This window comes from Dama dama, chromosome 32, assembly GCF_033118175.1.
Source record: "Dama dama isolate Ldn47 chromosome 32, ASM3311817v1, whole genome shotgun sequence".
In the NCBI taxonomy this organism is placed as follows: domain Eukaryota; kingdom Metazoa; phylum Chordata; class Mammalia; order Artiodactyla; family Cervidae; genus Dama; species Dama dama.
In genome coordinates this window covers 18944836-19089014 of record NC_083712.1, presented here as the reverse complement: position 1 = coordinate 19089014, position 144179 = coordinate 18944836, and positions in this window count along the sequence as shown.

Sequence of the window (144179 nt, the reverse complement as noted above, 5' to 3'; positions counted from 1 at the left end):
TGAAGAAAATCTGTACTACAAAAAAAAAAAAAATTACGTTTTCAAATTTTAAAAAGACAGTAGCAAATGAAATCCAAACTTCCATGACTGACTTTCTCCTGCGAGGAGTAGATTTGTCAAGAAATGCAAGAATCCTATCTCATCATTTCCTTTGTAGCCGAGTCAAAGAAGACATTGTGGTCATGCCTGAGTCACTGAGACCATCTGTGTTAACAGCCAAAGGATTACAATTCTGCATTTCAGTTTTAAAGCCTTTTGGAGCAGAAGTAACCTTCAGAAAAGTTCTGCAGATTTCTGCCTGCTGGGAAATTGAAAGGCAAAGTTACTCTTGACACCAGGCTCCAGAAATGTTCCCTCCACATTCAAAAGCTTACTTTCTTCTCCACTTCCAGTCTCTCCTTCCAGAGAGCCAGCTGGGACAAAAGAAAGTAGATGTTTAGCAGGCTCCAAAATAGTAACTTGAGAGACTTGAATCCAAAGTTTCACTTGTTTCTTACGGCTGAAAATATCAGCCAAATACTTGAGTCAGGAACAAACTCCCTCCTGTCAGACTGTTCAGAGAAGGGCTTCTGTCTCTCTGAAAACAAACAGAATTTCTGCCTGTTGTTCAGTTCTGGGGCTTCAAGATTGGCCCCGTGAAATTCAGTCTTGTTCGGTAATTCAGGATTAGGCTTTTGTGCTTATTCAAATTAAACTTTGAGTAAGTTCCAGACTCTTTAATATTAGCATGAAAGAAAGAAAGAGAAGGGAGGAAGGAAGAGTGAGAGAGGAAAGGAAGGAAGAAAAGAAGGGAGTCCCATGGTTGGGAGAGTTGGACTAGGAAGAAGGCTGAACTTCAAAGAATTGATGACTTTGATTGTGGTGCCGGGGAAGACTCTTGAGAGTCTCCTGGACTGTAAGGAGATCAAACCAGTCAATCCTAAAGGAAATCAACCCTGAATATTCATTGAAAGAACTGATGCTGAAGCTAAAGCTCCAGTACTTTGACCACCTGATGCGAAGAGCTGACTCACTGGAAAAGACCCTGATGCTGGAAAAGATTGAGGGCAGGAGGAGAAGGGGGCGACAGAGGATGAGACGGTTAGACAGCATCAGCGACTCCATGGACATGAATTTGAGCACACTCTGGGAGACAGTGGAGGACAGAGGAGACAGGCGTGCTGCAGGCCATGGGGTTGTGAGGAGCTGGACATGGCTTAGAAACTGAACAATGAAAAATGGTCTCTGAAATTTGAGTATAGATATAAGGACCTTCTTGACCTTTGTTAGCTCTGCGTGTGTGTCTGTGTGTGTATAAACAACTTTATTGAGAAATAATTGACATACACTAATCTGCACATATGTAAACTGTGTGATCTAGCAAGTCCTGCCACACACGTGCACCCAGGCAACCATTACCACAAAGAAGCCAGTGAACACAGCCAACACCTCTGAAAGTTTTTCCATTTCCTTTTTTACTTCTTCCTTCCCATCCATCTCGGAGCCTTCTTTCCATGAACCTTCTTTCCATGAACCCTCTTTCTGTCACTATAAAGAAGTTTGCATTTCCCAGCTCTTAATATAAATGAATCATAGAGTATGTACTTTTTGATAGCTCTTAAAGAAATCACTCAGTATAATTATTTTGAGATTAATCCATATTGTTCTATGTATCAATAGGTCATTTCTTTCTGCTGTAATATTCTACAGTACATATGTAGAGCACTATTTGTTTCCCATTCATTTATTGATGGATATTTGAGTTTCCAGGTTTTATAAGGGTAGATTATGTCTACCAAAATATTTTAGACAGTCTAGCAAGGTGACCAAGGTTCATAGTACATACACTCCTATCCTTATTTGGAGTGAAATAATTTCTTAGTAACAAAATTGAATGAGGTTAATTTTTATTGCTGATATTCTTTGTTCCCCTACACCCCCCTAACTAATCTTCACAGTATGAGAAAGAAGAAAATTAAACACTTCCTTGAAAATTCAGTTCAATATCTGAAATGCTTCTGTGGATTTCCAGATTAAAAATCCCTGCTCTACATGTTTATGCACTTATCTGTTGGGAAGAGAACTCCTCTACTTTTCTCCTAATTTTTACTGGGTCCTCCCAAAGGAGAAGGAGCTGTTAACTTGATTGGTCAGAGACTGAGACATTTATTGGATGGAATTTTCTAATGGGAGGGCTCATCGTGTGTTAAAGGACAGTGCCCGCCCACAGTGCACCCAGCTGTCCCTCCTTACTCCTTGTTTGATATAAATTCTCAGAGCAGCGATGGCCTGGCCCCTAGACCAGACCTGCTGTGCATTTTCCCTTCCCAAAGGACCAGCTATGACTGGGTTGGCCAATCAGATGGCAGCCTTTTTTCCAGCTAGGATAGCTAAGAAGCTTAGATTACAGGGAGGGAGAGGGAAGCAGAGAGTCCTTCTCCAGTTGTTTTACGGAAGCTGTATTTTTCACCGATGCTTTCTCCAGGGCCCTGTTTAGGGGGATTTTTGTTGAGCTATTCATGAATGAGTAGTTCTATCTCATTCCACTTAGCACTACTTTATGTATATGGTTTCTTGGTCAACAGCCCTGGAGAGAAGAGTTGAATGAAAGAATTTGAGAATGCAAATTCAAATGGTCTCTTTGAGGTATACATCAAGGTTAGAATTAAATTTGGTCAAATACTTATTCTTTGGTCATAACATTCTATTTATTCTTTCCTTTTAATTTTTGCTTTCATCTCCCCAGTCCTGGCCCTTATCTTACTATACTTTGATGATCACAATTGGTTTAAAAGCCTGCTCATGTCCATAAAGTTTGTACACTACACATAACATGCAATGTTCCCTAAAAAAAATCAGTTACGAGCAATAACATTAAACATAAAACATAAGGGATGTGACAATATTTGCTATGTCATCCCTAAAGTAGTTTATAAACCAACGTTGTAAAAATGATATGGAGCTATGAGTCAGAACTGTTCACAATAAAAACATAACGTCCATCTATATATGAGACCACCAAGTGAGTGAAATGTCCAGAAAATTATTTACTTAATATTCCTCTATCAAGTGTATCCTGTCCATTCTCCTTTTCCAAGACGGATCACCACCCAGATCACGGAAGACAGATGGTTGCCTCTATTTTTAAAATGTTCTAGAGTCGATAATTTCACAAGCTCCTTTCGTAGTCTGTTTCAGTGTTTAATCACTCTTACACTCAAGACGTTCTTCCTTATGTCTAATATATGATGTCTAAATAATGAAATACACTGACTGGAATAAGGAGGGTAATTTTAACTCTCACAGCTGCTAGAACTAGAGACCTAAACAATTTTTCAAGGAGACACATGGCTCAATTATGTTCTCTATGGGGCTGACATCTCCTTCCCTGACCTTTCACCCTCTTTATAAGTCTATAATTCTTACTTTCCACAGGATATTGTCTACTGAATATCCTACAGACATTCAGAAGTTAAGTTCATCAAAGTAGACTCACTTTGCTTGTTAAAAATGCGGTTTTCTTGAATGTGTAGTTCTAGGGTCCGCTTTCACTTCTATATTTATTTTCCTCCTTCTATACTCTATTTGCAAAACAAAATTCAGCAAACTGTTAAATATACCTATAAAGCAATTCTATAGTCATAGTTTTGGTAAAGAATGTTGGGATTTCATTCCTAAACAATTAACGGTATAGGTCTTGGCTGGAGTCTCTACCTTTCCCAACACCAGAAGTGACTGACTGCCTTCCTCATTATAGGACTTGGGGTAACAGTAACAATACCCTTGACATTCTTTTTTTTTTTTTTTTTTTCTTTACCCTTGACATTCTAAACAAGGCTCACTTAATTTTTTTTCCCCTGTCTTCCATCGTCACCTTTCCTCCAGCCAGGAATGTCTCCTGAGTAGCTCTGATTAAGGATAAGGTTTTATTTTTATGTTTCTTTCTGGCATCAGGAAACCCTAACAGGATTTAGAGATGATTAAATATGAGGGGAGATAGTTTAAGGAGTCTCCCTTCCTTGGGTCGTGGACTTTGAGTATGTCTGATATGGGAAGGGACTGCCTTCCTGGAGGACTGAGTCCCCGTGACATCACATGTACTCTCAGGATGGTGAGCACAGATAGCCCCCTCCCCATTCCTGCTGGCTGTGAGTGAACCAGACTTGTCTCACCCAGAAAGCATATGCCCCCCTGGACCCTCGCTGCTTCCCTATCTCCCCATCAGACCATCACTCACTTCCCCGCCTTGGTGCACCTCCCCTCCCCTCCTCATCACCAGTCCAGTCCTTCCCCCCACCACATGGCCCGGAAGGGCCACTTAGCCCTGACATTCAAAGGCACAGCAGCAGGACCCTGAGTGACTCCTTCCTTCCTGCTTTGCCCAGAAAATTATAATGAACTTATGTATGAGACAGAAATAGAGTCACAGATGTAGAGAACAAACCTGTGGTTTCAGAGGGTAAGGGTTGGGCATAATAAATTGGGAGACTGGGACTGACATATACACGCTACTGTGTATTGGGTTGGCCAAAAAATTCATTCAAGTCTCTTTGTAAAGATGTTATGGAAAAATCCAAATGAATATTTTGGCCAACACAAGATAAAACAGATAAATAACCAGGACTTATTGTATCGTGTAGGGAACTATACTCAATACCCTATAATGACCTATATGGGAAAATAATCTAATAAAAAGAGTTGCTGTTTAGTTGCTAAGTCATGTCCAACTCTTTTGTGACCCCATGGACTTTAGTCCACTAGGCTCCTCTTGTCATGAGATTTCCCAGGAAAGAATACTGGAGTGGGTTGCCATTCCCTTCTCCACGGGATCTTCCCAACCCAGGAATTCAACCTCTGTCTCCTATCTCCTATGTCCCCTGCATAGGCCACAGATTCTTCACTGTTGAGCCACCAAATATATGTGTATGTATAACTGATTCATTTTGCTATACACCTAAACTAATACAATATTGTAAGTCAACTATACTCCTCCAGTTAAAAAAAAAAAACAAAAAACAGACCGACAAAGGTAAATGTCTTAAGAATGCTATTTATGGTCATTCTACTCTCAGATCAAGCAACTGCATTGAAGTTATGGATGAAACTGAAAGAAAAAAGGAACAAAGCCTGGAGCAAGAATTGAAGAAATTCTCAGCATTCAAGTTAGTAATTGAAGAGCAATAAGTACAGCTTGTGGTTGACAGAGGGGTCCTATCCTGAAGGTCTGTGTTTGAATATCTGTTGTTTCAAAGACTGCTAGTCAGATGGGGCGTGTCACCCGGCCTTTCTGCCTGTTTCTTCATCTGTGAAATGCGGATAGTACTGACCTCAATTATGATTGTTAGGCTTCAGTGTAATGCACACAGTTGGCATATAAAGTTAGCTGTGCTCACTAATGAAGGATAAAAGACATTGAGGCTATATTTTTTTAAGATTACTTTGGCAATGTGGAGAAAAAGAATAGAACAAGTCTTCTTGTGAGACAGGAGTGCCATCACCATGCACAGAGGCTGTGAGAGGGAGCCCTGGGCAAGGTGAGCAGAGAGAATGGAACCAGTGGAAGGAAAGTGCCCAGTGCTGAGCATTGAGCCCAGAAGATAATAAATGGTGGTTAAATTTGGTAAATAGACAAGGGTCCATTTTTCCTCAGTTATAGGAATTGGGAGAGGGCAGTCATGGCATCTGGTCCCATCACTTCATAGGAAATAGATGGGGAGACAGTGGAAGCAGTGTCAGACTTTATTTTGGGGGGCTCCAAAATCACTGCAGATGGTGATTGCATCCATGAAATTAAAAGACGCTTGCTCCTTGGAAGGAAAGTTATGACCAACCTAAATAGCATATTAAAAAGCAGAGACATTACTTTGCCAACAAAGGTCCGTCTAGTCAAGGCTATGGTTTTTCCAGTGGTCATGTATGGATGTGAGAGTTGGACTGTGAAGAAATCTGAGTGCTGAAGAATTGATGCTTTAGAACTGTGGTGTTGGAGAAGACTGTTGAGGGTCCCTTGGACTGCAAGGAGATCCAACCAGTCCATCCTAAAGGAGATCAGTCCTGGGTGTTCATTGGAAGGACTGATGCTGAAGCTGAAACTCCAATCCTTTGGCCACCTCATGCGAAGAGCTGACTCATTGGAAAAGACCCTGATGCTGGGAGGGGTTGGGGGCAGGAGGAGAAGGGGACGACAGAGGATGAGATGGCTGGATGGCATCACTGACTCGATGGACATGAGTTTGAGTAAACTCCGGGAGTTGGTGATGGACAGGGAGGCCTGGCGTGCTGCGATTCATGGGGTCGCAAAGAGTCGGACATATGTGAGCGACTGAAATGACTGACTGACTGATAGACATATAGAGAGACCTCAGGAAAAAAAAAAAAGGTAATTTGTTTCCAGTTCTGTAGGCTTTGAAATCTTTAAGTCCTAAGGTATGGTTTGCTGGCTAGACAGGATGGAGGTTGGTCAGAAAAGACTGATCGATATATCAGAAAGAGTAGGGGGAAGCTGATTTCTACGTAGTAAATAGAAATGAGATGAATACAGAAAAGTGTAGTGCGGGTGAATTCATTAATGTGTTACTGATCAAAAACAGCATAATAAACGTTCCTGAAATGCTTGAGAAATTTCTTTTAGAGCATAACGAATAGCTTTTGTTTGTTTCTGTTTATTTTACAAGGAGCCATGACTTAGCCTTGGATGTGAACGAGGCAGTTTAAGAATGATCCCAGTATTTTTGGTTTACAGGAGCCACTTACTTACCCAGTATTTGTGCCTTAGTATAGCTCTCGCTCTCCTTTGATTCATTATCTTGGTTAGTCCTCATGACGGTGAGGTAGACATTATTATTTCTCTTTTAAGGTCGAGAGAAGTGCCACAACCAGAATCAGAAGGAGTCTAGGGGCTTCTTCAGGTCTCAGAAGGCAGCCTCCTTAAATGCTGAGGACCTGCTACAGTATTTTGTAATCTTTGTGTGTGAATTGGGCACTTATCACAGGTATTTGCCAATGAAAGAAATCTTTTAGCAGATACTATTTTTCTTTCATTTTGTGTTGTTTGCTTGTTTTGGCCTCACTGCATGGCATGTGGAATCCTATTTCCCTGATCAAAGATCAAACCCATGCCCCATGCACTGGGAGCACAGTTTTAACCACTGCCAGGGAAGTCCGAGGGAAATCTTCTAAAAATCCATTCATCTTCACAGATGATAAAGCTACTTGAAACTCGTGAGTTCAAGTTTTCCCCTTCCCTCCACCCAACATGGTTCAAAGCAAAGCAATACTTCATGTTCCGGTTTTCTTTTTTTTTGGAGGGGGCAAGTTGTACATCTGTGCCTTGTATTCTCATGATTAAGACAAAACTTGGAAGTCAATATTTTATTGAATACTATTTCTTGCTGAGCCCCCAGCTCCTTGGAATCCTGAAGCTAGTCACTTTGCTTTTCTGAGTTTCTGCCAATCCAGTGATAAAATTGCTAAAAAAAAAAACCAAAAAAAAACCTCTTCCAAAAATTGAACCCAGATTTTCTCTTGTATAAATTAACAGGAAAAAAAAAGTACACAGAAGAAGCAGGTTACATAAAATAAGTGAAATAAATGTTTCTAATGGACTGAGGGTGATTTATAGAGGCCAAGGTCACTGTCTTGCTGGCAATAAATACTTGATTAAAAGAATTGTAGGCATTTGACTGAAATGGGCTCATTTGCGACTTTGTTTTCTAGAGTTAATGACATTTGTTTTGCAACTACATTATTTTGTCCTGCTTAACTAATAATCTAAAAATGAAAAGAAATGAAAACAAAGGACCCAATGTCCTTGTGCCTTGCTGGAGGGAAAGTACACTGTTAAATAGTCTCCTTTTTGGGGTATATCATCACATTTAAAATAGAGTTTTCTCTCTACATTAAATTAACCTACAAGTCTCAGTGGTTCAGTGAATTTTTTATTGGTCTTTGTAATTCCTCTCCCCCATTTTTCCTAATAGAATAGCAAACAATGTCAAAGCTTTAGACTGTGATACACAAACAAGAACAATAATAGGAGACAATGCAAAATAGAATTAAATTCAGAGACTGTAGTTGTTTTCTCGGAATACTTAATGTCTCTGATTGCTGAAAACTAACAATGATTCAAAAAAATTGGTCCAATCTTGATATGATTCAAATATGAGGTGCTTTGTGTCTTTTAAAACAATACTTTTTAAAAATCTTAACTTTAGTTACTTCTATTCATACCCACAAAGGAAATTTTAGAGGTAGTGATCCAATCATATAAAATGGAGATCCTTGTTTGGATAAATCATTGGATGACTGAAAAGAGGAGGCAATTTTAGCCACTGTGTTATCATTTTCTTAATATAACTATGTAGGCATGGGTGCTCTTTAGTTCAGAAACATCACTGTGGATCTGTCAAATCTAATAATAATACCAGAACCAATGTGCTTGATGCCCTTTCTGCTGCTAAATTTAAAGCCAGATAATTCAAAGGAGAATTTTTCATTAGGTACCAGTGTTTGTGCCTACTGCTGTCATTGCAAATGAAAATGAAAGATGTAAAGATAATTTTTTAAATGTAAAATATTTTACCGCTTTAAGGTTTAAATGTTTTAAAAGCATAGTTTTGAAAGCCTTTTATTAAAAAATCATTATTCTAATATTATTAAGGGAAGAAAACCTTGGATGGAGTTTTGAGTTCTGGGGAGCACTCATCTGAACTTCCCTCATTTAGGGTCAAGAATAAAACACAAATACTGTTTCCTGCATCATCTTAAGACATTTTGTTGAAGCAGTTGGATATTTCAAAACGGTAGAATATTCTAACCACTGAGGGTATTTACTTTCTGTGATTCCCTTTATTTCAATGTTAGATGATTTCTAGAGCCATAAAATGGGAATAACAACAACAATATTTAAAATAACACTGGGGTTGACTTGGAAGTCAGGTGGCTTCTCCATGGTTACCCTCATTCACACCTACCCCTTCCCACTATTCACTGTGGATATTTATTCTCCCAAAGTAGCTTTGACTGTTTTTTCTTTTTCCCAAGTTGCCATTCCTAAACCACACAGTGATTTAAAAAAAAAAAAAAGTAACATTCTTAGGATATGACAAAAGACTAGGCAATGGTATTGGGACTAAGAAATGAAGACCACTCTTGAGCAGCAAGGACAGACTAAACGAAGTGATCAAAGTCCATAGCGTTGCAAAAGAGTCAGAAATGACTTAGTGTCTAATCAGCAACAACGAGGACAAAAACAAACTGATGCAATAACGATTTATTCAGGAGTCACATGTGCAGTTTACATCCAAAGCTGGAGTTTATACTTCAGAAATCCTGACCTATTCTGGCTTTGTTCCTGTAGGGTTTGAGCCTCTGAAGAAAAGATCCTCCTCTCCCTTCTCCCACGCCTTCCTCATTTTTGCAGGATCCTTCAGTATCATTGTGAGATCCTAGAAAGTCCTCTTCTGACTTTTCTAGTAGGATGTGGCCAATCCTTCTTTCAACAGCTATTTACTGAGCATGTATTAATGTCAGTGCTCTAAAGGTAATGTGCTCTTGCTACTGTGGAAATATGGAAAAGTAAAAGAAGGTGCTCCCTGCCTGAAAGGAGCTTAGAATCTTGGGGATATAGAGTTTTACCAGATAAATCTTCATAAACCGATTAATGCTTTGGAGGGAGCTATGAGAGCGTGTAACCAGAGAGGATGATCGAAGCACCAAAGACAGTGAAAGCTTCCTGCAGAGAAAGAATTTTCAATTGAGAACACGACCAAAGTCTATTTATGAAATTGTATTAAAGCGGTATTAGAGTTGGGAGAATGTTATTAGAAAAAGTTAGGAGTACATGGAAAGAATTACATGACATCAGAGGTCTATGTGTGTGAGAATGTTTTGAAAGGACAAAGAGTCAATGACAGAGTACGAGTGAATTTCTCAATCAGCAGGTAAGACAGTCAAAGTTTAACACAAAATCATGTGCAAGTTACCAAGTTTCAATTTCTTCATCATGAATGTAATTTCATTTACCTCAAGGGACTTCCCTGGTGGCCCAGTGGTTAAGACTCTATGCTGCCTGCCTCCAGTGGTTGAGACGTCTGCTGAAAGGGGTGCATGTTCAGTTCCTGGTCAGGGAACTAAGATCCTACACGCTGTGTCGTAAGGCCAATAGAGTCTTTTTAAACTCATTTGTGTGTGTGTGTGTGTGTGTGTGTGTGTGATTGTGATTAAGCTAAATGCTTATAAAGTACCTATCACCTATAAAGTGACCAGCAGCTGCTCATTTTTTAACCAAAATTATTTTCAAGGATGGATTAAATGTACGAGCAACAACTCACATGCTGACCCATAACTAGACTCGTCTTAAATTTTCTTGATCATATCAGGACACTTTTGAGCGTGAAAGTGACAGAACAAGAGCTATCACCTGAAGAGTGTGCTCACCTTGTCTATATTGCCGGGTAGAGATAATGTTGAAAAGCAATCAACAAAAAACAAAAAATCAACAACAAAAAAAAGGCACCACCAACTCCCTCAAACCATGCCTCATAATGTTCCCACTCTCTGCCTAGAGTACTTAGACATAATACAACTCTGAGAACATGGAACATTTTTAAGTATATGAATATTAAAAGGACCCTCTCAAGGCTATTACTACATTCCTTGTATTACAAAAATAATACCTGCAAAAAGTAAATAAATAAACACTACAGTAGGGTATAAAATGAAAGAGAAAACTCTCCTAATCTTCCAGGGTTCAGCTGACTATCCATCCTAGGATATGTGTGTGTGTGTGTGTAGGTCTATTTTTGTTAATGTCATTAATGCTGCGTATAAAATGATGCGGTTTATCTCTTTGAGATATAAACGTATTTACAATGAATAGGTAATACTGTGGACATATAACTTTCCTCAAAGGCAAATTAACAAAAGCTCTCCTGCGTGAGGGCCAATGATTGCACCAGGAGACTGGCAGCTCTTCTTTTCCGAAGCTGAGGACCTTGGCCACAGTCGGGGGGCGTCCTTGCGCAGCCTGGTTCACTGACCCCAAGCAGCTCCTCTGGCTTCCTTTCTCACCACTGACAGCAGAGGAGCTTGCTTTCACCCCCCTGACCCTGGGGTACTGTTTTCTGCAGCTTAAAGTCACAGGAACTTTTTCTCAATTAACCCAGTTCCCCGGCACTGTGTGGACCCCCGCTCCTCTTAGCAAAGTGCATCCATAGCAGGCAATTCAGATTCATCCCAGAGACCAAGAGGGAGACTCCTAGCTTGCTTATGTTTGCGCACCAATCACCAATGGATTTTTCCCCTCTCCGCTCCCTTTCCTCCTTCTAAATGCAAAGCATGCACAGCAGCTGTGAATGTGAGAGACAGGCCAGTGCCCCGTGCAAAGAAAAACAGTCACCAGTACTTGGAAAACATTATGGTGCCTGCCATCCTGAGCTTGTGAAACCAGGAACAGTGAATACATTTAGCCATTAACAACTTTATTTCAAAGGCAAACATATGTGCGTGCAATCTGAGCCTGTGCTCACTGAGAATTAATAGCTTGACAAGATAAATTTAAGGCAGAGCATCGCCTGCAAAGGGGAAACACCATGGAAGTTCACGATGGTAGGTAACAGGTATTCTCCTGCAGATTAAAAAAAAAGAGCCAATGATCTGTTTCTTTACATTAAAATAATAATAAAAATAAATGCAGTGGTGTTTTGAGAGTTTAAGAAGGGGGAAATGTGGCCTCTGTGTATTTCGTATGAAAAACTGCTTGATGGGAAACTGGGACATTTGAACAACCAATGGTGACTTTTCTTGCTGGTAGCTCCTCATTCTAGTTATTGGGTTGGCCAAAAAGTTCATAAGAACATCTTACAGAGAAACCAAAATGAACTTTTTTGTCAACCCAATATTTTCCTGGAGCTACACTTTTCTTTCTTTGCTATATGTACTTGCTGTTGTTGTTTAGGTACTTAGTCATGTCTGATTCTTTTGTGACCCCATAGACTGTAGTCCTCCAGGCTCCTCTGTCCATGGGATTTCCCAGGCAAGGATTCTGGAGTGGGTAACCATTTTCCTCTCCAGGGGATCTTCCAGACCCAGGGATCAAGCCCACATCTCCTGCTTGACTGGTGGATTCTTTGCCACTGAATCACCAGGAAAGCCTAGATATATGTACTATTTCTCCTATTTTCCTTGGGCTGAGAAGCATGGGGAGAATGTGAGTATGTCAAGGAAAACAGATTATTAAGCAACTTGGCTACTTGAATGATAGTGGCTACTGTATGTGACCAAACATACTTTCTGACTCTCAATGGACAATATGGTACAGCCTCTTCATTTCTTGACTTATAAATTCTGAATTGATGTGGACTACTGGATTCATTGAGAATCTAGAGTTTATTAAGAGGGGGTACTAAGTTAGGTCATTTCCACCAGACATTCTTTTCTCCATCACTGCATGAAGTACATATGAAAGTAAAATATCTCTTCCTCTCCCCTTTATTTATCTTCTCTTTTTCTCTCTCCACCTCTCTCTCTCATAATCTTAACTTTCTCTCCTCCTAAGGGGTCTTGGACCACCCATGTTTCCACCTTCTCTCTCTGGAAAAAAATAACCTGACCATTTTAACCCCAGCCAGGTGCTGGGAGCTCTCATCTTGAAATCTGAGCTATCCATAAGGATTCCCTTATTTTTAAAACACTATTTATTACTGAGACTCCTCTGTAAGAAGCTCACAGACTCTCTGCCCTCTCTCCCTCAAAGTTCGTGAGGAGGAGAGTCATCTGCTCTTCCACCGACAGATTTAGGGGTGATGAGAGGTGCAGTGGAGACTGTGTCACAAGCTTCCAAACAGGGAAGTGGCACCACCATATGTTCCCTCTAAGCTGATGGGTATTTCTCCTGGAAGCTCCCCACACATCTTCATCCCACTGGCAAAGCCCCCCAGTCATGGGCTTGTTCATGAGCCCCTTTCACTGCACCTAAGTGGGAAGGAGGTTGAATAGGAAACAAGAAAACTCTTGTTTAACTTATATGCAGAGTATACCATGCAAAATGCCAGACTGGATGAAGCACAAGCTGGAATCAAGATCGCTGGGAAAAATATCAGTAACCTCAAATATTTAGATGACACCACTCTTACGGCAGAAAACAAAGAGGAACTCAAGAGCTTCTTGATGAAAGTGAAAGAGGAGAGTGAAAAAGCTGGCTTAAAACTCAACATGCAGAAAACAAAAATCATGGCATCAGGTCCCGTCACTTCATGGCTAACAGATGGGGAAACAATGGAAACAGTTACAGATTTTATTTTCTTGGGTTCCAAAATCACTGCAGATGATGACTGCATCCATGAAATTAAAAGATGCTTGCTTCTTGGAAGAAAAGCTGTGACTAACCTAGACAGCATATTAAAAACAGAGACATTACTTTAGCAACAAAGGTCTGTAGAGTCAAAGTTATGGTTTTTCCAGTAGTCATGTATGGATGTGAGAGTTGGACCATAAAGAATGCTGAGTGGCGAAGAATTGATGCTTTTGAACTGTGGTGTTGGAGAAGGAGATCAACCAGTCAATCCTAAAGGCAAGCAGTCCTGAATGTTCATTGGAAGGACTGATGCTGAAACTGAAGCTCCAATAATTTGGCCATCTGATGTGAAGAACTGGAAAAGACCCTGATGCTGGGAAAGATTGAAGGTGGGAAGAGAAGGGGATGGCAGAGGATAAGATGGTTGGATGGCATCATCAACTCAATGGATATGAGTCTGAGCAAGCTCGGGGAGTTGGTGGTGGATGTGGAAACCTGGAGTGTTGCAGTCCATAGGGTCACAAAGAGTCAGACATGACTGAGCGACTGCACTGCATTGACCTGAACTTCACTGCACCTAAGGAAACAAGAATTCTCTTTCACTCTTGAAAGACCTAGGCTCTACATCAGGTGTTGAACTACAGGGAAGGGCTCCTAGAAATTCCAGTTTAGGGATTTCCTCTGGCCTCAAACATTCCTTAATCCTAGGTTACTATTATTCTGGCTATCTGTGTGCTGCTGGGGTAAATAAATAAATAAATACATAAATAAAAAGATGCTGAGTTGAACGTTACTGCAGTTTCAAAAGTCAAAGTGACCAATTTGGTACAGTTATAAGGGCTCACTTAAAAACCAATATCTTACAAAGGTTTTTCTAGAAGTTAAGAAGGAATATATTCAGCCTTTCCGGTTCACTGCCTACCTACTTAACTCCTGAAAGAATATTATCTATATATCAGAATGGAAAGCATTTGGCAACAATCTAGGTTTTCCAGAATTTTCTTAGAAGTATGCCCAGTCACTCCATCATGTTCTACTGTGTCTTGCCCCCTTGACTGTAGCCCACCAGGCTCCTCTGTCCATGGAATTTTCCAGGCAAGAGTACTGGAGTGGGCTTCCATTTCTTCCTCCAGGGGATCTTCCTGACTCAGGGATCAAATGCATGTCTCCTGAGCCTCTTGCACTGGCAGGCAGGTTCCTTACCACTAAGGACACCTGGGAAGCCCTTCTCAGAAGTGATAGCATATCAAAGAATATTCTGGGAATTAAGATGTTATTCCTAGAATATTTGTAATTCAGAAATTCAAGGTAAGTATTTTGACAGCATTCCCTTGACTGTATAAATTAATATAAAGAGTCCTATTTCTTTAAGATAAAGTATTTTAAGAGTATGTGGCTTCTGTCAGAGTAGTAAGGCAGCCACATTTTCACAATATGTTTTATTTTTATTTTTTCCTAGTGGAGTAGAGACATATTCTTGCTATGTATACTTTAGATTATTATATTTTATATACTTTCTTATTTTTAATGTATTTCAAGAAAGAAAAGAGTAGCAGTGAAGTAAAAATAAAAATTATATTCTGTTGGGATTTTTTTTCCCTAAGCCACTAAAGGAAATACTGAAAATGTTGATAGGTTACTTCTCATGAGATTCTCAAAACATTTGTTTAGGACTTCTGTTTTTCGGAAAGTTTTACTCAAGTATTCAGTCTTTAGGAACTGCTAACAACAACAACAATCTCTAAAACTGGCAGAACTTTCTAGGTAGAAAATACTTATAAATTTTTTACAATCTGTAGTTATTGGAATGATGGTTTATCTATGGTTTTCACTCTTGAGCACCTCTATAATAAACTCTGCTAAAGCTATGAATACACTTGCTTCTTACATGAGCCAATATGTGCTATAAAGACATATCATGGTGGTCAGATATATACAAATATTCTCCTTTTCTTCTTTTTCCTTCAAAAGGAAAAGGAAGATAGTAATATATATAACAAGAAGCTGGAATTATTAGTTTTCTGTGATGTCATAAATCTAGTAAGTTTTGCATGATATAAAGGATAGAACAAAAGACTTTATAACTGAGGTCCAGTAAAAATAGAGATTGGTTTATAAACAGATAATATGCTTCATTTTGATATTTTAATTACCATTCAAGAGTATACAGTTTCACTCACTGAGGATCAATAACAAAAAATTCCAAAACATAAAATAGCTTAAAAAGTTATGAATGAATGCCCACTATGCACTGATCACTGGCTCAACAATGGTTTATCCAGTAAATGCATAGTTCCCCTCCAGTTCCTCCCCTGTCCGCTCTCCTACCTCTAGACTTCTTGAATCCTGAGGCCACAGTCAAAGTGCATCACTCAGATATCCTGCCGTGGTGAACATAACCGGCCAGTACCAACTGCTGTCCGTCTCTACTCACTAGTTTCTTTGTGCATAAGCCCATACATCCCAAGCCAGCAAAACAAGGATCAAGTAGTATCTCTTAAAAGACACGGGACTCCTCAGCTTAATTTTGGCTCACAGTTCCCCATCAGTGATGCCATTGGAAGTGCGCTAAAGAGTTAGGCACTTCTTCCTAGGGCTCCTGCTTTCTCCTCGGCTTCTCAGGGACTGGAAACTCTTCCTCTTGACCTTTATTGGCTCTGCCTTCTCTTTTCTTTACAAGTGCCCTCCCCACAATAAATCTGTTGTCTCCTGGGTCAGGTGTCTGCTCCACAAAGGATGCCAATGAACACCAACCCATTTTGGCCTCTGCCTTTGACACCTGGCTACTCTTCTCTACACTTATCTCTGCCTACCAGATGCTTCCTTCTGATGATTTCTTCCCCACTTTCTGTTTTCTAAGCCTTTCTTCTCTGTATGTACCACGCAACCCTACCAGGTCCCTTGTTCTTATTTAGGTTCGTCACTGTCTGTTTTGTTTCCTGATATATCCTGGAGGCTTAAAACTGTGGCTGACACAGAGGGGGTCCTCAGTAAGTATTCATGGAACAAATGAATGTTAGTTCTGAGAAAGAATTAACAAAACATAGTTCTGGAGGATGGTTCTTTGCTGATAATGTAGATGCAAGCTGACTCTTATGGTTCCTGACATCTAGTGGCAAGATGGAAAACTATCCTGAGACCAGAAACAATTCCATTGACTGGCTCAAGTCCAAAACAGTAGAGAAATGTCAGAAAGCCAACTCTTCAGGGTATATAATATTTTATAGGGTTAGTACACTTTTTAGATACTTAACAGAGTAAGTATTCATCGGTGAAAACTCCAGTCAATTCTAGCATGGATAGTGAATTCTCACTACATAGAAATCTGAGTTTCAAAAGGGTAACCAACCCCAGCTAGGTAATGAGTTGGCAAGCTGAATCTATGCCATCACAAAGATTCTCCAGTCTTGACATCCTATTCCATCTAACTATGGCAGTAAAAACAGACACGCTAAATCATACAACAGTTTCAGTCAGGGACAGTGTGGCAGCCACAGAACTTGGGATATGGACGAGTCAGGTGTTAATTCCCAGATTCACTGTGGCCAAATGATGCACTTGAACCCCACACGTTGTTCACACAAGGACCCAGTCAACCATATCCACTCCATTCTCTTACATTGAAGGACCAGACAGTGAAATGAGAAGAAAATACACAGCAGGGAAGACTCATTTTGATCATTTTTCTTCCTTCTGTTACTGCATTCAACAAATATATGTAAGTGGCACCAACACGGTCCACACTCTTGGGATACGCCAAGGAACAGAAGAGACAGTGACTACTGCCCTTGGTGAGTCAAATGTCCTTCTTCTCACCCCCCAGAAGGGCTACGACTCTCCAGATGCTTTAGCCTGACCAGGGTTTGCTGCTTAGAGAACAGGGCACAAAGCTTGCTGTTGACAATGGTAAGACCTGCAGTAGCTTGGAAAGGAGCAAGGGATTGGGGTCTATTTTCCTCTAAAGGACAGTTTACTAAGCAAGCTACTCCCAAAGATTGAATAAAGTACCAGATTCTCATTAGAACCCTATTGCCTGAGAAATAGATCAGAAAATGAAAGTTCACTTTCTGGAGGAAATGTCCCAAAGTGCCAGGATTCCTAGAGGAGTTGGGTGGGAATGGGGATTGTTACTCTGGTCCTGAGATGATGCAAAGTTGTCTGAGGATGTTCAGAGTCCAGGGATGAAAAAGATGGTGTGTGTGTGTGTGTGTGTGTGTGTGTGTGTGTGTGTGTGTTCGTTCATGTCTGACTCTTTGTGGACTGTACCCCGCCAGGCTCTTCTGTCCATGGGATTGCCCAGGCAAGAATACTGGAGTGGGTTGCCATTTCCTACTCCAGGGGATCTAGATTCTTATAATTTCTGTACTTAAATTTTAAGACAGTCTATGAATTTCTTAATCTCTGATATGAATTTCTTAGTTTTTCATATGAATTCTTAATTTCACATACATGTCCCCATAGGGAGGGTGAAGATGCCATGGGCTTTGTTGACAGACAGATGTAGATATGAGCTCCACCACCTTAGAATTTCATGCCCTGGACAATCTATTTTGCCTTTCTGATCTTGTCTCCTTATCTGTAAAATAAGTAATGATGGTATCTATCTAAATTCAGTATTTTATATGTAAAGGTCTGGTATATAACAGAATGCCAAACTTGTTAGTTTCCTTTTATTCTATGAATTGCAATCATCTTCTAGCTCACAAAGATACATGTACACATAGGATGTTTCATTGCCTTCTTGTTTGTTTTGTCCTAAGATCAAAATTTTCTATTTCAAATCACTTGCAATGTTTGGGACAATATGTATGGCTTTTCACAAGGTGATCCGTTCTATGGTGTCTGCCTAATGTGGTGACTAAATAACTTACATTGGTGTTAATGAGTCTCCTTTTTGCTACAAGTATCTAAGCTGAGATAAAGCTTCTACATTTTCAAGAGACACCTAATAGAACACATTTTTGAAAGGCTGTTTTTATAAACTGTAAAAGGAATCTTTAGAATGTACTAACAGCACAAAGCTTGTAGTAAACTGATTTTTACCCCTGATTTTTAAAGGTGAGAAAATAAAGATGCCTTTTTAGGTACATTCCACCCTGGCCCGGGGCCTGGCAGTGCCTCATTTGAAAACCATTGGGTATGAAGCCACTCTTACTGATCAAGTGTGGTATCTGAAGTGGGATCTTTTGCAATTACTTTTCACATCTCACCTTTCTGCACCCAGACCCAGAATTCCTCTAAGACATTTGGGGATATTAGAAAGAAGATGTCCCACTGAAAACCTTGGGAGATGGCATCTTTATAGGCAGTTTCTTGTGTCAGTTGACATGGCGATAGTTTTAGAGCCAGAAATGGTCTTAGGCAACCTCACCAAATTCCCCTTGGACCTAGAATAGTATGATGGAGCAGCCTGATTTTTCCTTATTTTGAGGAAGGCCCAGAGATGGGCTAAGAGAGAAGAGGGAGCTGGCTGACATGAGGGTGTCTTTCATTCTAGAGGACGCGACACTCTAGTGGTTGCTGGTGTGATGGTGTGGTTGGGGAGCCAGATTCAAAGGCAGACTTTGCAGAGAAGAATAACAACAACTGAGAACCAGATGGGACTGTGTAAACCACAGCTGGTAGCCATGTAGACAGTTTCCAGATGAGAACCAGATGTCTGGTCTCAATGCTAAGATCTGAGCACACCAGCTCTTTGATGCCACTTTGGTAAGGGAGAGGAGGAGGAAAGTCTCAAATGAATGGCATTATAACCTGAAATTGTATTTACCTGGAACTGACTAAATACAAGCCTCTTCATTCAAGTGAAATAGAAGTCCAGGATAGAGATTCAATTTAGTAGCAGAAAAAAAAGAGTATCTTTTTTTCTGTGTTTAGAGGACTTTGAGTTCATCGACAAATATCTATTTCACTTTCCTAAAATTTCTCCTGCATTCCTCACGTCAGTATTTCCCAAACAGTACATTACGAGACACCAGTTCTGTGGCATGTTAGATGCTCTCCAGAAGCAACAATTTCCATGATAAATAATTTCAGGGAAAATTGCATAATGTATTAAAAGTTCTAAAAGATCTTGCAAAAAGAGAATCTTTCTACTTTTCTTTCAGATAACATTTTCCTTAATCATTTCAATACAACATATTTATTTATTTACTTTTGTCACACATCAATAAACAACTTTGGAGAATCTATCATTCTATAGAAAACTTTGGCAAAGCTGTTCTGCCAGTGAGAGTGAAGTCGCTCAGTCATGTCCAACTCTTTGGGACTCTGTGGACTGTAGCCTACCAGGCTCCTCTGTCCATGGGATTCTCCAGGCAAAAATACTGGAGTGGGTTGCCATTTCCTTCTCCAGGGGATCTTCCCGACCCAGGGATCGAACCCAGGTCTCCTGCATTGCAGGCAGATGCTTTAACCTCTGAGCCACCAGGGAAGCCCTTATTCTGTCAGTAGTAACATGCAATTTCCATCCCTGTCTCTTCAGTTTAAAAGTGTGTAATTAATCTTTATTTATTCTAAATTAACTGATTCAACAAGCATTTTGTGGTCTTCTACTATGTGCTACGTCTTAACTAGAGGATTCTAGAGCTTCTCTAGGCTTTGTTTTCTAGCTCAGTCACTTCAGTCGTGTCCAACTCTTGTGACCCCATGGACTGTAGCCCGCCAGGCTCCCCTGTCCGTGGGATTCTCCAGGCGAGAATACTGCAGTGGGTTGCCATACCCTCCTCCAGGAGATCTTCCTGACCCAGGGATCGAACCCATGTCTCTTACATCTTCTGCATTGGCAGGCGGGTTTTTTGGTTTGTTTGTTTGTTTGTTTTTTTACCACTAGCACCACTGGGAAAGCCCCCAAGAGATGTAATTGACATACAGTATGTGATGATTCCATGCACCCATTTTTCATGAGCTGATTACCACGTGTTTATTCTACCCTCTACCGAAGCTCACACTTACTGTTCAGGCTGGGACTGTATGAGGGAGAGTCTTGTAGGTCCCTGGGGATCCCAGGGGGCAGTAGGGGGCATCCGTGGGCCAGGTGTCTCAGTGGCTGCTGCGTGTGCATTCTGACGGGGCCCATGATTCAGTGAGTAGGATCCGTGATCCTGCGCTAAGAGTCAGAGTCAGGGTGCTGTGCTCCCAGCCCCGTCACAGGCAGCTCACGACTCAGTTCAGGATGGAGTGAGGGAAATGGGCCTCCTTTACTCTGGCCTGCATGGCTGGGGAAGATGGGCCACTCTTTCTGTCTCTCATGCTCTCACTTTTCCGCCCCAGAGAAATCCTGGGACGAAAAGGCTCTCTTGGCCCTGAGCTGGGCTGCCTTGGGAGAGGGAAGATGTCAGAAAGTCAAACAGTTCCTCTTACCCGCTCCAAGAGTGCAAATTTGGACTTTTTTTTTTTTTTTTTTGGCTCTAGTAATATGTTGGAACTTCTCTGGTGAACTGCTGGACATGTACAAAATCTCTGTCATCTCAGAGTGATAGTCTATCAAGTGTCTTCAGAGGCTCCCGGACCAACCAAAAAGCTGGAGCCAGTTCATCAGCCAGTTAGAGTCAGAGCTGAGACGGAGGTCTGCACACCCATTACCCTACACAGGCCTGTGTGAGACGCCTCCCAGGATCCGTCGAATATTGTCTGGACCCCAGAGCTCGCAGAGGCCCGTGTGTCCATGATGGTCACCAAACTATTATTGATAACATAAAGAAGAGTCATAGTTAGCCATCTTGCTCTAAGTATGTTAATGGTTTCAGTAATTCTTTCTCGAAAATGTATAATGTTCTCTTTTTGAATGCAAGCTCTCACCACGGACTATTTGTATGTAAAATCAATCCATTAACAGCAATCTACTTTTCAGTATAACTCTCCAGAATGACACTGTCCTAGGTGGAAAGAAACCATCAAATATGATAATATTTAACCATAAATACAAAAATGATAATATTTAAAATTAAAGAAAGTAAAGTGTATACACTGTAAGCATCTTCTTGAAGGTTTAGTTCTGCCATTTCTCTCTACAGGGAATCACCCTGATGACCAACCTGCCCACTGTGACTTTGCTATGTGCCTTTCCACATGCCTCTATAATCCTGTGTATATACTTCTATCAGTACATTTACTGTCTTGGGCTTATTGCTTTATATAACTGTTCACCACAGTCTAAGGCTTGCTTGTTGTTGGCTGGGATTGTCTCATTTGTTGATGTATTGCTAAGGCTTGGCATAACACCTGGCATATGGTAACCATGCAGTAAAATTTATTGCCTAAATATGTTTCTTTTTTGATGCCTAAGTTTAAATATGTACATGTAATTTTGATTGATCATAGTAGGTTGAAATTATTCACAGTCTCCCAGACTAATGGAAAAAAGAGTAAGTCCCAGTTACCCAGTCTCTCATTTTGCAGTTTGTCCTCCTGTGAAGATCACAGGCAGTTTTAGGGAGAAAGAGCTGTATGTAACTTAGGCGATTATTTGATAAATAACAGAAATCACTCCTTAGAAAAATGCTATAGTGTGGATACGAAAATCACTCTTTAGAAAAAACAGCATTTTTCTTTAGAAAAATGCTATAGACAAGCTGTTAATTCTTTTGTTATAAAGTGACAGATTCACAAATAAATAAGGAAGTTGAACCATTAACTTGATATATACAGTTGTGGTAATGTCTGAGGATTTGGAGATCCTTGAATAAAAGGATATAGCAGTTGACTAGATGCATACAGAGGAATTCTACTGACAGTGCTTTCAATGGGAGAATAGTTTGATCAAAAAGCCACAAAGGTGCCCACTAAGATACACAGAGGAAAAGTGGAGATTCATTAATACTTTAAAGGTGAACTTGCCTCACGCTGATGACTCACACAGCAGGAGACTCGGGCTTATGTAAATGATGCCTTCATTAAGGACACAAAAATATTTTGCAAATTATGGGAGGTCAGAGATGATGATTGACTGGGTTTACCTATGAACTTTTTCATTAAGATTCTATACCTTCATACCAGAGACTCAATCTGACCACTGAGAAGGACAGAATGATATTTTCATTAAGACTCCTATTCATGCAAGAAAAGTGATAGATCACCTGGTATCTTGCATGAATAATTAATTATATAATATTATATATTTATATATTATATACTTATAATAATAAGTATATACTTAATGTATACACATTGTATATATATAAGTATGTGTGTACATATATACACACACATTGTTTAATAAAAAGCTTGTACATACATAGTGTCAATCTCTTTTTATACTTGAGTCCACTGCTGCTGCTGCTGCTAAGTCACCTCGGTCGTGTCTGACTCTGTGCGACCCTATAGACGGCAGCCTACCAGGCTCCTCCGTCCCTGGGATTCTCCAGGCAAGAACACTGGAGTGGGTGCCACTTCCTTCTCCAATGCATGAAAGTAAAGAGTGAAAGTAAGCCACTCAGTCATGTCTGACTCTTAGTGACCCCATGGACTGCAGCCTACCAGGCTCCTCCATCCATGGGATTTTCCAGGCAAGAGCACTGGAGTGGGTTGCCATTGCCTTCTCCACTTGAGTCCACTAGATGAGTGTATATCACACTGCATTTAAAATCTCAGGCCCTGAAATTTCATGAACCTAGATTTCAGTATGCTACTTGTTCAATAGCTCTGTGACTTTAGGCAAGTCTCTCAACCTCTTTTTGTGTTTCATTATCTTCATCCTTTAAATAGGGAAAAAAATAATATCCACTTGGCAAGTCAGCAGTGAGTTTAGCAGCTCCTAAATATTGTGTTAACAATAATATAATGAATGACCAAATTTATCCTATTTAAAATATTTTATCTATATTGTAAAATTACAGTATACAAAAATTGTGTGGTTCCAAGGGCTATTAGATAATATCTACAGGCTAGAGTAGAAACTACAGGAAGTAAGATATGGTTAGTCTCATTTTCCCCCAGTTTTATCAAGACATAATTGATAATATAACAAATGCATTACTGTTATGTATACAACATAATGATTTAATATAGGTACATACTGCAAAATTATTACCACAATAGGGTGAGTTAAAAATCTCCATCACCTCAAATTTATTTGCCTATGATAAGAAATTTTAAGATCTACTCTCTTAGCAATTTTCAAATATACAATAAAGTGTGGTGAGCTATAGTCACCATGCTCTATAGTTGGTCTCATTTTATAGTTGAGCACGTGTATATGCATGCTCAATCGCTTTAGTTGTGTCTGATTCTTGGCTACCCTGTGGACGCTAGCCCACCAGGCTATGGTGGCTCTGTCCATGGTGATTCTCCAGGCAAGAATACTGATGTGGGTTGTCATGCCCTTCTCCAGGGGATCTTCCCGACCAAGGGATCAAACCCTTCCTGTCTCCAGTATTGGCAGGTGGGTTCTTTACCACTAGTGCTATCTGGGAAGCCCATAGATGAAATATTAGACATAAAGAGATCACATGGTGTTTAATAGCAAAGACGGTATAGTGAGAAAATTGGGGGTTATTAAATGATATTGGGAAATTGGTTTAAGCATTGAATAAAAAAGAATTTATAGTATTTCTCAGACACTAGGTTAAAATCAAGTCAAGATGGTGAGGTCAACCATTGGTTCCTAGTTCTACATTTCCCTAACTTTCCCTTTGCCAAGGCAAAGAGAATATTACCAAGTGTTTTTGGTTGAATTATGAACCCTCAAATTTATATGCTGAAGCCCTCATCTTAATGTCTTGGAATGTGACCTTATTTGGAAATAGGATTACTGAAGATACATTCAATTAAGATGAGGTGATTAGTGAAAAGTGAAAATCACTCAGTCGTGTCCGACTCTTTGCGACCCCATTGACTACACAGTCCGTGGAATTCTCCAGACCAGAATACTGAAGTGGGTAGCCTTTCCCTTCTCCAGGGTATCTTCCCAACCCAGGGATCAAACCCAGGTCTCCCACATTGCAGGTGGATTACCAGATGAGCCACAAGGGGTGATTAGGGTGGGTCCAAATCCAATATGATCGGTGTCCGGGGCATGGAGACAGGCTCCCAGGGAGAACAAGACGTAAGATGGAGGCTGAGATGAGGATGATGCTTCTATAAGTCAAGTAACAGGAATGCCTACAACTGCTGGCAAGCCGCCAAGAAACTGGAGGAGGGACTGGGAACAGGTTCTCCCTCACAGCCTCGGATGGAATCGTCCCAGCCAACACCTCCGTCTCAAACGTCAAGCATCTCAAACTGCGAGACAACACATTTCTGTTGTTGAAGTCACCCAGTTTGTGCTGCTTTGTGAGGGCAGCCCTAGCAGATTAGCCCACCCAGGTTCCATTGCAGATGTGGTCGTGCAAAGGAGTACCAGCCCAATCGGCATGAGTGAAAAATACTGTGTGCAACTCCTGGTTGCCTTTCTAGAAGAAGGAGAAGGAAGGGGAAGAGGAAAAGGAAGGAGAAGAAGAAGAAGAAACATGTTCTCTTCTCTCCCTGTCTCTTTTGCACGGATTAGAAAAGTAACTTATTTACTGGTGACCCAGTTTTGATTCTGCGGGTAAGGGAGAAAAAAGTTAAAATGGAGAAACAACTTGATGGATAAGGTCCCTGGGACTGCATATACCAAATGGCCTATCTGTTTTAGACCACTGGTCTACCTCTAGAATATTATGTGAGAAATAATTAGTTTCTACTACTTTTAAGCAACTACATTTTAGGGGCTTGTTGTATTCTACTCCCTTGCTAATACAGTGGATTAGAAAAGATAAAATGTGGAAAATGAAGTTAAGTTAGTGTTTATCTGACTATATCTGTTGTTGTTGTTGTCAGTCACTAAATGGTGTCTGACTCTTTGTGACTCCATGGACTGTAGCCCACCAGACACCTCTGTCCACTGGATTTCTCAGGCAAGAATACCGGAGTGGGTTGCCATTTCCTTCTCCAAGGGATCTTCCCCACCCAGGGATCAAACCCATGTCTCCTTCATCGGCAGGCAGATTCATTACCACTGAGCCACGAGGGAAGCCCTATATGTACACACAACTTCAAAGGTAAAAACTTCTGGGTAGGATGACATTTTGAACATAGAAAACAAAGTAAAAATCATAAAAGGCAAGTTTTCTCTATTTGTCTGCAAAGAACTTTTAAAATTCTTTATATCAAAACAAAGAAACTAATTAAGTAACATGAAACTGACAAAATATTTTAAATGTTTGATAGAGCAAATGTTAGTATAAACAGTATATAAATACTCTTAAAAAAGTGATCAGCATCACAAAAGTTAAAAACCACATATCAAGCAGGCAAAGTGAAAAGACAAAAGCAAATACCCACAATTAGAAGGAATTCAGGGAAACGTGTATCTTCTCTCACACAGGCAGTAAGCATTTAAAGAGCTGTCCTCTCCTTAGGTGGTTGTTTGACAATATGTATCAAAAAGCTGAACCCTGCTCACACTCTTGGAACCAGAAAGTCCACTTTTAATTTTAAAGAATTTATCTGAGAGTAATAAAAGATACATATTTGTGCCACTGTTACTAATAATAGCAAACATCAGAAACAAAAAGTCCAATGATTGGTTTTAAAGTTGGTTATGTTCAACATGCCTAAGGGAATTATAGCACATTTCTCAAATGCCAAATTGATGTTGTTAAATATATATATATATACACACATATATACATATACACATATATATACATACATATATACATATACACACATATATACATATGTATACATAGATACACATATATACATATATATACACACACATATATATATATATAATGCCATAGAGATCACTTATGATGTTATACTAGGTGAAGCAAGAATGTGTATTAAAAGGTTAATTTTGGTTTTCTCTGTTGCCAATATTCTTAACTATGCTTAATATATATATTTTTTGCTTTTGACTTTCATATGTTCAAATTATATAATCAGAAAAGAAAAATCTCACTGCTCACCCCCAAAAATGCTATAGTCACTCAATTTCAATTTGAATGTCATTCCCATGAAAGCTTTTGGATTACCTAGGATGTTCAAAATCCTCTTTGAACTATATGTTTACAAATTGCATAAAATACATACTAAAATTTTTTATGAAGGAAAACAATTACTAAGTTATATGAAATAACAGTTTCCTCCTCCCTCCCTTGTTATGATGCTGAGCCTGCAAGCCACTCCTCTTCATCCTGACATCTCTGTGGATGCTACTGAGCAAAGCGGCCAGAGCGGAAAGACAGCGCCTTCCCCAGGAGCTCCTGTATCAGACGACCCTCCCTCTGCGACACGGATCCTCATGGGATAGAATATCATGCAGCTGTTACCAAACTGATGTGCATCTACTATGCTGCTCATGTGAAAAAGTTCCAATTAAACACCCAAAAAATAAAGGTCAAACATAACATGTTCCCTAGCTTCCATCTGTATAAAATGTATAAAGTGTGTATGACAGCCACACATGCACATATGAACTTGAATATGGAGAATAAGTCTGGGAAGGGAGACTAGAGGCAGGCACGTGGATGAAGGAAACACTCTACTTTCACTGTACATCATTCCATATGTTTGAATTTCCTCCATGTGCATACATAATTTAAAAATTAACTAAAATAAAGCAAACAAGAATCCTATCCCCACTAAAACTGATACACAACATATATCATTGTTACCTTTAAAAGTGAAGGTCAAGACACTAAAAAATATATTCATGATTTAAGATTCAAAATCTTCAGATCATTAAATGGGAGGTGATAATATTTGTCCATTTCTCCTTTCAGCAAGCAAAGAAGCTCATGGTCAGTAAATGCCTTCTGTATGTGATACAGACTCACTGTCTACAAGAAGCTCATGGTCCAGTTTAAGATATGGGTATGTAAATAAATATTTCATATACAAAGTTACTTTTAAAATAGTAAAAGATTAAATTAGGGAGAATTTAGGCACAAAGGAAGCAGTGAATAACATTCTACTATCATGAGTATTAGAAATTAGCTCTGACCAGAGTGACAGATAGCTTAACCAAGATTTAATAAAGCTGCATCTTGAAAATGCAGTAGAAGAGGGTTGGAAGATTACTGAGAATGGGGCTCCCAGTTGGAGGAACAGCAGGTTCAAAGGCATGAGGTACAGAATAGAATGAACCAGGCATGAAGCTGCCATTTAAGAATCAATTCCATGATAGTCCAATATGAAATACACTAGTAATAGCTAACATTTATGATATACTTACTAACAATATTGCCAGACACTTCTCTAAATGTTTTACATGGTGCTAACTCGTTCCATCTTCAAATTATTAAGGATGCTTATTATCAAAACATAATTTTTTGAATGAAAAACCATAGGCTCGAAGAGTTTTAATTATATCACCCAGAGTCATAAAAATAGTATTTGGTAGATTTGGTATTTGAATCAAGGTTTTCTGAGTCTAGAGACACTTTCAATCACTACTCCATACTGTCACCTATGCTAAAATCTCATAGAAAAATACATTTACTATTTTCTGCAAATAAATATATATAAAAAAGTATATGTAATGTGTGGATGTGCAAGTTAGACTATAAAGAAGGCTGAGCACTGAAAAATGGATGCTTTTGAATTATGGTACTGGAGAAGACTCTTAAGAGTCTTTTGGACTGCAAGGAGATCAATCCAGTCAATCCCCAAAGAAATCAAACCTGATTTTCATTGGAAGGATTGGTGATGAAGCTGAAGGTCCAATAGTTTGGCAACTTGATGTGAAGAGCCAACTCATTGGACAAGACCCTGATGTTGGGAAAGATTGAAAGTAAAAGGAGAAAGGGGCCGCAAGGATGAGATGGTTGGACGGCATCACCAACTCAGTGGACATGAATTTGAGCAAACTCTGGGAGACAGTGAAGGAGAGGCGACCCTGGCATGCTGCAGTCCCTGGGGCCGCAAATAGTTGGACATGATTCAGCGACTGAACAACAACTGAAATAGATTACTTCTTTAATGTAAAAAGTAACCAAATGCTTAAAGTAAAGCCTTCACTTCCATCCTCTGAAATATCAATGACAGACAGGGAACAAAGGTTGGGTGGTTCACTGCACCATCTACCAGACAGTTCTAGGAGCCCGCACAGTTTCAGTAAAATGATAGTCAAGATTCAACATTACATCCCTAACGCTTTGTAAGTTCCCCAAGTGCTTTGAATGATCAACTCTTAAGTCATGGTTAGACTGTTTTTTTCATAAATTGTATTGTATTGTATTTTAATTCCTTAAAAATTGTCCATGAAGGCAAGTTATCGCTTAACCATAAAATCTGATTAACCCAAATATTCTCTGCCTGACCCACAGCATAATACACTTGGCTGTCGAAATCTGCTCTCTTATGCATTTGGAGAGTTGCCAGGTATTTCCATGTTCTCTGCAGAACACTGACTATTGATAAATGTTATTTCCTCATCACTCAGGCATCCATGCCACCACAAATGATCTAGAGGGGCCCTCCCAGGCATACCTATTATACCCTAAATGCATCCATTTAGGCTGACAGAGAACTGTCTGCTTGGATTATAGAATGGTTTATGAAAGAGAGTATTCATAAGTGCTTGGATAATAGTTTATAATCCAGCACTGAATCGTTCATATACTAATTTATTACCCATGTCACGCTCCAAATTCATATCTTGGCAGAGCTGTGGACGAACTGTTTATTCTTGTTCAGGGATCACATCCGTGGTGGGTTTTACAAGCCTCTTGGAATTTATTGTTGAACTCAATTGTGGAACGATCAGTCCTTTGACAGGACATCATATTTTGTAAGTTCAAATCTATATTTTTGTCCACAAGATCGAGTGTGTCGAAAATTTTGAGCACAGAACTTCTATATTCTGTGTCAAGTGAGATTCTTGCCTGATGCTTTTACAAAGCACTTGTGAAATTGATCTCCCATATAGATTTTCTCATACACTCTTTCAATACCTGAACTTTCTCCATAGTACTCTGGCATGAAAAATCAAATCCCTTCAAAATCTCTGGAGAATCACATCTCCCAGGTGCTTTGGAAATCATTAAAGAGAACAAATTCACAGACTTGTTTGAAGAACAATACTGGTGGCCTTAGCAATCGCTGGAGGAATATACACACCACTAGCTTCAACAGAGTAAAAATTCCTTTGCCTTATTATAATATTGTTACTTCTGCAGATCCAGTGAGAATCTTCTCTTTAATTTTAGCTTCAAAAATTTAATTCTAATTTAAATATTTAAAGAAGTGTATATTTTGCACATCACATTCAATTTTTATGGAGTATCTTCAAAATTTTTAAATTGCTTTAAAATTTTTAATATCTTTTCAGCCTATGGTTCCTCTTATATTTAAGTACAATCTAATATATAAAAACCAAAAAAGAGGCCTATTTACTTTTGATCTGGTGGCATAACAAAACATCAACCAGGGAATTAGTCTGTAAGTCACTTCTAAATATTGTGTTTTTGGTTCACTGACCTTTTTTTTTTTTTTTTTTTTGAATACAGGAAGAAAATAATAGAGTTGAAAAGAGCAACATCTCCTAATTCTTATTTATTCATTAAGCAAATAATAATATGTGTCTATCATGGTCTATGTAAGATATGACACTATTTTTTCCCAATATTATTATTTTGGCCACAAAGATATTTTAAATATCCATGAAAAGGGTTAATGGGGAAAGAGTCCAGAATGTGAAATTTTTGAAAATAGAGATACACCTATGACTAAATCATCATTAATAATGACAATTTTTACATCAAGGCTGTAGGGGAAACAGGTAATATTATATGAAATCAAAGAGTTTTGGAGAGCTTTCACAGGGTAAAAAAGGTTACATTTTCTCATTATACTGAATTTGGTATACTATGCACTTGATATGTTGCAAGTTATAAAGTCTCAACTTAAAATTGAAGACGATGTACAATTTGAAAGATGAACAAATGAAAAATGCTATGAAGTCTCAAGGTGATGACCTATTGAGAAAAGAATAACATATTAATTTTATAAATAATGCATCTTCAAGGCAAATAATCCATGAAAACAAAGAATTGAGGTGGGAGGGGGTAGAAGGATGACGCAAGCAACAGATGTATTCATATCAGCTCTCCTTATACATAAATTAATAACTTTCACTAGGAAAACATATTAAAAATCAGTTGAGAGAAAAGTGTCCAGAGTATATAATCCAAAAGAATTATGTAAATCTTGAAACAGTAAAATAAAATCTGATTCTTAACATTACTTTCTTAACTCACTGTTAGAATAATTATGTTTGTATGTGAATGGTAATCAAAGTGTATAAACTGTCAAATCTTCATAAAATTATGTTGTAAAATTGATATAATAAACATTATTCAATTTGGAAAATAATCACAAATTAGAATCTACAAAAATCCCCATTAGTAAGCCATCAAGCATGAAATTCTATACTTCAGCCTCTTATAATATTAAGAAAAAAAATCTCAGATAGTGTAAAGATAAAGTGCATGGAAAATTCTACAATTTTAAGGAAGAAAATAAAAATAAATGTATAAAGCACTATTCAATTATCATCAGCTGAACTATTGACAATATGGATCACAGACTTAGAGGCTGAAATCATCCTTAAGGTAACAGTAAACATGTGAATATCTGAATACTTTCTGAATTTGTCAGTCAGTATACCTTAAGGTCCATAAAGGCATGCCTGGCACTGGTTGGCTAATTATTAACTAATGTCCATGATCTTTCTGCCAGCCTCACTGCCAAACTACACCACCCATTATGTGCTTAGATCTGAAATCTGTCCAATAGTATGTGGATGAAAGTGGTGTATGCCAAATTCCGGATCTCTTTCAACCTGACTCTCCACATTCTTTCTTTCATTCAATATCTAGCCAAATGCCATAGGATGCAGGAGAGGATTCCAAGAGCTTATGAGATCTCAGACACAAAAACAGGGGGAACAAGCGTCTACTAACTCAAGGAACAGAGAATGCACTGATTTGCATTGGACCTGAACTAGAACTAATCTTTATGTTTCAGTTCAGTTCAGTCAGTCAGTTGTGTCCGATTCTTTGCAACCCCATAGACTGCATGTTTAGCCATCGGAATTTTTAGGGCTCAGGAACAACTGCCCCTAAATATACCACAATGGCATTTTGATGATTTTTAATTAAAGTTACTTAAGATATGGCCAAAGAAGAGGGACACTCTGAACCTCATTTCTATACTCTTGAAAGCAGGAAATACGTCTCACACATGAAAATTTTACTCCTATATGAAAATAGAGGGATACCCTTGTCACCAAAGATGGTGAATTCAGGCTAAGAACTCTATATAAACATACCTTGTGACTTTTCATTTATTCCCCCGACCCCAAACTCTATTTAGATCCTTTGTTAATCAAGCATCCAACATCTAAGCTTCTTTGTCTTGTCAATTCCTTATAAATTTGCTGTTTCTTTGTCTAAAGAAGATCAAAGCTCCCTACCTTGGTCACTCCTTAGGTCTCATTTCTATGAAAACTCCATGTATGCAAATTAAAATTTGTTTCTTTCTCTCCTGTTACTATATCTTGTGTCTAGTTTATTGTTAGTCCAGCCACAGGAACTCAAGAGGGAGAGGAGGGAATTTTCCTCATGTAGAGAAGATGTTAGGGATGTCTGTTGCAAAACTGGATTTAGCCAACTGATACGCAAGGAAAAGCTCAGATGAGAAATAGAGGTCACTTTCTATATGAAACTAAATAAATTGACTCACAGTAAATAATTTTGTTTTATTAATTAAATACGGTTGCTCATTATTTAAATTTGATTTAAAATTTCTCTATACTGATTATACCTTAAATAAACTGATCACAGGAATTAAAACAGTTGAAGCAGAATCTTAAGGAGAGCACTTGTCTGTCCACTTAGAATGAGAAGCAACTAATTTGGGGCGAAGATAATGTATTCTGGAATGAGACAGAATTTGATTGGTATCTGAGCTCAAGCAGTCACTAGCTAAATGACCTTCATCCAGTTTCCGAACCTCAACAACTCTTAATTTTCTCATCTGTAATGTGAGCAAAATAATAGCACCTGCTTCATGGTTATGAGGATTAAATGTGGCAATGCATTTAAAGTACTTGCTCTGCCTGTCATGTTGAAATCATTCAATAAGTGTTCGTGCTTATTACTGTTATTACTAATAAAAGCTAATGTGCTAGAAAAGGTTCATACTTTAAGAAAACATTTTGCCATGTAAAGTGATAAAAAATACTACTAGTTACATTGTGTTTTAGCAATTTCAAGTGATGACATTTAATCTGGCTAAGGTAAACAACAAATGTAGAGACGATTCAAATAAACAGATTTTATAACAGATAACAAAACAAGGGTATGAAGTTCTTAGAGCTACACTACCTAGGTAGATCTTTTTTCCTAAAGACCACTTGTATTCATACAAACTAATACTTCAAAGTGACTATTCAACAGGTTGTTAACTTCTATAAGAACGTTTTCCATTAAAAAAAAAAAAAAAACCCTGACATTCGTTATTGTCCATCAACCATTCTCCTATTGAGATATTGCTTTCAAAAAGTTCAGAAGATTAGATTAGTAGAAGAATGAAATATTCATCGAGAGAAAGAGAAACTAGACCCTGATGATGGTATAACGTATAGTTTGGGTCTATAGTTATCAAGTAAGAGTTTAGTTTTTTTTTTAAGTTTAGGGAAAATATATCAGGTTCAGGATGAACTAGATTATCCTGTTTATGCTCTCTTCAGAAATAATACTATACTTATTCTCTGCCTAATCAAATCATTTTTTTATTAAAGTATAGTTGATTTAAAATGCTGTTAGTTTCAAGCGTACAGCACAGTGATTCACTTATATGTATATTAATACATACATATACACACTATATATATATATGTATAATTTCTCTGATTATTTCCCCTAACAAATTATGACAAAATATTGAGTATAGTTCCCTGCACTATAAAGTGGATCCTTGCAGTTTGTCTATTTTACATGTAGCATATATGCAAATCCCAAACAGCTAATTTAACCCTTTCACCCCTTTCCTCTTTAGTGACCATAAGTTTGTTTTCTATATCCATGGATTTATTTCTGCTTTGTAAATGAGACCATTTGTACTTTCCTTTTCAGATTCCACATGCAAGCAATTTATGATGCTGGCCTTTCTCTGTCTGGCTTACTTCACTTAGTATGATAATCTCTGAGGTTCATGTGTGTTCCTGCAAACATCCTCATTTCATTTGTTTTGGTGAGTAGTATTCCATTGTGTGTGTGTGTGTGTGTGTGTGTGTGTGTGTGTGTGTGTGTGTGTTTGTGTGTCTGTGTGTGTGTGCATGCACCTGTGTGTGTGTATACATGTAGCACATCCTCCTTATCAGTTGGTATGCAGACGGACGTTCAGCCTGCGTTCAGGTCCTGGCTGTCGTGAGTACCTGCCCATGAGTGCCCACTAGTCCTTTGGCCTCACACCTCCCTGCAGCCACGCCAAGTCTCCAGATTGCCCTAGATGACCTTTCCTGTGGCCACATCTTCCCACACACTTCATTCCTTCTGCTAGATATTCTTTCAGTCTGCAGTTCTTCAGAGTCACCCAAGTGTTACTCCCTTTTGAAAAGAGCTGTTTGGTCCTTTTTGGATGCCCTAGGCTCCCAGAGCTCCCTGGGTGAACTTCTAGTCCAGTTCTGTCAACTGTCATCTTTTCTGTCCCACTCTGCTTGCTAGACTGCAAGTATTTTGGAAAAGACTCCTTTACTTGTCCTGCATCTTCAGTGTCTGGATAGAATAGATGTCCAGCTCATACTGGTTGAAACAACCAGTACACAGGGAGACCTTGGAGTTTTTGTGGATTTGGTTCCAGACCAGCCACAGAAAGCAATGTCTCAATAAATGTGAGTCGTAGAAATCTTTAGGTTTCCTAGTGCATATGTTGATCACTGAGAAAGGCTTTCTTTTCTTTCCTTGCTATTCTTTGGAACTCTGCATTCAAATAGGTACATCTTTCCTTTTCTCCTTTGCCTTGTGCTTCTCTTCTTTTCTCAGGTATTTGCAAGGCCTCCTCACACAACCATTTTGCCTTTTGCATTTCTTTTTCTTGGGGATGGTCTTGAACACTGTCTCCTGTGCAATGTTATAAACCTCTGTCCATAGTTCTTCAAGTACTGTGTCTGTTAGATCTAATCCCTAGAATCTATTTGTCACTTTGACTTTTAATTGTAAGGGATTTTTTAAGGTCATACCTGAATGGTCTAGTGGTTTTCCCTACCTTCTTCAATTTAAGTCTGAATTTGGCAATAAGGAGTTCATGATTTGAGCCACAGTCAGCTCCTGGTCTTGTTTTTGCTGACTATATAGAGCTTCTCCATCTTTGGCTGCAAAAAATATAATCAATCTGATTTTGGTATTGACCATCTGGCAATGTCCTTGTGTAGAGTCTTCTCTTGTGTTGTGGGAAGAGGGTGTTTGCTATGACCAGTGTGTTCTCTTGACAAAACTCCATCAGCCTTTGACCTGCGTCTTTTTGTACTCTGAGGTCAAGTTTGCCTGTTATTCCAGGTATCGCTTGACTTCCTACTTTTGCATTCCAATCCCCTGTGATGAAAAAGATAATCTTTTTTGGGTGTTAGTTCTTGAAGGTCTTATAGGTCTTCATAGAACCATTACATAGGACTGTAGTCTATTAAGTGTGCACAAGCATTATGTCTAAAAAACAATGTATATGCCTGCATTAAAAGCTAAAAATATGGTAGATATGTATAGTACAATATTCCTCAGCCATAAAAAGGAGCAAAACTGGGTCATTTGTGGTGATGTGGATGGACCTAGAATCTGTCATGTAAAGTGAAGTTAAGTCAGAAAGGCAAAAACAAATATTGTATATTAATACATATATGTGAAATCTAAAAAAAATCATACAGGTGAACTTTTCTGCAGGGCAAGGATAGAGACACAGAGAGAGAATGGACTTGCGGACACAGTGGGGGAAGGGGAGGGTAGGATGAGTTGGGACAGTGGCCCTGACATATATGTACAGCCGTATGTAAGATAGATAGCTAGTGGGAAGCTCCTGTGTAGAAGGGAGCTCAGCTTGTGCTCTGCAATGACCTCAGAGGGGTGGGATGGTGGGGAGGTGGGAGGGAGGCACATAAGGGAGGGGTCTATATATGTACATATAGCTGATCCACTTCATCATCCAGCAGAAACTAACAGCATTGTAAAGCAATTATACTCCAATGAAATATATATTCCATACCCACTAAGCTTAGTGAAATGTCAGACAAAGATAAATGCTGTATGATATCATTTACTTGTGCAGTCTAAAAAACACAACAAATTAGAGAATATAATAAAAAAAGAAGCCAACTAACAGATATAGAGAACCAACTAGTGGCTATCAGTGGAGAGAGGAAAGGAGGGGACAAACCATTAGGTACAAAATCAGTTACAAGGATATATTATAAAGCATGGAAAATACAGCCAATCTTTTATAATACCTATAAATGGAATATAATCTTGAAATTTGAATCACTGCATTGTGCCTCAGTAACTTATATAATATTATATAAATTTAATAAAAACTACTTTATCGCTGAAAAATGCTCACCAACATCTGAGTCTTCAGCAAGTAGCTATCTTTTGTGTCATAGTAACATTAAAGACCACTAATCACCATAACAAATATCATCATAATGAAAAACTTGAAAGTGTGAGAATTACCAAATGTGACACAGAGATGGAAAATGGGCAAATGCTGTTGGAAAAATGGTGCCAACAGACTTGCTCAATGCAGCATTGCCACAAATGTTTAATTTGTTTAAAAATGCAGTAGCTGGAAAGTACAATAAAGTGGAGCACAATAGAACCAGTTGTGATTGTAACTAACACCCTTCCTTGCGTGTTTTGGAGTGGGGCATTCATATCTTACACTTGTTTTTAAATTGAAAACAATTGTTTCTCAATATTTTTGTCAAACAGTTCCCATTAGACACGGTGTTTTTCTCAAGTTTGATTTTCCCCTTGGAAAAGATCTCTTCCCAAGAACAGCACTTATTTGTGATGAGTTTCTTAAAAATATATCCTCAGAGACATTGCAGGCACATGGTGTGAGCTGACCCGTCTTGGTTGTCATGATGTCGCTCATTATCAGCATCAAATCATTCTTGTTCTTCATGTGGCTGGATGACTCCTCAACACTAATCAAATTTCTATCATGGAGATCATTGCCCAGCATTCTTTTTTCTCCTTATTATTTTATATTATCTCTACTGCGTTTTCTTCTCCTTGTAAACAGTCCTTAGTCTTCACTAGCTCTTTATTAAAAAAGAAAAAATGTTGGGGCATATTTGATTTATGATGTTGTGTTAGTTTCAGATGTACAGCAAAGTGAATCAGTTATACATATGTCCAATCTTTTTTTAGTTTTTTTTTTCCCCCATGTAAGTCTTTACAGAGTATTGAATAGAGATCTCTGTGCTATACAGTAGGTCCTTACTAGTTACCTATTTTATATATAGTAGTGTGAAGTGAAGTGAAATGAATGTCACTCAGTTGTGTCAAAATCTCTGCGAACCCATGGACTATACTGACCATGGGATTCTCCAGGCTAGAATACTGGAGTGGGTAGCCTTTCCCTTCTCCAGGGGATCTTCCCTACCCAGGGATAGAACCCAGGTCTCCCTCATTGCAGGCGGATTCTTTAGCAGCTGAGCCATCAGGGAAGCCCTATTTAATAGTGTATATGTGTCAATTCCAATCTTCCAATTTATTCCTCCCCACCTTATCCCCTGATAACCATAAACTTGTTTTCCAGGTCTGTAACTCTATTTTAGTTTTGTAAATAAATGCATTGGTACAATTTTTAGAATCCATGTATAAGGGATATCATATGTCTCTTTGTCTGACTTACTTCACTTAATTTGAAAATCTCTAGGTCCATCCATTAGTTCATCATCTATGGCTGAATAATATTCCATTGAACATATGTACCGTATCTTTACCCATTCCTATGTTGATGGACATTTAGGTTGCTCTCATGTCCTGGCTACAGTATACTGGGCAAAAAATACATTTGGATTTTTCTGTAACATGTGATGGAAAAACCAAATTTTGGGCCAACTCAATAAATTGTGCTTCCATGAATGTTGGGGTGCATGCATTTTTTATAATTACGGTTTTCTCCAGTAGGATTGCTGGGTCAAAGGAAAGTTCTATTTGTAATGTTTTAAGGAACCTCTGTACACTTCTCCATAGTGGCTGTACTAGTTTTCATTCCCATAGATAGTGTAAGAGAGTTTCCCTTTTTCCACACCCTCTCCAGCATTTATTGTTTGTAGACTTTTTGATGATGGCCATTCTGACTGGTGTGAAGTGATACCTCTTTGTAGTATTGCTTTACATTTCTGTAACAAGGAATGATGTTGAGTACCTTTTTAAGTGCTTTTAAGCCATCTGTAGACATTCTTTGGAGAAATACCTATTTAGATCTTCTGTCCATTTTTCTGATTCTGTTGTTTGCTTTTTGATATCAGCTGCATGAGCTGTTGGTATATTTTGGAGATTAATCCTTTGTCAGTTGCTTCATTTGCAAATATTTTCTCCCATTCTGAGGGCCATCTTTTTGTTTATAGCTTCCCTTGCTGTGCAAAAGTCTGTAAGGTTAATTTGGCCCTTTTTGTTTAATTTTGGCTTTTACTTATATTAATCTAGGAGGTGGATTGATAAAGATTTTGCTTTGATTTACATCAAGGAGCATATTGCCTATGTTTTCCTCTAAGAGCTTTACAGTAAAATCATTATCAAGGCCACTTACACTGTGTGTCCCTTACTTGGCCTTGTTTCTCCACCATGCTTTTAAAAGGCTCCACTGAAATCAAAACCACAATGAGGTACCACTTCACGCCAGTCAGGATGGCTGCTATCCAAAAGTCTACAAGCACTAAATGCTGGAGAGGGTGTGGAGAAAAGGGAACCCTCTTCCACTGTTGGTGGGAATGCAAACTAGTACAGCCACTATGGGGAAGTGTGGAGATACCTTAAAAAACTGGAAACAGAACTGCCATATGACCCAGCAATCCCACTGCTGGGCATACACACCGAGGAAACCAGAATTGAAAGAGACACGTGCACCCCAATGTTCATCGCAGCACTGTTTATAATAGCCAGGACATGGAAGCAACCTAGATGCCCATCAGCAGACAAATGGATAAGGAAGCTGTGGTACATATACACCATGGAATATTACTCAGCCATAAAAAAGAATACATTTGAATCAGTTCTAATGAGGGGGATGAAACTGGCGCCCATCATACAGAGTGAAGTAAGCCAGAAAGCAAAACACCAATACAGTATACTAACGAATATATATGGAATTTAGAAAGATGGTCATGATAACCCTGTATGCGAGACAGCAAAAGAGACATAGATGTATAGAACAATCTTTTGGACTCTGTGGGAGGGGGCGAGGGTGGGATGATATGGGAGAATGGGATTGAAACATGTAAATTATCACATGTGAAACGAATCACCAGTCCATGTTCAATGCAGGATACAGGGTGCTCGGGGCTGGTGCACTGGGATGACCCAGAGGGATGGGATGGGGAGGGAGGAGGGAGGTGGGGTTCAGGATGGGGACACATGTACACCCGTGGAGGATTCATGTCAATGTATGGCAAAACCAATACAATATTGTAAAGTAAAAAAAAATAAAAAAAATAAAGTAGCAATTCAGATCAGTTCAGTTCAGTTCAGCCGCTCAGTTGTGTCTGACTCTCTGAGACCCCATGAACTGCAGCACGCCAGGCCTCCCTGTCCATCGCCAATTCCCGGAGTCCACCCAAACACCTGTCCATTGAGTTGATGATGCCATCCAACCATCTCATCCTCTGTCATCCGCTTCTCCTCCTGCCCTCAATCTTTCCAGCATCATGGTCTTTTCAAATGAGTCAGCTCTCCGCATTAGGTGGCCAAAGTATCGGAGTTTCAGCTTCAACATCAGTCCTTCCAATGCACACCCAGGACGGATCTCCTTTAGAATGAATTGGTTGGATCTCCTTGCAGTCCAAGGGGCTCTCAAGAGTCTTCTTCAACACCACAGTTTAAAAGCATCAATTCTTCGGCACTCAGCTTTCTTTATAGTCCAACTCTCACATCCATACATGACCACTGGAAAAACCATAGCCTTGACTAGATGGACTTTTGTTGGCAAAGCAATGTCTCTGCTTTTTAATATGCTGTCTAGGTTGGTCATAATAATAATGTTAAAAATAAAGAAAGAGAGAAAGAAAGAAATTGTTACCAGTTCCCCCCAAAAAAATATAAATTAAAAAATAAATAAATAAATAAAAGGTTCCACTGAGCATGCATCAGAATCATAGCGAGGTCTCCTAGGACCACAGGCTGCAGGCCCCACACCCACAGTTTCTGATTTGTAGGTTTGGAGCAGGGCTGGGAAATTTACATTTCCTAAGAGACTCTCACTAGGGTTTGAGCCCTGGGCTGGGGAGATCCCCCGGAGGAGGGCATGGCGAGCTACTCCAGGATTCTTGCCTGGAGAATCCCCCTGGGCAGAGCAGCCTGACGGGCTCCAGTCCAGAGAGTCACACAGCATTGCAGACAACAGAAATGACTCAGCACACATGTACAAGAGACTCCCTGAGGATGCTGATACTGCTGATCTGGGATCTCACTCTGATATCTCACTAGGGCCCCGGCCTCATACTCCTTGCCAGTTTTCACAGCGAGAGCCACTTAACTCACACAGGTAGACAACACCCCCACACAGGTAGGAAGGAATACAGGCCTCTCACAGGTTCTGAGCAGCCTGATTTACGGCGGACTTTACGAGGGTGACAGAAGCGAGCCCTTGCTCTTGGTTTCCAACTCCCCCACTTCATCCTTTCCTGGAGTCCTTGCTGGACATGCTGGTTTCTCTGGAATTAGGACACTCGGATTCTCTTGCTCATTGCTTTCTGGAGGCTGAAGATGAGCAGGTAAGTTCACTTCCCACAACTGGGAATCTGCCTAGTTACCTTCTGGACATCTGTGACCCTATGTTTACACTGGCATTTTTACACTGATTTACAATGATTTGGTTCTGTTATTTGTTGTTCAGACTTTGCAGCTTACCTCTTCTGTGCCAGTGAGTCTCGTGTCCTGGGTCTGGTACTCTTGGGACAGACTTCAGATATTCTAGACTGCCTTCTTCTCTGGTTTGCCGTACGAGTTATTTATTCATTTGAACAAGGTTGTTGCTATTTCTACGACTGCCGCCCTTCCTTTAACTCTCTTACTTCCCAAACATGTTTTCAGAGTCCTCAACCCCAGGGTCCATCTCTCTCAAGCTCTGACACTCACTTCTGGCTTGGTGCTTTTCATCTATGAAGGTTTACATTTTGAATGAGGTGTGGAACAACTTGACTGGAAGGTTCTAATGCCACCTACATGCATGATGTAGATCCAAGTAAGTCAACTATACATTTTCCTGTTTAAACCTGTGTCGGGAGGTCTAGGGGCTTGCTGTGCAGATTATCCTGAGGACCAGTGGCTTTCAGCACGTTGGGGGAGCTTTTCAGAAGTGCAGAGCCTGTGGCCCCACTTCAGGTGGACTGAGTTAGTGTCCACATTGCAACATGAACCATCTGACCGTACAGTCCACTGGACATTGGACACTGTTTAATGTACAACGCACACTCTAAAGAACTGATGCGTGGAGTCACGACTCTGGGATGAACTGCTGCCACTTGAGGCTGTCCACCTTCTGAGTCACTACTTTTTCCAACTCCTTCATTGCCGATGATGTAAATGTTAGATGAGTTGGGTGCATCTCCCTCTGCCAGTGTGAACTCAGACCAACAACCCAGGATGCTGCATACAAAGTGTCTCTCTGTGGACATCTCACATTGGTTATTTCTTGGGAAAACTCTTGCATGAGGCCTTTTCAACTGTGTTAACACACCACAGGAACATTCCATTTTGCGTTTGGTCGTGATCTGATGTGGGCTTGGATGGTAGGCAGCCTGAGGGTGCAGGGTGAATGAGGACCACTCAAGCTCAGCCATCAATTTGAGATGCTCGGTGCACTGCAGGCTGACAGGAGGTGACTTCGAACAACTCTCGTCAGCATTATTGATGGAGAAGGAGCTGCAGGTGCTTCAGGCTGGGTGTTGACTCCACCCCAGAGCATCTGAGGTGGGTGGGCCAGCAGTGCTGCTCTGGGCAGTGACCAGTGAGGAGTGGTCTTGCTGCCAGAAACATTCCCTGAAGGGGCAGGGCTGTGGCCAGTGACTAAGTCCACAGGTCAGGTCCAACCACTGCAGAGAGGGGCCAATAAGACACACATAGAGTGTCGGAGCCTCAGACTGCCTACACCCAGGATACGTGTAGGCAAAGGTGGAAATGGCCCCATTGACCCGGCACCCAGCTGGGCAGGTCCTTATTAATAAACAGTGTCATAGAAAGAACACAGGTTCTCGATTCCAAGATGGGTTTGCATGACACTGAGTAATTTTATCTTCAGAGGTTCTTCCCAGACAAATGAAAATGCATGTCCAGGGTCTAACGGAGGACTCAAATTGTAAGTGCTTAAGTCAATGACAGTTCCTATTGTGTTTATCATAGAGGGAATCCTATCCTCACATGAGCCTATGGGTCTTGGGTCTGTTATAGGTTCTCTGATTTCTAACCTTGTGGGTTGGAGGATAGTGTAGCTAAGGTACTATGTTGTTAGTGATCTGACCAAAAAAAAAGTGTGCATGCTCAGAGCATAAGCGCTTACCATAGTAAATTGAAGAGGGTTGTGATAGTGTTTAAAGCCAACTGGGCAGCATTTAAAAAAAACAAGTCACGGAGAGGAGTTTGGGTTCACTTATAGTCATGAAGGGTGGATTCTACATGGAGTCTGCTATTGAGGGCTGTGGTTTTGGCAACTAGGACAATTGTTTTGTACCTCAGATTCTTCGTCTGCATTTAGAGAAATTCTATGACCCTGCAGTTAACAGGCAATGAAAGTTCTTGCAAAGTTTCCTCCTAATCTGAAATTTGGTGGGAATTTTGTGTGCTGCCAGATTCAACAGTGTACCTCTCATGACTGTATGCTATTTCTGTAAGGGTGGCCATTTAGACTTACATAATATTCAAGTTCAACCCAGCCTGTTTCCCAAGGTCTCTATGCAGTCAGTGAGGTGAAGCTGTGATGATGAGTGAGGGGGACTAAGGTCCAAGGTCAGAGCAGGTCTCCTCCTAGCTCTTCCATCTCCTGAAATTGTGGAATGTTCCCTCAGATTTTAGTAGGAACTGGACTGATAGGGACTGTTGCTCTTTATTTTTTTTTTTTCAACTGAAATTGTATAGCTGAAGGTTAAATCTGAAAGTATTCTGAAGTGTTCAATCTTTTTTACCATCAATTATTGGGTGTAATACATCCTTTTTCATTGTGATATCATAGATTTTCAGTATTTCAGGTGTAAAGCAGGGCCTCAGTTATATATATATGTGTGTGTGTGTGTGTGTTTGTGTGTATATATATATATGTTTTCAGATCCTTTCCATTGTATTTTATTATAAAATATTGAATATAGTTCTTTATGCTATATAGTAAATCCTTATTTATCTATTTTAAAGTTATCTATTTTGTATATAGTAGTATATGTATCTGTAATCCTAAATTCCTAGTTTATCCCTCCCCTCTTCTCCCTTTGGTAACCATAAGCTTGTTTTCTATGTCTGTGGATTTGTTTCTATTTTGTATATAAGGTCATTTGCATCATTTTTTAAGATTCTACATATAAGTGATATCATATATTTGTCTTTCTTTGCCTTCATTTTGAATGATAATCTCTTAGTCCATCCATGGTGCTGCAAATGGCATTATTTCCTTCTCTTTTATGGCTGAGTAATATTCCATTGTGTGCATACCTGTGATTATATATATATATATATGACATATTCATTCATGTACCAAACAGACATTTAGGTTGCTTCCATGTCTTAGATATTATAAATGATGCTGCTATATATATTGGGATGCATGTATCTTTGTGAACTAGAGTTTTCTTCTTTCTGGATATATGCCCAGGAATGGGATTGCTGGATCATATGGTAACTCTATATTTAGCTTTGTAAGGATCCTCCACACTGTTCTCCTTGGTGGCTGTACCAATTTACATTTCCACTAACAGTATAGGAAGGTTCCCTTTTCTTCAAACCTCCTCAGCATTTATTTGTACACTTTTTGATGGTGGACATTCTGGCAGGTGTGAGGTCACTCAATTGAAGTTTTGATTTGTGTTTCTCTAATAATTAGTGATACTGATCTGATATTGAACATCTTTTAACCTGCCTGTTGCTCATCTGTATGTCGTCTTTGGGGAAATGTCTCTTTAGTTCTTCTGCCTATTTTTAAATTTTATTTCTATTAAGCCATATGAGCCATTTGTATATTTTGCAAATTGTTCCCTTGTACATATTGTTTGCAAATATTTTCTCCCATTCTGTAGATTGCTTTTTTTTTCATTTTGATTATGGTTTCCTTTGCTGTAGAAAAGTGTTCAAGTTTTACTAGGTCCCATTTGTCTATTTTTGCTTTTGTTTCCATTACTTTAGGAGATAAATCCAAAAAAATATTGCTGCTATTTATGTCAAAGAGTGTACTGTCTATATTTTTCTATACATGTTTTACAGTATCTCTTCTTACATTTAAGTTTTTAATCCATTTCAAATTTATTTATTGATTTTTGTAAACAGTGTTAGAGAATGCTTTAATTTCATTCTTTTACTTGTAGCTATTGAGTTTTCCCAGCAGTACATATTGAAGAGACTGTCTTTTCTCCATTGTATATTATTCCTTCCTTTATCATAGATTCAGTTCAGTTCAGTTCAGTTGCTCAGTCGTGTCCGACTCTTTGCAACCCCATGAATCGCAGCACGCCAGGCCTCCCTGTCCATCACAAATTCCCGGAGTCCACTCAAACTCATGCCCATCGAGTTGGTGATGCCATCCAGCCATCTCATCCTCTGTCATCCCCTTCTCCTCCTGCCCCCAATCCCTCCCAGCATCAGGGTCTTTTCAAATGAGTCAACTCTTCGCATAAGGTGGCCAAAGTACTGGAGTTTCAGCTTCAGCATCGTCCTTCCAATGAACACCCAGGATATCATAGATTAACTGACTCTAAATATGTGAGTTTATTTCTGAGCTCTCTATTCTGTTCCATTGATCTACAGTCTGTTTATGTGCCAGTATTATGCTCTTTTGATTACTGCAGCTTTGTAGTAATCTGCTTTACTTTAGAGCTTTGCACTGTAACCTGAAGTCTGGCGTTCTCTGGATTCATTCTTCTCAAGATTGTTTTGGGTATTTAGCGTCTTTTGTGTTTCCATAGAAATTTTAAAATGGTTTGTTTCAGCTCTGTGAAAAATGTCATTGGTAATTTCATAGGGATTACATTGACTCTGTAGATTATCTTGGGTAGTATGGTCATTTTTACAATATTGATTCTTCCAGTCCATGACCACGTTTTTTTGTGTCTTCAATTTCTTATATCCCATCTTATAATTTTTGGAGTACAGTTCTTTTGCCTCCTTACATAGTGATTTTATTTTTCTAATGTGATGGTAAAGGAGATTGTTTCCTTAATTTCCTTCTGATTTTGTTAGTATATAGGAATGCAACAGATTTCTGTGTATTTATATCCTGCAACTTTACCAAATTCATCGATGAGCTCTAGTAGTCCTCCAGTAGCATCTTTAGGATTTTCTATATTTAGTATCATGTCATCTTCAGTGATGTTTTACTTCTTTTCCAATTTGAATTCCTTTTATTTTTCTTTGAATGTTGTGGCTTCAAATTATTATTATGCATGGAATTTTTCATGGCAATATAGACCATTATAGAAGAAACTCAATTGAGTTAGAAGCAGGAAACAAGTTTATTCTTTCTCAGACCTCTGCATGAAATTTACTCTGTCCCCATTCTCTTCCCCCATTACACGATCAACACAGCAGGTGAATCCCCACATCTTTTCAGGTGACCCTTAGATAATAAAATTCCATATTAGAATGCTTTGGATTTTACGTTACTCTGATTATTATGTTAAGTTCAAATATCTATCCAATTTTAAGCTTGTACTTTTCCTTATCCTGGGCTGGCTTCAGATTGTGCCTGTACTTCCTCTCCTCCTCAATACAGACTGTCTTGGGTTTCTACACAGTTGGAGCAATGAGAACATTGGTTGTTGTTGAGTCATTCAGTCATGTCTGAGACCCCATGGACTGCAGCATGCCAGGCTTCCCTGTCCTTCACTGTACCCTGGAGTTTGCTCTAACTCATGTCCAGTGAGTCAGTGATGCCGTCCAACTATCTCATCCTCTGTTGCACCTTTTTTCTCCTGCTCTCAATCTTTCATAGCATCAGAGTCTTTTCCAATGAGTTGTCTCTTTGCATCAAGGGCACAGAAAGATGAAAAGTGGATGTCAAGTCATTAGCTAAAGGTGAAGGGAGAAGGTAGAAGAAATTGAAGAAGATAACAAATAGTCATCTGAGAAGGGGAGATGTGGTAGGATTGCTGGGTGGCATAAGAGTTTCACTTGAAGAGATAAGTCATGAATTTAACTTCAGCTAGTTGGGTTATGATTTTTCCTCCAGCTGCACTTATTTCTTCTCTCACTAATTACTTGACTAATCCCACTGGGCTATAAACTTCACTGAGAAAAAACCCACATCTATCTCATTCACCAATGAATTGTCGCAGCCTGGTACCTCACCTGAACAGAGTATATATATGTGTGTTTATATATATATACACACATACATATATTATGCTTCCTGATACAGCATGCCCTGGTGGCTCAGGCAGTAAAGAATTTGCCTGCAATGCAGGAGACCCAGGTTTGATCCCTGGATTGGGAAGATCCCCTGGAGAAGGGAATGGCTGTCCACTCCAGTATTCTTGCCTGGAGAATTCCATGGACAGAAGAGCCTGGTGAATTACAGTCCATGGAGCTGGAAAGAATCAGACATGACTGAGCGACTAACACATACAACACAGCATTAAAATTTCCCAGAATGAAGAGCCTACATGTGCTCTTGAAGTCTGTAGATCTTCAGGACCTAGGATCTAGATGCCAGGCCAGCTGTCACAAGGCCAGTCATGGAAAACCTGTCTCTTCCAAGATGAAAGAAACCACATGACTCCAAACCAATGAATTCAAGTCCTAAATCAAGTAGTCTCAGTAATGCAAAAATCACACATGATTTACACAAGGATAGTTTCGCTCATCAGGAAGAGAGAAGAGAATTGGGATGAACATGATCATCATAGTTCATTCAGCCTTATCTTGGATCCCTAAAATGGAAGAATATGAGAGTGTGTGCATGTGTGTGTGCACAAACGTGCACACAGACACAGAAATCCCAAATTATGAAATCCAACGATCTAGCAAACTGGATGCAAACAAGCCCAAATATGAACATGGAAATACTTCCAGGACCTTTGAAGTTTGCTTTAAGGAAGCGATTTTGCTGCCATTTTCTCTCCTGCTCATATAATTTCTCTCCCTTAATCTCTTCCACAGTAAATCTTTCTATTCTCAAGTATTGAGAAGAATATAATGAAATCTGTTTCTTCCCCCAGTGACTAAGAATACAGAAAACATACAAAGCAAGAGCTACAGCCTGTGATACAGCACATTCTCAAAAATAATAACTCATAGAGGCTTTTGGTTTATAGAAAATCATTACAAGCTCCAACAGGACTTTGGTGAGTGCCTTTGAGGAAGCTCTTATGGGAGGATCTAATGATGCCTCAGAATCAGGGATTAGAGCCTCGCATCATCAGCAAATCGGCTTTCCATGGCACATGTACTTTCAAAACAATCAAGAAAGGTATTGGAAAGAAACTGCTAACAATAATGACACAGGAAATGCTTGCAATGTGATGCGCTTGTAATATAGTTTAATATGTTCTCTTCAACATACTTAATTATGCTACTCTAAACCAGGGGAAAATTAAGTGTTAGTTTTCTGTTAAAGAACAACTTTACCCATTTGACTGTTTGAAAGATCTAGCATGACTCAGGTCATAAGTATGTTTGTATAAACAGAAAATCTTGCCTTATTTTCTCCCATATTTGCCAGAATATATTTGCTGTTTGGTGTTGGGCAAAAGGAATAAAAGTGCTCTTCTTGCACTTTAAGATATGTATTAAAGTTCATTCTATGTAATACATGCTCTTTCTCTTGCTCTCTTTATACACACACACTCATTCACACACATAAATAGACACATACAAATAATTCACAGCCGTAGCATTTAAACCAAGAGTCAGGAAAAGCATCTTGAATATTTTTAAAAGACTTCTTCTAGTGTTTGCTGGAAAGACTATAGAATACATATATATTAACACCCTAATTTGTAAAAAAAAAAAAAAAAAGAAGAAGAAGAAGAAGGAAAAATCCAGCAACTCCAGCTCAAGGGAAGTTGATCCGTTTACCACTGCGTCTTTGTATTCGCCATTTCCCCACACAGTGTATTGACTATTTAGGACATCTCTTTTCAAATACTATTTGTGACAGCAATTGCTCTATATCACTGACAGAGACTATTCTCCATGAAGTTTGCTGGAGTGATTGAGATAAAAATAAAAATGTTCTGATATTTTCCCCCAGGAAAGTGCCAGTGGTTTCCGAAGCTCAAATAAGCTTTAACTACATCCCACAGAGCAACGCCTCGTAGTGTATTATTAGTGTGATCAAAGAGGATCAAAACATGTTTCTGGGAAGGCCTCCGCACCAGCCCACGTTCCACACTGTTGTATGAACGTGCCACATGGAGTCTTCAGCTCCTGAGTGCGTCCCCACTGTAAATTGTATCACATTCATTTCAAGTAAGACCTTTATTAATGACAGTGACAAAAACAAGCGCTCCTTCTCAAGAGGCATTTTTCCCTCCTTGGGAGTTCTTGTTAGGTTTTCCAGACAGAGCAGAAACAAAATTCAGGCTTACTCTGTCCAGGGATAATTGAGTTGAGATAACTCAGTATGTTCTTTAAAGAATTCGTTTGTGCTTCTGTCGGGAGGGAACAGAAGCTATCATTTTGTGTTACTGGTGGGAAGAAGGGGGAGGAAAACCACTCATTTTTGTTCAGTAATCCTGTAAAATCAATCAAGACTCTTCATAGTAGCAAGGCATAGAGAGTTACTCTGCTGATAACCTTGTGATTCTGGGATACTTATTAGCACTAATCATGAGAACGCCCTTGGGGAGGGAGCTCACAGTTTACAGGAGAAGGGACATTGTGTGCAAAGCATATTCATTATCAAAGTATAGGGAGCTTTTGGCCAAGCCCGGATGTTTGTCTAATAGACTTGAATTCAAATCCCACCACTGCTATGAACTTGGGGTTCATGCATCTTTTCCAGTTTGGGGTTTTCTCCATATATATGCCCAGAAGTGGGATTGCTAGATAATAGGCTAGTTTGGTACTTAGTTTTTCAAGGAATGTCTGTACTGATTGGGCTTCCCTGATGGCTCAGTTAGTAAAGGATCTGCCTGAATGCAGAAGACCCAGGTTCGATTCCTGGGTCGGGAAGATCCCCAGGAGAAGCAATGGCAAGCCACTCTAGTATTGTTGCCTGGAGAATTCCATGGACTGCTGGGCTACAGTCCATGGAGTAGTAAGAGTTGGACAAGACTGAGTGACTAACACACCATAGTGATCTCCATAGTGGTTGTATTAATTTACATTCCCACACCTTTTCCATCACTTATTGTTTGTAGATTTTTTGAAAATGGCCATTCAGACTGGTGTGACGTGATGCTTCAGATACACATGAACTTATTTACTAATGGAGGTATACATGTATCTCTGATTTACTTTGTTGTAAATGCTAATGCAACTTTATAAATCAGCTATACGCGAAAAAAAAAAAAAAAAAGCCTATGACTACTGGTCACGAACCATGAACGATATGCAAATCATTACTTAGTCTCTCCAAGCCTCTCTGTATTTGTATTTGTCTCCGAAACTGCTCATAGAAACACTGCAGACTGATTAACATAGGAAAAGCTTGGCCATGAGGCAGGTTGTCCTTAACTAGCCATTTTCTTCTTCCTTCTGTAGCCTTTGGGTACCATTAAGGTGTATTTTTAGTATAAGTTTTGCAGGTTCTTCTGCTCTGCGTGTATCCAGTATATATCCCTCCACATGTGTGAGCATGCCCTGCACACACCGATACAAACCTTAGAGTCAACAACTCACCATTGTTCAATTTAATGAAAGATGAAGCTGCAGTGTTTTCCCATTTAGTCCTTTTGGTAGAGAATTTTCAGTAATTCTCGGACATAGGACATAGGATTCCAATCCAGAGATGTCACTAGGTTAGCCAAAAGTTCTTTTGGGTTTATCTGTAACATCTTATGGAAAAACCTGAATGAATCTTTTAGCCAACCCGATAGAAGTTGATTTCCAATTCAATGTCACCTTTCATTGAGACATTATTATTTTGTTGCAGGTAGTTGCTGCCACTTGTTTGCTGTGATCAAATTAGAAATTCTTCATAAACTAAAAGATTCCTCAAAAGGAGATTATTTAAATTCAGGGCATTAGTGTTCTTATAATCCAAGTCCCATAAGGAGGGGAAAAAAAAAACAAAACAAAACTGTTTTTGGCAAACATTACTGCAGCCCTTGTATGGACTTTTTGATATTTTGTGACTTCAGTTAAAACATTCTGTCTCACATACACTGTACCCTTTGTTTAGGTTACCACATTTCTTAGTCAATTGCAAGTGTTACCTAACACTTTATTGGAAAACCAGAAGTGCAAAATGAACCCCGAGCACTCTTGTCACCATGGGAAATGCTGACGAGACACATTATAGGCATTATATCTTTAAGTTGTTAAAAGGAAAAAAAGAGTGTGATTTTTTAAAAAAACACATTTGGGTATTAGGTGCACCAGGATCAAAGGAATTCAGTGCTGAAAAGGTATTTGTGGATCATCTAATCCAGCTCCCATATTTTACAGACTGACAAAGCCAGGGCAAAATGATGTTGCCCAAGGTTACACCACTAAATTTGTGAATCTGCCCACCCAGTGTAGGGAAAACTTTAAACTGGATTAACTAGGGTATGGCAATTATTCTACAATTAAAACACATTTCAAAAAGATTTACTGATTCATTGAATTCATTTTGTAGTGAATTTTAAACTTTTAACTCTTTAAAACAAAATATGGCTCCTGAGAACCTAGAAGAGGAAGGCACAATTCCTAGAGCCTGCTATGGGCTTTCCTGAAATAAGTCACTATTTGAGAATTTAAAGTACAAAGTGAAAGAATTCAAATGGTGAATATACCATATGATCTATATTTAAGGAAAAAAATATAACCACAAAAACAAACATATCTATATCCATAGGCCTTGAAAGGGCTGAGCACACTCTGACACATGAAAAGTATTCAAAAAATCAGAGTCAGGAGGAGAGAAAGGGCTGTAGTCATGAGAAAGAACTGATGCATCCTGCCCAGCCCCCAGATTCTTGTGTAGGCAATACAAAATGTTAATAATGATGCGAGCATGTTTGGTCATGTTGGACTCTTTGCAACCCCAGGGACTGTAGCCTGCCAGCCTCCTCTGTTCATGGAATTCTCCAGGCAAGAATACTGGAGTGGGTTGCCATTTCCTCCTCCAGGGGATCTTCCCAACATAAGGACTGAAGTTGTGTCTCCTGCATCTCTTAACCACTGAGTCACCAGGGAAGCCCCATTAATAATGATCATCATTAAAAACATCACCTGGGACTTCTCTGGAGACCCAGTGGTTGGGACTTTGCTTTCCAATGCAGGAGTTGTGGGTTCAATCCCTGGTCTGGGAGCTAAGATTCTACAATATGACTTATAAAAAAATGGTCCATGTGTTAAAAAAATCTTTAAAACAAAAACACATCACCATTCTCCATTGCTGTCTTTAAGCTGGAGAAGATAAAGAGGATGGGTCATTCCTCCCAGCAGGATTTCCATCAGTCCTTTGTCTCTTCAGGGGCTGATCCTGGATCCTACAGGCCAGGTGATTTGTCGCCAGCATCAGCTTTCACTGGCCGGATGCATTTGGCAACCTCCAGTAGAGCGGCCTCGTGTAGGTGGGTGGGGGTAAGGGGAGATGAAGGAAGTGCGTTGGGGAAGATGGAGGCTGAAGATCCATGATTCTCATCATCACTCTTGGGAAAGATGGAAGCTTGTGACCGCTCTTGCGTGACCTTCAGCCCATTAATCACATGGAGGTCCACTGCTCCGGGATGACTTCCCCAGCTGGCATCCACTCTCCGTGCGGTCCTGGTTCCATGTCACTTTTACTTCAATCATAAGGCAAGGGCATTTAAAATAAATGCTATTGTCAACTTGCATGTAGGCCTCCTAACATTCTCAGCCAGTATTACATATTTCCTGAAGCAGAGATTTTTTCTCAACTGTTGCGTTTTTTTAGCAGTACCTATGATGGTGCCTTTTTAAAAAATTAAATGTTCTGCATATGTTTGCTCATACCACAATCATACTAGCAAGAGGTAAGAGTGAAAGGAATCAGACATTGTTAGACATTTGTAATTCTGGAGGGTTTCTATCAGAACATATCTTTCTACAAAAGAATCTTTTCTAAAAACTTATTTTGTTGGCGTATAGTTGATTTATAACATGTAAATTTCTGCTGTATGGCAAAATGCTTCAGTTATATGTGTATTATATATAACATATATATATATATAATACATATATATTCTTTTTCATATTTTTTTCATATTTTTCAAATTTTTTCTATAATGACTTTTTATAGGATATTGAATATAGTTCCCTGTGCTATACAGTAGGACCTTATTGTTTATCCATTCTATAAGATACATAATAATTTGTATCTGCTACTCTCAACCCAAACTTCCCCCCATCCCACTTGGCAACCACGAGTCTATTCTGTCTGTCTGTGAGTTTGTTTCTGTTTTGTACATAAGTTCATTTGTGTCATATTTTGGATTCTACCTACAAATGATACCATGTGGTATTCGCCTTTTTCTTTCGGACTTACTTCACTCATTATGGCAATCTCTGGGCCTATCCATAATGCTGCAAATGGCGTTGTGTGCTGCGCGGGGCTTAGTCGCTCTGTCGCGTTTGACTCTTTGTGACCCCACGGACTGTAAGCCAATAACATTATTTTGTTCTTTTTTATGGCTGAGTAGTATTCCACCATGTGTGTGTGTGCGTGTGTGTGTGTACCACATCTTCTTTATTCATTCAACTGCTGATGGACACTTAGGTTGCTTCCCTGTCTTGGCTATTGTGAATAATGCTGCAATGAACATTGGCGTGCACATAATTTTTTAAAATGTACTTATTATTGTTGGTTGTCCTATGTCTTTGTTGCTGCACATGGACTTTCTCTGGTGGCAGCGAGCAGGGACTGCTCTTCTTTTGGTGTGCATGTGTTTATTTGAACTAGAGTTTTTTCTGGACATACACCCAGGAGTGGAATCTCTAGATCATATGGCAACTATATTTTTAGTTTTCTGAGTAACCTCCATACTGTTTTCCATATTAGCTGCACCAATTCACATTCCCACCAACAGTGCAGGATGATTCCCTTTTCTCTATTTTTTATTTTAGAGTTTTCAATGATGGCCATTCTGACCAATGTGAGGTGGTTCGATATTGTACTTTTGATCTGCATTTCTCTGATAATTAGTAATGTTGGCCATCTTCTCACATGCCCGTTGGCTATCTGTATGTGTTCCTTGGAGAAGTGTGTATTTACATCTTCTGCCCATTTTTTGTTTGGGTTGGTTGTTTTTTCATTGTTGAGTTATATGAGCTGTTTCTACAAAATAATCTTAAAGTGATAAGATTTATTAAGTAATATCTCTGAGTTGGGTGGTTGATAAGTGCTCAGTATAAAAAGAGCTTATTTAATAATCACAACTCAAAGAACGATCCTTTGAAAAACTTATTCAGCCTCTTTACAGATAAAAATGATTAGGTTTATGGAAATTGAGTTTGAGCTAAAGTATGCCGATAACAAAACAGAGAATCAGAATTAAGTCTCAGATAATTTCACCCTCAAGATTCTGCTCTTCTATTCTCCTACATTGCTGTCTTTGAAACAAAGCAAAACAACAAAAACAAAATCTCACCGTGTTAGTCTGCTTAAAGTAAACAAAGGAGGAACACATGATTGAACATGCGCTTGTTTTTATCTACTCAAATGAAGAATACAGATGTTGCACATTATACAGTGTCTTCAACCAAAATGATCTGTTGGCCATGGAAAGAAAAGGATGATTTGGAAGAGGACGTTGAGGAAAGAATTGACAATAGTACATCAATAAGTCTGGCAAAGGGGAGGGAGGACCGACAGATGATTAAGGTCTAGAGTCCTGATGCTTCAAAGAGCATTGCTGCCACTGAGAATGTTCAGGAGAAACGCAGTGAGAGGTGGCAAGAGCAACAGAACCCACCGCACCTCACACCCCCCAAAACCCCACTAAAAGGCAGGTTCATGTGTGCTCGGTTGTGTCCAACTCTTTGCCACCCCATGGACTCCAGCCCTCCAGGCTCCTCTGTGCATGGAGTTTTTCAGGCAATGCTGAGCAAGCTAGCATTTCCTACTCCAGGGGATCTTCCTGGCCCAGGGATTGAACCTGAGTCTCTTGCATCCCCTGCATTGGCAGGTGGATTTGTTACCACTGTGCCACCTGGGGAAGTCCACAATGCAAGTTAGAGATGTTAAAAAGAAAGAGCATAGAATCTAGCCTTTGTCCATACTGATGTAAACATGCTTTAGGTGCCATTTCAATAGAATTTTTTTTTAATTTAATTTTTTTTAATTTGAAGCCTTCATTTAATTTGTTACAATATTGCTTCTGTGTTTTAACCCTTTATTTATATTGGAATGTTGTATCGCTGACTAACAATGCTGTAATAGCTCAGGGGCAGAGCAGAGCAACTCAGCCATACTTACACATGTATCCACATATCCATCCTTCCCCAAACTCCCCTCCCGTCCAGGCTACCACATAACATCGAGGAGAGTTCCCTGTGGTCTACGGGAGGGACCCGCTGTAAAGAACAGCTTTAGGAAAACAATCAAAGCACTAAATGTTTTTGATAGTAAATGAATTGCAAGGGTGCTAAATTTCAATGCAGTTGTGTGCACAAATTTCTCACATATAATACATTTTGGATTAATCAAAGGGTGTGAGAAAGGAACCCGACAGTTTTATGAAGAGGGGGGGATAAGAATGGCTTGAAAGGGCCTATGTGAGTGGACCAGACCCCAGAGGCCATGCCCACCCACGCCCACCACCACGGCCTGAGAAGCAGGCCTGCACTCAGCGCATAAGAACAATGGGACCTCTTGGTGGCCACTAGAGAGGAAATGTCAGAGGCAAACCAGGGTAACACCAGGCCGCACGTGAGGCCTTTGGGTGTGCACTCTGAAGACAAGGCGATGAGAATTCTTCCACCGCCGTATTTATACACTCTGTGTATGTGCAGTGTTTCTGAAGAATAACGCTGTTTCTCAATGCGCCGTCTTAATGGAAAAGAAAAACAACCTGAACCATACCAGGCACCCACGTAGTGCTACTTCTTTCTTCAAATCAGTGCAATAAAATAAATAAGAAGAGCAGGATTAAGGAACTCTAAGCAGACAATGATTTATACACCCTGAAAGTCTTTTCATTGTAAATCAGCTGTGATATAATGTTTTTTAATTTAAACACAATGTGACATATGCAGCATTCAGCAGGTACTGAAAATAAAACATTACCCAAAGAACTCTTTTTAAAAACAATGAATTTAGACTTGGTCTGAAAACACTTTAGTATTTCCTTTCGATTTGACATTCACTGCCTCTATGAAGCCCATAGGAACTCTACGTTTAAAAAAAAATTCTTTTATCTTCAACTTAAATGAGAAATATTAGGAATCATAGATTCTGGGGTCAATGATGGTTTCATTGCCTAATTAAGGACAGTTCTTTGAATTTCCCCTACCAGTTTCTCCTTGATGGAATCCCAACTTGGGAAGCTTTGTTTAGTTTGTTGTTTCTTTCAAGACACGTGATGGCAACAAAACCACTGACTAGAGAAAGGGTTTCAAATGGGAGACCTTGTGTGAGGGATGATGCATTGTTATAAAGGGGCTCCGTCGGCATTAAAGTTTTACATATTTGTTTACTAGCAGAATAAGATGAGATAAACAGAACACATAGCAAGGAATCTAGGATTAAATGAAATAAATCTCTCCTGACTCGAACCTAATAACATGCTCCAAAAGCTCTCATAAATTATTAGCTTCAAAATCATTCAACATGTCTGCAACCCAGAGTGTGTCACTGATGTACTTGAAGTTCACCTAAGAAACTGTATCATCAAAATGTGCCAACAGAAACTGCCAGCAGCGATGCCACCTTGCAATCAATCACATCTCTGTTTCAGAATTATAAAGTGTCTGAGAGCTATAATTTCATCTGCTTCTAGCTGCATATCATTTAAAACTTCATATTCTCAGGGAGAAAGAAAAAGTAAAAACATTTGTCAGCTCCGGCTTCCTCTTTATGAAGACCCACTGTTTCCACAGCACCTTCTGGCTTCCTCATTTTAATTTGTGTTTCAGAGACCTGCCCCCCTACCATGGACTACGTGTGATACATAGCTTATGAACACAGTAGTACAGTCGATTCTCAATTATCTGTCCGAATGGAAACCTATGGTGGTCCCGATTATCCAAAATCATTTTATATTTGATTTTCAAATACATTATGTGCATTTTCCCTGGGAGGTTTACATTCCTGCTAATGCTTTGTTAGAACTAATATTGAAAGATGTTTGCATTCCTTGAGCTCAGGAGCAGTAGGGAGCAATAGGGAGCTACCCAGTCGTGGGTGGCAGGGTAAGTTAGCCTGGGATCAAATGTTTCTATGAAGGACTGTCAACATGGGCTTTCAAATGTGGGTAATTGTGAGGTGGTTACATAAGATATGTTATTATTATTTTTTTTTAATCCTGGAGGAAAAAAATCTCTTTGAAGTATTTTAATGGAAAGACCATATTTTAAAATACTAAGTAAAGTCAGGTTTTCGTTTTAGCTTAACTATTTAGCTATGAATTACAAATTCATTATGGAAAAAAAAAAACAGGGAACATTCTTAAAGTGGCTATTGATAGTTAGAAATTTATTATTATAGAATAGATAGCTATATATCATTTTTATCTTGATAGTAAGGAATGACTCTGTGCGATTGGTTATTAACAGCTAATTTCTTAAGGATTATTTTGTGTCCTGACACATCAGAATTAGAACAAAAGGCAGTAATGAAATAATTATCTCTATTTTGAAAAATTAAATCACCTCATTGACTATTCTCTTTTCTCATTTCTGTTCTCACCACACTCACAGACTGTGTAAATATTCAGTTTAATGATTGGACTTACATTCCTTCCTGCCATCCTAAAACTTGAATTTCAGGAAGATAAGATCATATATATATATATTTTTATTATTGAGGAAGAATATATAATTATAGTAAGTACTTAAATATTATGCTATTCATTCACTGCTGATATGCCTTTAGTTAAGAAAGAACATCTACTGTTAGAGTAATAACCTATGGCTAAAATTGGCACTTGTGCTTAATCAGCATAAGATTAAAATTAGCTCAAGAAATCATTTTTCTCATTCTCCTGGGAACCATGGGATTCTCAGGCAAGGAACCTGGAGTGGATAGCCATTCCCTTCTCCAGAGGATCTTCCTGACCCAGGGATTGAACCCAGGCCTCCCACATTGCAGGCAGATTGCTGACTGCCTGAGCCGCTAGGGAAGCCCTGGGAACCAGGTTGAAAATTTGGGATGCTAATACCTGATTTGTAATCAGTGCTCACCTATGAGTTGGATCCGTAAGACCTGGCAGTAGCTGAGGCCTGACAGACAGCAGGGGGCTGGCACCTGAGTTGAGCAGGAAAAGGCAAACTGTGGATTAGCCTCATGGATGTCGGGAAAACACAGAACAAGGCAAACGGAGAGAGGTGGTCATCACATAGGAAGAACGCTTTCAGAAATTCAGCCAGAAAGAGCTCTGAGCTGAGAGATCCACACCTCTGAGAGTTCCCTGAACAAAAAGCTGCTCAGACAATTCCTAAATCCCCATCATTTTTTAAAAATATAATTGCTTTATAATGTTGTGTCAGTTTCTGCTGTAGAATGAAGTGAATCAGCTATAGGTTTACATATATTCCCCTCCCTCTTGAACCCTCCCACCTGCACCATCCTACCCTTTTAGGTCATCACAGAACACTGAACTGAGCTCCCTGTGTTATAAAGCAGCTTCCCACTAGCCATCTAGTTCACACGTGGTAATGCGTATATGTCAGCACTACTCCGCCAATTTGTCCCACTCTCCCCTTCCACCCCTGTGTCCCCACGTCCGTGCTCTATGTCTCCACCTCTATCCCTGCCTTGGAAATAGATTCAACTGTACCACTTTTCTAGATTACACATATGTGCATTAATATGCAGTATCTTTCTCTTTCTGACTTGCTTCACTCTGTATAAGACTCTAGGTCCATCTCTATGAATGGCAGATGAATGATAAATGACATGGATGGATAAAGAAGATATGGTACACATATGCAATGGGATATTACTCAGCCACAAAAGCAATGAAGTAAGGCCATTTGTAGAGACATGCGTGAACCTAAATCCCTGTCTTAAGGCACTTTCGCTTTTCTGTCTCCCATTTCTGTATCTTCTGGTTCATCTCCTCCTCTCTCAATTCTTTCCCACACCACTTCTCTGTAGTTTTCTGAGAGCCCCAGTCATATCCAGAAAGCTCTGTGCTCCTGGTGATCCAATATATCCGATCTCAAGTAGAAGAGAACCAGACTTTGAGTGGATACTCATGAAGAAATTTCTGGACCAAATGTGGAGAGACAGGAAGAAAAGAGACGACAAGCATATATTTTACAAGACAGAATCTAGGAAAAAAATAGTAGAGGTTCTAGCTCTTTAGGTATATCAAATTTTGCAGTTGCTGTGTTCAAATTTGATTGTAAATAATCTTCTGGAGTTTGTATTCACAATTGCTCAAATGGATTTGAGTGTAGTTTGAGTGTTGGCTGGGATGGGGAGAGAGGGAGATGAGGAGGTATTTATATATAGTCTGTGGATGGTCCAGCTGGACAGGTAGTCGGATGTTGGGGATAGTGGCACCCTTGATGCCCTTCATGATGAAAGGCTTTGGGTAGTTTTGAATCATGGATTATACAAAATAACACACAGATCATTTCACCCCAACTCTCCCATGCAGAGAGATTTGAAATATGCTCTGAAAAGAGAATATACTTTTGGTAGGAGATCAAAAGCTGAGGACCTTAGATGTGTTCTTCAATGAATCAATTCTTCTGCTCTTACTGGATTCAGTTCCTCTAAATCTAGGCCAGGCCAGTTAATCTAGAGTTTTCCAGGTGAACTTAACAACCTGGGAGTTCTTTATGCCATCACTCAGCACATCTAATCCATCTGCAGTCCTGTTAGCCTTAAACACACACACTTCTCTCCAGCCATACTTCTTTCCTGTTGTGCGTCTGCTAGATTGCTTTAGTCATGTCTGACTCTGTGTGACATTATGAACTGTAGCCCACCAGGCTCCTCTGTCCGTAGGCCTAAGTTATACCACTCACTCTTTTCGGAGCAACTGCAGTAGCTTCACTGCCTGCCTTGCTTCCTTAGACCCACTTCTCATAGAGCCGCCAGGGTTTCTTCACCAGTAGAAATCAGGTCTGGTACCCAAAAAATTCTCTAGCCTACTAGATGCTCCCCCTTGGAATTTAGAGCTGCTTCTGCAAGCTCACCTCAGACAATTATCCCTCTACTCTCCAGGTCAAAGGAGGCCCTATCTCGGGGTGGGTAAGGGGGGGGTTGCATTTGTTTTTCCCTCTGTCTTGAAAGCTCTTCACTCAGATTTTTATTTGGATGTCTTCATTCTCATTCTCTAAATCAGGGCTCCACAAACTCTGAGATATAATGTCTAATGATCTGAGGTGGAGCTGATATGATGATAACAGAAATAAAGTTCACAATAGATGTAATGCTCTTGATTCGTCCCCAAACAGTCCCCCACACCCTGGTCTTCCACAAAACCGGTCCCTGGTGGCAAAAAGGTGGGAGCCATTTCTCTAGGGCCCCAGAGTAACTGCTCTGAGTTACTTTGCATTTTACTGGGTTGGCCATCAGGTTTTTCTGTGAGATGTTTTGGAAAAACCCAAACAAACATTTTGGGGAACCCAATATTCCCTTTATCATGTCTGTCATGGTACAAGATGACTTTTTGCTTTACATTATTATTATTTGTATAACAGAGCTTATCACACTAAAATTTAAGAGAGGGACTAACAAGTCTTTTTCACTCAGCTCCTACTAAAATGGCCACTGTGGGAATTCCTTGAAATCCAGTGGTTAGACTGAGCTTTCACTGCAGATGGCATGGGTTCAGTTCCTGATCAGGGAACTAATATCCCATGAGCTGCATGGTATGCCAAAAATAAAAAGCCTACCATGAAGTTCATACCCAACAAATGATTGTTCAATAAATGCAGGGGAAGTGGCATCTTTCCACAAGGACCCACCTTTTACACTGAATTTCAGAGTTCTAATTTATGAATTCAAGCAGTCAGTCTGAGGCAATTAGGGAGCAGTTAGGAGATCTAGATTTTGTCCCAGAACTAAAGGTTTAAAATTCTTTCTATTGGTAAAAGTATCATCAGCCAAAGTAATCCTTAAAGCAAGTATGTTGCATGGTGTAAGATGCTGTGGTTCTGACTGCATGAGCCATGGACTCAGTCATGTCTGACTGTGCAACCCCATGGACTGTTGTAGCCCACCAGGCTCCTCTGTCCGTGGGATTTTCCAGGCAGGAATACTGGAGTGGGTTGCCATTTCTTCCTCCAGGGAATCTTCCCCACCCAGGGATCGAACCCATGTCTCCTGTGTCGCTTGCATTGCAGATGGATTCTTTACCCACTGAGTCATTGGAGAAGCCCCTCTGACTGTTTGGAGTAATTTTGTCTCAATGATTCATCCCAGTAGTTACCAACTCAGGCACTTGGGTTCATGGAAAGAGAGTAGCCAAGAATAAGGGGAACAGGCCAGTTGCGGGAGGGTCAGCATCATTATCTGATGTTTTGCTCTTTGTCTCATGAGTTGTAGGAAGTTCTTTGTTGAAGAGTGCATTGGGGTTGATGATTACTATTCAATTCGCTTAACAGAGGGCTTGAAGTTGCCAAGTCATTCACCAAAGCAGAGTTGACTGAGTCTTATGGACTAAATCAAGGCACAATAAACAACCTAAGAACAAATTAGTTATTCTATTTGTATTTAAATAGTGAATTTGGAGTAGCTGCTCAGTTGTTCTAGATTTTGAACTTTAAGGTTATACATTTTAAAATAGATCTCTCTTTTATAAGCATTATCAAAAAGTAATGTTAAAATAAACATATTAGAAAAATAAATAAAATAATGTTTTAGAATTAAAGAGTTATTGTAAAGACAGTAGAGCGATTTCTCATAAAGCCCATATCTATTTTCTTAGAGTTCCTATAAAGCCTGTATAGAGTTTCCTATATTATATAGCTTTTCTGTCATAATTGATGAAAAAATATTGATACATTCCTATTAACTTGTTTATTTTATTTAGATTTTCCCAGTTTTCTTTCATATCCTTTTACTTTTCGAAGATCCCATCCAGAACACCACATTACATTTAGTCATCATATCTCCTTAGACTTCTGTTGGTTATAACCATTTCTCAGATTTTCCTTGTTCTGATAATTTTGACAATTTGAGGAATACCAATCTGAGGAATACTAGGTGTTTGGGGAATATCCTTCCATTGGGATTTGTCTGTTGTTTTTCTTGGCCGGGTCAGGAAGGTCCCCTGGAGAAGGAAATTGAAACCCACTCCAATATTCATGTCCGGGAAACCCACGGACAGGGGAGCCTGGTGGGTTACAGTCCGTGGGGTTGCAGAGTCAGACATGACTTTGTGACCAAACCACCACCACCTTTCTTATTACTAGACTGGGATGGTGGATTTTGGAGAGGGAGGCCACAGGGGCAAAGTGTCATTCTCATCCCATCATTTCAAAGGTGCCTACTATCAACATAACTTAACACCAATGACGTTGACCTTGATTGCCTGGCTTGAGTTAGGTTTGCTAGCTTCTCCACTGGTAAGTCATTCTTCTTCTTCTGAAGCATGTCTCTATGAACAACTCCACTTAAGGAGTGGAGCACTATATTCCATCTCCTTAAAGGCAGTAACAGCATAAATTATATAGAATTTTTGTCTCTGTTCTTCATTTACTTATATAAGTATGACTCATGGATTTTTATTTTATATTTAGGGTTATGTAAGCCAATACCACTTTATTCTACTATTTTGTCACTTAAATTGTTTCAGCTTTGGCTACCAGGGACTCTCTCAATTGGCTCCAATGGGTCTTTGACATCTGCTGATCATAGTGTTCTGTTTTTAACATCTCTTTACTTTCTGGAACAATAAGATGTTCCAGGCTCATCTTATATGTATCTTGTCTTAGCCCCAGAAGTAGCCATTTAACCAAGGAGCCCTGGTCCCTTTTTTGTAAAGTGGTATTAGAAACTAAGACCTGGGTCCTTGGCATTTCAAACAAAAATCCTGATAATTTATAATATGTTGTACATATTATGTTGTACAAATAGCTGTATTTGTAAAATTTTAAAAAAAGGTAAATAAATCCACTGTGAACTATCATATAAATGTTACTAACTTATTTTTAGGTCAGCTATGTAAACAAGGATAATTTCATCACATATTATATAGCAACTGACCTATATCCATGTTTGAGATAGAAATTTAGACTTGTGGAAAAAAAATGGTGACATAAAAAAAGGGGTAAATTTATTTTTCTTGTCCATCTGTATTAACCAAACATAGCCATTATTTTTCTACTTCTGAGATCTGGAGATCTGGGATATGTCCTTTTTTATTCCCTATGTCAAATGAATGAGAAAAACAAAAAATGTTCAGCATCACTAACATGGGTTTTTAATGATATAAACATTGTTTTAGTGAATGGAGGTGCCCATGTCAACAAGAAGAGACTATCTTCTTTTCTTGCTTTGGTCCCTTCTTATTTACAAAAGAAGACCTTCCTTTCCAAAATTAATTTTAAGAATGATAACTTATCTCCTACCATCAATCTTCCTTTAATTGTTGTTAATTTAACAAATTTTAAGAATATCAAGGAAATTTAATTTTACATTTTATATAAAATAATTTAAATCATTTAAATAGAGCTGAAGAACTTTGGGTAATTTAAACTTTATTTTATAGGAAACATCAGTTCCCTTCTATCTCATTTTCCCCAGTTGGTTGGTTCTTCCAGTTATGAAGAAGACAGTTGACAACATGCTGCTGGGGATTTGGTGGTAAGCAAGTCACCTACATAGGACATAGCCTGCCAGAATTATTTGCTGGGTATAAAAAGTGTGAAGGAGAGGATAGGTGTTTGATTTTAGCCTATTCATGGGACATTATAAAAGATTTAATATGCCCTAAATTTGGTCATACATAAAACATTTTAGTTACTAATCACTTTCCCCCCCAATAGTCAAATAAAGAAGGCAGTTGGCTTTACATAATCTTAATAATTAAACAGCTGAGCCAATTAGATTACACCTGCTATTGTGTTCATTCAGGATTTATTTAGAACAAGGACAATTATTTGGGGTCAAGATTCAAAATGATGCTAATGGTAAGAAAAACTCCTTCAAATTCTCCTGTGAAAGGGAGAAAACAGTATGAATATTTGAATCAAGGAAGACAAATGGGAAATACAGGCTTCTGCCTTGGTGAGCACCAGGTTCTAAATTAGCTGCAGTTCTTGGATTGAGTTGGTTGGTTTTAAGTTATACTGTGGTTTCTACACACATTGTACATGCATATTCAGTTTGCTAACTCTGTAGATGTCACTGCTTCCATGAGGCCTTTGAGAAACCCAGTGTGATGGGTGTTTTGGAAAAGTGCTGCATCGTCCTTGCTGTTCCCCCCAATGTCACCTGCTTGCTCTACTTTCCTACTACACGCAGATTGCCTTTCACTCTATTTACCACTGTGTCCTCCATCACCACTCCAAACCCTTGTAGTAAACCCAAATACTTAACTCATGTGTCTTTGTACTCAAGTGCCTACCAGAGCTTTGATGAGATGGGTGTTTGCTTAAACATATGAATGACTGAAGGAAAGAATGAAGGACTAAAGCTTATTCCTATCAAGCTAGCTGTAAGCTAGGCAGCAGCTGTAAGCTAGGCACCTACTGTGAGAGTAGGTCAGTGTAATCCAGTACTGAAGAATAATTGGATGGACAACAGATTTAAAACACATCTTTAACATTTCACATATAATCTTGAATACTATTAGTATTTTCTCTTTTGCATTCTTGTCCATTTCTTAGATCTAACAGTTATAAAATTGAGAATGATGCTCCATCATTTTTGACTCTTCTAATTATGCCACAGCCTGGGCTAAAACAAACAAACAAAAAGTCAACAAGTATATCAATGCCAAAGACTCCCCTGCAACACCTTACATATACAAAAAGTATGTTTCACATTCCTAAAGTAAGGCATATTTCAAGTAGAGCTCTTCCTTGAAATACAATGAGGTTATGTCCCAATAAATGCACTGTAAAAAATTGCTAAGGTGAAAATGCATTTAATACACCTAATGTACTGAATATCATCAAAGATCAAATTGCCAACATCCGCTGGATCATTGAAAAAGCAAGAGAATTCCAGGAAAACATCTATTTCTGCCTTATTGACTATGCCAAAGCCTTTGACTGTGTGGATCACTATAAACTGTGGAAAATTCTGAAAGAGATGGGAATACCAGACCACCTGACCTGCCTCTTGAGAAACCTGTATGCAGGTCAGGAAGCAACAGTTAGAACTGGACATGGAACAACAGACTGGTTCCAAATAGGAAAAGGAGTACATCAAGGCTGTATATTGTCACCCTGCTTATTTAACTTATTTGCAGAGTACATCATGAGAAACGCTGGGCTGGATGAAGCACAAGCTGGAATTAAGATTGCTGGGAGAAATATCAATAACCTCAGATATGCAGATGACACCATCTTTTGGCAAAAAGTGAAGAGAAACTAAAGAGCCTCTTGATGAAAGTGAAAGAAGAAAGTGAAAAAGTTGGCTTAAAGCTCAATGTTCAGAAAACTAAGATCATGGCATCTGGTCCTATCACTTCATGGCAAATAGATGGGGAAACAGTGGAAACAGTGGTTGACTATTTTTCTGGGCTCCAAAATCACTGCAGATGGTGACTGCAGCCATGAAATTAAAAGACACTTGCTTCTTGGAAGGAAAGTTATGACCAACCTAGACAGCATATTAAAAAGCAGAGACATTACTTTGCCAAGCAAGGTCCATCTAGTGAAGGCTATGGTTTTTCCAGTGGTCATGTATGGATGTGAGAGTTGGACTGTGAAGAAAACTGAGTGCAGAATTGATGCTTTTGAACTGTGGTGTTGGAGAAGACTCTTGAGAGTCCCTTGGACTGCAACAAGATTCAACCAGTCCATCCTAAAGGAGATCAGTCCTGGGTGTTCATTGGAAGGACCAATGTTGAAGCTGAAACTCCAATACTTTGGCCACCTCATGCGAAGAGTTGACTCATTGGAAAAGACCCTGATGCTGGGAGGGATTGAGGGCAGGAGGAGAAGGGGGCAACAGAGGATGAGATGACTGGGTGGCATCACCGACACTGTGGACATGGGTTTGGGTAAACTTTGGGAGTTGGTGATGGACAGGGAGGCCTGGCGTGCTGCAGTTCATGTGGTCGCAAAGAGTCGGGCACGACTGAGAGACTGAACTGAACTGAATATCATCGGCTCCCCTGGTGGTTCAATGGTAAAAAATCCGCCTGCCAATGCAGATGCTGGTTCAATCCCTGGGTCAGGAAGTTCCCCTGGAGAAGGAAATGGCAACCCACTCCAATATACTTGCTAACATCCTTACTCCTTAGGATGGAGGAGCCTGGCAGGCAACAGTCCATGGGGTCTCAAAAGAGCTGGACATGACTTAGCAACGAAACGGCAACAACAACTGAACATCAGAGTTTAGCATCACCTGCTCTAAATGTACTCAGAACACTTCAGTGTCAGACACTAAAGTGTTAATCTGCAGTTGGGCAAAATCGTCTAAACAAAGCCTATTTTACAGTAAAGCTGAATAGCTCATGTAATTTACTGAATATTGAATAGTTATCTGGACACAGAATTCTTGTAAGTGTATCTATCATTTATATTTGTGATCATGTAGCTGCCGCTCTGCAGCATCATTAGAGAAGATCCTCCCATGTATTTCTAGCTCAGGAAAAGATCAAAATTCTAAGTGTAGTTTCTACTGAATGTGTCTCACTTTCACACTATTATTAAATCAAAAAAATTATAAGTCAAATCATAAGTTGGTTGTATACTGTGCAGTGTGTATAAAAATCTAATTATAATTGTGTTACTGCTGGTGAATTAATGTGTACAAAGATAGGGTTTTGTGTTGGCTGCATTAATTAGCTTTAGTTTTTGTATTACCATAAGTAGGAGGGCTACAGGATGGGGTGGTAGAAGATAAGATTTTCCCAGTCACCATCTCTTTTAAGCTGTGTGACCTTGGGGGAATCACTTAGCTTCTCTGACCTTTTGTTTCCTTAACTTTAAAATGAAGCTGATGATGTCTGTAACACATGGAGGTTGCAGGTGACTAAATATTGAAGGCAAAGATGCTAACCTAGTGCTTGGAATATAAAATACACTTAGTGACTCTTAACCATGTCCTACCTCCTATTCTCTTGGTGTATTTGGAAGCAATTACACAATTTCCTTTCTATTCCTTTTATAATTCAGTCTTTTTTATTAATTCAGACAAGCCCTTTTGTTCAATGGGCTTGAACTGGGGAGATTTACTGACTTGTTCAAGTTTTTACAAGAACCCAGATGCTCAGCAATTTCTTCACCTCTAGCTTATTTGACATTTTTGAATTACAACACATGTGTAGTGGCAGAAGGTCTCAACATAGATGCTCTTCTCAGAAAATACTTGGCCAGTTTCCTTGGGTAAACTGTAGCCATGAAGGCAATATAGAATTCTGACTTGACTACTGTACTAGGAGTCAGGAAACCTGAAGGTGATTTCTGACTTTGCTGATGACTCCCTTTCTAATCAAAGCTCAGCCTTGCTGTGCCTTTGTATTTTTGGAAAAGGTCATCTTTCTCTGTGCCTTTTGGAGTAGATTGAGGTTTATAAAGGACTTTGAACTCACTTAAGAAAGACAAACATAAACATATAAAATTTTATTACCCTTAAAAACAAGTCTCTGTACTTGTTAAAGGGAGGTCTTGCTTTATCAGTACCAGTTGACCTGTCTGGAGTTAGGAAGTTGATGAAGCTCTGATTAAGGTTTTATGAGGCAATCTGTAACCTCGAGCAGGGTTCACTAGGGTCCCTTCCTATTTCCTCATTCCATATTTCTTATTGCAAATTAATTCAGTACTCTCAGGAAACACTGCCCTTTTTAATCCAATGGAAAAAAAAATCCACATGCCTACTCTGTGAAGACATCCATTTTTGAATAATTCTGCACACCAGAACCTACCAGTAGGACAGAATAATGAAAGCTATTTCAAAGATGTATTAACTACTAATGCTGTGGAATGTCCTAGAAGAATCAAATAATTCAGTGGCCCAATTGTCTAAAGAACTAATGACATGGCAGAAATAAAGAAATTGACCACTTCCTCATTGGAAAGATGAAGATTTATTTCTCATTTGCCAGTATTCTCATCTAACCTATCACCCAAAGGGCAGTCAGTGGTGCCATAGGCTGGAATACCTTTGATATTTGATGTGATGATAATCTCTGACTCACATGTATATATTTTTGAAAAGGTAAATCTGAAGTGATGAAATTCTAGAATGCTCTTCCTTCGGAGGCACTGCAGAAATGTCGTCTCAGAGAGCTTGGGCAGAATTTTCCACTTAAGATGAGGAGGGAGAAGCTTGCTCAAGATAGGTAAATTATTTCCAACCTTCATAATGCTGAGCACTGCAATTAACCCTAATGCTGGAACAAGAAAGGGAGAGGCCTTCCAAAAGGGAGCAGTGATTTTAAAAGGGGGAAAAGAGGATGTCTAATTGAAGGATGCTGAAAGATATGGGTGTTTAGGAGGAAAGTTGAGAAGATTATATTTATAAAGCACTTATTTTATATCAGGACCTGTGCTAGGCACATGGGATTCAGTAGAAAACAAGTTTGGATATTATTTTTTTCACTCATATTTCATACATTCTAGTTAAGGGGGACAGACTGCCAGGAGTTACAAGTCTGTGATGAGATGCTGAGTGGAAGAGTTTTTTCTTATTCGAGAAATCTCAAGTTTGAGAACTGGAGGGGCAAATACCCCTCATTTTAACAATAGCTCCAGAAGGGGTCAAGAGTTACCATCAGACTTCTTTGTCCCCTAGGACGGCTACAAAACCTGCCCCACCAACTCATCCCACTATATATAAGATGGCATCACCGACTCAACAGACATGAGTTTGAGCAAACTCCAGGAGAGAGTGAAAGGCAGGAAGCCTGGTGTGCTGCAGTCCATGGGACTGCTAAGAGAGAGACATGACTTAACGACCGAACAACAAATCAATAAGGACAGAACTGGGGAGGGAAGGAGAGGTGGGGATCCTTGGCCTGTGGTGAATGTACTGCCCAGGTGAGAGGCTTTCCTTCCTTCCCAGTGGAGGAAGGTGAGAAGTAAGTCTTGTCTACAAAGCAGGTGGACACTAGCGTGACTTGTGCATGAAGGGGTGGGAGGCATCCCAATTTCTGGCTCAGATATCTATTTAGGCCATAGATTTGCTGATTCATTTTTATTAGTTGGCTTATTTATTTATTTATTCAAACTAAAAATGTATTGAAGACCTAATATGTACCTGCTAGGTATTGTTTTCAAGCCCTGAAAATACTGAGGTGAGCAGAGCAAAATCTCTAACCTCATGCATGAAGATTACTTTTTGTCTGTTTGTTTACTGGTTGGGTGTGTATATTTTCTGGAGATGGAAAAGAAACACTTAGATACTATCTGAGGCAGTGACCACTGCTGTAAAGAAAACCAGAGCAGAGTGAGAGAAGGGGATGATTGGCATTTAATGGGCGTGGCTGGGGAAGACATCCTGATGAGATGAGGTTGGCACAGAGTCTAAGGAAGTACGCCTAAGAGCCCTGCAGGTGCTGGAAGAGCATGGGGCAGACGCAGGAAGGGCCTGAGGTAAGGCCGGGCGGGTGTGTTTGAGGAGCTGACAGGACAGTGAAAAGGCCAGTGTAGCAGGAGCAAAGTTGGGGTGGGGTGGGGTGGGGTGGTGGTGAGCTGGTTGTACAACTGATGAAGCTGAATCACTCTGTCCTATAAGCCTCTGCAAAGAATGTGCCTTCTACTTGGAAGGAGAAGGGAAGCAGCCTCACGAGGCTTTCGAGCACAGGGGTGATATATGTGATTGAACTCCCATTATCACAGGATTATCTCGCTTATTTTGTGAAGATGGTCTATAGTGGCCAATGGCTGCAGTTGGAAGCCTGTTAGAAGGGAAAGAGTCTAGGAAAGAGATAAAAGCTTGGCCATGATGTTGACCAGCTTTGGTGCCTATCTCTTCTTGTGGTAGCTTCTTCTGGTTTTGGTATAGGGTGATGGTGGCTGCATAGAATGAGCTTGGGAGTGCTCCTTCCTCTGCAGTTTTTTGAGAAGAGTTTCAGAAGGATGGATATTAACTCTTCTCTAAATGTTTGATAGAATTCACTAGGGAAGCCATCTGGTCTTGGACTTTGGTTAGCTGGGAGGTGTTTAAAGATTCAATTCCAGAATTTGTAATTGATCTTTTCATATTTTTTTATTTCTCCCTGGTTCAGTCTTGGGAGATGTCCAAATTCTTCGAGAAGAACTATGTTGTCTGGGTTGTCCATTTTATTGGCGTATAGTTGCTTGTAGTAGTTTCATATGGTCCTCTGAATTTCTGTGGTGTCAATAGTGAGTTCTCCTTTTTTGTTTCTGATTTTATTGATTTGGGACCACTCTTTTTTTCTTCATGAGTCTAACTAAAGTTCTATCAGTTTTATTTATCTTTTCAAAGAACTAGCTTTTAATTATTTTTTAAATTTTCATTTATGTATTTATTTTTTTCAGGGTCTTCACTGCTGCATGGGCTTTTCTATAGTTGCACTGCATGGGCTTCTCATTGTGCCGGCTTCTCTTGTTGCAGAACCCAGGTTCTAGGGCACGTGGACTTCAGTAGCTGTGGCTTCCAGGCTCCAGAGCACAGGCTCAATAGTGGTGGCACACCATGTTAGTTGTTCCACAGCATGTAGGATCTTCCCGGATCAGGGGTTGAACCTGTGTCTCCTGCATTGGCAGGCAGATTCTTTACCAACCACTGTGCCACCAAAGAACTAGCTTCTAGTTTCACTGGACTTATCTACTTTATTTATTTATGCTCTGATTTTCATAGTTTCTTTCCCTCTCCTTTCCTGCTTTGTTTTGTTTCAATTCTTCTTTCTATAGCTATTTTAGGTGTAAGTTTAGGTTATTTATTTGAGATTTTCCTTGTTTCCTGATGTGAGCTTGTATTGCTATAAACTTCCCTCAGAACTTCGATCGCTATGTCCCATAGGGTTTGGATTGTCGTATTTTTGTCTTCATTTGTCTCTAGGTATTTTTTCATTTTCTTCTTTATTTCTTCAGTGACCCTTTGGTGGCTCAGTGGCATATTGTTTAGCCTCTGTGAGTTTGTATTTTTTTCCTTTTTTTTTCTTTTAGTTGATTTCTAATCTCATAGTGTAGTCAGAAAAGATGCTTGATATGATTTCAATTTTCTTAAATCTAACAAGGTCTGCTTTGTGGCCCAAGATAGGATCTCTCCTGGAGAATGTTTCATGTGTACTTGAAAAAAAATGTGTATTTTCCTGCTTTGGGGCAGAATGTCCTATAAATATCAATTAAGTCTATCTGGCCTAATATTTCATTTAAGATCTGTGTTTCCTTATCAATTTTCTGTCCAAATAATCTGTCCATTGATATGTGTCATTTTAACGTCCTCCACTATTACTGTTTTATTGTCTATTTCTCCTTTTATGTCTGTTAACATCTGCTTTACATATTGAGGTGCTTCCATGTTGGATACAATTGATACATCTTACAATTTACAATTGATACATCTTTTTCCTGGATTGATCCCATGATTGTTATGTAGTAAACTTCATCTCTTGTAACAGTCTTTATTTTAAAGTCTATTTTGTTTCATATGAGTAATGCTACTCTAGCTTTCTTTTGATTTCCATTTGCATGGAATACCTTTTTCCATTTCCTTAATTTCAGTGTATAGACCTGTAGTGGATCTCTTGTAGACAACATATATAGGAGTCTTTTTTCTGTATCTATTCAGTCAGTATGTATCCTTTGGTTGGTGCATTTGACCTGTTTAAATTTAAGGTAATTATCAATATGTATGTTCTTATCACCATTTTGTTAATTTTTTATTAATCTTATTGGAGTATAGTTGCTTTATAATGTTGTGTTAGTGTCCACTGTACTACAAAATGAATCAGCTATGTTTACATATGTCCCCTCTTTTTTCAGGGGGATTTCCTTTCCATTTAGCTCACCACATAACATTGAGTAGAGTTCCCTATGTTGTATGGTGGATTCTCATTAATTAGCCATTTTATACATGGTAACATTAGTGTATATATGTCCATCGCAATCACCCATTCATTCCAACCCGCTTTGTCCTTGGTATCCACACATTTTTGCTCCGTGTCTGTGTCTCTATTTCTGTTTTTCAGGTAAGATCATCTACCATTTTTCTAGATTCTACATATATGCATTAATATATTATTTATTTCCTTTCTGACTTACTTTACTCCATATGACACTCTACCTACATCTCTGTAATTAGCACAATTCCATTCCTTTTTATGACTGAATAATATTCCTCCATGTGTGTGTGTATGTACACACACATACATGCATATACCATATCTTCTTTATCCATTCCTTGACTGATGAGCATTTAGTTGCTTCCAATCTTGGCTATTGTAAATAGTGCTGCAATGAACACTGAGGTGCAAATATCTTTTTAAATTATAGCTTTCTCTGTATGAATGCCAAAGAGTGGGACTGCTAGATCATATGGTAGTTTTATTTTTAGTTTTTTAAGAAACCTCTATACTGTTAGCTATGGTGACCATATCAATCTGTATTCCCACTGAGTGTAAGAGGGTTTCTTTTTCTCCATACCCTCTCCAGCATTTATTGTTTGTAGATTTTTTGACACAATTCTAACTGGTGTGAGGTGATATTCACTGTAGTTTTCATTTGCATTTCTATAATAATTATATGGTGAGCATCTTTTCATGTGATTGTTGGCTGTCTGTGTGTCTTCTTTGGAGAAATGTTTATTTAGTTATTCTGCCCACTTTATGATTTTTTTATGTTGAGCTGCATGGGCTGTCTGTATATTTTGGAGATTAATCACTTGTCAGTTGCTTTGTTTACAAATATTTTCTCCCATTCTGAGGGTTGTTTTTTCGTCTTATGTATGATTCCCTTTGCTGTTAAAAGCTTTAAGTTTAATTAGGTCCTATTTGTTTATGGGACCTAAGATGGGTCAAACCAAATCTTGCAGTGATTTATGTCAAAGAGTGTTCTGCCTATGTTTTCCTCTAGGAGTATTTTTATTGTGCTTTGTTTAGTCACTAAGTCATGTCCAACTTTCAGCAACCTCATAGACTGTAGCACACCAGGCTTCCCTGTCCTTCACTATCTTCTGGAGTTCTTATATCTTCTTCTTGGATTGATCCTGTGATCATTATATACCACCCTTCCTTGTCTCTTATAATAATCTTTATTTTAAAATATATTTTGTCTGATATGAATATTGATACTCCAGCTTTCCTTTGATTTCAATTTGCATGGAATATCTTTTTCCAGCTCCTCACTGTCAGTCTTTTCGTGTCCCTTGGTCTGAAGTGGGTCTTTTGTAGACAGCATAGGTATGGGTCTTGTTTTTGTATTCATTCAGCCAGTCTGTGCCTTTTAGTTGGAGCATTTAGTCCATTTACATTTAAAGTAATTATTAATATGTATGTTCCTATTACTGTTTTCTTAATTGTTTGGGGTTAGTTTTTGTAGGTCATTTTCTTCTCTTGTGTTTCCTGCCTATATAAATTCCTTTAGTATTTGTTGTAAAGCTGGTTTGGTGATGAATTCTCCTAGCTTTTGCTTGTCTGTAAAGCTGGTTTGGTGATGTTGAATTCTCCTAGCTTTTGCTTGTCTGTAAAGCTTTGATTTCTCCATTGAATCTGAATGAGATCCTTGCTAGGAGAGTAATCATGGTTGTAGGCTTTTCCCTTTCATCCTTTTAAATATTTATTGCCACTCTCTTCTGGCCTGAAGATTTTCTGCTGAAGAAACAGCTGATAACCTCATGGAGATTTCTGTGTATATTGTTTTTCCTTTTGTTGCTTTAATATTTTCTCTTTATATTTAAATTTTGTTAATTTGATTGCTATGCATATGTCTCAGTTATTGTATTCTTCATCTCTGGTTGGTTGCTTTTTGTATTTTCTAACTCTTTTTAAAAAAATTTCTTGTAACTCTTCACTCTACACATCCATTCTTTTTCTGAATTGTTGGATCATCTTTATGATCGTGAATCTGAACTCTTGGGTAGATTGCCTATCTCCACTTCACTTAGTTGTTCTTCTGGGGTTTCATCTTGTTCCTTCATCAAGAACATGTTTTTCTGCTGTCTAATTTTGTCTAAATTTCTACTAGTAATTTTTACGCATGTTGAACGTTAGTTATATTTCTCAGCCTTGGAGAAATGATAGTTGTTCCACAGCTAGTTGTGATTTTGGTGTGCTCATGAGAGGAGGTGGGCACACAGTCCTTCGACTGCCATCTTGTCCAGGAATCCTATAATTCTTTTAAGTTGTCTCTTTTGCAGAAATGATATGCATCCAAATTTTAAGCTTCTCTCTCCAGAAGTTCCATAACATTAGACAAGTTCTTTAATCTGGAAATCCATTTGCCTGGCATTTCCTAGGCCCCATCACTGCTACACCCAAATTCCTTTATACTGCAGACTTTTAAAGTCGGGGCATATTTGAACAGAAAACAAGATAAATGAAGGGTTGATGGAAGGAAAGCAGACCACGTGCCTGATATTTGGTGGTGTCTGTTCTTGCCTGGAGAATCCCAGGGATGGGGGAGCCTGGTGGGCTGCCGTCTATGGGGTCACACAGAGTCAGACATGACTGAAGTGACTTAGGAGCAGCAGCAGCAGATCTACATGTGTCCCTGACATGGACACAGCAAAGCTTAGTTGAGACTAAACACCACCAAACTCTACTCCCAGAAAGATCAACTGGTGGGTCAGAAAGCCTCAGAAGCTGTTGGCTGGAGGTAAACACTGGCCACTGCTGGCAACTACGGTGACAGAAGACCAGTTAAGACGTTTTTGGGCTGTGTGGCTAGGAAGCTGTCTCTGGCCACTTAAGACATTCAAATAGATATTCCATGAGAGAGCTGGCATTTCAAGTCAGACCACACAGAAGATATGGGCAGCCACTTAGCATGAGCCAGAGAGGCAGAGATTATCAGCAAGGATACTGTCAAAGCTGTGACTGCTGCATAAAGACACTCCGCGCTCTGTCCACATCTCAGGAAGAGCTGGCTCCCACGGGAGAGAGAAGGGAAGTGTGGAATCAGTTCCAAGATGGCCATGCCAAGGAGAACTGGTCCGAGTGTCAATGCCCTAAATGTCTGTACAGGTATGGGACCTGCCTAGGAGAGCATCCTTAGACTAGAGAGGAGATTCAATGGAGCCAGGTGGGGAAATGATATTTACACCCCTGGATGGAGTTGGTGGTCTAATCTGGTAATAAATATGGTGAAGGGATTCCTGGGTACTCTGTGGTGTAGCTCAAGTAATCCTTTCCACTCTGGGCATTTGGAGGAACTTTTTTGAGAAATTTGCACTTACCATCATAGAACACAGTAATTGTTGCTCAAGCAAAAGGATATACAGGACCGTTTCTTAAAGAGTCTAGGTCAAGGAACTGGGGGAAAGAAGACCCCGGGCAAGTCACAATCAGCTACAAAGACTGCATGACCACAAAGGAATTAAGAATAATCTTATTTGAAAATGTCATCTTCCTGCTTTTTCTTCTCCTGTTTTACATAAGGAAAGTTGGTGGTGGTTTTAAGTCCTCTCTTTCTCTCTCCACTCTCTGTCTCTCTTTATATTGGTCAGTCTAGCTACATATCTGTCATTTTGTTGGCAGTTATTAACTTTGCAATTTAATCTTTAGATTACAAAATTCCAGATTGTGCCTGAACTAGAAGCTGAATTAGTATCTGTTAGATGCAGATGTGGGAATGCATAGGATTTGCACCTTCTCTTTTGGGGAAGACAGAATATTTTCATGTTAACTGCAATAGTTACATGCTGACAGGGGATGCATGATGTTGTGATATTATTATTATATGGAAGTTTAATCATGATGAGAATGCTGCTAGCTAGACAAAGGGGTAGACTATTCTGGTTATTTATGGGAAACTGATACTCTTCTCCTCCCTTTAGTCAATTTCTTTTCCTTTTTTTCCACTTCTTTTGGAGCTTCTGAGGCAGGACAGGTCCAGCACACAGCATGGCAGAGTGTGTCTTGACTCATGGCACTCTGAATGGAAGGTAACTTGGGGGTCAGAGGTCTCCTCCATCTTCTGTGTGAGTGTAGCTCCTGGCTTATTTCATTTAATCCTTCTCTAACGCTCTTCCTTTCTTTATAGAGACTTGAGTCTCTAACATATAATTTTCCAAGAATTGTGAGTTGAATTGTGTCCTCCCCAAAAATGTATTTAAGTCCTAATCTCCCAATACCTATCAGTGTGACCTTATTTGGAAATATGGTCTTTGCCATATAACTAAATGTAGATGAGATCATACTGGATTTGGTGGGCATAACTCCAGTGGTGTCCTTATAAAGAGAGAGATTTAGAGACAAATACATACCAGAATAAAGGCATACACGTGATGACAAAGTCACAGACAGAAGTGACAGAGCTACAAGCCAAGTAAAGTTGAGGACTGCCAGTAACCAGCAGGAGCTGGACAAGATAAGAGCCTTCAAAGAGAGCATGGTTCTGCCAGCACCTTGATTTCACATTTCTAGCCTTTGAAAACTATGGAAAGACTACATTTCTGTCTGAAGAAAAAAAAATTGAATTTGCTTTATAATTTTTCTAAATCCTCTTCTTGTTCCCCAAGTGGTTTTGTGATAGAAGCAGGATTGACTTGGATATTTAGATCCCCTTACCTGGTTTAACTTAAGTTGGAGCCTGTTTTATAAGACCTGAATTATGCTTTTCAGCCTCTAACATGCTGTAACCTGGCTTGATATCAGTTCACTCTTCAAATATATGTTCAGCTTTCAAACTAATGCTTAACCACTGTGATATATAGAAATTTAAATGAAAAGATTAAAATGGTTAAAAGTTTTTTTAAAAAAGTCATCTACACCTTGTGAAAATAAAACTGTTCGTCATGAAGTCATGTCCAACTCTTTGCAACCCCATGGACTGTAGCCCACCACACACTCTGCCCATGGAATTCTTCAGGCAAGATTACTGGAGTGGACAGACATTCCCTTCTTCAGGAGATCTTCCTGACTCTGGGATCGAACCCTTGTCTTCTGCATTGCAGGCAGATTCTTTACCATCTGAACAACCAGGGAAGCCCCATAGGGCTTAACAAATGGCTGGTAAATATGTTTGACTTTAGACAAGAAGTTCAAATCTCCTTGTTTAAGATTTACGCCAGTTCAGAGAGTAGCTTCCTTATGACTCCAAATAGACTGAACACAACCCTTTAAAGGAATCTGTTGCAGGTATACAATATTATTTCTAAGTTAAAATTACCTATGTAGTTTTCTATATTTGCATGAATCTCTGAATGATCTGGCATATTCACTAAATCCAATTTGATCCAGTTGGATTTTATATAGGTTAACACAAATTTTACTTCTTTCAACAGTAATGGTTAAAATTGTTCATTGTGATGGTGAACTTAAGATGGGAGTTTATACCAGTGTATCTACCATGATAGAGTATGTACATGAAAAGTGAGAAAGAATGGGTCCAAAAAAAAGTGTCTGCCTATCCTAGGAAAATTAAAGGAAGATTTTAAAGAGGATTAAATGCTGAAGGATTATTATTGATAGGTTTTGAAAATATTTCAGAGATGACACTATGGATTTGCCAGTGGTTTAAGATTCTCTTGTGCCTATTGTTGCGGAGCTACTTGGAGAAGAGAAAAAGGATATGGGGATGGAGGGGACCCCAAAGCAATTTGTACATCAGAGAATGAGTGTTGGGGGACCCTCCTTTTTTTCTGGGTGCCTATTGACTAGAATACCAGATAGTCTTTAGGGACCAAAAGAAGGTTGGAAACAAGTGTTGGTATTGAGAACATGTGGGAGAATGTAAGTTTTCTGTCCACCTGTCTTTCCCCAGGGGCTTCCCTGATGGCTCAGATGGTAAAGAAGCCGCCTGCAACACAGGAGACCTGGGTTTGATCCCTGGGTTGGGAAGATCTCCTGGAGGAGGGCATGGCAACCCACTCCAGTATTCTTGCCTGGAGAGTCCCCATGTACAGAGGAGCCTGGCGGGCTGCAGTCCATCGGGTCACAAATAGTCAGACTCCTGGGGGCTGATCACCCATTGTGCCCATGAGAAAGCATCTGTACATGAGTGAGTGAACTTTGTGTATTATAATTTGTGATTTGCATTTTTTCATAATCAGAGTCCTGTGTCCACAATATATTTGGGAGGTGGAGGGCTGTGGGGCACTGTTAAAAAATAAGCCAGAGGCATGAAAATTCTTTAATCCTGAGCAAGGTTCCTGGCCTTGAAATGATGGCATATGGACTGTCTAAAAAGTTCATTTGTATTTTCTGTAACATCTTGCAGAATACCGCAAAACAACCTCTTTGGCCAACCCAATACTCTTTTCTGACCAAATCACAAGGGACACATTTATTCTGTCCCTTTAGAGCCCAGAATAGGTTTTGAGTAGCCACATCTTAGCTTCTATTCCCTGGGGCCTACTCTGATCACTGAATTCTCAAGGAGCAAAGAAACTTTACAAGCAGAGGGGACCTCTAGTCTAGAGACAGTAGTCACAGTTCCTTTCCTCTAAGATCCTGGGCTGTAAAGTCTTTGTTCACGTGTTTGTAAAATGCTATTGGTAGTTTCAATTAGTAGTTACTGAGGGAACTTTAGAAATAAATCCAAGTTTAACAAGTGCTTATAATATCTAAAAATAATTTAATGGAAACAAAGATGCAGAGATTTATATACATTGTTTTCAAAATGAAAACAAATTATAAGCTACAAATTAAATGATAGAATTTTAGATTTAAAAATTGTAGCACTAAAGAAACTATAAGATATTCATAGTTATTTTTTTGGAGTCAAAAAACTACAAAGATATACAACAAAAGTTTCCTCTTTAGGTGGCTTCACAAACACTTCACAAACATATTTTAAATAGTATTATTGTCCAATCCCTTTACTTTTGCTAATGTGTAGATTTAAATACACTCAAAGAGGGTGTTTTATTCCAAAATTTATATATCTGTCCACAATCCTGTTTCTTCCTTCCAAAGCTGCATATCACATCTTATTTAATATTTCAATTTTTAATTTCCATCCACACCTAAAATCCTGGAGAAGGAAATGGCAATTCATTCCAGGTTTCTTGCCTGGAGAATCCTATGGACAGAGGAGGCTGGAGGGCTACAGTCCATAGGGTTGCAAAGAGTCAGACATGACTGAAACAACTTAGCATGCATGCACACCTAAAATCAGTGTGTTAAAAATTTATGACTGTTGTGCTTTATTTCAAGATATAGTACAATCATTCACTTTAAAAATAGGAATCTCAATATCTTTGTTTATTTATTTCCCCCTAATATGATTTATTACAGGATATCAAATATAGTTTCCTGTGCTATACTATAGGACCTTGTTTATCCATTCTATATATAATAGGTCACATGTACTAGTCCCAAATTCCCAATTCATCCCTCTCTGACCCTCCCTCAACTTCGACAAGAAGGCTATTCTTTATGTAGGTGAGTTTGTTTCTGTGTTGTAGATAAGTTCATTTCTGTCATATTTTAGATTCTACATATAAGTGATAGCATATGAAATTTGTCTATTTATGAGTTAATTCACTTAGTATGATAATCTCTAGGTCCATCCATATTGCTGCAAATGGCAGTATTTCATTCTTTTTTATGACTGAGTAATATTCTACTGTCTGTGCATGTATACATCTTTATTCCTTCATTTCTTGATGGACAGTTAGGTTCTTTCTAAGTCTTGGCTATTTTAAACTGTGCTGCTGTGAACATAAGGGCATAGGGGAGCATGTATCTTTTTGTTTTTTGGGGGGGTTTGTTTTGTTTTTTGCTTTTCCATATGTTAGATTACCAATTTATTACATATAAAATGCTATTTAAGGATGAAAATCAACAATCAGATGAAGAGATACATAGGACAAAGTCTGAAATGAGCAATCTGATGGCCTCATAGGTCTTTTTTAACTAGAGTTTTCACCAGATATATGCCTACTGGTTGCTGTATCATATGGCAACTCTATTTTTAGCTTTTTGAGAAAATTCCATATTGTTTTTCATGGTGGTGGCACCAATTTACATTCCCATCAAGGGTAGGAGTGTTTTCTTTTCTGCAGACCCTCTACAGCATTTGCTGTTTTTAGACTATTTAATGATGGCCATTCTGACCATGGTGAGGTGGTACTTCATTTAGTTTTGACTTGCATTTCTCTAATAATTATTGATGTCAAGCTCCTTAACACTTGCCTATTGGCCATCTGTATATTGTCTTTGTAGAAATGTCTATTTAGGTATTCTGCCTAATTTTTGGTTGGTATGTTTGTATGTGTTTTTGATTTGTATGAGCTATTTATATACTTGGATATAAGTCCTTGTTGGTCGTATGGTTTGCAAATATTTTCTCTAATTCTATAGATTGTCTTCTCATTTTGTTTTTCATGTCCTTTGCTGTGCAAAAGATTTTTAGTTTGATTCAATCTCATTTATGTTTTCTTTTCTTTTTCCTTGGGAGACTGACCTTAGAAATATTGCTATGACTTATGTAAGAGAATGTTTTGCCTATGTCCTCTTCTAGAACTTTCATGGTGTCATGTCTTATATTTAAGTCTTTAAGCCATTTTGAGTTTAAATGTGTGTGTAGTGTGAGGGTGAGTTCTAACTTTATTGATTTCCATGTGGCTGCCCAGCTTTTCCAACACCACTTGCTGAAGAAAATGTGTTTTCAATACTTTATATATTCTGACCTCCCTTGTTGAAGATTAATTGACCATAGGTTTTCAGTGTGATTCTTGACTTGGTGTTTCTTACTTCCTGCACCCAAGTAGTGAACAGTCTACTTTGGCTAGAATTTAGCTATGGTCATAATCTTGTCCAACAATCATTTCTCACCATTACCACTAGAAAAGTCTAAACCCTAGTCCCCACATCTGATTTTGTCCTCCTGAAATTAAATCTCAATACTAAGTAACATTTTCAATAAACTCATTTTAAAAGTCACCTATCTGCTTTCACCTTCTCTTATTGTATATAAAGAATGTCGGTGGTTGTTGGAGTCATGTCTCTCTCTTTTGATTGTCCAATCTTGCTACACATCTGTTGATGTTGTTGGCAATTGTTAACTTTACAGTTTAATCTTTAGATTACAAAATATACAGGTGGGATTGTGGCTTCATTAGGTGGGGGATTAATATCTCCTAGATATGGTTTTGGTAATTGATAAGATTTTTCACATTCTCTTTTTGGGAAGAAGGTGAGGTTATCTTCATCTTAATAGTGATAGTTGCATGCTGGAGTTGGGTGCATGATGTTGCTACTGTTCTAATCATATCAAAGTTTAATCATGGTGAGGATGGTGCTAAAGAGCAAAAAGGTAGATTATTTTGATTGTTTATGGGAAACTGATAGGAAATTGACTAAAGAGAGGAGAAGACTTTTTTCCTGTTTCTGATGGAGTTCCTGAGGGAGAGCTGCAGCAAACACTGGTAGAATGTGTCCAGCATTCATGGAGCTCTGATTGGTAGGTTTCTTTGGGCTCCTGGTCTCCTGCATCTTCTGTGTGAGTGTGGCTCCTGGCTGACTTCATTTATTTCTTCTCAGTGCTCCTTCTTTCTTTATATAGATCTGAGCTTCTGACCTATATAATTTTCCAAGTTTGTAAGTTGAATTGTGTCCCCTCAAAAGATGTATTTAAGTCTTAATCTCCCCAAACCTGTGAATGTGACTTATTTTTAAAGATGGTCTATGAAGATGTAATCAAATTTAGATGAGGTCATACTGGGTTAGGTGGGCAGTAACTCCAATGACTGTTGTCCTTATACTGAGAGAGAGATTTGGATACACATAGACACACTAGTGTGAAGGAGGCCATGTGATGATAAAGGCAGAGACTGGAGTGATGCAGCTACAAGCCAAGAGAAGCTGAGGATTGCCAACAAGAAGCTGAATAAGACAAGTCTTCAAAGACAACATGGCCCTGCCAATACCTTGGAAATACTATGGAAAACTTATGCAAATACTATGCAAAAATTGCATTTCTGTTTTAGGGGGAAAATAGAATTTACTTCATAATTTTTTAAAACTGTCCCTTCTGATCCACAAGTGGTATTGCAGTAGAAGCCAGGATGTACTTGGACACCTGGATCCCCGTATCTAGTTTAGCTTAAGTTGGAGCCTGTCTTACGAGAACTAACTTGTGCTTTTCACCCTCTAATGTGCTGGAACCTGACTTGGTATCAGTTCACTCTTCAAATGTATGTTTAATATTCAAATAAATGCTTAATCACTGTGATGTTTAGAAATTTAAATGAAAAATATTAAAATGGTTTAAAGTTTTTTTTAAAGTCTTTCATCATCGGGCTTAACAAATGGCTGGTAAATGTGTCTGATCTCCTGAGGCAAGATTCAAGTTTCCTTATTTAATATTTGCACCAATTCAGACAGTATCTTCCTTATGACTCCAAACACTCTGAACACAATCCTTTAAAAAAACACTTGTGGCATGTATATAAGTTAACCATTTAATTTTCTCTATTTGGATGAACCTCAGAATGTACTTGGAATATTTGCTAAATCCACTTTGATACATGGCATTCTGTTCTAGGAGACTGGGTTATGTTTTAGACTTAACACATGTTTTACCTCTGTTGATGGTAATGATGGTTAAAGCAATCCATGGTGATGGCAAAATTACAATGGGACTTTACAGCAGAACATCCACCAAGATAGATTATGTAGGTGAAAAATGAGAAAGAATGGGTCTCAGAAAGGTCTACATCTCCCTGAAAAATTAAGGAGAGATTTTAAAAAAGATTAAATGCAGAAGGATTACCACAAATATGTTTTGACAATGCTTCAGAGATAACACTGTGGGTTTGGCAGTAGTTTAAGGCTATCATGTGCCTACTGTTGAGGGGCTCTTTGGAGAAGAGAGAGAGGAAATGAGGCGGGAAGGAGATCCCAAAGGAATTTTTTATGATAGAGAATGAGGGTTGGCGGCAGCTCCCTGTCTTGTGGGGACCTATAAACTAGAAAACCAAACAGTCTTTAAGGGACCAAGGGAAGCCTGGTGTTGAGAACTGACAGAAAATGTGAACCTTCTTTCCACCTGTCTTTTCCCAGAGGTTTCTGCTCACCCATTATGCCCATGAGAAAGGATCTGTGCACAAGTGAGGGAACTGTTTGTATTACAGTTTATGGTTCACATTTTTCAAAATCAAAGTCCTGTGTCCACATTATACTTTGGAGTTGGGGGAGTGAGCGGTGCTGTTATAAAATGAGCCAGTGGCATGAAAATTACTTACTCCTGATCAGGGTTCCTGGTCTTGAAATACTCTTATCTGACCCAAGTTCCAGACTAAATCTCAAGGGTCACATTGATCTCATCCCTTTAGAAGCCAAACAGGTTTAGAGTAGCCACATTCTTCCTTCTTCTCCCTAGGTTCCTACTAGAATCAAAGTGAGTTCTCTAGGAAAAAGGAATTTTACAAGCAAAGGTGACCTCTACTCTAAAGACAGTGGTCACAGGTCGTCTCTTCAAATATCCTGGTCTTAAAAGTCTTTGCTCCATGTGTTTGTGAAAAACCTTTGGTAGTTTCAGTTAGTAAAGTAGTTATGGAGAGAATCTTGTAATATCCATATCTTTAACAAATATTTATAACACTTAATTTAATGGAAACAAAATATGCAGAGACTTCTATACAGTATTTTCAAAATGAAAACAAAATATATGCTATAAATGAAATGACACCATATTAGATTTAAAATTGTAGTGCTTAGGAAACTAATTTTCTATTCATAGTCTTATGGGGGAAAAGCTACTAAAATATAAAATAGAAGATTTCACTTAGGTGGCTTCTTAAAGCACTGTAATACTTTAATAATGTTGATTTCTAATCCCTTTACTTTTGCTAATATGTAGATTTAAATATATTCAAAACTGATATTTTACTCCAAAATTTATATCTCCAAACGCAATCCCACTTCTTCCCTCCAAAACCACATATAACTTTCTATTTAATATTTCAGTTTGTATGTTCCACCCACAGCTTAAACTCATGTCTTAAAAACTGACCACCATTATGCTTTATTTTAAGATACAGTACAATCATTCACTTTTAAGACAGGAATCTCAAAGTCTTTATTTTTTATTTATTTATTTTTCTAGTATGATTCACACAGGATATTTAATATAGTCTGCTGTGGTATACATTAGGAATTTGCTGTTTATTCATTCTATATATAATAGTTCACATCTGCTAGTCTCAATTTCCCAATCCATCCCTCTCCCATCTTTCCTTTAGCCCTTTATAGCCACAAGGCTGTTTGTTATGTATGTGAATTTGTTTCTGTCTTGTAGACAAGTTTATTTGAGTCATATTTTAGATTCCACAAATAAGTGATATCATGTGCTATTTACCTTTCCATTTCTGACTTACTTTGCTTAGTATGATAATCTCTAGGTCCATCCATATTGCTTCATATGGCACTATTTCATTCTTTTTATGGCTGAGTAATATTCTATTCTGTGTGTATTTATATAATAGATACACCTATATAATATATACACATACATCTTTAATCATCTGTTGATATACACTTAGGTTACATCCTTGGCTATCATAAACAGTGCTGCTATGAACATAGGGTTGCGTGTATCTTTTTGAATTACAGTTTTCTGTGGATATATGCCCAGGAATGAGTTTGCTAGATCATACCGCAGGTCTATTTTTAGTTTTTTGAGGAACTTCTGTACTATTTTTCATAGTGGCTATATCAATTTATATTCCAACCCAGTGTAGGAGAATACCCTTTTCTCTGTACCCTCTCTAACTCTCGTTATTTGTGGGCTTTTTAATGATAACTATTCTAACCAGTGCAAAGTGTAGATTTCAGTTGCAATTCTCTAATAATTACTGATGTTGAGCATATTGTCATGTGCTCATTGGCCCTGTATGTCATCTTTAGAGAGAATAGGACTTCCCAGGTGGCTCTGTGATAAAAAATCTGCCTGCCAAGTAGGAGATGAGGGTTCAGTCCCTGGGGCAGGAAGATCCCCTAGAGAAGAAAATGGCAACCAATTCCAGTATTCCTGCCTGGAAAATCCCATAGACAGAGGAACCTGGCAGGCTACAGTCCATGTGGTCGCAGAAGAGTTGGACTCAACTTAGCGACGAAACAACAACACATATTATCTTTGGAGAAATAGCTATTTAGGTGCTCTGTCTATTTTTCTGATTGGGTTCTTTGGTTTTTTGTTGTTGTTATTGTTATTGAGTTGTATGAGCTATTAGCATATTTTGATTATTAAGTCCTTCTTGGTGGTTGTTTGTAATTATTCTCTCTCATCATGTAGATTGTCTTTTCATTTTGCTATGGTTTCCTTTATTGTGTAAAGCTCATTAATTTTAATATGTTTTGGTTATTTTTGCTTTTATTTCTATTTCCTTGGAAGACTGACCTAAGAAAACACTGGCATGATTTACATCAGAGAATGTTTTGCCCATGTTCTCTTCTAATGGGTGGGTGCGTTCAATCACTCAGTCATGTCCTACTCTTTGTGACCCCATGGACTGTAGCCTGCCAGGCTCCTCTGTCCATGGGCTTCTGCAGGAAAGAATACTGGAGTGGGTTGCATTTCCTTCTCTAGGGGATCTTCCCGACCCAGGGATCAAATCCACACCTCTTGTGTCTCCTGCATTGGCAGTTAGATTCTTTACTGCTAGTGCCACCTGGGAGTTTAAGGGTGCCATGTCTTATATTGAAGTCTTCAAGCCATCATGAGTTTATTTTTGTGTGCGGTGTGAGAGTCTATTCTACCTTTACTGATTTTCATGTGGCTATGCAACTTTCCCAACATCCCTTGATGAAGAGACTGTGTTTTCCCTGTTTTATATATTCTGGCCTCCCTTGTCAAAGACTAATTGACCATAGGTGTTCATTGTCAATCTTGATTCCTTGCTGTTTCTTACTCCCCACAGGCAAGTAACATTCATTCTAATTTTGGTGAGAATTTTGCTATGGTCATAATTTGGCCAACCCCCAGTTCTTGGGACTGCTGTTAGAAAAATTTAAATCCTAGTCCCCACATTTAATGTTGTCCATTTGAAATTAGATCTCAATTCTAAGAAACAGTTTCAATAATCTTTTAAAAGTCATCTTCCTGCTTTCTCCTTCTTCTACTTTGTATAATGAAAGTGGGTGGGTGGTTGAGTTGTCCCTTCCCCTCACCTTTTATTGGTCAGTCTAGCTACATGTCTGTCAGTTTTGTTGGTGATTGCTAACTTTATTAATCTTTGATTACAAAATAGCCAGGTGGGATTGTAGCTGAACTAGAAGCAGAATTAATATCTCTCTGATATGGATGTGAGGGTGGATAGGGTTTTGCATCTTCTGCTTTGGAGATGAGGGTGAGGATATCTTCATGTTAACTGCAATAATTGCATGCTGGAGGTAGATGCATTACGTTGTTGGTATTCTTACTGTATGGGAATTTAATGATGGTGAGTATGCCATTAAGTAGGCAAAGGAGAAGACTATTTTGTTTATTTACAGGAAAACCTGGTGAGAAATTGAGTAAAGAGAAGTCTTTTCTTCCCCCTCTTCTGATGGAGCTTCCGAGGGAAGATGGTTTCAGCAAATGCTGTGGCAGAATGTGCCCTGTGTTCATGGAGCTCTGATTGGCAGGTGACTGGGCCTGAGGCTTCCTGATGGTTCTGTGTGAGTGTGACTCCCGGCTGCATTCATTTTTTCCTCCTCTAATCTCTTCCTTTCTTTATAGGCAAGTGAGTTTCTGGCTTATATTGATTCCCAAAGTTGTGATTTCAACCACATTCCCCCTACAGATGTATTTAAGTCTTAATCTCACCATACCTATGAATGTGACTTTATTTGGAAATGTCTTCTTTGTGCATGTAACCTAATTTAGATGAGGTCATACTGGCTTAGGCGGGCATACCTCCAATGACTTGTGTCCTTATAAGGAGATGAAGATGTGGAGACACGTAGACACACCAGAGTGAAAGAGGCCATGTGATGACAAAGGCAGAGACAGGAGTGATGAAGCTACAAGCCAAGGAAAGCTGAGGACTGCCAGGAACCAGCAGAAATTGGACAAGTTAAGAGCCTTCAAAGAGAGCATGGTCCTGCCAACACCTTGATTTCAGATTTATAGACTTCAAACACTACAGAAAGATTAAATATATGTCTTAGGGGAAAAAAAAGCTGAATTTTTCTTTATAATTTTTTAGAAGCTCTTAACTGACCCCTAGGTGGTTTGGTAGCAGAGAACAGGATGTAATTGGTCACCTGGATTTCCTTATCTGGTTTAGCTTATATTCAAGCCTGTTTTGCAAGAACTTAACTGTGCTTTTCACCTTTTAACTTACTGTAACCTGATGTAGAATCAGTTCACTCTTCAAATATGTTTATTTTTAAAATAAATTCTTATCCCCTGTGATGTTTAGAGATATAAATGAAAATATTAAGATGGTTTTAAGAGTTTTTTAAAAAGTCATTTCTATCAAAGGGCTCAACTGGTTGACAAATGCTTGACCTCTTTAGACATGAAATTCAAGTCTCCTTGTTTAAGATTTGGACCAATTCACAATATCTTTCTTACGAGTCCAAATATTCTAAACACAACCCTTTAAAAAAAACCCATGTCATGTATAGAATTGTTAACCATTTCATTCTTTGTATTTGCATGAATCTCAGAATGATTTAGAATATTCACTAAATCACTTTGATCTAACTGGATTGTGCTCCAGGATATTGGGTTATATTTTAGACTTAACACAGGTTTTCCCTCTACTGATGGTTAACGGTGGTTAAAGTTTCCTTGGTGATGGTAAACTTTAAGATGGGAGTCTATACCAGTGCATCCAACAAGAAAGAGTGTGTAGGTGAAAAATGAGAAAGAATTGGTCTGAAGAAAGGTATGTTTACCCCAGGAAAATTAAGGGAAGATTTTTAAAAGATAAAATGCAGAAGGATTAACATTAAACTATTTTGACACTATTTCAGACAGAACATTGTGGATTAGGCAGTGGTTTAAGGCTGTCTTGTGCCTATTGTTGATGGGCTACCTGGAGAAGAGAAAAAGAATTTGAGGAGAGAGGGAGACCCCAATGGAATTTTTATGCCAGAGAATGAGGGTTTAGGGCAGCTCCCTCTTTTGTGGGGGCCTTAGTAACTTGAAAACAAGAAAGTCTTTAAGGGACCAATAAAAGGTTGGAAAGAAGTGTTGGTACTGAGAACTATGGGAGAATGTGAATCTTCTGTCCACTCGTCTTCCCCAGAGGTGACTGATCTCCAGTTATGCCCATGAGAAAGCATCTGTAGAGGAGTGAATGTTGTATATTAGCTTATAATATGCATTTTTGCACAATTAGAGTTCTTTGTCCACATCACATTTGGGAGGGGGAGGGGCAAATTGTACTATTTCAAGATAAGTCAGAGGCATGAAAATTCTTTAATCCTGAGCAGGGTTCCTGGCCTTGAAATAATAGCATAGGGGTTGGTCAAAATGTTCATTCGCATTTTCTGTCACATCTTATGGAATACCCTGAATGACCTCTTTGGCCAACCCAATATTCTTTGTTGACTAAACCTCAAGGGACACATTTAATTCACCCCGTTAGAAGCCAGAATAGGTTTGAGTAGCCACATTCTCGTTTTTTCCTCCTGGGGTCCTATCCTGACCACCGTTGAGTTTTCTAGGAACAAAGAACTTTATAAGCAAAGGTGTCCTCTAGCCTAAAGATAGTGGTCACAAGTCCTCTTCTCTAAAATCCTGGGCTGAAAAGTATTTTTTTCATTTGTTTGTAAAATGCCATTGGTAGTTTCAGTTAGTAAAGTAGTTATGGAGAGAACTTTGGAAATATATCCAGAAGGAGAGAAGAAAGCTTTAGTTGCTCAGTTGTGTCTGACTCTTTGCGACCCCATGGGCAGTAGCCCTCCAGGATGCTCTGTCCCTGGAATTCTCCAGGCAAGAATACTGGAAAGCGTTGCCATTCTCTTCTCTGAAGGATCTTCCCCACCCAGGGATCAAACTCAAGTCTCCTGCATTGTAGGCAGATTCTTTACTGATTGAACCACCAGGGAAACCCAGAAATATATCTAAGTCATTAACAAATCTGGAATAGGAAATAACAACCCACTCAAGTATTCTTGCCTAGGAATTCCTGTGGACAGAGGAGCCTGGTGGGTTACAGTCCATGGGGTCACAAAGAGTTGGACACAACTGAGTACATGAGGATATTAACAAATGCTTATCACAACTAAAAATAACTTAATGGAAATAATCAAAGATTTAGAGATTTATATGCTGTGTTTTCTTTCTTTTTTTTTTTTTTTTTGCTGTGTTTTCAAAAGGAAAATAAACTACATACTATAAATAAAATGGAAACATATTAGATTTAAAAATTAAAGCATTCACAAACTATATAGCTACTTGGTGTCATTCTTGGTGGGGGAAACTACTAGAATAATAAAGAGAGGCTTTCTCTTAGATGGCTTCCTAGAGCACTGAAGTATTTTATTAGTATTGATGTATGCTGCTGCTGCTAAGTCGCTTCAGTCGTGTCCAACCTTGGGCGAACCCATAGATGGCAGCCCACCAAGCTCCTCTGTCCCTGGGATTCTCCACGCAAGAATACTGGAGTGGGTTGGCATTTCCTTCTCCAATGCATGAAAGTGAAAAGTGAAAGCGAAGTCGCTCAGTTGTGTCTGACTCTTCGCGACCCCATGGACTCTAGCCTACTAGGCTCCTCCGTCCATGGGATTTTCCAGGCAAGCATACTGGAGTGGGTTGCCATTTCCTTCTCTGGTACTGATGTATAATCCCTTTATTTTGCTAACATATATTTAAATATATTTGTACCTGGTATTTTATTCCAAAATTTATATCTCCTACCACGAACCTGCATCTTCCTCTAAAACCACATATCACTTCCTCTTAAACATTTCAATTTGTATGTTCCCATCACACCTAGAACTCAATGTGTTAAACACTGACCACCATTATGCTTTATTTAAAGATACAGTACAATCACTCACTTTCAAAACAGGAATCTCCACATCTTTATTAATACCCTTTTTCCTAGTATGATTTATCACAGGATATTGAATACCCAGTGACAAACTTTATTTTCTTGGGCTCCAAAGTCACTGCAGATGGCAACTGAAGCCATGAAATTAAAAGATGCTTACTCCTTGGTAGAAAAGCTATGACAAACCTAGACAGCATATTAATAAGCAGAGGCATTACTTTGCTAACAAAGGTCCATCTAGTCAAAGCTATGGTTTTTCCAGTAGTCATGTATGGATGTGAGAGTTGAACTATAAAGAACGCTGAGTGCCAAAGAATTGATGGTTTTGAACTGTCGTGTTAGAGAAAACTCTTGAGAGTCCCTTGGACTGCAAGGAGATCCAACCAGTCAATCCTACAGGAAATAAATCCTGAATATTCATTGGAAGGACTGATGCTGAAGGGGAAGCTCCAATACTTTGGCCACGTGATGCGAAGAGCTGACTCATTAGAAAAGACCTTGATGCTGGGAAAGATTGAAGGCAGGAGGAAAAGGGGACAAAAGAGGATGATATGGTTGGATGGCTTAACTGACTCAATGGACATGAGTTTGAGCAAGCTCCTGGAGATGGTGAAGGACAGGGAAGCCTGGAATGTGCAGTCCATGGGGTGGCAAAAGGTCAGACACAACTGAGTGACTGAACAAACATGGAAATTCCATTTTAAGTGTTTTGAGGAAACCCCATATTATTTTTCATAGTGGCTGCACCAATTTACCTTCCTACCAATAGTGTAGGAAGATTCTCTTGTTATTTGTAGACTTTCTAATGATGACCATTCTGACCAGTCTGAGTTGTTCTCTTATTGTAGTTTTGACTTGTATTTCTCTAGTAACTTGTGAGGTTGAACATGCTTTCATGTCCCTAATGGCCATCTGTATGTATCATTGGAGAAATGTCTCTTTAGGTATTTTACATATTTTTGTTTTTCTTCATGTTATTGAACTGTTTGTATATTTTAGATGGTAGGCCCTTGTTGGTCGCATTGTTTGCAAATATTTTCTTTTGTTCTATATGTTCTCTTTTTGTTTTGTGTACAGTTTTCTTTGCAGTACAAAAACTTATTATTTTGATCAAGTTTCATTTGTTGGTATTTGCTTTTATTTCTATTGCCTTGGTAGACTGACCTTAGAGAATATTGGTATGATTTATGTCAATGTTTTGCCTATGTTCTCTTCTTGGAGATTTATGCTGTCATGTCTTATGTATAAGTCTTTAAGTCATTTAGCATTTATTTTGTGTATGGTATATGGGTATGTTGTAACTGTATTGATTTATATGTGGCTGTCCAGCTTCCCCAACATCACTTGCTGAAGACAATGTGTTTTCTTCATTTTATATATTCCAGTCTCCCATGTCAAAGATTAATTATCCATAGATGTTTAGTGTCATTCTTGATTCCTTGCTATTTCTTATTTCACACAGGCGAGTAGTGTACCTTCTACATTTGGCTAGAATTTTGCTACAGCCATTTTCTCGGCCAACATTCAGTGATTGTTATTCTGGCAGACGTTACTGCTAGAAAAGTCTAAACTCTAGTTCCTATACCCAATTTTGTCCTTATGAAATCACATTTGAATTCTATGTAACATTTTCAAACATCTTACTTTAAAAGTCAACTTCCTGCTTTTTCCTTCTCCTGTTTCATATAAGACATGTTGGTGGTTGTTTAAGTTCTCCTTACCCCACTCTCTCTCTGTCTCTTTTTTTCTGTTTCTCCCCGTTTTGGTCAATCTAGTTACATGTCTTGTCAGATATTTTTTGGCAATTGTTAAATTCACAATTTAATCTTTAGATTCCAAAATATCAAGGTCAGTTTGTAGCTGAAATTACAATGGAAATTAATATATCCAAGATATGGAAGTTGTAACAGAGATAATTTGGCACCTTCTCTTTTGGGGAAGAGCGTGAGACTATCTTTATTGTAAGGGTAATGGGTGCACGCTGGAGGCAGCTGCATGATGTTGCTACTGTTCTTATTATATGGAGGTTTAGTCATGGTGAAAGCAGTACTAAGTAGCCAAAGAGGTAGACTATTGGTTATGTATGGAAAACTGATTGACTAAAGATATGAAAAGCCTTCTTTTCCCCTGCTTCTGATGGGGCTTCTAAGGCAGGGTGGGTCCAGCAAATGCTGTGACTGCACAACATATATTAATAAAGCCTGCATTAATACAGCTTTTATTGGCAGGTAACTTTGGGCTCATGGTCTTCTGCATCTTTTGGGCAAGTGTGGTTCCTGGCTTACTTCATTTATTCCTTCTCTAGTGCTCTTTCTTTCTTTACATACACCTGAGTTCTGACCTATATAATTTCCCAAGTGTTGTGAGTTGAATTGTGTCCCCTCAAAGACATATGTAAATTATAAACTCCCAATATCTTTGAATACAACCTTATTTTGAAATACGGTCTTTGCACATATAACCAAATTTAGATGGTCATCCTGGATTAGGTGGGCACTAACTCCAATGACTTGTGTCCTTATAAGGAGAGAGAGATTTGGAGACACATAGACACATCTGAGTGAAGGAGTCCATGTGATGATGAAGGAAGAAACAGGAGTGATGCAGCTACAAGCCAAGGAAAGCTGATGGTTGTCAGTAAACAGCAGAAGCTGGACTAGGTATGAGTCTTCATGGAGAGCATGGCCCTGCCAACACCTTGATTTCAGATTTATAGCCTTCAAAAGCTATGCAAAGATTAAATTTCTGTCTTAAAAAATAAGTAGAATTTGTTTATAATTTTTAACCACCACACCCCCCCAACCCCGATCCACAAGTGGTTTTGTAGTAGAAGCCAGAATGTACTTTGATATGTGGATCCCCTTATCTGGTTTAACTTAAATTGGTGCCTGTCTTAAAAGACCTGAATTGTGCTTTTCATCCTCTAATATGCTGCAACCTGGGTGGGTATCAGTTCACTCTTCAAATAGATATTTAATTTTTAAGTAAATTGTTAGCCACAGTGATGTTTAGAAATTTAAATAAAATGATGAAAATTGTTAAGAGTGAAAAAAAATTGTCATCATAGGACTTAACAAGTGACTGGGAAATATGTTTGAGTTCTTCAGATAAGAATTTAAAGTCTCCTTGTTTAATATTTGCACCAGTTTATAGAATGTCTTCCTTATGACTCCAAACATTCTGGTTATAACCATTTAAAAATCTGTTGCAGTATATAATGTGCCTTCTAAGTTATCCATTTATTTCTGTATATTTTCATGAATCAGTAAATACACTTTGATATAGTTGGATTGTGTTCCAGGCGTCTGGGTTATGTCTGAGATCTAAAACAATATTTATCAATGATAATGGTGGTTAAAGTTGTTAGTAGTAGTCATGAACTTAAAATAAGAGTTCATACCACTGCATCCTACAAGAAAGACTGTGTAGATGAAAAATGAGAAAGAATGGGTCTGTAGAAGGGTCCCCTGTCCTAGGAATAATAAGAGAAGATTTTTTAAAAGATGAAATGCAGAAGGATTAACATTAATATGCTTTGACAGTATTTCAGAATTAACTCTGGATTTGACAGTAGTTTAAGGATGAAGCACAAGCTGGAATCAAGATTGCCAGGAGAAATATCAATAACCTCAGATATGCAGATGACACCACCTTTATGGCAGAAAGTGCAGAGGAACTACTAAAGAGTCTCTTGATGAAAGTTAAAGAGGAGAATGAAAAAGTTGGCTTAAAACTCAGCATTCAGAAAATTAAGATCATGGCATCTGATCCCATCACTTCATGGCAAATAGATGGGGAAACAGTGACAGACTTTATTTTTTGGGGCTCCAAAATCACTGCAGATGGTGACGGCAGCCATGAAATTAAAAAAGACACTTGCCCCTTAGAAGAAAAGTTATTACAAACCTAGACAGCATATTAAAAAGCAGAGACATTTCTTTACCAATAAAGGTCTGTCTAGTCAAAGGTATGGTTTTTCCAGTGGTCATGTATGGATGTGAGAGCTCGACTATAAAGAAAGCTGAGCACTGAAGAATTGATGCTTTTGAACTGTTTTCTTAGAGAAGACTCTTGAGAGTCCCTTGGACTGAAAGAAGATCAAACCTGGATAATCTTTAAGGGACCAAGAGAAGGCTGGAAACAAGTGTTGGTATTGAGAACATGAGGGAGAATGTGAACTTCTATCCATGTGTCTTTCCCAGAGGGGACTGATCACCTGTTGTGCCCATGAGAAAGCATTTGTGCATGAGTGAGTGAACTTTGTGTATTACAGTTTTTTATACGTATTTTTGCAAATCAGAGTCCTGGTTCCACAATACAGTTGGGAGATGGAGGGGCAAGGTGTATTGTTACAGAATGAGGAGGAAGCATGAAAATTCTTCAATCCTGTACAGGGTTCCTGGCCTTGAAATACTGGGATATTGGTTGGCCAAATAGTTCATTCAGAACTTTCTGTTAATGAACATTTTCGCCAATACTCTTTTCTGATCCAGTATTCTGGACTAAACCTCAAGAACTACATTTATTCTATCCCATTAAAACCCAGAACAGGTTTTGAGTGGCCACATCCTCGCTTCTTCTCCCTGGGGTCCTACTATGATCACTGTGAGTTCTCCAGGAACAAAGTGAATTTACAAGCAGAGGTGTCTCTAGACAAAACACAGTGGTCACAGGTCCTCTCCTCTATAATTCTGGACAAGAAAGTCTTTGTTTCATGTGTTTGTGAAATTCCATCAGTAGTTTCAGTTACTAAAGTAGTTATGGAGAGAATGTAGTTATGGAGAGAACTTTGGAAATATATCCAAGTCATTAACAAACGCTTATAACACCTAAACATAATTTAATGGAAAAACCAAAGATGCAGAGATTTATAGACACTATTTTCAAAATGTAAACATTACATATATATGCTCTATATATGCTATAAATATAATTATAGCATGTTAGATTTAAGGAATGTAGAACTCACAAAATTCTGTAGCTATTTATAGTCATTGTTGTGGAAAAAAAAAGGTTCTCAAATATAAAATAGAAGTTTTATGTTCATGTAGATTGCTTCATAAAGCATTATTTAAATACTACTGATGCTTAATCCCTTTACTTGTACTAATATGTCGATATAAATATACTCGTAGAGGGTATTTTATTCCAAAATTTATAGACTTGCTTCTTTCCTCCAAAACTATATATCATTATTTCAATCTACGTTCCATTCACACCTAAAACTCACTGTGTTAAAATCTGACCACCATTATGATTTATTTTAAGATATAGTAGAATCACTTACTTTCAAGACAGGAATCTCAATATAGTCATCATTTTTACTTATTTATAGTTATCATATTTACTTATTTTATATTACTTGTATTTACTTATTTATGCATACTTGAATACATATATATATATATATTTTCCTAGTATGATATATTACAGGATATTGAATATAGTTTCCTGCACTATACATTAGGACCTTGTTGTTTAACCACTCTATAAAGAGTAGTTCACAGCTTCTAGTCCTGAATTCCCAGTCTATCCCTCTCCCTGCCTCCCTCCCCCTTGATGACCACAAGTCTATTCTCTGTGCATGCATGTTTGTATCTGTTTCATAGAAAATTTCATTGCATCATATTTTAGATTCCATATATAAGTCACACCACATGATATTTGTCTTTCCACTTCAGATTTATTTTGCTTAGTATGATAATTTCTCGGTTGACCCATGTGGCTGCAAATGGCATTATTTCATTCCTTTTTATGGCTGAGCAAGATTCTATTATGTGTGTGTATACATAAGAGATACACATATATAATATATGCACACACATCTTCTTTATGCATTCATCTGTCAATGGACAGTTAGGCGGCTTCCATGCCTTGGCTTTTGTAATAGTGCTGCAATGAATATATGGCTACATGGGTTTTTTTGAAATAGGGTTTTCTTAAGATATTTTCCCAGGAGGGGAATTGCTGCATCATATGGGAACTCTATTTTTAGCTTTTAGAGGAAACTCTATATTATTTTTCACAGTGGCTATGCAAATATATTCCCACAAACACTGTAGGAGGGTTTCACTTTTCCTTCACCCTCTCTAACACTTGCTATTTGTATATCTTTAAATGATGGCCATTCTGAACAGTGTGAGATGTTATCTCAATATAGTTCTGACTTGCTCAACCTCACTAATTCTTGCAGAAATGCACCTTTTTATGCGCCTATTGGCCATCTGAATTGTCTTTGGAGAAATATCTATCTAGGTTGTTTGCTCTTCTGTTACTGAGTTGTATGAGCTTTTTATATATTTTGGATATTAACCCTTGCTGGTCACATCATTTGCAAAAATTTTATCTTATTCTGTAGATTTTTTCATTTTGTTTATGTCTTCGTTTGCTATGCAAGAGCTTTTAGTTTGATTCGGTCATTTGCTTATTTATTTATTTTTTCTTTTATTTCTATTGCCTTGGTAGACTGACTTTAGAAAACGCTGGTAAGATATATGTCAGAGAATGTTTTACCTATGTTCTCTTCTAGGAGGTTTGTGGTGTCATGTCTTATATTGAAGTCTTTAAGCCATTTTGAGTTTATTTTTGTTTATGGTGAGAGGGCGTATTCTCCCTTTTTTGATTTACATGCAGCTATCCAGCTTGCCCAACACCACTTGCTGAAGACAATGTGTTTCTTTGTTTTATATACTCTGGCCTCCCTTGTTAAAGATTAAGGTGTTGAGTGTCACTCTTGATTCATCACTATTTGTTACTTTCCACACCCAAGTAGTGTACATTTTATTTGGCTAGAATTTTGATATGGTCTTGATTTTGGTCATCAACCAGTTCTCAGCATCACTGCTAGAAATGTCTAAAGCCTAGTCACCACATCCCATGCTGTCCTCCTGAAATTCGATCTTAATTCTTAGTAATATTTCCAATAATCTTACTTAAAGAGACATCTTCTAGCTTTCTTGCTCTCCTATTTTATATGAGGAATGTTGGTTGTTGGAGTCATCTCACTCTCTCTCTCGGTCAATTTCACTACACATATCTCTATTGTTTGCAACTGTTAATTTTAAAATTTAATCTTTAGATTATAAAATGACCAGGTGGATCATGACTGACCTAGAAGGTGAACTAATATCTCCTAGATATGGAGGTGGGAATGGATGAAATTTTACACCTTCTCTTTTGGGGAAGAGTGTGGATTTATCTTCTTGTTAACTGCAATAGTTGATCATTGATAGGCTGATGCACGATGTCACTGCTATTCTTCTTAAACGGATGTTCAGTCATGGCGAGAATGGTGCTGAGTAGCTGAAGAGGTAGGCTATTTTGGTTATTTATGGGAGGCTGATAGGAAATTTACTAAAGAGAGGAGAACCTTTTTTTACCTTCTTGTGCAGATGGAGGGTCTGATGCAGAGCAGTTCCAGCAAATGATGTTCTGAGTGAGTGCAGCATTCATGGAGCTCTGATGAGCAGGTGATTTTAGGCTTGTGAGCTCCTGAATCTCCTTTGTGAGTTTTGCTCCTGGCTTACTACATTTATTCCTTCTATAAGGCTTTTTGTTCTTTATATGTAGACCTGAGTTTCCAACCTATGCAATTTTCCAAGTGTTGTGAGTTCATTTGTGTCCCCTCATATTTAAGTCCTAATCTCCCAATACCTATGAATGTGACCTTATTTGGAAATATGGTCGTTGCCATATAACTAAATTTAGATGAGGTTATACTGAATTAGGGGGGTACGACCCAATGGTGGGTGGATTAGGACGTCAATGCTGTCCTTATAAGGAGAAAGATTTAGAGACACATATACACCAGAGTGAAGGAGGCCATGTGATGACAAAGTCAGAGACAGGAGTGATGAACCTACAAGCCAAGGAAAATTAGGATTGCCAGGAACCAGCAGTAGCTGAACAAAATATTGCCTTCAAGGAGAGCATGGCCTTGCCAACACCTTGGCATCACATTTCTAGCCTTCAGACACTGTGGAAAGATTAAATTTCTGTCTTAAGACGTAAAACATTGAATTTGTTTATAATTTTTAAAATGCACCTCTCCTGATCCTCAGGTGGTTTTGTAGTAGAAGCTAGGGTGGCCTGGGGAACCTGGACTCCCTTTTTTGGTTTAGCTTAAGTTGGAGACTGTTTTACAAGAACTGAATTGTGCTTTTCATCCTTAAATGTGCTGTAACCTGACTTGGTATCAGTTCACTTTTCAAATATGTGTTTAATTTTCAAGTAAATGCTTAGGCACTGTGATGCATACCAAGTTAGAAGATTAAGATGGTCAAGAGTAGAAAAAAAAAGCCATCTTCATTATAGTGCATAACAATTGTCTGGTAAATGTATCTGACTACTTCAGACAAGAAGTTTAAGTTCCCTTGCTTAAGATTTGCACCAATTCAGAGAGCATCTTCCTTATAACTCCAAAAACTTTGAAGATATGCCTTAAAAACCTATTGCATGTATATAATATTGTTTCTAAGTTAAAATTAACCATGTAGTTCTCTGTATTTGCATGAATCTCAAGAATGATTAGAAGTATTCACTAAATCCATTTTGATCCAATTGGATTATATTCTAGGTGTCTGGATTAAGCTTTTGATTTAACATAGGGTTTATCTCTGTCAATGGTAATGGTGGTTAATGTCAGTGTTGATGGTGAACTTAAGATGGGAGTTTACACCAGTGCTTCCAACAATAAAGTATGCGTAGGTGAAAAATGAAAAAGAATGAGTCTGAAAAAAGGTCTGCCCATATCAGGGAAATTAAGGGAAGATTTTAAAATTTGCATAAGATTAATATATTTTGACAATATTTCAAAGAGAACACTGTAGATTTGGCAGTGGTTTAACTCTGTGAGGGGCTATGTTGAGGGGCTACTTGGAGAAGAGAGAAATTGAATGAGGACAGAGAGGGAGTCTAAGGGCTTTTTAGAGCCAGAAAATGAGTGTTGAGGGCAACTCCCTCTCTTCTGGTGGCCTAGTAACTAGAAAACGAGATAGTTTCTAAGGGACCAGGGCAAGGGTGGAATCAAGTGTCGGTATTGAGGACATGAGGGAGAATGTGAACTTTCTGTTCACCTGCCTTTCCCTAGAGGAGGCTGATCGCCCATTATGCCCATAAGAAAGCATCTGTGCAGGAGTGGGTGGACTTTTGTATTATAATTTTTGATACGCATTTTTGCAAAATCAGACTCCTGCATCCACAATACAGCTGGGTGGTAGAGGAAGAAGGGCTACTGTTCGAAATAAGCCAGAGATATTGAGATATGGATTGACCAAAACGTTCTTTCAGGTTTGTAGCAACATCTCATGCAAAACCCCAAAGGGACTTTTTGGCAAATTCTGACCCAATGTTCTGGACTAAACTTCAAGAAACACATTTTATCCCTTAAAACCCAGAACACATTTTGAGTAGTCACATCCTTATTGCTTCTCCTTGTGGTTTTACCCTTATCACTGTGAGTCCTCCGGAAACAAAGGAACTTTACAAGCAGAGTTGACTTTAGCCTAAAGACATTGGTCAGAGGTCCTCTCCTCTGAAATTCTGAGCTGGAAAGTCTTCACCTCATATAATTTTGAAACGTTATTTTTACTTTCAGTCAGTAAAATAGTTATGGAGAAAACTTTGGAATTACATACAAGCTGTTACTAAATATTTACAACACTTCCAAAAAGAATTTAATGGACACAGTTAAACATGTAGGGATTTATATATAGTATTTTCAAAATGAAAATGAATTATGTGCTCTAAATTAAATGACAGCATATTAGATGTCAAAATTGGGGCACTCAGAAAACTCTATAGTTATCCACAGTCATTATTGTGGGAAAAGCAGCTACTAGAACATAAAATATAAATTTTTTCTCAACTTAGGTAGTTTCATAAAGTAATGAAGTATTTTAGTAATATTTATGTCTAATCTATTTTAGTAGTATTTATATCAAGTCAGAAATTTATATAGAGCCAGTATTTATATAGAGCCAGAAATCCTGGAATGTGAAGTCAAGTGGGCCTTAGAAAGCATCACTATGAACAAAGCTAGTGGAGGTGATGGAATTCCAGGTGAGCTATTTCAAATCCTAAAAGATAATGTTGTGAAAGTGCTTCATTCAATATGCCAGAAAATCTGGAAGACTCAGCAACAGCCACAAGACTGGAAAAGATCAGTTTTCATTCCAATCCCGAAGAAAGGCAAAGCCAAAGAATACTCAAACTACTGCACAACTGCACTCATCTCACACGCAAGCAAAGTAATGCTTAAAATTCTCCAAGCCAGACTTCAACAGTACGTGAACCATGAGCTTCCAAATGCTCAAGCTGGATTTAGAAAAGGCAGAGGAACGAGAGATCAAATTGCCAAACATCTGCTGGATCACTGAAAAAGCAAAAGAGTTCCAGAAAAGCATCTATTTCTGCTTTATTGACTATGCCAAAGTCTTTGACTGTGTAGATCACAACAAACTGTAGAAAATTCTTAAAGAGATGGGAATACCAGACCACCTGATCTGCCTCCTGAGAAATCTGTATGCACATCAGGAAGCAAGAGTTAGAACTGGACATGGAACAACACTAGTTCCAAATTGGGAAAGGAGTACGTCAAGGCTGTATATTGTTACCCTGCTCATTTAACTTACATGCAGAGTACATCATGGAAAATGCCAGGCTGGATGAAGCACAAGCTGGAATCAAGATTGCCTAGAGAAATATCAATAACCTCAGATAAGCAAATAACACCATGCTTATGGCAGAAATGAAGAACAACTGAAGAGCCTCTTGATGAAAGTAAAAGAGTAGAATGAAAAGGTTGGCTTAAAATTCAACATTCAGAAAACTAAGATCAAGACATCTGCTCTCATCACTTCATGGCAGATAGGGAAACAGTGGAAACAGTGACAGACTTTATTTTTGGGGGCTCCAAAATCACTGCAGATCGTGACTGCAGTCATGAAATTAAAAGACGTTTGCTCCATGGAAGAAAAGCTATGACCAACATAGACGGCATATTAAAACACAGAGACATTACTTTGCCAACAAAGGTCCATCTAGTCAAAGCTATAGTTTTTCCAGTAGTCACATACGGATATGAGAGTTGAACTATAAAGAAAGCTGAGTGCTGAAGAATTGATGCTTTCGAATAGTGGTGTTGGAGAAGACTCTTGAGAGTCCCTTGGACTGCAAGGAGATCCAACCAGTCCATCCTAAAGGAGATCAGTCCTGGGTGTTCATTGGAAGGACTGATGCTGAAGCTGAAACTCCAATACTTTGGCCACCTGATGTGAAGAACTGACTCATTGGAAAAGACCCTGATGCTGGGAAAGATTGAAGGCAGGAGGAGAAGGGGATGACAGAGGATGAGATGGTTGGATGACATCACCTACTCAATGGACATGAGTTTGAGTCAACTCCGGGAGTTGGTGATGGACAGGGAGGCCTGGCGTGCTGCGGTCCATGAGGTTCACAAAGAGTGGAACACGACTGAGCAACTGAACTCAACTGAACTGATGTTTAATCCCTTTACTTTTGCTAATATATAAACTTAAATATATTCGAATAGGGTATTTTATTCAGAAATTTACATCTCCAACCATAATCCCTCTTCTTCCCTCCAAAACCACGTAACACTCCCTATTTAATATTTCAATTTGTATGTTGCATCTACACCTGAAACTTTATGTGCTAAAAACAGAACAATATTACACTTTATTTCAAGAAACAGTACAATCATTCACTTTCAAGAGCAGAATCTCAATGCTTATTTATTCATTTATCCTAGTAGGATTTGTTACAGGAAATGGAATATAGTTTCTTGTGCTATACAATAGAAACTTGTAGTCTATCCATTCTTTCTTTTTTTAATCCATTCTTTATGTCACAGTTCACATCTGCTAATCCCAAATTCCCATTCCATCCCTCTTCTTCTCTTCCTTTTCCTCGTCAACTACAAGTCTGTTCTCTATGCATGTGAGTTTATTTCTGTTTTGTCGATAAGTTTGTTTGTTCCAAATTTTACATTCCATGTGTAAGTGATATCATATGATGTTTGTCTTTCTATTTCTGAGTTACTTTCCTTAGTATGATAATCTCTAGATGTATCCATGTTGTTGCAAATGGCATTATTTCATTCTTTTTATGTCTGAGTACTATTCTATTCTGTGTCAGTTCAGTTGCTCAGTCATGTCTGACTCTCTGAGCCACCATGGATGGAGAAGGCCTACCTGTCCATCACCAGCTCCCAGAGCCTACTCAAACTCATGTCCATTGAGTTGGTGATGCCATCAAACCATCTCATCCTCTGTTGTCCCCTTCTCCTCCCACCTTCAATCTTTTCCAGCTTCAGGGTCTTTTCCAATGAGTCAGTTCTTCGCATCAGGTTGCCAAATTATTGGAGCTTCCGCTTCACCATTAGCCCTTCCAAAGAATATTCAGGACTGATTTCCTTTAGGATGGACTGGTGGGATCTCCTTGCAGTTCAAGGGACTCTCAAGAGTCTTCTCCAGCACCACAGTTCAAAAGCATCAATTCTTTGGCGCTCAGCTTTCTTTATGGTCCAACTTTTAAATCCATACATGACTACTGGAAAAACCATAGCTTTGACTAGTTGGACTTTGTAAGCAAAGTAATGTCTCTGCTTTTCAATATGCTGTCTAGGTTCGTCATAGCTGTTCTTCCAAAGAGCATTTATTCCAAAGAGCATTTCATGGCTGCAGTCCCCATCTGCAGTGATTTTGGAGACCCCAAAAATAAAGTCTGCCACTGTTTCCATTGTTTCCCCATCTATTTACCATGAAATGATGGGACTGGATGCCATGAAATTAGTTTTTTTGAATTTTGAGTTTTAAACCAACTTTTTCACTCTCCTCTTTCATTTTCATCAAGAGTCTCTTTAGTTTTTCTTTGCTTTCTGCCCTAAGTGTGGTGTCATCTGCATATCTGAGGTATATATATTAATAGTAAATGCATAATATATATAATAAATATACACATACACCTTTATATTTTGATCTGCTGATGGACACTTACATTGCTTGTCTTGTCTATTGTAAATAGGGTGCTTTGAACATAGGGTTGCACGTATCTTTTTGAATTATATTTTTCTCCAGATATATGTCCAGAAATGAGATTGCAGGATCGTATCGTGACTCTGTTTTTAGTTGTTTGAGGAACCTCCATACTATTTTTTTGTAGTGATTGCACCAATTTATATTCCCATCAACAGTATAGGAGGCTTTCCTTTTCTCTACACCTTCTACAATATTTGTTATATGTAGGCTTTTTCAACAATGGCTATTTGTGTGAAGTGATACCTCACTGTAGTTTTGACTTGCTCAACATCGCTAATTAGCTAATTATTAGAGAAATGCATCTTTTCATGTGCCTATAGGCGATATACATATTGTCTTTGGAGAAATGTCTATTTAGGTATTCTGCCAATTTTTTTTGTTTGTTTTTTTCATTATTTAGTTCTATGCACCATATATATATATCCACACACATATACACACACACACACACACACATAGATATATGATTTTGTGTGTATACTCTTTTCTTTAAATTCTATATTGAATTTATTACAATATTGTTTCTGTTTTACATTTTTTACTGCAAGGCATGTGGGATTTAAGCTCCCCAACCAGGGATCAAACATACACCTTCTGCATTGGAAGGTGAAGTCTTGACCACTAGACTGACAGGCAAGTCCCTGTTTGTATATTTTACATATTAAACCTTCGTTGACTGCATGGTTTGCAAATACTGTCTTTCATTCCGTATGTTGGCTTTTTGCTTTGTTTATGGTTTCCTTTGTTGTGCAAAAGCTTATTAATTTGATTAGATCCTTCTGCTTATTTTTGCTTCTATATCTATTGCCTTGGAAACTAACCTTAGAAAACACTGGAATGATTTATGTAGAGAATGTTTTGCCTATGTTCTCTTCTAGGAGTTTTATGGTGTTATGTCTTATGTTGAAGTCTTTAAGCCTTCGTGAGTATATTTTTGTGTGTGGTGTGAGGATGCACTCTAACATTTTAAATTTGCAAGTGGCTGTCCAGCTTTCACAACAGCACTTGCTTAAGAGAGTGTGTTTTCCCCATTTTATATATTCTGGCCACTCCTGTCAAAGACTAATTGACCAGAGGTGTTCAGTGTCATTCTTGATTCCTTGCTATTTCTTACCTCCCACAGCCAAGACATGTTCATTCTAATTTTGGCGAGAATTTTGCCATGGTTATAATCTTGACCAACAACCAGTTCTTGGCACTATGGTTAGAAAAGTTTAAATCCTGCTCTCAACATTAAGTGTTGCCTGGTTGAAATTAGATCTTAATTCTAAGAAGCATTTTCAATAATCTTTTAAAAGTCTCTTCCTGTTTTCTCCTTCTTCTATTTGTATAAGGAATGTGGGTGGGAGGTTGAGTTTTCGCTCTCCCTCTCTTTATTGGTAAGTCTAGCTACATGACTGAAATTGTTTTGGCCATTGTTGACTTTACAATTTAATCTTTAGATTACAAAATAGCCAGGTGGGATCGTAGTTGAATTGATGTGGGGATGGATAGGGTTGCATCTTTTGGGGGAATATGATGAAGATATCTTCATGTGAATCACAATAGTTACATGTGGGAGGTAGATGCATGATGTTGGTGGTCTTCTTATTATATGGAAATTTAATGATGATGAGAGTATTACTAAGTAGCCAAGGGGAAGACTATTTTGGTTACTTATAGGAAAACCTGGTAGAAAATTGAATAAAGAGAAGTCTTTTTTCTTTTTTTTTTATTCTGATGGAGCTTCTGAGGGCAGGCACTTTCAGAAATTGCTGTGGCAGAGTGTGTTCTGAGTTCATGAACCTCAGATGGGCAGGTGACTTGGACCCCGTGGTCTCCTGGGCTTCTGTGTGAGTGTGGCTCCTGGCTGACTTCGTTTATTCCTTCTCAATGGTCCTCCTTTATTTATACAGACTTAACGTTCTGGCTGACATAGTTTTCCAATATTGTGACTCGAACTGTGTCCTTCTAAAAGATATATTTAAGTCCTAGTCTCCCAATACCTGTGAATGTCATGGTATTTGGAAATGTGGTCTTTGCACATATAACCAAGGCAGGCATACTAGATTAGGTGGCCAAAACTCCAATGACTGGTGTCCTTATAATGAGAGAGAGATGTGGAGACACAGAGAAACACTGGACTGAAGGAGGCCAAGGATGACAAAGGCAGAGACAGGAGTGATGAAGCTACAAGCTAAAGAAAGCTGAGGAATGTCAGGTAACCAGCAGAAACTGGAGAAGATAAAAGCCTTCAAAGAGAGCATTGCCCTGCAAACACAAGAACTGAATTGTGCTTTTCACAATTGCTGTAATATGCTGTAACCTGAATTGGTATCAGTTCACTCTTAAACTATGCTTATTGTTCAAATAAATGGCCACTGTGACATTTAAACATTTAAATGAAAAGATTAAAGTGGTTTTAAGAGCTTAAAAACCATCTTATCATAGGGCTTAACTGGTTGGCAAACGTTTGACCTCTTTAGACATGAAATTCAAGTCTCCTTGTTTAAGATTTGCACCAATACAGAGTGTATATTTTTATGACTCTAAACACTCTGAACACAACCCTTTAAAAATGACTCTGTGGTATGTATATAATGTTGTTTCTAAGTTAACCATTTAGTTCTCTGTATTTGCATGAATCTCAGAATAATTTGGAATATTCACTAAATCCACTTTGACCCAATTAGATTTTGTATTGTTTAAGACAGGTTTTACCTTTGTCAAAGGTAATGGTGGTTAAAGTTGTCAGAGGTGATGGTGAACTTAAGATGGGAGTTTATACCAGTGCATCTGATAAGAATGAGTATTTAGATGAAAAGGGAGAAAGGATGGGTCTGAAAAAAAGTCTTCCTATCCCAGGAAAAACTAAGGGAAGATTTTAAGAAGATTAAATGCAGAAGGATTTGCATTAATATGTTTTGACAGAATTTCAGAGAGAACACTTTGGATTTAGCAGTGGTTTAAGGCTGTCTTGCACCTACAGTTGAAGGGCTACATGGAGAAGAGAGAAAGAATATGAAGAGGGAGGGAACCCCAAAATAATTTTTATGCCAGAGAATGAATGTTGGACAGCTTCCTCTCTTCTAGGGATCTACATAAACTAGAAATCCAGACAGTCTTCAAGGGACAAAGAAAGGGTTGGAAACAAATATTGGTATTGATAATTGAGGGAAAATGTGAACCTTCTGTCTCCTTGCCTTCTCCAGAGGTGAGTTATCACACATTAAGTCCATGAGAAAGCATCTGTACATGATTGAGTGAACTTTGTGTATTAGTTTGTGATATATTTTTGCAAAATTAGAGTCCTGTGTCTACAACACATTTGGGAAATAGAGAGGCAAGGGTTACTGGTCCAAAATAAGTCAGAGGCATAAAAATTCTTTAATCCTGATCAGGGTTCCTAGCCTTGAAATAATGGTTTATGGGCTGGATAAAAAGTTCATTCACATTTTCTATAGCATCTTATGAAAATCTGAATGACCTCTCTGGCTAGCCCAGTATTCTTTGTTAACTAAACCTCAGGGGACACATTTATTCCATCCCTTTAGAACCCAGAAAACGTTTTGAGTAGCCTTATCCTCACTTCTTCTTCCTGGGTTTGAACTCTGGTCACTGAGTTTTCCAGGAACAAAGAATTTTACAAGCAGAGGTGACCTCCAGTCTAAAGAAAATGGTCAGAGCGCCTCTCCTCTAAAACACTGGGCTGAAAAGTCTTTGCTTCATTTGTTTGTAAAATGTCATTGGTACTTTCAGCTAGTAAAGTAGTTATGGAGAGAACTTTGGAATTATATCCAATGTCAACTTATCTGGTGTAGGAAATGGCAACCCACTTCAGTATTGTTGACTGTGAAAGCCCATGGACAGTGAAGCCTGGCATGCTAGAGTCCATGAGGTTGCAAAGTGTTGGAGTTGACTGAATACCTGAGGACTTTTTAGCAAATGCTTATAATACCTAAAAATAACTTAATGGCAATAATAAAAAATGCAGAGATTTATATGCTGTATTCTCAAAATTCCTGAGCATATACACCAAGGAAACCAGATCTGAAAGAGATACATGTACCCCAGTGTTCATCGCAGTACTGTTTATAATAGCCAGGACATGGAAGCAACCTAGATGCCCATCAACAGATGAATGGATAAGAAAGCTATGGCACATATACACAATGGAATATTACTCAGCCATTAAAAAGAATACATTTGAATCAGTTCTAATGAGATGGATGACACTGGAGCCCATTATACAGAGTGAAGTAAGCCAGAAAGATAAACACCAATACAGTATACTAACGCATATATATGGAATTTAGAAAGATGGTAACGATAACCCTATATGCAAGACAGAAAAAGAGACATAGATGTATATAACAGACTTTTGGACTCTATGGGAGAAGGCGAGGGTGGGATGATCCGAGAGAACAGCATCGAAACATGTATATTATCAAGTGTGAAATAGATTGCCAGCCCAGGTTGGATGCATGAGACAAGTGCTCAGGGCTGGTGCACTGGGAAGACCCAGAGGGATGGGATGGGGAGGGAGGTGGGAGGGAGGATCAGGATGGGGAACACATGTAAATCCATGGCTGATTCATGTCAATGTATGACAAAAACCACTACAATATTGTAAAGTAATTAGCATCCAACTAATAAAAATAAATGAAAAAAAAAAGAAATGGCAACTTACTAGATTTAAAAATTAAAGCACTCAGGGAACTCTACAGCTTTCGTTGTCTTCTTGGGTGGGGAAGCTAATAGAATATACAACAGAGGTTTCTTCTTCACTTAGATGGCTTCATTGAGCACTAAAGTATTTTATTGTATCCATGTATAATCCTTTACTTTTGCTAATAATTTAAATATATTCAAATCTGGTATTTTAGTCCAAAATTTATATCTCCATTCACAATCCTGTGTCTTCCCTCCAAAACCATGTATCACTTCCTATTTAACATTTTAATTTTTATGTGCCCACCACACCTAGAATTCAGTGTGTTAAACACTGACCACCATTATGCTTTATTTGAAGATAAGTACGATCATTTATTTTCAAAACAGAAATCTCGTCTTTATTAATTAACAGTTTTCTAGTGTGATTTATCACAGTATTGAATATAGTTTCCTGTACTATAGAGTAGGTCCTTGTTTTTTTATCTATTATATATAGAATAGTTCACATTTGCTAGACCCATATTCCTGTTACATCCCTCCCTACCCTCCCTCTCCTTTGACAACCACAAATCTCTTTTCTATGTATGTGAGTTTGTTTCTGTTTCATATGTAATTCCATGTGTGTCATATATTAGACTCCAAATATAAGTGATATCATATGATATTTGTCTTTCTATTTCATTTGATATTATAATCTCTAGATCTATCTATATTGCTGCAAATTGCATTATTTCATTTTTTTATGGCTGAGTAATATTCTATCTGTGTGTGTGTGTGTGTGTGTGTGTGTGTGTGTGTGTGTAAATCTTTAAGCATTCATCTGTCCATTTACACTTAGGTTGTTCCCAAGTCTTGGTTATTGAAAATGTTCACATAGAGGTGCATGTATCTTTTTAGGTTAGTTGGTTGTTTTTTGCTTTTGTCTTTGCTTTCTTTACATGCTAGCTTACCAATTTATTATCTAGAAAAGGTTATTAAAGGATACAAATCAATATCCAGATGAAGAGATATGTAGGACAAGTTCCCCAACAAGGGATCCAATGTCCTCATGGATCTTTTTGAATTAGAATTTTCTTTGGATATATGTGCAAGACTGGGACTACTGGATTATATGGGAATTCCATTTTAAGTTTTTTGAGGAAAGCCCATACCATTTTTCATTTTTCATAATGACTACAGCAATTTACCTTCCCATCAACAGTGTAGTAGGGTTCTCTTTCCTTCACACCCTCTCCAGCATTTGTTACTTGTAGACTTTCTAATGATGGCCATTCTGAGTGTGAGGCGTTACCTCATTGTAGCTTTGACTTGCATGTCTCTAATAATGTGTGATGTTGAGCATCTTTTCATGTGCCTTATGGCCATCTGTATGTATCTTTGGATAATGTCTATTTAGGTACTCTACATTTTTTGATTGGGTTGTTTGTGTCTATATTATTGAGCTGTTTGTATATTTTAGATGAAAACCCCTTGTTGGTCACATTGTTTGCAAATATTTTCTATTGTTCTGAGGTTCTCTTTGTTTTGTGTATGTTTTCCTTTGCTGTGCAAAAACTTATTATTTTGATCAAGTCTCATTTGTTGATATTTGTTTTTAATTATAATGCCTTGGTAGACTGGCATTAGAAAACACCGTAGTTTAAGTCAAAGAATATTTTGCCCAAATTCTCTTCTAGGAAATTTATGGTGTCATGTCTTATATTGAAGTATTTAAGCGATTTTGAGTTTATTTCTGTGTATGGTGTGACAGTGTGTTCTAACTTTATTGATTTATATGTGGCTGTCCAGTTTTCCCAACATCACTTGCAGAAAACAATGTGTTTTACTAGTTTTATATATTCTGGCTTCCCTTGTCAGTGATTTATTATCCAGAGGTATCCAGTATCATATTTGATTACTTACTATTACTTACTTCACACACAGAATCAGTGTACATTCTACTTTTGACTGGAATTTTGCCATAGTCATAATCTTGGCCAACAATAATTTCTCAACATTACTTCTAAAAAAGTCTAAACCCTAGTCACTATATACAGTTTTGTCCTTCTAAAATCAGATCTGAGTTCTCTGTAACATTTTCAATAATCTTACTTTAAAAGTCATCTTCCTGCTTTTTCCCTCTTCTGCTTTACAGAAGTAATGTTGGTGACTGTCTGAGCTCCCCCAATGCCCCCTCTCTCTTTTTCTGTTACTCCTTTTATGGTCAGTCTAGTCTTGCTAGTTTTTTGACCATTGTTAAATTTACAGTTTGGTTTGTGGCTGAACCACAGGGGAAATTAATATCTCTCAGACATGGAAATAGTAATGCAGGGATTTTGGCACCTTCTCTTTTTGGGAAGTGTGTGAGGATATCTTCATCTTAAGTGCAATAGTTGTATGCTGGAGGCAGATGCTTGATGTTGATACTGTTCTTATTATATAGAAGTTTAATCATGTTGAGAATGGTGCAAAGTAGCTGAAGGGGTAGACTGTTCCAGTGATTTATGGGAAACTGATAGGAAATTGACTAAAGAGATGAAAAGCATTTGTTTCCCCTGCTCCTGATGGAGCTTCTGAGGCAGGGCAGGTCCAGCAAATGTTGTGTCCTGCTTTCATGGAGCTCTGATTGGCAGGTGACTTTGGCCTTGAGGTCTCCTGCATCTTCTGGGCGAGTTATGACTCCTGGCTGATGTCATTTATTCCTTCTCTAGTGTGCTTCCTTTCTTTATGTACACCTGAGTTTCTGACCTATGTAATTTTCCAAGTGTTGTGAGTTGAATTATATCCCATCAAAGATGTATGTAAATCATAAAGTTCCAATACCAGAGAATGTGATCTTATTTGGAAATATGGTCTTTTCACATATAACCAAATTTAAATGGCCATACTGGATTAGGAGGGCACTAACTCCAATTACTTGTGCCCTTATAAGGATAGAGAGATTTGGAGACACATGGACACACCATAGTGAAGGAGGCCATGTGATGACAAAGGCAGAGACAGGAGTGTTGCAGCTACAAGCCAAGGAAAGCTGAGGTTTGCCAGCAGCCAACAGAAGCTGGACAAGACAAGGGCCTTCAATGAGAGCATGGCCCTGCCAACATTCTAGCTTTTGAAAGCTATGGAAAGATTTAATTTCTGTTTTAAGAAAAATATTGAACTTGTTTATAATATTAAAAAGCCCCTCTCCTAACCCCCAGGTTGCTTTGTAGTAGAAGTCAGTGTGTGCTCTGACATCTATAGCCCCTTACCTGATTTAATTTAAGCTGGAGCCTGTCTTACAAGAACTGAATTGTGCTTTTCACCCTCTAATATGCTGTAACCTGAGTTGTTATCAGTTCACTCTTCCACGGGACTTCCCTGATGTTTCAGAGGATAAAGAAAAGAAGAAATGAAGAACCCCAGGATTAGTAGAAGAAAGAAATCACAAAAATTGGGGCAGAAATAAATGAAAGAGAAACAAGGGAGACTATAGCAAAAATCGGCAAAACTAAAAGCTAGTTCTTTGAGAAGATAAATAAAATAGACAAACCATTAGCCAGACTCATCAAGAAAAAAAGGGAGAAGAATCAAATCAACAAAATTAGAAATGAAAATATAAATATCACAACAGACAACACTGAAATACAAAGGATCATGATACTACTATCAGCAACTATATGCCAATAAAATGGACAACTTGGAAGAAATGGATGAATTCTTAGAAAAGTATAACCTCCCAAAACTGAACCAGGAAGAAATAGAAAAATTTAACAGACCCATCACAAGCACGGAAATCAAAACTATAATAAAAAATCTTCCAACAAACCAAAGCCCAGGACCAGATGGCTTCACAAGTGAATTCTACCAAAAATTTTGAGAAGAGCTAATACCTATCCTACTCAAACTCTTCCAGAAATTTGCAGAGAAAGGTAAACTCCCAAATTCATTCTATGAGGCCAGCATCACCCTAATACCAAAACCAGTCAAAGATGCTACAAAAAAAGAAAACCACAGGCCACCATCACTGATGAACATAGATGCAAAACTCCTCAACAAAATCCTAGCAAGCAGAATCCAACAACATATTAAAAAGATCATTCATCATGACTAATTGGGCTTTATCCCAGGGATGCAAGGATTCTTCAATATTTGCACATCAACCAATGTGATACACCACATTAACAAATTGAAAGATAAAAGCCAAATGATTATCTCAATAGATGCAGAGAAAGCCTTTAACAAAATTCAATACTGATTTATGATTTAAAAAAACCCTCCAGAAAGTAGGCATAGAAGGAACATACCTCAAGAAAATAAAAATCATATATGATAAACCCACAGCAAACCTTATCCTCAATGGTGAAAAATTGAAAACATTTCCCATAAGTCAGGAACAAGACAAGTGTGCCCACTCTCACCACTACTATTCAACATAGTTTTGGAAGTTTTAACCACAGCAATCAGAAAAGAAAAAGAAATAATAGGAATCCAGATTGGAAAAGAAGTAAAACTCTCACTGTTTGCAGATGACATGATCCTCTACATAGAAAACCTTAAAGACACCACCAGAAAATTTCCAAAGCTAATCAATGAATATAGTAAAGTTTCAGGATATAAAGTTAACACAGAGAAATCCCTTGCATTCCTATACATTAACAATGAGAAAACAGAAAGAGAAATAAAGGAAACAATTCCATTCACCATTGCAATGAAAAAGATAAAATACTTAGGAATAAATCTACCTAAAGAAAGAAAAGACCTATATGTAGAAAACTATAAAACATTGATGAAAGAAATCAAAGATGATGCAGATAGATGGAGAAATATACCATGTTCATGGATCAGAAGAATCAATATAATGAAAATTAGTATACTACCCAAAGTAATCTATAGATTCAATGCAATTCCTATCAAGTTATCAATAGTATTTTTCAGAGAACTAGAACAAATAATTTCACAATTTGTATGGAAATACAAAAAACCTCGAATAGCCAAAGCAATCTCGAGAAAGAAGAATGGAACTGGAAGAATCAACTTGCCTGACTTCAGACTATACTACAAAGCTACAGCCATCAAGACAGTATGGTACTGGCACAAAGACAGAAACATAGATCAATGGAACAAAATAGAAAGCACAGAGATGAATCCATGCACCTATGGACACCTTATCTTTGCCAAAGGAGACAAGAGTATACAATGGAGAAAAGACAACTCTTCAACAGGTGATGCTGGGAAAACTGGTCAACTGCTTGTAAAAGAATGAAACTAGAACACTTTCTAACACCATACACAAAAATAAACTCAAAATGGATTAAAGATCTAAATGTAAGACCAGAAACTATAAAACTCCTAGAGGAAAACATAAGCAAGACACTCTGACATAAATCACAGCAGGATCCTCTATGACCCACCTCCCAGAGTAATGGAAATAAAACCAAAAATAAACAAATGGTACCTAATAAAACTTAAAAACTTTTGCACATTGAAGGAAACTATAAGCAAGATGAAAAGACAGCCTTCAGAATGGGAGAAAACAATAGCAAATGAAGTAATTGACAAAGAATTAATCTCAAAAATATATAAGCAGCTCATCAAGTTCAATAACAGAAAAATAAATGACCCAGTCAAAAAATGGGCCAAAGAACTAAACAGACATTTCTCCAAAGAAGACATACAGATGACTAACAAACACATGAAAGGACACTCAACATCACTCATTATCAGAAAAATGTAAATCAAAACCACAATGAGGTACCATTTCATGCTGGTCAGAATGGCTGCTATCAAAAAGTCTACAAACAATAAATGCTGTAGAGGGTGTGGAGAAAAAGGAACCCTCTTACACTGTTGGTGGGGATCCAAACTAGTACAGCCACTATGGAGAACAGTATGGAGATTCCTTAAAAAACTGGAAATAAAACTGTCATACAACCCAGCAATCCCACTGCTGGGCATAAACCCTGAGGAAACCAGAATTGAAAGAGACACATGTACCACAGTGTTCATCGCAGCACTGTTTACAATAACTAGGACATGGAAGCAACCTAGATGTCCACTGACAGATGAATGGATAAGAAAGTGGTGGTACATATACACAGTGGAATATTACTCAGCTACTAAAAATAATGCATTTGAATCAGTTCTAATGAGGTGGATGAAACTGGAACTTATTATACAGAGTGAAGTAAGTCAGAAAGAAAAACACCAATACAGTGTATTAATGCATATATATGGAATTTAGAAAGATGGTAATGATGATCCTATATGCAAGACAGCAAAAGAGACATAAAGAGAAAGAACAGAGTTTTGGACTCTGTGGGAGAGGGTGAGGGTGGGATGATTTGAGAGAATAACCCTAAAACATGTATATTACCATATGTGAAGTAGATCACCAGTACAGGTTTGATGCATGAGACAGGGCACTCAGGGTCGGTGCACTGGGATGACCCTGAGGGATGGGATAGGGAGGGAGGTGGGAGGGGATTCAGGATGGGAGACACGTGTAACCCCATAGTTGATTCGTGTCAATATATGGCGAAAGTCATTACAATACTGTAAAGTAATTAGCCTCCAATTAAAATAAATTAATTTAAGGGAAAAAAAAAATTTTCCTGGAATGCAGGAAACACAGGAGGCACAACTTTGATCCCTCAGTCGGGAAGATCCCCTGGAGGAAAAAAAATGGCAACCCACTTCAGTACTCTTGCCTGAAAAAATCCCATGGACAGAGGAGTCTGGGAGGCTACAGTCCATGGGGCTACAAAGATTTGGGCATGACTAAACTATCACACATGCAGGTACATGCTCTTCAAATAGATATCTAATTTTTAAGTAAATACTTAGCCACTGTGATGTTTAGAAATTTAAAAGAAAAGATTAACATTGATAAGAGTGAAAAAAGTTGCCTACAGAATAGGGCTAAAAAAGTGACTGGGAAATATGACCTCTTCAGATAAGAAATTCAAGTCTTATTGTTTAATATTTCTACCTATTAATAGAATATATTCCTTATATCTCCAAACACTCTGATTACAACCATTTAAAAATATGTTGCTCTTAGATAATTTGACTTCTCACTTATCCATTTAGCTCTGTATATTTGCATGAATCACTAATTCCACTTTGATTTAATTGGATTGTGTTCCAGAGGTCTGGGTTATAATTTAGACTTAACACAATGTTTACCTCTATGAATGGTAATGGTGGTTAAAGTTGTCACTGGCAATGCTGAACTTAAGATGAGAGTTTGTAACAGTGCATCTAACAAGAAAGAGTGTGTAGGTGAAAAATGAGAAAGAATGGGTCTGAAGAAAGGCCTTCTTATCTCAGGAAAATAAAGGGAAGATTTTTAAGGATATTAAATGTAAAATGTAACATTAATATGTTTTGACAATATTTAAGAATTAACTCTGGATTTAACAGTGGTTTAAGGCTGTCTTGTGCCTACTGTTGTGGGGCTACTTGGAAAAGAGAGAAAGGATATGAGGAGGAGGGGACCCCAGAGGAATTTTATACCAGAGAATGAGTGTTGGGGGCAGCACCCTCTCTTCTATGGGCAAATTCACTAGAAAACCAGAGAATCTTTAAGGGACCAAGGAAATGTTGGAAACAAGTACTGGTATTGAGTACATGAGGGAGAATGTGGACCTTCTGTCCACCTGTCTTTCCCAGAGGGGACTGATCGCCCATTGTGCCCATGAGAAAGCATCTGTGCATGAGTGAGTGACCTTTGTGTATTACAGTTTGTGATAAGTAATTTTGCAAATCAGAGTTCTTTTTCCACAATACAGTTGGGAGGTGGAAGGGCGAGGTATACTGTTATGGAATGAATGGGAGGCATGAAAATTCTTCAATCCTGATCAGGTTTCCTGGCCTTGAAATAGTGGGATATTGGTTGGCAAAAAAGTTAATCCAGCGTTTTCTGTGATGACCATTTTGGCCAACCCCATATATTTTTCTGATCCAACGTTCCGGACTAGACCTCAACAACCACCTTTATTCTATCCCTTTAGGACCCAGAACAGGTTTTGAGAAGCCACATTTTCACTTCTTCTCCCGGGGGTCCTACTATGATCCCTGTGAGTTCTCCAAGAACAAAGTATCTTTACAAGCAGAGGGGAACTCTAGTCAAGAGTGGTCACAAGTCCTCTCCTCTAAAATCCTGGGCTGGAAAGTCTTTGCTATATGTGCTTGCAAAATGCCTTTATTAGTTTCAGTTAGTAAGGCAGTTAGGGAGAAAACTTTGAAAATATACCCAAGTCAATAACAAATGCCTATAGCACCTAAAAATAATTTAATGGAAAGGATCAAAGACACAAGAGATTTATATACAGTAGTTACAAAATGAAAACGTGTACTATAAATTAAACAATGGCATGTTAGATTTTTTTAAATGTAGCACTCATAAAGTTTTAAAGCTATTCATAATCATTGTTGTGAGAATAAAAGCTTCTAGAGTATAAAATAGAGGTATCCTGTTCACTTAGGTTGCCTTACAAGTACCTCATTATTTAAATAGTATTAATGTCTAATCCCTTTACTTGTACTAATATGTCAATATAAATATACTCAGAGAAGATTTTTTTTTCAAAATTTATTTCTCCATCATGGTCTGCTTCTTTCCTCTAAAACTATATATCACTATTTCAATATATGTTCCACTCACACCTAAAACTCATTGTGTTAAAATCTACCACCATTGTGACTTAAGATACAGCTGAGTCACTCACTTTGAAGACAGGAATATCAATATATTCATCATTTTTACTTATTTATAGTTTTATATATATTTTTTCCTAGTATGCTTTGATACAGGGTACTGAATATTAGTTTCCTGTGCTATATAATAGGACATTTTTGTTTATCCAGTCTATATATAATAGTTCACAACTTTTAGTACCAAATTCCCAATCCATCCTTTGTTTATCTTCCCTCCCCCTTGACAACTACAGGTCTACTCTCTATGCATAGTTGTTTCTGTCATAGATAACTTCATCTGTGTGATATTTTAGACTCCATATATAAGTGACATCATATGATATTTGTCTTCCTATTTCAGATTTATTCTGCTTAACAGGATAATCTCTAGGTCTATCTATGCTGCTGCAAGCAGCGTTACTTCATTCTTTTTTGTGGCTAAATAATATTCTATTATGTGTGTGTGCATATATAAGAGATACACATATATAGTATATACACATATATCTTCTTTTTGCATTCATCTATCAATAGACAGTTAGGTTGTTGTTCTGTGTCTTGGCTATTGTAAATAGTACTGCAATGAATACGTAGTTATATGGATCTTTTTGAAATAGAGTTTTGTCAAGATATATGCCCAGAAATTGGATTGCTGCATCATATGGGAACTCTAGTTTTCAGAGGAACCTCCATACTATTTTTCATAGTGGCTATGCTGATTTATATTCCCATGAACATCTATGAGGATTTCCTTTTCTCTTCACCCTCTCCAGCATTCTAATGATGGCCTTTCTGAGTGTGAGATGTTACCTTTCTGTAGTTCTGACTTGCTCAACATCACTGATTATTAGAGAAATGCATCGTTTTATTTGCTATTGGCCATCTCTACTATCTTTGGAGAAATGTCTATCTATCTTGGTATTCTGTCTAATTTTTGATTGGGTTGTTTGATTTTTTTGTTATTGAGTTGCATGAGCTATTTATATATTTTCCATATCAAGCCTTGTTGGTTTCATCATTTACAAATATTTTCTCTTGTTCTGTAGATTGTCTTTTCATTTTGTTTATGGCATCCTTTGCGATGCAAAAGCTTTTAGTTTGTTTCAGTCTCATCTTTTAATTTTTTTTAAAATTTCTATTACCTTGGTACACTGGCCTTAAAATACAACTGTATGAAGTATGTCAGAGAATGTATTATCTATGTTCCTATCTAGGAGTGTCATAATGCCATCTTTTATGTCTAAGTCTTTAAGGATTTTGAATTTAATTTTGTGTATGGTGAGAGGGTGTGTTCTATCTTTATTGATGTACACCTGACTGTCTGGCTTTCCAAACACCACTTAGTGAAGAGAAACACCACTTGGGGTTTCCTCTTTTTGTATATTCTGGCCTCACTTGTTGGAGATTAACTGACCATAGGCATTGAGTGTCATTCTTGATCCACTGCTATTTCTTACATCCCACCACCAAGTAGAGTACATTCTACTTTGGATAGAATTTACTTACTGTCATAATCTTGGACAGCAGCCAGTTCTCAGCATTACTGCTAGAAAAGTCTAAAGCCTAGTCCCCACATCCCATGCTGTCCTCCTGAAATTAGATCCTATTTCTAAGTATCATTTTCAATAATCTTCCTTAGAAAGGTCATCTCCCTGGTTTCCCCCTCTCTTATTCTATATAAGGAATGTTGGTGGCTGTTGGAGTCCCCCCTCTCTCTCTTTCTCTCTATCATTCAGTCTCTCTACACATCTGTCTGCATTGTTGACAGTTGTTAACAATTTAATATTGAGATTACAAAACTAGAAAGTAAATTAATGACTGAACCAGAAGCAAGTTAACACCTTCTAGATGTGTACTTGGGAATGGATGGGATTTTACACCTTCTCTTTAGGGAAGAGGGTAAGGTTGTGATTTAGTCGCTAAGTCGTGTCTGACTCTTTGCGATCCCATGGAATGTAGCCCACCGGGCTCCTCTGTCCATTGGAGTCTCCAGGCATGAATACTGGAGTGGATAGCCAGATTTTCTTCCCCAGAGTTGATAGTTGGTGGTTAGTAGGCTGATGCACAGTGTCACTACTATCTTACTATATGGATGTTCAATCACGGTGAGAATGGTGCTGTGTAACAGAAGAGGTAGGCTACTTTAGTTATTAACGGGAGGTTGATAGGAAATTGACTAAAGAGAGGAGAACCGCTTCTTCCTTCTTGCTGCTGATGAAGCCTCTGAGGCAGGACAGGTCCAGCAAATGCTGTGCAGAGTGTGTCCTACATTCATAGAGCTCAGATTAGCACGAGATTTTAGGCTTCTGGTCTCCTGCATCTTCTTTGTGAGTCTGCTCCTGGCTTACTATATTTATTCCTTCTTCAATTTCTTCCTTTTTAAAATAGACCTGAGTTTCTGACCCATGTAATATTCTAAGTGTTTTGCATTGAATTGTGTCCCCACAAAAGAAAGATACACTTAAGTCCTAATTTCCCAGTACCTATGATTGAGGCCATATTTGGAAATACTGTCTTTGATAAGTGACTAAATTTAGATGAGGTCATATGGGATAAGGTAGGCATTATTCCAACGACTTGTGTCCTTGTAAGGAGAGATATTTGGAGACACATAGACTGGCCGGAATGAAGGAGGTCATGTGATAACAAAGCAGAGATTGGTGTGATGCAGCTACAAAAGCCAAGAAAAGCTAGAATTGCAGGTAAACAGCAGATGCTGGACAAGACAAGAGCCTTCAAAGAGAGCATGGTCCTGCCAAAAACTTACTTTCAGATCTCTGGGCTTTGAAATCCATGAAGAGATTTATTTTGTCTTAAGAAGTAAAAAGTTGAATTTGTTTATAATTTCTATAAAGCCCTCCTCCTGATATCCAGGTAGTTTTTCAGAGGAAACCAGGATTTACTTGGATACCTGGATTCCCTTATCTGGTTTAGCTTAAGTTGGAGTGTGTCTTACATAACTGAATTGTGGTCAAATATATTAAAGAGTGAACTGATACCAAGTCAGGTTACAGCATATATTACTCTTCAATATGTGGTTAATTTTCAAGTAAATGCTTAGCCACTGTAATGTTTAGAAATTTAAGTGAAAAGATTTAAGATGGTCAGAATTAAAATTTTAAAAAAAGCTATCTTCATTATCGGGCTTCACATTTGGCTGGTAAATATATTTGACCACTTCAGACAAGAAATTCAAGTTTCCTTGTTTAAGATGTACCACTTTTGAGAGTATCTTCCCTAACTCCAAAACCTTGAAGATACCCCTTAAAAATCTGTTGCATGCATATAATGTTGTTACTAAGTTAAAATAAACCACCTAGTTCTATATATATGCATGAATCTCAGAATGATTTGGAGTACTTACTAAATCCATTTTGATCCAATTGGATTGTGTTCACGGAGGCTAGGTCATGTTTTATACAAACACTCTGCTTATTTAACTTATATGCAGAGTATATCATGAGAAACACTGGGCTGGAAGAAGCACAAGCTGGAATCAAGATTGCCGGGAAAAATATTAATAATCTCAGATAAGCAGATGACACCACCGTTATGGCAGAAAGTGAAGAAGAACTAAAGAGACTCTTGATGAAAATGAAAAAGGAGAGTGAAAAAGTTGGCTCAAAGCTCAACATTCAGAATACTAAGATTATGGCATCTGGTCCCATCACTTCATGGCAAATAGATGGGGAAACAGTGGAAACAGTGGCTGACTTTATTTTTGGGGGCTCCAAAATCACTGCAGATGGTGATTGCAACCATGAAATTAAAAGACTCTTGCTCCTTGGAAGGAAAGTTATGACCAACCTAGATAGCATATTAAAAAGCAGAGACATTACTTTGTCAACAAAGGTCCATCTAGTCAAGGCTATGGTTTTTCCAGTGGTCATGTATGGATGTGAGAGTTGGACTATAAGGAAAGCTGAGCACAGAAGAATTGATGATTTTGAACTGTGGTGTTGGAGAAGACTCTTGATCCAACCAGTCCGTCCTAAAGGAGATCAGTCCTGGGTATTCATTGGAAGGAGTGATGCTGAAGCTGAAACTTCAATACTTTGGCCACCTGATGCGAAGAGCTGACTCATTAGAAAAGACCCTGATGCTGGGAAAGATTGAGGGCAGGAGGAGAAGGGGATGACAGAGGATGAGATGGTTGGAGGGCATCACCAACTCAATGGACATGGGTTTGAGTGGACTCCGGGAGTTGGTGATGGACAGGGAGGCCTGGTGTGCTATGGTTTATGGGGTGGCAAAGAGTCAGACATGACTGAGCAACTGAACTGAACAGATTTTACCTCTATTGATGGTAATCGTGGTTAAACTTGTCCATGGTGAACTTAAGATGGAAGTCTATACCAGTGTATCTAACAAGAAAGAGTGTGTAGGTATAAAATAAGAAAGAATGGGTCTGAGGAAAGTTCTACCTGATCCAGGAAAATTAAGGGGAGATTTTAAACATGATTCAATGCAGAGGATTGACATTAATATGTTTTGACAATACTTCACAGATAACACTGTGAGTTTGGCAGTAGTTTAAGATTGTCTTGTGCCACTTTTGAGCGGCTACTTGGAAAAGAGAGAATGGATATAAGAACAGAGGGAGCCCCAAGGGAATTTTATACTGGAGAATGAGGGCCTGGTAACTAGAAAACCAGACAGTCTTTAAGGGACCAAGTGAAGGTTGGAAACAAGTGTTGGTATTGAGGATATGAAGGAGAATGTTTTTTCTCCTGCTCTTTCCCTAGAGGGAACGGATCACCCATTATGCCCAGGAGACAGCATCTGTGAAGGAGTGAGTGAACTTGGTGTATTACAATTTGTGATATGCATTTTCGCAAAACCAGAATCCTGGGTCCACGATACATCTGGAAAGGGGAGGAAGGAGGGGTATTGTCACAAAATAAGCCAGAGGCATGAAGGTTCTTTAATCTTGAGCAAAGTTCCTGGCCTTGAAATTCTGAGGTATGGGTTGGCCAAAAAGTTCATTCATGTTTGCTGTAGCATCTTATGAAAAACCTCAAAGGAACTTTTTGGACAATTCTTTTCTGACCCAGTATTCTGGACTAAACCTCAAGGAACACATCCATTCTGTCCCTTGAGAAACCAGAAAAGGTTTTGAGTCCCTGAATCCTCACGTCTTCTTCCAGGGGCCCTACTCTGATCACTGTGAGTTCTCCAGGAACAAAGGAATTTTACAAGCAGAGAGGACCTCTAGTTGAAAGAGAGTGGTCACGGGTCCTCTCCTCAGTAACAATGGGCTGGAAAACCTTTGCTCCATATGTTTGTATTTCACAAATACAAAATTTGGATATATATCAATGTTTCTAGCAAACACTTATAACACTTAGTTTAATGGAAATAATCAAAGGTGTAGGGATTTATTTACAGCATTTTCAAAATGAAAACAAATTATATGTGCTAGATTAAATGACAGCATAATAGATGTCAAAATTGCAACACTCAGGAAACTCTATAGCTATGCATAGTCATTGTTGTGAGGAAAACAGCTACTACAATATAAAATAGAGTTATCATCTTCACTTAAGTTGCTTCTTAAAGCACTAAAGTATTTTAATAGTATGATGTCTAATCCCTTTACTTTTGCTTATATGTACACTTAAATATACCCAAATAGGGTATTTTATTCCAAAATTTACATCACTCACAATGATCCCTCTTCTTCCCTCCACAACCACATAGCACTTTCCTATATAATATTTTAATTTGTATGTTAAATCCACACCTAAAACTCAGCATTTAAAAACTCACCTCCATTATGCCTTTAGAGAGTATAATCATTCACTTTCAGACAGGAATCTCAATTTCTTTATTTTTCCTACTATGATTTATTGCAGAATAGTTAATATAGTTTCTTGTGCTGTAAAATAGGACCTTGTTGTTTATCCATTCCATATATAAAATATTTCACATCTACTAGTCCCAAATTCCCAATTCATCCCTCCTCTGTCTTCCCCCACTCTTGACAACCACCAGTCTGTTCTCTACGTATGTGAGTTTTTTTCTCTTTGTAGATAAGTTCATTTGTGTCCTATATTAGATTCCACATATCAATGATATCACATGATATTTGTCTATTTCTGGCATACTTAGTATGATAAATCTCTAGGTCCATCTGTACTGCAAATGGCAGTATTACATTACTTTTTATTGCTAATAGTCTATTGTATGTGTGTGTGTATACATTTTTATACATTCATCTGTCGATAAACACTTAGGTTGTTTCATGTCTTGGCTATTGAAATAGTGCTGTTATGAACATAGAGGTTCATGAATCATTTTGAGGTTTTTTTTTTATGGTACCATACCAATTTATTTTATATAAAAGGCTGCGAAAGGATACCAATCAACAACCAGATAAAGAGATATGTAGGATGAGGTCCTGAACAAGGGATCTGATGTCCTCATGGATCTTTTTGAATTTGTTTTCTCTGGCTATGTACCTGGGTGAGGGATCATGTGGCATGTCTACTTTTAGATTTTTGAGGCACCTCCATACTGTTTTTTATAGTGGCTACACTAATTTACATTTCTACCACCAGTGTAGGGAAGCTAGTTCTCTTTACTCCAGACCCCTTCCAGCATGTGTTATCTGTAGAGTTTTTAATGATGGCCATTCTGATCAGTGTGAGGTGGCACCTCATTATAGTCTTAACTCGCATTTCTCTAATAATTTGTGATGTTGAACATGTTTTCATGTGCCTAATGACCACCTGTATGTATCTTTGGAGAAATGTCTATTTAGATATTCTACCCTTTTTTGGTAGGGTCGATTGGGTTTTATTTTTGTTGTTGTTGTTGCTATTGAACTGTATAAGCTGTTTGCCATATTTTGCATATTAGGTCCTTAGTCACATTGTTCACAAATGTTTTCTCTTACTGTGTAGGTTGTCTCTGCTTTATTTATGTTTTCCTTTGTTGTTGTAAGTTTATTAGTTTGATTAGGCCTCATTTGTATATTTTCCTTTTATTTCTATTGCCTTGGTAGACTGTCCTTAGAAAACATTGGTATGTTTATGTCAGAGAATATTTTGCCTATGTTCTTTTCTAGGAACTTCATGGTGTCATGTTGAAGACTTTAAGCCATTTTGAGTTTATTTTTGTGTTTGATGTGAGAGTGTGTTCTAACTTTATTGATGTACATGTGCCTGTCTAGCTTTCCCAACACCACTTGCTGAAGGGACTGTGTTTCCTCATTTTATATATCCTTGCTTTCATTGTCAAAAAATCAATTAGCCATACTTGTTCAGGGTCATTCTTGATTCACTGTTATGTTTCCTTCCCATGCCCAAGTCATGTATATTCTACTGTTGGCTAGAATTTTGCTATCGTATAATCTTGGCCCAAAACCAGTTCTCAGCATTTCTGTCCGCACATCCAGTTTTGTCCTCTTGTTAATTAGATCTTAATTCTAAGTGACATTTTCAATAATCTTACTTTAAAAAGTCATCTTCCTGCTTTCTTATGCTCCTATTTGATATAAGGAATGTGGGTGGTTGTTAGAGTCATCTTTCCCTCTCCTCTCCCCCCATCTCTCTCCCCCCCTTTCTCTCTCTTTATTGGACCCTCTAGCTATAGGTCTATCAGTTTTGTTAGTATTATAATTGTTAGCTTTATAATTTAATCTGCAGATTACAAAATATCCTGGTGGGATTGTGGCTGAACTAGAAGGGGAATTACTATCTCCCAGATATGGATGCAATGATGGATAGAATTTTACATCTTCTATTTTTGGCTAGAATGTCTTCATCTTAATTACAATAGTTGCATGCAGGAAGCAGATGCATGCAGTTGCTACTGTTCTTATTATATGGAAGTTTAATCATTGTGAAAATAGTACTAAGTAACCAAAGGGGTGGGCCAGTTTAGTTATGCATGGGCAGTTGAAAGGCTTCTCTCGTTAGTTAGTCAATTTCCCCCCCTTTTTTTTAGCTTCTGATGGAGATTTTGAGGTGGAGCACGTCCAGGAAACGCTGTGGCAGAGTATGTTCTGCACTCACAGAGCTCTGATTTGCAGGTGACTTTGGTCTCATTGTCTCCTGCATTTTCTCTGTGAGTGTGGATCCTGGATTCATTTATTCCTTCAAATCTCTTCCTTTTTTATATAGACCTGAGTTTCTGACCCCTATATCTCTCCAATGTTGTGAGCTGAACTATGTCCCCAGAAAAATGCAAAGTCCTAATCTCTGAATATCTCTGCATGGAACCTTATTTGGAAATATGGTGTCTGCACATATAACCGCATTTAGAAGGTCATACTGGATTAAGTGGGCACTAACTCCAATGACTGTTTTCTGTGTAAGTAGCAAGAGATTTGGAGACATACAGACAAATCTAGAGTGAGGGGGACATGTGACAACAAAGGCAGCTACAAGCCAAGGAAAACTGAGGATTCTAGTAACAAGCAGAAGCTGGATGAGACAAGAGACTTCCAAGAGACCATGGCCCTGCCAGCACCTTGGTTTCAGATTTCTAAGCTTTGAACCGTGAAAAGATTTTATTTTTGCCTTAAGAAGTAAAAAATTTAATTTGTTTATAATTTTTAAAAATCCCCCACCTGATCACCAAGTGATTTTGTAAGAAGCCAGGATGTGCTTGGACATATAGATCCCCTTGTCTGGTTTAAGTTGGAACCTGTTTATAAGAACTGAACTGTGTTTTTCACTCTAATGAGTTGTAACCTGACTTGGCATCAGTTCACTCTTCAAAGATATGTTTAATTTTGAAATAAAGGCTTAACCACTGTGATGTATAGAAATTTAAATGAAAAGATTAAGATTATAAGTTATAAAAAAGTCATTACATCACAGGGCTTAACAACTGTCTAGTAAATATGTTTCACCTCTTTAGGCAAGAAGCTCAAGTCTCCTTGTTTAAGATTTGTACCAGTTCAGAGAGTATCTTCCTTATGACTCTAAACACTATGTACACAACTCTTTAAATAAAGCTGTGGCATGTATATAATGTTGTTTCTAAATTCACCATTTAGTTCTCCAGGTTTTCATGAATCTCAGAATGATTTGGAATATTACTAAATCCACTATGACCCAACTGGCTTTTGTATAGTCTAAGATGGGTTTTGCCTCTGTCAGTGGTAATTGTGGTTAAATTTGTCAGTGGTGATGATGAAATTAGGATGGGAGTTTTATACCACTGCATCTGACATGAAAGAGTGTGTAGATGAAAAATGGGAAAGAATGGGTCAGAAGAAAGGTCTGACTATCCAAGGAAAGTAGAGGGAAGGTTTTAAAAAGGATAAATGCAGAAGGATTAACATTAATATGTTTGGACAATATTTCAGAGATAGCACTGTGGATTTGGCAGTGGTTTAAGACTATCTTGTGCCTACTGTTGAGGGGCTACTTGGAGAAGAGAGAAAGGATACGAGGTGGGAGGGGGACCTCAAAGTAATTTGTGAGCCAGAGGCTGAGTGTTGAGCACAGTTCCCTCTCTTGCGGGGGCCTAGTAACTAGAAAACCAGTCTTTAAGGGACCAAAAAATGTTTGAAAAGGTGTTGGTATTGAGAACTGAGGGAGAACATGAACTTCATCACCCATTATGCCCATGAGAAAGTATCTATACATGAGTGAGTGAACTTTGTGTATTAGTTTGTAATATAAATTTTTGCAACATTAAGTCTTTTGTCTATAGTTCATTTGGGAGGAGGAAGGGTAAGGGTACTGCTCCGAAACAAGTCAGAGGCATGAAAATTCTTTAATCCTGAGCAGGGTTCATGGCCTTGAAATAATAGCATATGCATTGGCCAAAATGTTCATTCACATTCTCTGTAACATCTTATGGAAAATGCCGAATGACCTCTTTGCCCCCATACTCTTCACTGATTAGACATTAAGGGACATATTATTCCATCCCATTAGAACCCATAACAGGTTTTGAGTAGCCACATGCTCGCTTGCTCTCCCTGATTTCCTGATCACTGAGTTCTCTAGGAACAAAGAACAAAGAACTTTACAAGCAGAGAGGACCGCTGGTCTAAAGGTGATGGTCAGAGGTCCTCTCCTCTAAAATCCTAGGCTGAAAAGTCTTTGCATCATATATTTGTGAAAAGTCATTGGTAGTTTCAGTTAGTAAAGTAGTTACGGAGAGAATTTTGGAATTATATCGAAGTCATTAACAAATCTGGAATACGAAATGGCAACGTGATCCAGTAATCTTGCTTGGGAAACCCCAGGGACAGAGGAGCTTGATGGGCTAATTTCCATGTGGTCGTAAAGACGTTGGACAAGACTGAACCCATGGGCACTTTAGCTAATGCTTCTAACACCTAAAAATAACTTAATGGAAAAAATAAAAGATGCAGACATTTATATGCTGTGTTTTCAAAAGGAAAACAAGTTATATGCTATAAATGAAGTGGCAGCATATTAGATTTAAAACTTATAGCACCTAGGGAACTATATAGCTATTCACTATCATTCTTGTGGGGGAAGGAAAGTTACTGCAAAATAAAATAGAGGTTTCCTCTTCACTTGGTAACTTCATAGAACACTGAAGTATTTTACTAATATTGATGTATAATCCCTTTACTTTTGCTAATATGTAGATTTAAGTATAATAAAATAGGTATTTTATTCCAAAATTCTTATCTCCAACCATGAGCCTGTCTTCCCTCCAAAACCATATATCACTTTCTATTTAACATTTCAATTTGGATGTTCAATCCACACCTAGAATTCAAAGTGTTAAACATTGACCACCATTGTGCTTTATCTGAAGATACAGTGCATTCACTCACTTTCAAATCAGGAATCTCAACATTTTTATTGATTAATTTTCCCTAGTATGATTTAGCACAGGATCTTGAATATGGTTTCCTGTACTATACAATAGGATCTTGTTGTTATCCAGTCTACATAATAATAGTTCACATTTGCTTGTACCATATTCCCATTATATCCCCCTCCCTTCCTCCCCCTTGACAACCACAAGTCTGTTCTCTACGTATGTGAGTTTGTTTCTGGTTCATACAAAAGTTCATGTGTACTATGTTTTAGATTCCACATATAAGTGATAACATGTAATATTTGTCTTTCTATTTTGCTTAAAATGATAATCTTTAGGACCATGAATCTGCATATAATGAAAATGAGAAAGAATGAGTCTGAAAAGGTCTGCCTCTTCCAGTAAAATTCAGGGAAGATTTTAGAAAGGATTAAACACAGAAGGATTAACATTAGTATGCTTGGGCAATATTTCAGAGATAACACTGTGGAACTGGTGGTGGTTTAAGGCTGTCTTGTGCCTACTGGTGCGGGGCTACTTGGAGAAGAGAGAAACAGTATGAGGATGGAGGGGATTCCAAAGGAATTTTTCTGACAGAGAATGAATGTGGGGCAGCTTCCTCTCTTCTGGGGCCCTATTAACTAGAAAACCAGACAGTCTTTAGGGACCAAGACAAGGTTGGAAACAAGTGTTGTTATTGAGAACATGGGGGTGAATGTGAACCTTCTAGCCACCTGTCTTTCCCCAGAGGTGACTGATCTCCCATTGTGCCATGAGAAAGCGTCTGTGCACGAGTGAGGGAACTTTGTGTATTACAGTTTGCGATGTGCATTTTTGTAAAGTCAGAGTCCTGTGTTCACAATATGGCTGAGAAGTGGAGGAAGGAGGGGTACTGTCATAAAATAAGCCAGAGTCATGAAAATTATTTAATCCTGAACAGGAGGACTCCTGGCCTGGAAATACTGAGACACGGATTGGCCAGCGAGTTCATTTGGGTTTGTTGCAGCATCTTACAGAAAATCTCCCAGGACTTTTTTGGCCACTTCTGTCTCACCCAGTGTTCTGGACTAAACTTCAAGTGCCACATTCATTCCACCCCTTCGAAGTCAGAACAGGTGTTGAGTAGCCACACGCTCATATCTTCTCCCTGGGGTCCTACTCTGATCACTGTGAGTTCTCCAGGAACAAAGGATCTTTACAAGGGGAGGTGATCTCTAGACGAAAGACATTGGTGACAGGTCCTCTCCTCTGAAATTTTGGGTTGAAAAGTCTTTGCTTCATGTGATTGTGAAACGTCTTTGGTATGTTCAGTCAGTGAATTAGTTATGGAGAGAAATTTGGAAATATATCCAAGTCTTTAACAAATGCGTATAACACTTAACCTAATGGAAATATTAAAATACATACTGCATTTTCAAATTACATGCTGTATATTAAATGGCAGCATATTAGATGCTGTCAAAATTGCAGGACTCATGACTCTTTATAGCTATACATAGTCTTTGTTGTGGGAATCAAAAATGACTAGAATATAAAATAAATGTTTCCTCTTCACTTAGGTGACTTCATAAAGCATTGAAGTATTTTAATAGTATTGATTTTGAATCTCTTTACTTTTGCTAATGTATAGACTTAAACATACTCCAATAGGGTATTTTATTCCGACATTTATATTTCCAACCATGGTCCCTCTTTGTCCCGTCAAAACCACATATCACTTCCTATTTAATATTTCAATTGGTATGTTATATCTACTCCTAAGACACAATATTTAAAAACTGACCACCATTATGCTCTAAGATAACCGTAAAATCATTCTTTTTCAAGACAGGAATCTTAGTGTCTTTTTATTGATTTACTTTCTTATCTATATATTTTTCCTAGAATGATTTATTGCAGATATTTAATATAGTTTCTTGTGCTATACAATAGGACCTCAACATTTACCTATTCTACATATAATAGTATAATAGTTCATACCTGCTAGTCCCAAATCCTCAATCAATATCTCCTCTACCATCCCTCCCCCTTGACAAGCACATGCTTGTTCTCTATGTATGTGAGTTTTTTAATGCTTGTGCTAAGTTCATCTGTGTCATATTTTAGATTCCACGTGTAAATGATATCATATAATATTTGTCTATTTCTGATATACTTTGCTTATGATGATAATCTCTAGGTCCACCCATAGTGCTGCAATTGGCAGTATTACATTCTTTTTATGCTGAGTAATATTCTATTATGTGTGTGTGTGTATGTATTTTTATGCATTCATCTGTCAATGGGCACTTAGATTGTTTCCATGTCTTGGCTATTGAAATAGTGCTGCTATGAACATAGGGGTGCAAGAACCTTTTTGACTTTTTTGGCTTGTTTTTTTCATGCTGGCATACCTATTTATTATATATGAAATGTTATAAAAGGATACAAATCATCAACCAGATGAGGAGATGTGTAGGATGAATTCCAAACAAGGAATTTGATGCCCTCATGGATTTTTTTGAGTTAGTGTTTTCTCTAGATATGACCAGGAGTGTGCTTGCTGGATCATATAGCAAGTCTATTTTTAGTTTTTTGAGGAACCTCCATATTAATTTTTATAGTGGTTATACCAATTAACATTTCCACCAACTGTGTAGCAGAGTTCTCTTTCTTCAGACTCTCCAGCATTTATTTGTAGACTTTTTAATGATGACCATTCTGCCCAGGGTGAGGTGATACCTCATTAGTTTTGACTTACATTTCTCTAATAATTAGTGATCTTTTCATACGCCATTTTGCCCTCTGTATGTCCTCTTTGAACAAAAGTCTACTTAGGTATTCTACCTATTTTTGATAGGCTTACTAGGGGTTTGTTGTTGTTGTTGCTATTGATTTGTATAAACTGGTTGCATATTTTGGATATTAAGCTCTTGTTGGTTCCATGGCTAGCAAATATTTTCTCTATTCTGCAGATTGTCTCTTTGTTTTACTTATGGTTTCCTTGTTGTGCAAAAACTTATTCGTTTGGTTAGGTCTCATTTGCATATTTTGCTTTTATTTGTATTGCCTTGGTACACTGACCTTAGAAAACATTGGTAGGTTATATGTCAGAGAATGTTTTGCTTCTGTACCCTTTTAGGAGTTTCATGGTATCATGTCCTCTACTGAAGCCTTAAGCCATCATGGGTTTATTTTTGTGTGTGGTATGAGATTGTGTTCTAACTTTATTGATGTATATGTGTGTGTCCAACTTTCTGAACCATTTGCTGAAGGGATAGTGTATAGCTCATTTTATATATGATGGCTTCAATTGTAAAAAAAATCAGTTAACCATAGGTATTCAGGGTCTTTCTTGATTCACTGCTTTCTTCCTCCCCACACCCAAGTAGTGTACATTCTAATTTTGCTAGAATTTTGCTACAGTCATAATCTTGGCCAACAACCAGTTCTCAGCATTACTGCTAGAAAAGTATAAACCCGAGTCCCCACATCCTATGTTGTCCTCCTGAAATTAAACCTTAATTCTAAGTAAAATTTTCAATAATCTTACTTTAAAAAGTCATTTTCTTCCTTTCTTATTTTCCTATTTTATATAAGGGATATTGATGGCTGTTAGAGTCATTTCTCTCCCTCCCTCCCTCCTTTCTCTCTCTTTATTGGTTAGTCTAGCTACATGTCTCTCAGTTTTGTTAGTGTTATAATTGTTAGATTTAGAATTTAATCTGTAATCTGTAGATTACAAAATATACCAATGGGATTGTGGCCGAACTAGAAAGGGAATTAATGTCTCCGAGGTATGGATGTGGTAATTGATAGGATTTTATACCTTTGCTTTTGGAAAGAGGGTAGGATATATTCATTTTAACTGGAATAATTTCACAATGGAAACAGATGCATGACGTTGCTACTATTCCTATTATATGGAATAGAGAATTGTGCTAAGTAGCCAGAGGGGTAGACTAATTTAGTTAATTATGGGTAACTGAAAGCCTTCTCCTCTTTCATCAATTTCCTTTTTTTTTTTTTTTTTTTTTCTGCTTCTGATGGAGATTTCGAGGCTGAGCGGGTCCGGGAAATGCTGTGGCAGAACGTGCCCTGCACTCACGGAGCTCTGCATGGCGGGTGACTTTGGTCTCATTGTCTCCTGCATTTTCTCTGTGAGTGTGGCTCTTGGCTTCATTTATTCCTTCTCAGATCTCTTCCTTTTTTTACATAGACCTGAGTGTCTGATCCATATAAATTTCAAATGTTATGAGTTGAACTGTGTCCCCATAAAAGATATAGTTAGTCCTAATCTAAGAATATCTTCGAATGGAACCATATTTGGAAATATGGTCTTTGCACATGTCACCAAAATAGATGATCATACTGGATTAGGTTGGCACTAACTCCAAGGACTGCTGTCTGTGTACGTAGAGAGAGATTTGAAGCATATAGACAATTTTAGAGTGAGGGGCCCATGTGACAAGAGGCAGAGAGGAGTGATCCATCTATGAGCTAAGAAAGGCTGACGATTGTCAAGAACCAGCAGAAGCTGGACAAGATAAGAGTCTTCAAAGGGACATGGCCCTACCAACACTTTGATTTCAGATTTCTAGGCTTTAAAAGCCATGAAAAGATTTTATTTTTTCTTAAGAAGCAAAAAGTTCAATTTTTTTATATTTAAAAAGGAAAAATTCCCACCTGATCACCAAGTGGTTTTGTAGTAGAAGCCAGGATGTACTTGGACATATGGACCCCCTATCTGGTTTAGCTTAAGTTGGAGCATGTTTTACAAGAACTGTATTGTTTTTTTCACCCTCTAATGAGCTGTAGCCTGACTTGATATCAGTTCACTCTTCAAAGGTGTGTTTAATTTAAAGTAAATGCTTAACCACTGTGGTGTTTAGAAATTTAAATGAAAAGATGAAGAGGGTTAAGAATTTAAAAAGTCGTCTTCTTCATGGGGCTTAAGGCGAGACTGGTGAATATGTTTCACCTCTTTAGACAAGAAGTTCAAGTCTCACTGTATAAAATTCTATAACAATTCAGAGAGCACCTTCCTTATGACTCCAAACACTCTGAACGCAACCCTTTGAAAACAAATCTGTTGCATGTGTATTATGTTGGTTTTACGTTAACCATTTAGTTCTCTACATTCGCATGAATCTCAGAATTACTTAGAATATTCACTAAGTCCACTTTGATCCAGTTGGATTGTGTTCCAGTGATCTGGGTTATGTTTTAGACTTAACAAAAGTTTTACCTCTGTTGATGGCAATGGTTGTTATAGTTGTCCATGGTAATTGTGAAGTTTAGATGGGAGGATATACCAGTGCATCTAATAAGAAAGAGTGTGTAGGTAAAAAATGAGAAAGAATGGGTCTTAAGAAAGATCTGTCTCTCCCTAGAAAATTAAGGGAAATTTTTAAAAAGGTTAATTGCAGAAGAATTACCATTAATATGTTATGACAATATTTCAGAGATAACACTGTAGATTTGACAGTGGTTTCAGGCTGTCTTGTGCTTGCTGTTGAGGGGCTACTTGAAGAAGAGCACAAAGATATGAGGAGGGAGGGGACCCCAGAGGAATTTTTATGCCCAAGAAAGAGTATTGAGGCAGCTCCCTCTATTTGTGGGGATCTGTAATCCAGAAAACCAGGCAGTTTTTAAGAGATCAAGCTGCTGCTGCTGCTAAGGTGCTTCAGTCATGTCCAACTCTGTGTGACCCCATAGATGGCAGCCCACCAGGCTCCCCCATCCCTGGGATTCTCCAGGCAAGAACACTGGAGTGGGTTGCCATGTCCTTCTCCAATGCATGAAAGTGAAAAGTGAAAGTGAAGTCGCTCAGTTGTGTCTGACTCCTAGCGACCGCATGGACTGCATCCTACAAGGCTCCTTCTTCCATGGGGTTTTCCAGGCAAGAGTACTGGAGTGGGTTGCCATTGCCTTCTCCAAGGGATCAAGAGAAGGTTGGAAAGAAATGGTGGTATTGAGAACATGAGGGAGAAAGTGAGACTTCTGTCCACCTGTCTTTCCCCAGAGGTGACTGATCTCCCATTTGGCCAATTAGAAAGTATCTGTGCGTGAGTGAGTGTATAGTTTTTTTGTGTATAGTTTTTGATAAGTATTTTGTGTATAGTTTTTGATAAGTATTTTTCCAAAATCAGAGTCTTGTGTCCATGGTATTAGTTGGGAGATGGAGGACTGTTACAGAGTAAGTCAATGTCCTGAATATTCTTTAATCCTGAGCAGGTTTCTTGGCTTTGAAATACTGATGTATGGGTTGGCCAAAAAGTTTGCTCTTGTTTTTCTATAGCATCTTATAGAAAACACTGAATAAGTATTTTTGCCAACCCAGTACTCTTTTTGACCTAGTATTCTGGACTAAACCCAAGGGCCCTTCATTCTGTCCCTTTAGAACCCAGAGCAGGTTTTGAGTGGCCACATGCTCGCTTTTTTCCCTGAAGTCCTACTCTGATCACTGTGAGTTCTCCAATAACAAAAGAACTTTAGAAGCAGAGGCAATCTCTAGTATAAAGACAGTGGTTGTAAGACCTTTCCTCTAATATTCTGGGTTGGAAATCTATCCTTCATCTGTAAATGCTAATAGTAGTTTTAGTTAGTAAAAGTTATTGAGAGAACTTTGTAACTATAAATCTTTAACAAATGCTTCAGTTCAGTTCTGTCACTCAGCCACGTCCAACTCTTTGCGACACCATGGGCTGCAGCACGCCAGGCTTCCCTGTCCATCACTAACTCTCAGAGTTCACTCAAACTCATGTCCATTGAGTCAGTGATGCCATCCAACCATCTCATCCTCTGTTGTCCCCTTCTCCTCACGCTTTCAGTCTTTCCCAGCATCAGAGTCTTCTCAAGAGTCAGTTCTCATCAGGTGGCCAAAGTATTGGAGTTTCAGCCTCCAACAAATGCTTATAACACTTAAAAATTTATGTAAAAAATCAAAGATGCAGGAATTAATATGCTGCATTTTCAAAATGAAAATAAAGTATATAATAGAAATTAAATAATAGCATGTTAGATTTAGAAATTACAGCACTGAGGAAACTACATAGCTATTCATAGTCATCTGTGTGTGGGGGGAAAGCTACTAGAATATAAAATAAATGTTTCTTTTTCACTGTAGTGACAGTATTTTAATATCATTGATTTGTAATACCTTACTTTTATAAATATGTTGATTTAAATATACTCAAATAGGGAATTTTATTCCAAAATTTATATCTCCAACCATAATTCTATTTCTTTCCTTCAAAACTGCATATCAACCCAATTTAATATTTCAATTTGTATGTTCCATCCACACCTGAAACTTAATGTGCTAAAAACAGACCAACATTTAAGCTTTAGTTCAAGATACAGTACAATCACTCACTTTTAAGACCAGAATATCAATATTTATTTATCTATTTGTCCTAGTATGATTTATTGTAGGATATAGAATATAGTTTCCTGTGCTATACAATAGGACCTTGAAGTTTGTCCATTCTACATGTAATAGTTCACATCTTCTAAAGCCAAATTCCCATTTCATCCCTTGCCTTCTCTTCCTTTCCCTTGTCAACTACAAGCCTGTTCTCTGTGCTTGTAAGTTTATTTCTGTTTTGTCAATAAGTTCATTTGTGACATAGTTTACATTCCACATATAAGTGATATCATATGATATTTGCCTTTCTATTTCTGATTTACTTACCTTAGTATGATAATCTCTATGTCTATCCATGTTGTTGCAAGTGACATTATTTCATTCTGTTTATGGCAGAGTAATAGTCTATTATGTGTGTATATATTAATAAATACACAATATAATGTATATACAAACACCTTTATCTTTTCATTTATTGATGGACAAATAGATGGTTGCTTCTATGCCGTGGCTATTGTAAATAGGGTGCTTTGGACATAGGAGTGCATGTATCTTTTTGAATTAGAGTTTTCTTCAGATATAAGCCCAGAAGTGGGATTGCTGTATCATATGGCAACTCTAGTTTTAGTTTTTTAAGGAATCTCCATACTATATTTCTAAAGAGACTGTGTTTTCCTCATTTTATATATATTCTGGCCTCACTTGTCAAAGACTAATTGACAATAGGTGTTCATATTAGTGACTGCACCAGTTTATCTTCCCACCAACAGTATAGGAAGGTTTCCTTTCCTTTGCAACTTACTCAGTATTTGTTATATGTAGACTTTTCAATGATGGCTATTCTGACCAGCCTGGTGGCTCAGACGGTAAACCCTCAGCCCGCAATGTGCAGACCTGGTTGGGAAGATCCCCTGGAGAAAGGAATGGCAACCTACTCCAGTAATTTTGCTTGGAAAATCTCATGGACAGAGGGGCCTAGCAGGCTACAGTCCAAAGGGTCACAAAGAGACAGACATGACTGATCAACTAAGAACATTCTGACAGTATGAAGTGGCACTCACTGTAGTTTTGACTTGCTCAATATCACTAATTAGCTAATAATTAGAGAAATGCATTTTTCATGTGCCTATTGGCTATATTTAAGTCATTTTTGGAGAAATGTCTATTTAGGTATTCTGCCTATTTTTTGATTTTTTATTTTCATTATAGAATTGTATGAGCCATATATAAGATTCTGTGTGTGTGCTATTTTCCTTAAATTCTCTATTGAATTTGCTATAATATTGTTCCTGTTTTAGGTTTTTGGCTGCAAGGCATGTGGGCTCTTAGTTCCCAACCAGGGATCAAACATACACCCTCTGTGTTGGAGGGTGAAGTCTTGACCACTGGACCAATAGGGAAGGCCCTGTCTGTATACTGTGCGTATTAAACCTTAGCTGGTTGCATGGTTTGCAAATATTGTCCCATTCTGTATGCTGGCCTTTTGCTTTGTTTATGGTTTCCTTTCTTGTGCAAATTCTTATTGATTTCATTATACCTCTTTCATTATTATTGCTTTTATTTCTTTTGCCTTGGAAGAGTGACCTTAGAAAACACTGGCGTGATTTATGTCAGAGAATGTTGTGCCTGAGTTCTTGTCTAGGAGTTTTAATGGTATAATGTCTTCTATTAATGTCTTTAAGCCTTCATGAGTTGATTTTTGTGTGTGGTGTGAGGGTGTGTTCTAATTTACTGATTTGCATGTGATTATTCAGCTTTCCCAACTGCACTTGCTGAAGAGACTGTGTTCCTCACTTCATATTATGGCCTCCCTCCATAGGTGTCCAGTGCCATTCTTGATTTCTTACTTTCCACACCCAAGTAATGTTCATTCTAATTTTGGTGAATCCTGGCCAACAACCAGTTCTTGGCATTATGGTTAGAAAAGTTTAAATCCTGCTCCCAACATTCAGTATTGCCTCTTTTAAATTAGATCTTAATTCTAAGAAACATTTTCAGTAGTCTTTTAAAAGTCATCTTCCTGCTTTCTCCTTCTATTTTCTGTAAGGAATGTGGGTGGGTGGTTGAGTTACCCCCCTACCTCAGCCGTCTTTATTGGTTAGTATAGCTACATGTCTGTCAGTTTTGTTGGCACCTGTTAACTTTACAATTTAATCTTTAGATTACAAAATAGTCAGATGGGATTGTGGCTGAACTAGAAGCAGAATCAATATCTCTCAGATATGGATGTGGCGATGGATAGGGTTTTGCACCATCTTTTGGGGGGATGAAGGTGAGGATATCTTCCTGTTAACTGCAATAGTTGCATGCTAGAGGTGGTTGCATGATGTTGTTGGTATTTTTATTATATGGACATTTAATGATGCTGAGAATGCGTCGAATTGGCCAAAGGGGGAGATTATTTTGGTTATTTATAGGAAAACCTGGTAGGAAATTGAGTAAAGAGAAGTATTTTTATTTTTCCTCTTCTGATGGAGATTCTGACAGAGATTCACACATTCTGCTGTAGCAGAGTGTGTCCTATGTTCCTGGAGCTCTGATTGACAGATGACTAGGCTTGTGGTCTCTGGCATATTCTGTGAGTGTGACTCCTGTCTGTATTCATTTATTCCTTCTCTAATCTCTTTCTTTCTTCTTAGAGATCTGAGTTCCTGGCTTCTATAGTTTTCCAATGTTGTGACTTGAACTGTTTCCCTCTAAAACATGTACTTAAGTCCTAATCTCCCAAAACTTAGGAATGTGACCTTATTTGGAAATGTCTTCTTTGCAGATGTAACCTAATTTAGATGAGGTCATACTGAATTAGGCAGGCATAATCCCAGTGATTTGTGTCCTTATAAGGAGAGAGAAATTTGGAGACACATAGACACGCCAGAATGAAGGAGGCCACGTGATGACAAAGGCAAAGACAGCAGTGATGATGCTACAAGCCAAGGAAAGCTGAGGACTGTCAGACAACCAGCAGAAGCTACACAAGATAAGAGCCTTCAAAGAGACCATGATCCTACCAACACCTTAATTGCAAATTTCTAGCCTTTGAACATTATGGAAAGATTAAATATATATCTTAAGAAAAAACAGTTGAATTTTTCTTTATAATTTTTAAAAAGCCCTTCCCCTGACCCCCAAGCAGTTTTGTAGTGGAAGCCAGGATAAACTTAGATATTTGGATCCCATTACATGATTGAACTTAGTTGGAGCCTGTGTTACAAGAACTGAATTGTGCCTCTAACCTAGTGTAACCTGACTTGGTATCAGTTCACTCTTTAAATATGTTTATTGTTCAAATAAATGCTTAGCCACTGTGATGTTTAGAAATTTAAATGAAAAGGTTAAGATGGTTTTCAGAAAAAAAATTTTTTAAGGCATCTTTATCATAGGGCTTAACTATTTGGCAAATATATTGACCTCTTTAGGCCCAAAATGCAAGTTTCCTTGTTTAAGATATGAACCAATTCAGAGCATCTTCCTTATGACTCCAAACACTCTAAACACAACCCTTTCAAAAAAATCTGTGGCATATATATAATGTTGTTTCAAAGTTAATCTCTTAGGTGTCTGTATTTGCATGAATCTCAGAATGATTTTGAATACTCACTCAATCCACTTTGCTACAATTGGATTTTGTATAGGTTAAGATAGATTTTATCTTTGTCAATAGTTGCTGTTCAGTCACTCAGTCGTGTCCCACCCTTTGTGACCCCATGGACTGTGACATACCAGGCTTCCCTGTCCTTCACATCTCCCAGAGCTTGCTCAAACTCATGTCCATCGAGTCAGTGATGCCATCCAACCATCTCATCTTCTGTCATTCCCTTCTCCTCCTGCCTTCAATCTTTCCCAGCATCAGGGTCTTTTCTTGTGAGTCAGCTCTTGCCATCAGGTGGCCAAGGTATTGGAGCTACAGCTTCAGCATCAGTCCAAGACCACAGTTCAAAAGCATCAATTCTTCAGTGGTCAGCTTTCTTTAGGGTCCAACTCTCACATCCATACATCGGTTCAGTTCAGTCACTCAGTAGTGTCTGACTCTTTGCAATCCCATGGACTGCAGCATGCCAGGCCTCTCTGTCCATCAACAACTCCCGAAGATTACTCAAACTCATTGTCCATTGAACTGGTGATGCCAGCCAACCATCTCATCCTCTGTTGTCCCCTTCTCCTCCCGCCTTCAATCTTTCCCAGCACCAGGGTTTTTTTTAAATGAGTCAGTTCTTCTCATCAGGTGGCCAAAGTATTGGAGTTTCAGCATCAGTCCTTCCAATGAACACCCAGGACTGATTTCCTTTAGGAAGGACTGGTTGGATCTCCTTGAAGTCCAAGGGACTCTCAAGAGCCTTCTCCAATACCATAGTTCAAAAGAATCAATTCTTCGGCACTCAGCTTTCTTTATGGTCCAACTCTCACAACCATACATGACTACTGGAAAAATCATAGCTTTGACTAGATGGACCTTTGTTGGTAAAGTAATGTCTCTGCTTTTTAATATGCTGTCTAGGTTGCTCATAGCTTTTCTTCCAAGGGGCAAGCGTCTTTTAATGTCATGGCTGCAGTCACCAACTTCAGTGATTTTGGAGGCCAAGAAAATAAAGTCTCTCACTGTTTCCATGGTTGCACATCAATTTGCCATGAAGTGGCAAACGGGACCAGATGCCATGATCTTAGTTTTTTTGAACACTGAGTTTTAAGCTAGCTTTTTCACTCGCCTCTTTCACCTTCATTGAGAGGCTCTTTAGTTCCTCTTCACTTTCTGTCATTAGGGTGATGTCATCTGCATATCTGAGGTTATTGCTATTTCTCCCAGCAATCTTGATAATGGTGGTTAAAGTTGTCAGTGGTGATAGTGAACTTAAGATGGAAGTTTATACCAGTGCCTCTGACAAGAAAGAGTATGTAGGTGAAAAATGAGAAAGAATGGGTCTGAAGATAGGTCTGCCTATCCCAGGAAAATTAAGGGAAGGATTTAAAAAGGATAAATGCAGAGGATTAACATTAAAGGTTTGGACAAGATTTCAGAGAGGACACTGTGGAATTGGCACTGGTCTAAGTCTGCCTTCTGCCTACTGTTGAGGGGCTACTTAGAGAAGAGAGAAAGGATATGAGAAGGGAGTGAGACCTCAAAGGAATTTTATGCCAGAAAATGAGTAGTTCTATGTTCTCTGGGCTCCTAGTAACTAGAAAACCAGACAATCTCTAAGGGACCAAGAAAAGGTTGGAACAAGTGTTGGTGCTGAGAACTGAGGGAGAATGTGAACCTGTTTCCACCTGTCTTTCCCATGAGGGGACTGATCACACATTATGCCCCTGAGACAGCATCTGTGAAGAAGTGACCTTTATGTATCATTGTTTGTTATAGGTATTTTTTTCCCAAAAATCCAAGTCTTGGGTCCATACAATAGTTGGGAGATTTAGGAGTAAAGAGTACTGCTACAAAATCAGCCAATAGCATGAATATTCTTTAAGTGTGAGGTTTCCTGGCTTATAAATACTAGGATATGGGTGGGCCCAAAAGTTGTTTCTAGTTTTTCTATAGCATCTTACAGAAAACCCCAAACAAAGTTTTTGACCAGCCCAATACTCTTTCTCTGACCATTGTTCTGGAGTAAACCTCAGGGGACATATTTATTCCATCCCTTTAGAACCCAGAACAGGTTTTGAGGTTACATCCTCGCTTCTTCTCCCCAGGGTCCTACTCTGATCACTGTGAATTCTCCAAGAACAAAGGAACATTACAAAAAGAGGTGCCTTCTAGTTGAAAGACAGTGGTCACTGTTGCCTCCTCTAAGATCCAGGGATGATAAGTCTTTGCTTCGTGTGTTGTTGAAATGCCATTGATATTTTCAGTTACCAAGGGAACTTCGGAAATATACCCAAGTCTTAATAAATTGTTTTAACACCTAAGAAAAATGTAATGGAAATAATCAAAGATGTAGAGATTTATATAATTTGTTTTCAAAATGAGAACAGTTTATACACTATAAATTAAGTGATAGCATATTAGATTTAAAAGTTATAGCAGTGAGGGAACTATACACTATTCATAGTCATTCTTGGGGGTCGGGGGGGGAAAGCTACCAGAATATAAAAAGGAAGTTTCTGCTTCACTTAGGTAGCTGCATAGGAAAACTAAGTATTCTAATAGTATTTATGTCTAATCCCTTTACATTTCCTAATATGTAGATTTATATACATATTTATATATTCAAAAAGATTTTTTATTATTCCAAAATTTATATCTCCAACCACGATGCTGATTCTACCCTCCAAAACCATATATCACTTCCTATTTAATAGTTCAATTTGTATTTTCCACCTGTACCTAAAACTCAATTGTTAAAATTGACCATCATCATGATTTATTTCAAGATACAATCATTCATTTTCCAGACAGAATCTCAACATCTTTATTTTTTATTTCTTCCTTAGTAGGGCTTCCCTAGTAGCTCAGTTGGTAAAGAATCTGCCTGCAATGCAGGAGACCCTGGTTTGAATCCTGGATCAGGAAGATTCCCTGAAGAAGTGATAAGTTACCCACTCCACTCCCCTGCTGGTTCAGATGGTAAAGAATTTGCTTGCAATGTGGGAGACCTACATTCAGTCTCTGGGTTGGGAAGATCCCCTGGAGAAGGGAATGGCTACCCACTCCAGTATCCTTGACTGGAGAATTCCATGGACAGATGAGCCTGGTGGGCTATAATCCATGGAGTTGCAGAGTCAGACATGACTGAGTGACTTTCACTCACTATGATTTATCACAGGGTATTGAATATAGTTACCTATGCTACACAATACGATGTTGTTGCTTATCTATTCTGTAGTAGTTCACATCTTTAGTCCTAAATTCCCAGTCCTTCCCCCATTCCCCCCTTCTCCCTTCACCACCACAAGTCTGAACTCTCTGCATGTGAGTTTGTTTCTGTTTCATAGATAACTTCATTTGTATCATGTTTTAAATACCACCTATAAGTGATATATGGTATATATTTGTCTTTCTATTTCTGAATTACTTTGCTTAGTATGATAAATCTCCAGGTTGATCCATATTCTGCTAATAGAATTACTTCATTATTTTTTTAATTGCTAAGTAACAGTCTGCTGTGTGTGTGTGTACACATCTTTATGCATTCATCTGCTATTGACACTTAGGTTGCATCCATGTCTTGGTTATTGAAAATAGTGCTCCTTGAACACAGGGGTATGTGTATCTTTGGGGGTTTGTATTGTTTTTTCCTGTTGGCTTACCAGTTTATTATATATAAAAGGCTATCAAAGGAAATAAATCAACAACCAGGTAAAGAGATACCTGGGACAAGTTCTCAAACTAGGGATAAGATGTCCTCATAGATCTTTTTTGATGTAGAATTTCCCCAGATATTTGCCTAGGAATGGGATTAATGGATCATATGGCAAGTCTATTTTTAGTTTTTGGAGGAACCTCCATACTATTTGTATAGTGCTACACCAGTTTATATTCCCATCAACAGTCTAAGAGAGTTTTCTTTACGTCAAGCCCTCTCCAGCATTTGTTGTTTGTAGTTTCTAATGATAGTCATTCTGACCAGTGTGAGGCGGTACCTCATTGTACTTTTGACTTGTATGGCCCTAACAGTTAGTGATGTTGAGCATCTTCTCATGTGTCTAATGGTCAACTGTAAGTCTTCTTCGAAGAAAAGTCTACCTAGGTATTCTACCTATTTTTGATAGTATGTGTGTGATTGATCTGTATAAGCTGACTGTATATTTTGGATATTGCTGTAAAATAATGCTCAAAATTCTCCAAGCCAGGCTTCAGTAATACATGAACCATGAACTTCCAGATGTTCAAGCTGGTTTTAGAAAAGCAGAGGAACCAGAGATCAAATTGCCAACCTCCACTGGATCATTGAAAAAGCAAGAGAGTTCCAGAAAAACATCTATCTCTGCTTTATTGACTACGCCAAAGCCTTTGACTGTGTGGACCACAATAAACTGTGGAAATTTCTGAAAGAGATGGGCGTACCAGACCACCTGACCTGCCTCTTGAGAAACCTATATGCAGGTCAGGAAGCAACAGTTAGAACTGGATATGGAACAACAGACTGGTTCCAAATAGGAAAAGGAGTACATCAAGGCTGTATATTGTCACCCTGCTTATTTAACTTATATGCAGAGTACATCATGAGAAATGCTGGGCTGGAAGAAGCATAAGCTGGAATCAAGATTGCTGGGAGAAATATCAATAACCTCTGATATGCAGATGACACCACCCTTATGGCAGAGAGTGAAGAGGAACTAAAAAGCCTCTTGATGAAAGTGAAAGAGGAGAGTGAAAAAGCTGGCTTGAAGCTCAACATTCAGAAAACCATCACTTCATGGGAAATAGATGGGGAAACTGTGGAAACAGTGTTAGACTTTATTTTTCTGGGCTCCAAAATCACTGCAGATGGTGACTGCAGCCATGAAATTAAGACGCTACTCCTTGAAAGGAAAGTTATGAACAACCTAGATAGCATATTAAAAAGCAGAGACATTACTTGGCCAACAAAGGCCCATCTAGTCAAGGCTATGGTTTTTCCGGTGGTCATGTATGGATGTGAGAGTTGGACTGTGAAGAAAGCTGAGCACTGAAGAATTGATGCTTTTGAACTGTGGTGTCAGAGAAGACTCTTGAGAGTCCCTCGGACTGCAAGGAGATTCAACCAGTTCATCCTTAAGGAGATCAGTCCTGGGTGTTCATTGGGAGGACTGATGCTGAAGCTGAAACTCTAATACTTCGGCCACCTCGTGCGAAAGGTTGACTCATTGAAAAAGCGCCTGATGCTGGGAGGGATTGAGGGCAGGAGGAGAAGGGGACGACAGAGGATGAGATGGTTGAATGGCATCACCCCCTCGATGGACATGAGTTTGAGTGAACTCCAGGAGTTGGTGATGGACAGGGAGGCCTGGTGTGCTCCGATTCATGAGGTTGCAAAGTCGGACATGACTGAGCGACTGAACTGAACTGAACTGAAGTCCTTGTTGGTCACATAGTTTGCAGATATTTTCACTCATTCTGAAGAACCTCTTTTCATTTTGCTTATGCTTTCCTTTGCTATACAGGGGCTTACTGCTTTTATCAAGTGTCACATTTATTTATTTTTACTTTCATTTCTATTGCCTTGATCAACTGACCTTAGGAAACATTGGTACGACTTATGTCAAAGAATGCTTTGCCTCCGTTCACGTCTCGGAATTTCATTGTATCGTTTCTTATATTTAAGCCTTTATGCTATTTTGAGTTTATTTTTTTGTATGGTCTGCTGGTGTATACTAATTTTGTTGATTTCCACGTGGCTGTCCAGCTTTCCCAACATCACTTGCTAAAGAGACTGTGTTGTCCTGTTTTATATATTCTGGCGTCTCCTGTCAAAGATTAATTGACCATCAGGTATTCAGTGTGATTCTTGATTCCTTGCTGTTTCTTACTTCCTACTCCTAAGTTTTACATATTCTACTTTTGGATAGAATTTTACTATTATCATAAGCTTAGCCAACAACCTATTCTCATCATTTCTGCTAGAAAAGTCTAAACCCTAGTCTCTGTATTCAGTTTTGTCCTTGTGAAATTAGATCAGAATTCTATGCAACATATTCAATAATTTTACTTTAAAAGTCATATTCCTGCTTTCTCCTTCTAATTTTATGTAAGGAATGTTGGTGGGTGGTTGATGCCCCCCTCTTTCTCTGATGCTCCTTTTATTGACAAATCTAGTTACACATCTGTCAGTTTTCTTGGAAATTGTTAAATTTTCAATTTAATCTCTAGATTCCAAGATAATTAGGTCAGATTGTGGCTGAACTAGAAGAGGAATTAATAATCCCAGATAAGGATGTGGTAATGGGTAGGATTTTGCACCTTCTTTTTTTGGGATGAGGGTGAGGATATCTTCCTCTTATTCACAATAGTTGATGCTGGAGATGATGCATGATGTTGCTACTATTCTTATCATATGAAAGTTATTTTCTTAATCATGGTGAGAATGGTGCTAAGTAGCTAAAGTGGTAGACTATTTTGGTTATTTATGGAAGTCTGACAGGAGCTTGACTACAGAAAGGAGGATACATTTCTTCTTCTTCTATTTTTTTAACCTTCCTGCTTCTGATGGATCTTCTTAGGCAGGCCCCTTTTAGCAAACGTGGCAGTTTGTCCTGCCATCATGGAGCTCTGACTAGCAGGTACTTTGGGTTCATGGTCTGCTGCATCTTCTGTGCAACTGTGGTTCCTGACTTACTGCATTTACTTCTTGTTTATATTCTTCTTTCCTCATATAGACCTGAGATTCTGATCTATGTAATTTTTCAAATGTGTGAGCTGAATTATGTCCCCACAAAAGATGTACTTATGTTCTAATCTCCGAATACGTGTGAATGTCACTTTATTTAGAAAATGGTTTTTGCACATATAACCAAAATAGGTGAAGTCATATCAGATAAGGTGGGCACTAACCCCAATGACTGGTGTACTTATAAGGAGAGAGAGATTTGAAGACACATAGACACACCAGAGTGAAGGAGGCCATGAGATGACAAAGGTAGAGACAGAAGTGATGCAGCTACAAGC